Below are 111411 nucleotides of genomic sequence, written 5' to 3'. Positions count from 1 at the left end.
GGGCAGAGCGCGCCGTTGCTCCGAGGTAAGGAGAAGAGCCCGGACCAGAGCAGGAGGTGCCTAGGCGTATCCACGATCTCGCCTCCCGACCCGGCCCCAGCAGCCTGAGTCAAAAACGCCTGGGTAACACCCTCGAGGAAGACGGCTCTTTTAAACTCTTAAGAAACAGATTCGACTGGAAGGATATGTTTTGCATTTGTAAAAGAAGGCTTTGCAAACAGTTTGGAGCGGGGCAGACCCCGGAGGGCGCCCCAGGCGGGTAACACAGCCTAAAATGTAAGCGCAAACCCGATTTCTGTAGCCTAGCGGAAGGGGAAGCAGGCTTGGGAGAGCAAAGAGGCCACCTGGAGGGCTTGGGCTGGGAGTGGGAGTGGAAGGATGTTGGGCGGGGGGTCGGTTGCAAACTTCGCTGGAGGCTGCAGCTAGAGCTCCGCGTGCTGGGCGTCTGAAACCCGCACCAGCAGCCTGCAAGGTCTCAGCCCCCGGCTGCAGGCCCAGACGCGAAGGAGCGAAGCAAAGAGCCTTGGGATAGCCCTTGAGACCTTGGAGAAGGCAGCGAAGCCAATGGGTGGAGTCACCAGGACCACAGGCCTGTACCGGTCCCGCCGCCCGAGAAGGAGCGGCTCATCCTGAGAAACCTGAGGCCGCCTGGGACGAACGCATTTTCCAGACGTGAAGCTTGCCTCATAGGTGGGTTCTTGTCCATTTATATGCTCTGCAGCTCAAATTGATATACAAGGGACTAGACGGCCTGCAAAGGCGCCCTCAGGATCATGCAGCTCAAAGGTCTCCTCTGTCCCTCTGCCACTTCTTTCACCTTTTCCCAGGGCAGAAGGGACCGCAGATCCCGGAGCTCACAGACACCGAAGTACTTATGTCTACATAGACTACAAGCTGGAAAACTGAGCCTCGCAGACACCCAGGATGTCAGATAGAACGTGACCCTTACGAATAATCCAGGTGTGTGCTAGGTGTTCAGGGCAGAAAGAAGCGTTGGTCCGTTTAGTACAGGTCCAGACCGGGATTTGGGAACCCTAGCGAAAGAGCCGCACGGCCGCTCGCCGCCCCGGATTCGCGCTTAATCTCTCCGGGCTTCCGGACCTAACAAGACCAGCTGCACCCGACCCCGCAAAACAGCTAGTAGAAGACCTCACCGCACTAGGACCCTTGCTCCAGGACAGGGGGCGCCCCACCCCTCCCAGAAGCCGGAGGGAAGGAAGGCCAGAGTTTGTAGGCAGGAGGATTCTTGGCCTTCGGTGTGAAGGCGAAGCCAACGCCCTTAGAAGGCGTTTTCTCAAAAGCGTGGCTTGCGCGTGTCGGGGCCATTCCAGGGCCTTGCACTTTACTTGTCGACAGAGCAAAAGAAACGGGACGGGACGCGAATTGGCAGAAGAAAAGCTCGGTGGAATACGTGTGCGCCTGTGCACATGTCTGTGCTTGTGTGCACGTGAGTACCCCCGTGCGCACTTGTCTGTGTGTGCACTTCTCTGTATGGGCCTGTGTGCGCGGATGCGCGTGTGTGCACCTGCGCACGTGTAAACGTGGAGGGGTGCCTATGTACAGAGAGCATGCGCCTCCTGTCACTTTAAGAGAGAAAATGTCTTTTCCCAGGTTGTGCTACATTAAGGAAATGATTAAAACTAAATTAAACTGTCAGCCTCTGGCAAGACTAGCCAGGCTCTATTTCAAATAAAAGCCACCCAGGGAAGAACATTATCAGAGTAGGTCTGTCTCAGAGACTTGGCGAGAAGGGAAAGGAGAATGGTACCTAGTGGGCTGTATCCAAACAGATAGCAGTTAACTCTGGGGTGGGGGGTGGCGGAGAGGGAGGATTAAAAGGCATGTCTGGTTCCTCCTGTTTCTTTCTTTTCTCTCTTTTCTTTCGCAGTTTAAAATTGGATTCTTAGAAAGATTCTTTTTTGAAGCTCATTCTTTCTGTAGACTCTATTATCTATGTTTAGATATAGCTTACCATTTCTTATCTAGATAACTATTATTTATATTATTGTATTTTGTTTTCTATTTTTTATTTTTGTGTTTTGTTAATAAGCAATTGCTTATCTTTAATTCCAAATTTTAAAGTCCTATGTGCCAGGATTTCATCCTCTAAATAGACTAATTTTTCTTTTTTGTTTTTCTTTTTTCTTTTGCATTTGACAATCGCTGTAAATTTCCAAACTCGTGTTTGATTTCCCAGACTAACAATTCGACGCAGGGAGGTTTACCCTGGCATACAGGAGGGTCTGTGTTTTGCTCCCTGAACTCGAGATGCACCATGTAGTCTCTGAATTTCCAAATAGGCAAGATCTGGACTTCTTTCCCACGCATAGAAAGACATTTTATTATTCGCTGAAATACTAGCCTAGCAAGAAATAGAGTAATACATAGGAGAGTCGGGGTGAAGGAAGGCCCAATCCAAGCCCCAAGAGGGATAATTATTTGTCTGTGTTACTTTGTAACTTGATCTGGGAAGGAGCCATATCCTAATTGGGGGCCAGGGATGCCAGAAGCCGCCCCGAATCACAGGACCGCGCCACACACGTGGGCTAGGGCTCGCTGTCTCCTCCCATTCCCTTCCTTCTTGTACATACTCGTCTTCGTGCCTCTCCCTCTGATTTGGGTTAATAAAAATAATAAATTATAATCTGCAAGATTCCAAAGTCTACAGGAATAAATGCAGGCAGGCAGGGTCTGTCTGGCTGCGCTCTCATGGGCTTCTGTGCTGCGGGCTCCAGCTGCAAACCCAGGACCAGCGGAGAAAGCGATACAGAACCGCAATTCCTCACTGCAGCATCTGTCGCAAATAGCACACACAGACAGCACCTTCGCACGGGTTGGAGCCTGTTTACCATCTTCTCTTCAACAACCAGTCTGTTCCATAATTCTGATCATCTGAGACTTGAGTCTGTCTACAAAAGAACTCCACCAGCCTATGGAAGAGCCCTTCAGGGCTCCAGGAAACCCAGAGAGATTCTCCTGTAGTGTTGGTTTTCAAATCAAGGCTCATTTCTCGCTGAGTCTTAGAGGAGGTGCAAGTTTTGGTAAAGCCAAGGGAAAGTGTGCTCTGAGGTTAATCTTGTCTTCATTCCCCCTTCCTCCAACCTCCAAGTTCTCCAGTTTGGAGAAGGGAAAGGAAGGAAGAGAAGAGAAGGGGCCTCTGACCTACCAAAACCAGGGTTGAGAGGTGCCCAGAACAAACTCACTGCACTGGGCTCATGAGCTTCCCCATTCATGTCCTATTTCCAGCAGCATCTGCTCTGCCTCCAGAATATACTGCAACTATTTTTCACCCTGTGTTGAAAAAAATCGCTGCTTCACTTCCTCATTCACTGACCCACACTCCTCCCACAGCCATACAGTTAGGGGTTAGTAACAGAAATGTCCAAGAAGGCCACACTTTTTCTATCACTAAAACCTGATTCAAATATAAGGTGGCTTGAAGGAAGTAATGGAATTAACATCTAGATGTAAATGAATACACAAGGGTAGGTAGTTGGACCTCACTGATATCAACATTGCAACAGAATGATTTAGATATAAATCAAACTGAGACAGTGAGTGGGGAAATTAAATTATATCCTCAGATAGTTAATGGACATTTTAGTAGCTTATGCTATATAAAAATTATGTTTAAATTGATTTTTAAATATGTATCTTCATGTTCTTTGAGTTAAATATGTAATACTATTTCCCCATAAACAAAGATTATCTTAGCCTGATGCTTTACTAAAATGAATTGAAAATGGAACTGAGCGTCCCTAACTCTGTTCCATTTAAGAATTACTAGCTAGGGTTTTTAGCTTTTTATAAAACTTATTACATACTCTAATTGGCTGTAAATTGGCCCTGTTCTCATTTTTCACAACTGTAGATACCAAAGTTCTTAGACAGTGGAAATTTTGTGCACATTTATATAATCTGCTGAAAGTATAAACAATGAAGAATGTGACTGGGATTTATTCATATTTTTGTACTGACAGATGAGACATTTCAATTTCAGCTGAATGAAAAGATTTTTAACAGTAATTTAAAGGTAGCACAGGAACTGCCCCCCAAAGAAGTGGGCTATTGAAAAATAGTATTAGCAGTGGGAATGAACCCTGAATTCAAATACGTGAGCAAAAAATTTGACAACAAACTATGACGTTTCTGCATGAGTTCTGGTTTTGATTTCTTTTCATTTTTAACTGTGTGGATTCTTTCATCCCTTAAGAAGGATATCATGAACAACTGAGATCAATGAAAAAATTAAGATCCAGTTCTTTTCCCTCTAAAAATAGAGGGAGAAATACAAAAATATTAAACTTTGTCTTAAATAAAATAATCTTCCCGGAATATATTTCCAACCCGGGTTTTCAGGAAGAACCAAATTGAGAATCTTCAAGCAAAAGCCTAAAGAATGGTATTAACAAGAGGAACTCTACCCAAACATTTTGATGTTTCAGAAATGCTGTTTGTAAAGAATCTTTGGCATGTACAATACTGCATTTCCAAATCCAGCCTCATGAAGAAAGAGGGAGGGAAAAAACCCATCTCAGGCCATTTGTAATAGGTGATGTAAATTCAGAATAACTAGCATTTCTAGAAAGACTTCTGCTTTTTTATGTTAACCTTTAGCCTTTGGTGCGGGTTCCTTCTCATATTACATAAAATGTACTTTAAGAAGCACTCACTACCTGCTACAGATGTCCATGAAAAACTGAATTATGAAAGTCGGAAACATATGGCAGTTGCCTATTGCACAAGGAAGGTACATATGAAAGTTATAAATTTCTTTCTTTAAGTCAGCATTGTAAACGCATTTTATAGGGTTCACAGTATGTATTACATCTGTAGATTTAATTTTTGAAATATACGTTTTTGGAGATATTTTTGTTTTGGGATTCTAAGAGAAAGAACTCATCTTGATGTGTTAGAAATAAAGGGAAAACAAAAAACAAAAAAATAAACATGTGGAGAAGCAAATACATTTCCTTTAATTTCCCAGCTGGTTATACTGAAAGGACATCAGACCCTCTACTGGCAAAGGATGGCTCACAGCAGGGGTACTGCCCGTCAGCAGAGCGTTCTGAATTTACTGACATCCCCCTTCCAAGAAGCAGAGATGTCAACTTGGGGAAATCCGGGTTGGGGCGGATATAAAAACCACCAAATTAAGAACTGGATCACAAATGTCAAAAATGCAGCAGTTCACTTTACTCTTGAGAAAGAAAAAAATGCCCAACTACTTGCTGATCTTTTCCCATCAAAAGCTTAGATTTAATTTAATTTCATTTAATACCTTTAAAGCTACATACATTGATTGCAATCATAATATTATATATTCAGTATTATCAGTGGACACCAAATACTATCAACTACCAAAGTATCATCCCTTAAGCCTTCAAAGTTATTTTAAAATAATCCCTCCAATTTTCTACCTGTAGCCCCCTGTGGTATCTTTAAATTTAATTTTAATTTGTGAATTTTAAAACTCACTGTTCTCTTGTTCAAGTTTATTTGGAGAAATGTAAAAAGCAAGTTATGAGAAAGGACTCGGTCAAAAAAGGAGTTTAAACATACTTGTTTAAATACCCTAAAAGTGGGGCAAGTGCCTACAGGTAAGATCACTGTGGGTCAGGTCAAGAAAATCATCCTCAGAATTTCACTGTGAAAGTGGAAGGCTGATCTACCCTTTGTTGTGCTAGAATGAAATTTACTTGGGTGTAGAGATAATACAGAATAAAGCAAACGCGCCCTTCCCAGCACAAGTTTTATTTGGTTGTATTTTGAGTTTCCCTTTAGGATCAACTGTTGAGTGGTCGCTTGGATTTTCTCTTCTTTTCCAGTTCCTACCTTACCGAAGGCTAGTCCTGCCTAGGTTTTAAACTACTTAGTCTAAGCGGGGGTGGTAAGAAATTGAGCTTTCATTACTAGGGGCTTCCCCCTATAGGCCGGCGGGGGGGAGGGGGTAGATCTGGAGGCGCAGAAAAGACTATCAGATTCTTTTCCATCTATTTACAGCATTTTGTGAACAAGGAGAGTGCCAGGGTAATTTCTGATTTCCTTCTTTTCCAAGCGTTGGGTCACTTCTGAGCCCCCACCCAGTCCTTCCCAAACCGTTCTGCGCCCTCCCGTTAACATTTATAATTAGACCTCTTGAAGGAGACCCCCCCCAACAGCATTTATAATTCATTATTGCTTAGTAACAAAAACAGCAATAACGGTTAAAAGGTATAAAGAAATCATTTCAGTTTCCGGGGCACCCTAGAATTTCTGGGACGGATCCAGCTGGCAAAACATTTAGGAATTCACATTCCCGATGAGGTTCCACGCCTAAAATTAAAATCCAGTCTGGGTTTCTAACGCTCATTTTGCTTTGGTCAATATCTGCGTTTTCTTTCATTTTGTTTGCGTTCCCTTCTGGGTTTGGTGCTTTTCCCCCCTCCCATTGCCGAAGACAATCTGATTTACAGTTTGACTGAGAGTTGCATTTCTGTTTAGAAGGTGAAACGTCCAAGTCAGTTAGCCAAATTATTCCCCGACGGCTCCAATATTGCGCCAGAGTCCCAGAGTCAGTTATTTTTATGTCTGACTGTATTTCAAATGTGCAGGGTGATAAATAAGACCGTTCTCGAGCTGCAAACTATCTCACTGTGTTGAAGAACAATTGACAAAAATTAACCCAGCCAAAGCGTTGGGGTTTTCGAGAGCCGCTGGAGCATAAATCAGCATCGCCGGCGGCTTCGGGAAGCAGCGCGCTCGGAGCCGCGCGCCCGCAGCATGCCGCGGCAACTTTCAGCAGCCGCTGGGCTCGCCTGGCCCGAGTGAGTGGGCTTGGTCTCGAGGATCCGAGCGGGAACAGGACTCGGTCCCAGGTTCAGAGTCATCCCAGAAGGGACACACCGGCGGAGAAAGGCATGGTTACGCCTTAGCGACCCCCTAATTCACCTTCTCGAATTCTCCAGTGGGGTGTGTGTGTGTGTCTATTTGTGTATGTAAATATCAAAGAAGACTAAAGGAGGCTAACTTGGCAAGGGTGTGTGGCGGGGAGTAACCTCGACTGTGTCTGGATCCCGGAAGAGCTTCTCTGCTCTAGTCACTTGAAAGGCATATTCGTCTTAGCTATTAACAATTAAACTCTTTCTACGGGAAATCAAGGGTGGAGGAAACTCTCTGCGGAGGCGCCGTAATTGCTCGGGGTCCAGAGCCCGCCTGCGCATTCACTTCCCAGTGCACACGCCCCATTCCAAAACCCCGGCTCCCGCCGAGCCCGCGCCCTCCTCCTCCGAGCGTGGTGGCAGGCCCTGGCGCCCCCCTGTAGGTCAGGAAGGCAGGGGGCGCCCGGAGCAGGCGCCGCCTGCCCTCGCCACCTGTTGGAATGGTGAAGCCGGAGACCTCGTACTGCCGGTGGCGGCGACGCGCGGCTACGGGCGGACTCGCGCTCAGCAGCCAAAGTGAATCCCAGCCGCGGTTTCTGTTGATAAGTGGAAAGAACAACCCTCTCGGTGATAAGTGCACAGTAAGTGCGAACAATCAATAGATCATTTCCTGGGGCGTCTGTTCTGAAAAGGCCCCCGCTGTTCAGTGGCTCCGGGAGTTACTGATTAGCGTGTGTGACCGTGGCCCCGCGGCGCCTCCCCTTGCTAGAGAGAACGGTGCGCAGCCTCGGCCACCGCCCCGCACGGTGTCGGGCTCCTGGGAGGGAACGAATAATAAGGATCACTAAGCCCCTCTGAAACCTCCCCAGACCCTTAAAGCCGCACCACCCTACCCGGACAGCCTTGGAGGCGAGGAGGATCCCAGGGTGAACAGCTATGGCTTGTGTGTCTGTGTACGTGCGCGCGCCCTTGAGCGCGCGCGCGAGCGTGCGTGTGTGGCTTCGGCTCTCCGTCTGGGTAACCGCAGTAGAACCGAGGAGGGAATGGAGGTGGTAGGGGGAGAAGGCGATTCTTGTCTTCTATTTGAATTAAGAATTCAGTTTAAAAACTGGGTTTCGGAGCAAAATGAGAAAAAAACCTAAACGCCCCACCCACTCCCGCAGGGAGCTTTAATTATGGAGCGGGGCTCCAGAAGAGGCCACTCTTTTCGGCAGACCGCGCCCGGGGGTTGGGCGCCCACCGCGCTTGCTGGCGAGGTTCTGCAGCCGTGTCCAGAAGAGCCCGGGCCTAGTGGCTCCGAGGCTCCGCGACGCACGCCCCTTCTCGCGCTCCGCCCCGCGGTCACGGGCCCACGCCGACCTCTGCAGCCGCGCCGCCCACCGCTTCCTCACCCCGGGGCGTAAACCCGAAACCACCCGGTCCTGGGGCATCGGCCTGCGTCCTGGCCGGTGGCCCGCCTCTCCGGAACATTCAGGGACGGGCAGGGGGGTGGCGGCAGACCGAGCTGCGCTCCCGACGCGTTGCCGCCTGTATTTGTTTCGTGACCTTGACCACGTCCCAGCCTTAACCTTCTCAAAGTTACAACTGGGATAGTAAACCTTGCGGGATTCGCCCGCTGGGCGGTGGAGTAATATATTCCGGTGGGGAGGAAGGGGGCTTGGCGGAGAGACTGTCAACTAGTCTGTTTTCAGTCCTCCCCCCCAATTTTGAGGTAATTCAGGCCCTGGCCTGCGACCTCCTCCAGGAAGGGGGCTCATGGGCGTTTAGGCTCCGCGGAGCCGGCCATACTGCAGGCGAGTAGGTGCAGGCGGAGCGCCAGGTGGGGGCACAGGGCGCCCTTGGCAGCGTAGGCTGCACCGCCCCATCCCGGCCCGAGGAGGAGCAGCCTCGCCCCGCACGTCCCGGAGGCTCGGGCCCAGCTTCGGCCCCGCGCCCGGTACTCGGCTCCGAGCTGACCCCGCCACCTCGCCGCCGCGGGCAGCGGCCGCGGAACTCCGTAGCCCCAGGCGGGAGCAGGAGCTGGGCGCCGGCCGACGCAACTTAGGCTGAGAGGGAAGTCGCGTACGTTGTGCGGATCTGCGGGGCGCGACGAAGGCGACCCCGAGTCGCGCAGGAGACCTAGCCTCAGAGAAGGCACTGGCTTCTGAGTCTGTCAAACCTAAACGGAGAGGCTGTAAAGGAAGAAGTCTCCCAACCCTTCGCAAAAATATAAACCATCTGGAAAAGAAAGCATCTACTGGATGGAAGGAGACAATTGCAAATGAAAGGTAATTATAAGGAGGAATCTGAAAGATAGAGCAGCACATGTTTTCTTTGCACTCAAGTGCAGGTAAACCCTAGTTTAAATTATATAAGGCAACCCTCAAACAGAAGGCTTATGTCTCCCCAAGCCCTGGGGCAGCCAGCAGAGATATCTCAGTCAGCTTCCCATTCCCATGACCTCTTACCAGATATGGGTTAAGAACGCACTCCTCCCCCATGGTCATTGCCATTTAAAAGCCCAGAGTACATCACCTAATAACTTTCTTGACTTCGCTCATTAATAAGATTCTCTTTTGTTTTGTTTTGTTATTGCTGTTTAGAAAGTCATATTTCACAAGTTTTTAAGTAGGTCAGCTGTTTCAAACGGCCCCATCTTGAAACCTCGCAGACCAAAAAATGAATGCAACCTAACCTGTATATGGGGTAGTGATCTAAGACGGTTATGGGCTCTCAGTTGCATAGTGAATTCTGAAAAGACTTCATTTAAAAAAATGAAAAACATTTTGGGGCAGTTACAGTTACATTAGTACATATTGTGGAAATAAGCTTGCAGTTAGAGAAAAACTATTAGAAACAGCTGTGACGTTAATATTTCAAAACCCAGAGTACTCAGTATGCTCAGTATCTACTTTTCATCGTAATTTTTTCTTGGGCATTCACATAATGCACTACTCTCTGTGTATAATATAAGACACTTGTTTAATAAAGCAAGTGATTGTCTGTGTCAGGGAGATTTGGTCCTCTCTCCCTCTCCCAGTCCATGTGCAGAGCAGATCAAAGACCTGAATTACCTCTCTCTTTCCAAAGACAGCCAGATGGTGTCTTGATTTTCTTCTTTTTTTTTTTTTTCAGATTCGCTAGCAATAGAATTCAAAGGACTGAAGAATCTGTGTGATGCTACAGATGAAAGCTCTATCCAGGTAACATGTTTTAATTAATATCATGCCTACCTTATCTTATTCCACTTAAGTTTTGAGGAGTCTTGTGAGAATCCATCTAAGAAATAATATGAAAATGATGAATAAGTGATTAGAACAAGATAACATAGAAATCACAATCTTGGGTCAAGAACAGAAGAAAATAAGAACCCTGAGATGTATGTGGAGTACTAGACACGTATTAAAGAGGAAATTTAAATTTGTCTCTGAGAAAAAAAAAAAAAAAATTTGTCTCTGAGCCTCCTAGGAGCAAAGTGAAACATGGTTCTCATTGAGCACAAGGAGAGATCATAGAAGTTCCTTACAATATGCAAGGTATTTTTCTCCAAGGTGGTGGTGGTGGTGGTGGTGATGGTGATCACAATGATACTTGAACTTTCCATTTGTTGTTTTTTTTTTTTTAAGATTTTATTTATTTGAGGGGCACCTGGGTGGCTCAGTGGGTTCAAGCCTCTGCTTTCGGCTCAGGTCATGATCCCAGAGTCCTGGGATCAAGCCCCGCATGGGGCTCTCTGCTCAGTGGGGAGCCTGCTTCCTCCTCTCTCTCTGCCTGCTTCTCTGCCTGCTTGTGATCTCTGTCAAATAAATAAATAAAATCTTTTTAAAAAAAGATTTTATTTATTTGAGAGAGAGAATGAGAGAGAGAGAGCATGAGAAGTGGAGGGTCAGAGGGAGAAGCAGACTTCCTGCTGAGCAGGGAGCCGGATGGGGGACTTGATCCTGGGACTTCAGGATCATGACCTGAGTCGAAGGCAGGTGCTTAACTAACTGAACCACCCCAGGCATCCCTCAAATTTTCCACTTGTGAGACCAATTACGCCCCCCCCCCCACTCAGACACTCGGGATATTTTTATTTTGTTACGGTTAAAATAAAGCTGTTTCTCTATATAGAGGCAGTTTGGTGTCTGGAAGGAACTTGGGAATCAGAAAGACCTGAATTCAGTGCTGGCTTCTGCACTTAGGGTTCTGCTGGAACCCTTGGCAAGGCACTTAATCTCTCTCTCTGAGAGCCAGTTTTCTTTAAAAAACAGGGACAATCTATCCCATAGTCTTATAGAGAGGGTATTCTGGGGCCTGGCACTAAAGCGATTTCTTTTTTAATAAGTGTTAGGTTATTACTGCTGTTTTTTATTGTCATTAACATAAAACAAATGGTAGTTTCCTTCCTCCTTTTCCACAGCAATATAGTATTCAAGAGTACTACTACTTTTGGCTTCAGATCAAGTTATAATACCAAAGTTTGGACTTGAAGATCTGTTAGTACAGTTAAATGAACAAGGTCTCTGAGCTCCCTTGCCCTCCTTGCTTGCCCATAGTGGGTAAATTTCTGGAAAGAGAAGAGGATGTTGGTAAGATAGGCCTTGCCCTATACCAGTAAGGGTAGGAGTGGGTCAGTCCCTGAAGCTGCAGGTCCTCTGGTGGGTTCTGTACAGCAGTCCCACTACAAATCACCCAGTGAATAGCAGCTGTCGGGATCACTTGATATTGGGACAAGTCACTGCATGATTGAGTTCCAAGAGGAGGTAGATAGATCTCTGAGTATTATGTTGGAGGGGGATGGGAGCATAAAGGTTTTACAGGTCACTACGGAAAGTCAATATTCCATTCAATATTGGGGGTTAGGGCCAGGAGCAAAATACCAAGTGACACTCAGCTTTCCCCCATCTTCCCTCACCCTGTCTCCTACGGTGTAGACCTTCTAAACTGAGTACTTGCTGAGAACTCAGCATGTGTTCTAGGTTTTATGGAGACAAGTTCTCTGTCCTAGATCCACCAACTAAGATTATCCAGGTAACTGGCCTCTGAGATCTTCTCTTTCTGTCCCTCTTCCTTCTTCCCTCTTTCATCTGCTCAATACCCACGAAACTGTCACACTTCTCCTCCTGCTAAATCTTGCAGGTTGATAATGGGCTAAATATAATCAATCTAGTGTATCTAAGTGTCTGTGTTTTCTGAAGTTAGTTGTATCTTAGAAGAGTACGGAAATGTACATTATGCGTTTGACCTGCTCTGCCAGATTATAAGCTTGCCAAGCTCATGAACTTCCCCAAGTTGATGCAGATTGGCTAAATCTAGAACAGCAGGTGATTTGTTTCAGGCAGCCCCGTGACTAAGCTGCCAAGAAGCAGCATGGCACAGCAGGGTGGGCATATACTCAGATTTGGAAGAAAGGGGCTCAAGGCTTTGTTGGCTCTGTCACTGGCTCTATGAACTTGTGTCATCATCTAACATCCTTGGCTTTCACCTGAGGTATTTAGATGAAGTGGTCTCAATGATGCCACATGACTGATACTTTATGATTCTAAATCTAACTGCAAGTGATTTCATCTTCCTTTGAATGAGCCCTCACAGCATTTTGTTTCTCTACCTTTTGGACACATAACAGCCTTCTTGACATTAAACTTATTAGGAACTATTCCTTATCTCTCTATCATACCATAAGCCAGCTCCATGGGTGCAGGGACAATGTCTACATCAGTGTTTCCAAAAGAGCTATTCCAGTGTTTTGCACCACTATACTCGATAAATAATTTTGCATGAATAAGATCTTCCCTTTATGCATAACATCCACTACTTTGGTGTGGAAGAGGGAAAGCCACACTTTTGGAAGGCTGGTGACCATAGGCCTCCTTCTCTGCCAAGTCCTGCTGTCTTACCTTCATGCCAGCCTGGGTGCACAGGGAGCCTTGTGTTTCTCATTTGTGGGGGGACAGGCCAAATGATCTAGAACAAATATCCAGCCCTTGTCCTTAGCAGAAGCACAGACTGCGACAGAAGGAAAACAGGCTTTATAATGACAAGAGCGAGAGGCATATGAGGAAGAATTTCTCCTCCTCATGATGAGTGTAGGTAGCGGGTATGGAGCAATGTGATAGGCAGCCAGCAATGTGGTCTGCCCGTCCCATGAAGTGGGGTTCAGCAAGGCCTGCCTCTTCCTGTGGCATGATTTTCTTGGCCATGTTTGCCAACTCCCTGAAGCTCTCCCAGGGAAAGGGAGGTGGGAAGGAGACTGAGAAGACAGCCACCTTCTGCTAGAATGTGTGCATCTGGATTCCTCTTCTGGGTTTAACAGATTCCAGAATATGGCTATAGGCAGAACCAGCAAGCTGTCTTCTAGAACAGTCCTGGTAGGAGAAGGATACAGTAAATTCTCACAATTTCCTTGACTCTTGCACTGTTTGGATCACTGGGCCTGCAGCCCTGCCCCTTCCTCAGTCCTCAATGCTTACCTTAAACTGGAGCTTCTCCAAGCCACCCTTCATGTGGTGGCCCTCCCAGCTGGCTCCAGCTGGCTCAACATTCCTGCTCTTCCACCTTGGAAGTCTGGTGCTTCTGGAGCTTCTGCTGCTATTGCTCACTGCCCTCAAGTTACTGATAGGCTCTCCATGGTCATCCCCACTTCTCATTGCCAGGCCTGGGTACACTCTTGGGTTTTGCATGTTGGAGGCCCTGCTAATGTTTGCCTTCTTACCTCTATTGAACTGAGCTATCGTGGTCCAGATGACTTGCCTTTTCTTCCTGCTGTGAACTCCCCTTCTTCCTTTTCCAGCCCCACCTCCATACAACAGTGAAAGTACCTTTTCATGAGTTAGTGCACTCTGGCTATTCCTTCTAAAGGCCTCCTCCTTGACTGGCCAGTCTAAGGGTGCAGAATGGTACTTCCTGTGCACCTCTCCTCTTTTGGGCCTTTGCAGCTGCAAGAAGTCCTCATTTACCCACATATAAAGTCTGGAATCTGTTCCCCTTTGGGCCAGTTAGGTTTCCTTGAGCTCATTTGTGTGCATATTCATTGCCATCCATTTGTGGTGCATTTATTATGTAAGCTCACACTTACTTATTTTAGAAAATTTCAACATTCTAGAAGTTGTTTATTAGTCCCAGAAATGAACACTAACTGCAGTCTCAGACAATTCTGAATAACAGTGGGATAAGCCAATACTAGTTTACTTCTCACTTACTTAAGATCCCCATGTGGGTGAGGTGGCATCTTTCTTCCAATTGGTGACTCAGGGACCTAGGCTGACCCCTTCTTGTAACTGTGTCATTTAGAACTTGACTTCCAAGTTTGACGTGCAAAGGAAAGAAAGAATGTGTGGGGAAAGCATACCCATTCTTAATTACCTCAGCCTGGAAATGACACTTGTGACTTCTGGTCACATTCTGTTGGCTAGAAATCAATCCCATAACACTGTGTACCTGCAGAGGAATCTGGGAAATGTAGTATTTCCTTTTTTTTTTTTTTCCAGGAACGTCTACTTGATCTCTAAGTAGCTTTTTCTCTGTCACAAGTTTTGAAGGGCAACTCCTTTCTTTTCTGGGCAAGAGAACTTCCAGACTAGTATGCCCCATACTCAAAGGACAAGGAAAATAGAAAACACCTTTTAATCAGGTATAAACACTAAAGATGAATACCATAGGCCAATATTTGGATTTTGCTCTGTGGAGCTAGTTCAAGGACAAAGTTCTCTTTGAGGTCAGGGAGAATTACATACTGTGAAATTGAAACCAGGTATCTGGAGGGAGATGGGGATATAAGGAGCCAAAGGATATCCCTTTATTGTGGAAACAGCCGTATCAGTGTGAAAAGCCCTAAATCCATCTATTACAGATTTCCATAGTCTTTTTATTACCAGAGTTGTTTCCAGTGCCTTGGAACTTGGGAAGGTTTAGCCAACAATCTGTGGTGATATTCCAAAGTCCAGGAATTAATCATGTCTTTTCTGGCCTTTTACGTTTAGGCCTAATCCATACTATCAGCACTCTCCCTTCCTTCTCCATCTTGGTTAACATTTTATTTGTATCTTTAATGATTTAACAGATGTCAAACTTTGTTACGGATTTGACAAGGGCTGACATTGCTCAAATGTCTTTGCCCAGGTCTGGCCCATTTATGAGGGGATAACAGACCACTGATGTCATTGTCATGTGCTTTGATGGAAGTTTTAGTGTCCTAACTCCCCTGTGGAAGGAGTTTTACACTTCTAAAGTGGCTGCAGCCTTCTTGTTAAGTTCTTTTCCCAACACGCTTTTGCATTTTACCTTCTCACTGAACAGTTTTTATAATACCATTTTAGGATATTTGGTTCAACACCACTCAGCTCAAATTTTCCAGATGAGACGTATAGTTAAGAGAAGAAAACTTGAAATCTTCAGCTTCTATGGGAGATGATGGACATTGTACATTGATCTGTATATCCAGTCTTTAGAGATTAGAAAAAAAAAATAAAAAACCTTTGTGTTGTCTGTTCTTAGAACAGTTGCATTTATTATAGCTTAACATATTATTTTCATTCCTGAACTTATATGTGAGCAGGTCTTAGAAGTTCTGCCAGAACCTTAAAGAAACCACTTGCTTAGTTAGTATTCACCAGCCATGTTTAAAGCACCCAAGAAAGGTTTAGCCAAAGAGAGGAACTAAATGGAGATCCATCGAATACCAGAGTTATGTTGTGAACTATGCTGACCACAGAGAAGCCCTGGCCTTCACCTTTAAGAGTTTATAGCCACATGAACTGTGTGAAAAAAAAAAAAAAAAAGCTTATTAAAAGGGCAGGAAAAGCATGGTCTGAGGTGAACCAATGAAAATACCTGAAGGAAACATAGATAGAAGTATTTGGCTGATATTCTTTTAGGTGGAAGTATAAAGTATGTGCAATTAGGAGTCAGGGCCAAGTAAAGGAGTAAGAGTTGAGAGGTTGTTTCTGGTGCAGATCCTTTCACTACTGCTTGTGTGACTTCAGGGCGGGGTGAGGGGGTAGTTCCTTAACTTTTATGAGCCTTCTTTGCCTCAGCTGAAAAATAGAGCACGGTGGCCCCTGGCAAAACCATTAACTGATGGTGTGGATCTGATGACACAGCGTATTTGAGAATGCGTTAAAATGGTGAGGTGCTCCTTCAAGTAAGGGCAAAAAGAGACCTTCATTCTGCACTTTCAACGCTCTCTTCTTCATCTGTCCCCCAGCCATCGTGTACACCCAAACTGCCAGGACTCTTTATTGCAGCACAGGAAACAACACTTTTGGGTGGAAGTGGTATGGATGTCATAGTTTTTTGGTGAGCTATATGGCACCACAAGTATATGTAAAAAGCATAATTTGGGTAAAGACCTTTTTTTCCCTAAAAATTTGCTTCCAGCTGCTGAAATCATTTACTGTGTGAACGGAAACACAATTTAGCTCCAGTAGTATGTGGCACTTGGTGGAGACACTAGATCATTTGTCTAAAAATCAATTTGCCACATTACCAATCGCAGGAAGCCAGCAGGCCTGTATCCTTTACCCCGTGGAGGAGCATTGGTAAAGAGACTTTCCACCGGTACAGGTAGAGGCAGGGGCAGACATTCACTTGCAGAAATAGGAAAGGCTGTAGAATGTGTTTAAAAGGAAGCTCATCCATTCACATCTGAATGTTGAGCCTTAGAGAATTGCTTCAGCATCTGAGATATGACTCACATGGGAAGTTGACAACTGAGCTACTCTATCAAATCACCTATGAAAACTACTGGTGTGAACAATCACCAAAACTAAACTTTAAAAAAAATTCAGCAGTAGCTCAGTGAATTTAACAACTGGGTCAGACCGGTAGAGGGTGACCATCCATTGGTTTAGAAGAAAGTGGGTTGTGTCTGCACTGCTTTCCTCATTGTGTGTGTGTGTGTGTGAGGAGAGAGAGAGAGAGAGAGAGAGAGAGAGAGAGAGAGAAAGAACATACTGCAGTCGTGATTTTTAGGCAATGGGGATTTTCAAAGCTGGGTGAACGTTAAGATCATAGTTTTCAATAGTGTATGCAGTTTGGAGCAGGATCCAGAATGGCTTTTAAGACTAGGGCAAGAATGGAGGCAAGTGGTGGGTGTGAAATGGCCCACAGAAGCTAAGTGTGTAGGTTCTATGTCACGAATACTGCGGTCCAGACACAGAGAGGCTGGTCACATTTCAGAAGCACACACAGTAGGTTTAGACCTCTGGTAAGAAGTGGCTCTGGAGCTCCCTAGTTGGTCAGAAATGGGGGTTGATGGCATCAGTGCCAGCATCTGAGAGCAGTGCAGGACCAAGGCAGTTGATGCTGGATCAGAAGCCAGGAACCTCAAGTTCTGGCCCCTGTGCTTCCTTTAAATTGATGTAGACCAGTGCTTCTCAAATTCTATATGAAGGACTCTTTTTTTTTTTTTTTCCATTTCCAATCCATTTAGGACTGACCCATGGTCTTGGTGTACATGACATATACTCAGCTTGTGCCACTATGACTTACCAAATAAATGACATGATACTTGTACTGGTCTACATTCAATTCAGCAAGATGACTGTATCAATCCTGGGTTTGCACGTCTCAGAAATGTCAAAGTGTTATAAATCTTAAAGTGTTTATTCTTGATTTTGATCATCTCTCTTTTTGAACTAATAAACAGTTTAGGGACTTTCACTAGAATAGGTATTTTCAAAGTTGTTTTCTACTTTGACATTTTACTGATGCGGATGTAGGAGGTTAACTCATCTTTCACATACTATGATGCTTCTTTTATGGGTCACGGTTAGAGGATGAGATTGTGAAACTGCATAATGGGCAATGCTTCAGAAAAGAGAAATTTAAAATGCTGGTTAAGAAGACACTGGTTGTCTTGCCACCTCTATTTGTCCTTCCCCTTTGGTGGTAGAACCACAGTCTCTAGCTGTGGAAGAGAAACTGCATTTCCCAGTTCTTTGCCATGAGGAGTGGTCATTTGTTAAGTTCTGGGCAGTAGCATGTAAGCAGAGATGGTGTGACATCTCCTGGGAAGCCTGAAAGGGAAAGAACCAGAATATGGACATAATTGCTAGGGCTCCATCATTGCTATATGTATCTGCCTTGGGATTGGAAGCCCTGAAAAGCCCACCAAAAGGACAGCTAGAAACTATGTCGCTTTCTTCACGGACTCCATGTGCCACACTGGGCTGTAAGATCAGAATGGGTATATAGGAAAGAAATAAGATTCTGTACCTTTTTTTTTTTTAGTTTTATTTACTATTTATTTTTTAAGATTTTATTTATCTGAGAGAGAGAGCATGAGCAAGGGGAGGGGCAGAGGGAGAGGGACATGCAGACTCCCCACTGATTGGGGAGCCTGACCCGTGGCTAGATCCCAGGACCCTGAGATCATGACATGAGCCAAAGTCAGACACTTAACCAACAGAGTCACCCAGATACCCCAATATTCTGTATATTTAAAGACTATTATTTTGATATTTATTTGCTGAACCCAATCCTAAGCAACGTAAGTACAATTTAAAAGTCCTAATATTTTTATTATTTATTTAATAAACATAGCTTACTTTCTGAATTCTTAAGCTGAGAATTTAAAATGTGATTTAATCTTTGTATGATTAATAAGAATCAGAGCACCTGGCTGGCTCGGTAGGTTTAGCCTCTGCCTTCAGCTCAGGTCATGATCCCAGGACTCTAGGATCAAGTCCTGCATTGGGCTCTCTGCTCACCGGTGTGAGCTCTCTGCTCCCTCTGCCTCTGCCTCTCCTCCTGCTCTTGCTCTCTCTCAAACAAATAAATAAAATCTTAAAAACAAAAACAAAAACAAGAATCACCACAAAAAGCTATGAATATATGTGCCAACATCTAGGAGATCACAACTACCTGCTTATTAGGACCGTGTTTATAGGATTGCTTACCTTGTTGGCTCCACCTCTCCCTGCTTTCGATGGGCCTGCATCTAGAAGGTAGAGCAATCTGTTTCACAACTTTTCCTGCCTCCAGATAGCTGCAACATGGAAATCAAACATATTAAAACTGGGTAGATCAATTCCACATCCATTTATTAAACACTTGCTAATGCACCGAGCACTGAGCTAGATGCCAGGCATACACCGATAAATCAGTAAAATTCTTGCTCTCGAGTTGTTTAAAATCCAGTGGGACATTGTTAGGGACTTCAACAAAGTATTCCAGGAGCATGAAGGGACATCAACAAAGTATTCCAGGAGCATGAAAGAGGGAGCCACTACTTTGTCTGGTGTTGGAGTGGGGCTGTTAGGGGAAGTGGGGAAGGCTTCATGGAGAAGGTGACATTGGACCTGGGTCCTGCTGTGGGATACTACCCCATGCGGAAGTGCTGATCAAGTCACTTGTAGGGACACAGCTCAGGAGAGTCATGGAAGAGTGACTTGGCAGAGCATATTGGGACAGTAGCACAGGGAAGCTGGAACATGTAGCTAGAAAGGGAATCTGAAGCCGCATTTAGGAGGACTTCAAATGTTTTATTTGAAGATTTTGGTCTTTGTGGGAAGTTGGAAGCATTGAAGTGTGTTATTTGTTTATTTGTGTGATTCTTTTTTGTAATTTTCATTTTAATTAAATTAAATAACATATAATGTGTTATTGATTTCAGAGGTAAAGGTCAGTGATTCATCAGTCTTATTTAACACCCAGGGCTCATTACATCACGTGCCCTCCTTAATGTCCATCCTCCCCCCCCACCCAGCAACCCTCAGTTTCCTATGATTAAGAGTCCCTTATGGTTATTTGTGTGATTCTAAGCTGGACACTCTAATCTTAGGGAAATAAATCAGACAACACTGTGGAAAGATATATTGAATGGGAAAGAATCATAGGAATCTACTGCAGTTTATTATATACTATGATTATATACTATAATCTACTACAATATCAATGAGAACAGGACTCAAAACACTGGCCATGAGGGAGAGAGATGCTTGTGAGATACGTTTTTAAAGAAACATGAAAATTTGGGTGTTGGTTGTATGTGTGGGATGAAGGAAAGGGAGGAGTCCGTTCCAATGTGGGTAATGATACTGATATTAGATTCAAAAGGAAAATCAATTTTAGAGAGAAGTGTGACTTTAGTGCATCAGAGCATGCTAGGATAATGCCTAAGAGACATCAAAGCTTAATGTTTTTTTCCTCTGCTATCCTTAGCAAATGGTGATGCTCAGTGGTGCTCAGTATAGTGGCTTCTGCACAGTAACGAAAGTATGCTGAATTAATGACTAAAGAATTTGACTACTAGAAAGGTCTAGGGAAGATATAGGAATTTGTAGGAGATAGCAGCATCTGTGAGGCTTGAACCTGTGGGAGTTGATGGAATGAATAATCAAAAGCATGAACAGAAGTGAAAAGAGAATTTAGGAACCTTAGGAAATCTTACTAAGGAATAAAGAGGAGAGTTAGTGAAGATATCTCAGAAACAGTGATCAGATAAAAATGTGTTCTAGAAAACAAAATAAGACAGTTTCAAGATTAAGATAGTGGTGATTTCTACTAAGTGTCACCAAAGAGGAAAGTTTCATGAGGACTAAGGTCAAGAAATTTGAAATTAAGAATGACAGTGATCATATCGATCAACTTCTACAGAGTTATCTCTGTGGAGCAATTTCTATAGCCACATACCCCCACCTTCATTTCTGATTCAGTTGGTGAGGGATATTTACATATTTAGCAAGTTTGCAGGTAATACTACTGCTGCCAATCCAAGTCCATACTTGGAGGACTACTACTATAGCATATCAGAGAGAGAAAACAATTGGATTATTTGAGAATGAAAGAGAAATCGTTTCCTCCTAAACTAAAACTGTCCGAAAAGTGGGAAAAAGGGGGGGCATTCTACTCACTAATGAAGACTTCATCACCTCCTGGTGGAGAAGTAACAGAATAGGTATTCCTTAAATATCTGAAGCTGAAGAATTTTTGTCAAGACACGTGACTTCTTTAAATTTCTGTTTTCTGTTTCGTATATAATAAAAGTAATAATAAACCAACCTCTGTGCATTGTTATTGGGAATAAATGAATTAATATGACAGTGATATGATAGCATTCAGCTCACTGTTTGGTGCTCAAATAAAAAATTGTTGAGTTGGAGCATATACATTATTTTTCCAAAAGCAAGATAGCCTGTAGATACATTAATTTATCTGGTTATAATTAAAATTGATTATACGAATTTCTAGCGGCCCTCCAATTGCTATCTATAAGTTATAAATAGAGCTAGCATAAGGGACTTGATGTCTGTTTTCAGGGACAGTGGAATTTAATACTACATACCAAAAAGCTTTTTCCTTCTTTCTCTTTGACCATGTGCTGTTCCAAAACTTCTGTCTCCCAAAATATTTTCATATGGTCAGTTTTTAAAATAAAGTTTTAAGTTAATCATTTAACATTTATTTCACTTAAGTGATGAGTGAATATAAATCACTAAAATGTGTTTAGTAAAGACTGTGAAAATCTATATAAATAAAAAATGTGAATGTTTGCTGAAGAATTTAATAGGAAGCCAAAATAAATACTGTCAATATTCTTTATTAAACAAATGAAGTATTTCTTTAAGTCATACTGTGTTTAAGTAATGAATTCACAAGACCAGGTAAACAAACCAAGATCATGAGAAACAAAATTTAAATATGTCTTATAGATATTCTAATCTAGTACTTTTCTTTAAGTAGGCAATAGTTATTTAATGTGCTTCTTTTGATTATAGAACAATGATATTTTAAAATTGTATATGCATATTAAGAGAAGGAAAATATCGATAATATCAACTTCATATAATTGTTCTGAAGATTAAATTAAAGGATATTTATAAAATATATACATTACTTGGAACAAAGTAAACATGATAATAACAATGATAAACATAATAGCTGTTGATATTTTTGTCTGAAATTATGGTTAAGTCATTACTACATTTGCCTAATTTAATCACTATCACTTTACCATAATACATATATGTATTATCCTTAACCTCATTTTACAGATGAGGAAAATTAAGACTTAGTGAGGTGAAGTAACATCCTAAGTAACACAACTAGTAAGTAGTGGAACCAGTATTAGAACCCAGAACTTCTAGACCCAGAGCTATCCCCCTCCTACCCATTACCACCACAATATAGCATGTCCATGTGATGGCTGTGTACAGGATGCATGAATCTAATAGAAATGTTAATAAGAGACTAATACTAAATATGTATCCAATGCATTTAATTTGAAGTATTTAATCACAAAGCATGCTTGAAGTTAACTTGAATATAGAAAATGTGTCTAAAAAGAGATGGTGATCATGTAGATAAATACTAAAACTGGCCAAAGAAAATGGTACACACATTTATCAAATCATGTATCTGATAAGTGGCTTGTATCAAGAATAGATAAAGAACTCTAATAACTCAATAACAAAAAGACAATCCAATTAAAACTGGGCAAAGAATCCAAACAGACATATAAATGGCCAGTAAGCATAAGAAAAGGTGCCTAATATCATTAGCCATCAGGAAGATGCAAATCAAAAGCACCATAAGATACCATTTCATATTTACTATGATGGCTAGAATCAAAATGTCAGAAAATAACAAGAGATGGTAAGGATGAGAAAAAATTGGAACTTTTGTAAACAGCTGGCGAGAATGTAAAAGAGCACATAGCCACTTTGGAAAAAAATCTGTCAATTCCTTCAATGACTACACAAGAGTTAACATATGACCCAGCAATTCTACTCCTAGATATGTACCAAAGAGAAATGAAAACATAAGTCATCCAGAAACTTGTATACAAATGTTTATAGCAGCATTATAATGGCCAAAATGTGGCAATAATCCAAATGTCAATTTATTGATGATTGAATAAAAAGGGTAGATCCACACAGTGGAATATTATTTGTCTGTGAAAAGAAATTAAGTTCTGATGCCTGCTACAACATGGATGAAACTTGAAAATGCCATATTAAGTGAAAGAAGACACACAAAAATTTGTTTCTATACATGAACAATGAACTATCTGAAAAAGAAATTAAAAGTCCATTCATTGTAGTATCAAAAACAATAAAATACTTAGGGATAAATTTAACCAAGGAGGTGAAAAAATAAATAAATTTAACCAAGGAGTTTTGTGTATGCTGAAATCTGAATGATATTGATGAAAGAAATTGAAGAAGACATCAGTAAATGCAAGGGTACCCTGTGTTCATGGATTGAAAGAATTGATATTGTTAAAATGTCCATACTACCCAAGACCACCTATAAATTCAATGCATCCTATCAAAATTCCAGTGACATTCCATACATATGATGGAATATTATTCAGCCATAAAAAAGAAGAGGATCCTGCCATTTGTGACCACAAGAATGTACCAGGAGGGCATTAAGCTAAGTGATTTAAGTTAGATCTAGAAAGAAACATACTGAATAATTTCACTTGTATGTGGAATCTAAAAAAGCTGAACTATAGGAAAAAAGAATAGATTGGTGGTTTACAGGGGCTTGTGGAGTAGGAGAAGTGGGGGAAGTGTTAGTCAAAGGGAACAGACTTCCAGGTATAAAATGAGTAAGTTCTGGGGATTTAATGTATAAAATGGTGACTATACTTAACAGTAATGTATGGTATACTTGAAAGTTGCAAAGAGAGTAGATCTTAAATATCCTCACTTCTGCCCACACACACAGAGGTAACTATATGAGGTGATTGATGTAATTAACCTTATTGTGCCAATCATTTCATAATATTTACATATATCAAATCATCATGTTGTACACTTTGAACTTACAGAATGTTTTATGTCAATATATCTCAGTGAAGCTGGAAAAAAAGAAACCAGTCAAAAAGACCATGTAGTACATGCTTCTGTTCATATGAAATGTGCAGAGCAGGGGTATCTGTAGTGACCAAAATCAGATTAGTAGTTGACTAGGGTCAGAACGTTGAGGGGTTGGTGACTGGGTAGGGAGATGACAGCTAAGAACACGAGTTTCTTTTTGGAGTGATTAAAAGGTTCTAAAATTGACTCTGATGATACTTGCCCATATTTGTGAATATGCTAAAACACATTGAGTTGTACACTTTATATGGGTGAGCTGTATGCAAACTGTATCTCAGTAAAGTTGTTAAAAAATATTTGAAACACTATTTGTGTAGGTGTATGTATGTGTATATTTAAAAATATGTTGAGCTAGGGCTCCTGGGAGGCTCAGTGGGTTAAATCCTCTGCCTTCGGCTTGGGTCATGATCCCAGATCCTGGGATCCAGCCCTGCATCAGGCTCTCTGCTCAGTGAAGAGCCTGCTTCCTCCTCTCTCTCTCTGCCTGCCTCTCTGCCTACTTTGATTTCCGTCTGTCAAATAAATAAATAAAATTTAAAAAAATATGTTGAGAGTAAGTAGACAGCACTAGACAGTGCCAAAGATTTGACCACAATATTATTAAAACACTAAATACTGGTGAAATAATTTTTAGAATAACAGGATAGAGTAAAAATCCAAAACCTGATATTTTTACATATAAAACTTAAAATATACTTCAGTCTCACAAGATAATATTTCATAAAGATAATATTTCATTAATTAAGATTTAGAAGAAGAATTCAGAGCCACACTCGAACAAAATAAACTTCAGGTGGAAAGTAGCACTATAAATGGAAAAATAATCAGCAAATATGGCTATTTATCAGATTTTTAGAAAAATAACTGAAAGCAATAGAATTTAAATTAAAAGCAATAGAATAAATAAAATAAAACATAATGCAATAAATTTGATCCTATAAAATGAAACACTTCCTTAAAATAAACAATTCATTCTTTTTATGGCTGAATAATATTTCACTGTGTATTTTTACCACATCCTCTTTATCCATTCATAAATTAGTGAACACTTTGGCACCTTCCATATCCTGGCTACTGTAAATAATGCTACTATAAAGGTAAGGGTGCATGTATCCCTTTGAATTAGTGTTCTTATATTCCTTGGGTAAACACCCAGTAGTATGATGGCTGGATCATAAGGTAGTTCTACTTTTAACTTTTTTTTTTAAGATTTTATCTATTTATTTGACAGAGATCACAAGTAGGCAGAGAGGCCGGCAGAGAAAGATGGAGAAGCAGGCTCCCTGCGGAGCAGAGAGCCCCATGGGGCTCGATCCCAAGACCCTGAGATCATGACAGGAGCCGAAGGCAGAGACTTAACCCACTGAGTCACCCAGGCACCCCCTACTTTTAACTTTCTGAGGAACTTCACCGTTTCTGCAGTGGCTGCACCAGCTTGCATTCCCACCACCAGTGCACGAGGGTTCCCTTTGCTCCCACGTCCTTGCCAACATCTGCTGTTTCTTACATTGTTGATGTTAGCCATGCTGAAGAGTTCTTGAGTGAGACCAGAGATGGTACGTAAAACTGAGAAGTGGATAAGCTCATGTGTGGATGCTGAGCCCAGCAAGCCTGGAGATGGGACCAGAGGGCTGTGAAACCAAAGATGCCAAAGTTGGATGTGGAACCAGAAATAAGGGCAAAGACAAGAAAGCCAGAAGCAACCATCTTGCTTCATAATCATCTGAGATGATTATGTATATGGAGTACATAGAGCAATAGAAAGAGATTCTCTCTCAACCTTACAACAACCACACACACAACATACACATAAAGTTAACATGAAAAAAATCAGTTTTTATGAAGCTATCACAAATCTGAGATCACAGGGCAACCCATTAATCAAAACCCTAAGGAAACACAGGTACCTCTAAGGAGAGACAGCACAGGGACAATTAGGGTTCACTAATGCAGATCTTAGCAGACACTGCTCAAGCTGATAAGAAAAAGTCTGCCAAAATCTTCAACAAATGGCTTAAGGCCAAGTATGGGAAAGCGAAGGATGCCTGGAAACAGAAGAAAACAGTGGAAGTAGCATCACTTTCAGAATCTGCTCCATAGACCTCAAGATGTGCTCCCCGAAACAGTGACAGCCAAGTGAGAGTCCTGATAGAAGCCATCCTGGGGCCTGGGGAAGGGGAAGAGCAGCCACAATAGAAAGGTCATGAGGACCTGGCTGGGTCCTTCTTTTCTATTTCCTTTCTAAGGAACGGAACTCTGAAGCTGCTAGGGAGGGCAGCAACCCTGATTGCACTTTAGGGTATAGTGAAGACCCATTACAGCTGGTAGAAGGGAATGAAGAAATCTCTCTGAGGGAGGGGCAAGAACACTCCTAATCCTAGACCATTACAGAGGTCTTCCACAGCTGGGAGCTGGGTCTTCTTCATCACCAAGAAGACCCCACCCTTGCAATCCAGTGACTCAGCTCGTGCCTAAAACTGAGGCTTAATTTTAGAGCAAAAGTAAACATTTCTCTCAACCCCTAAAATGCAGCTAGTAGCAGTGCACTGCCTGGAGAAGGGCAAGGGTATGCAGAAAGACCTACCTGAGGTACAGGAACAAAGGAAAGACCTATGGTGAGGTTGAGGAAGAGCCTCTGGCAAACTAGCCACCACCCTAACTAAATACAATGTCCTTCTATGGGAATTTGAAACACATGGTGCACTGAGTGTGACCTTAGCAACAACATCCTCCACAGCTATTTAAATTTCTGACTAAATTCACTCAACACCCCCCCAACACTAAAGGCCTAGAAGAAGAAAAGGTATGCCCATTTCCATGCATATGATCTATTTCCTTAGGTTTCAACAGAAACTACAGGGCCCACAAAGAAGTGAGAGAAAAATACAAAATGGACAGACTAGACTAAGCTATAACAAAGATGTTGGAACAATTGGGCAGGAAATTTAAAATGATGAATATGTCAAAGGATCTAGTGGAAAAGGTGATAATATGTGTGATAAGATGGGTAATATGAGGAGAGAGATGGAAACTAAAAGAACGAAATGGAAATTCTAAGAAAAAAAAATCACTTCAAGAAAGATGAAGGATGCCTCCAATGCCTGCTTGTGTCATCAGTAGAATCAATACAGCCATGGGAGAAATCAAGGTACTTGAAGATAGATAGATAAAAATCACCCAAACTGAAAAAGGAGAACAAAGAAGAGGAAAAGAGGAAGCAGAACAGAGCACTTAAGATCTGTGGAACAATAACAAAAGTCTAACATATGTGTAATTGGAATCCCAGCAGAGAAGAAAGTGAATAGGACCCAAAATACCTGTTCTAAAGAATAAATAAAGACAAGGGTGGCTGGGTGGCTCAGTCAGTTAAGCATCTGACTTTTAATTTCAGTTCAGATCATGCATGATGTCAGGGTCATGAGATCGAGCCCCAGGTGGGCTCTACGTTCAGCGGGGAGTCTGCTGGAGATTCTCTCTTTAGAAAGAGTATTATTAATATTTTATTAATATTATTGCTAATAATCATATATTAAACAAAACTCTCAGTCAAATGGAGGAATAAACCAAATACATTTTCAAACATTCAGGCTCTGAACAATTTTATCCTGCATATGTTCTTTGTCAGGGAGATATGGAAGAATGTGTTCCATGAAACCAAGAAGCACATCATGAAATAGGGAATACTGAATCCAGCTAACAGATCCAATAACAGAGGAAGGGAGGATCCCCTTTTAACCCAGAACAAGAACAGTGCCTAGTAAAGTAACTAGTAAAGATTAGAGCGGGTCAGAAGCCTTTGGGATACAATTCTGGTAGAAAGTGTGATGTGTTTTAATGTACTAAAAGGAGAATTTGACATTTGGGAGCAGATAAGCTCTCTTGAAATAACATTTATACGGTCATAATAATGTAACTGACTATGGATCTAACTAAAATATGATATAAATAGACTGCTTGCTTGCATTCTCTCTCTCTCGAATAAATAAATCTTTTTTAAAAAAAGAAATAATGGCCAGTAATTTTCCAAAGTTAATCAAAGACTCCAGTTGACAGATCCAAGAAACTCAGAGGATATCAATCAGGTTAAAAACTAATATACTGAGTGCCTGAGTTGTTCAGTCTGTTGAGCCTCCGACTCTATGATTTTGGCTCAGGTCATGATCTCAGGGTTGTGGGATTGAGCCTGGCATTGGGCTTCCCACTCAGTGTTGGATCTGCTTGTCCCTCTCCCTCTGCTCCTCCCTCAACTTGCATGAGCTCGCTCTCTCTCTCTCTCTCTCAAATAAATAAATATTTTTTAAAAACCCACAAAATACCCCAATATAAGTACATTATATTCAAACTACTGGAAACCATGGGCAAAGAGAAAATCTAGGCAGCCAGAGAAAAGAAAGATTATCTACAGAGGAACAAATCTAAGAATAACAGCAGATTTTTATCAGAAACTGCAAATCATTAGGTAAAAAGAGTCATATCTTTAAAATGTTGGAAGAAAAAAAAACTATCAGAATCCTGTACACACACAAATATCTTTAAAATATGAAGAAGAATCAATGACTTTTCCAGGAGACAAAAAATAAGAAAATGCGTTGCCAGAGGTCTGTGCTAAAATAAATCCTAAGGAATGCTATTCAAGCAGAAGGAATGTGACACCAGACAAAAATTTGGATATACATAAAGGAGAGTGCTGTAAATGAAATAAATGATGAAAAATATAATTCACTTTTCTTAATTCCTTTAAGACATAAATGATGGCCTAAAGCAAGAACAGTGGCAATATACTATATGTATTATTTAAAAGTATTATATAAAATTAAAATGTATGACAAAAAGAACACCAAGGATGGAAGCTTTAGCCAAACAATACTGTTGAGAGTGGACTCTGATTAGCTAAATATCTAAATTTTAAACCCTATGGAAACCATTAAAGCATTTTATACAGAGATATAAAGAAAAAGTCAATAGTGAAGATGAAAAGGGAATCACAAAAATTGTTCAATTAATATAAAGGAACAGAGAAAAAATGGAAATAAGAACAAATGAAACAAAAAGTGGCTAGTAGGATGGCAGACTATAATCCAACCATAGCAAAGGTATAAATATAAATCATTTAATCATACCAATTAAAATACAGGATTCTCAGATTGGATACAAAGCAAGATTCAGTTCTATGCCGTCTATAAGAAACCTACTTTAAACAGAAAACATAGATTGAGAGTGAAAGAATGAGAAAAGATATACTGCACAAACTCTATCAAAAGAAAGAGAGTGGGGGCACCTGTGTGGCTCAGTGAGTAGCGCATGCAGCTCTTGATTTCTGTGTCATGAGTTTGAGCCCTATGTTGGGGGTAGAGTTTACTTTAAAAAAAAATAGAAGAAGAAGCTGGAATAGTTATATATACATATATATTTAAAAAGTGATCTCTACAACAAACATGGGGCTTGAACTCATGACCATGAATTAAACAGTTCCATGCTCTACCAGCTAAGCCAGTCAGGCACCCCTGGAGTAGCTATCTAATATCAGAGTAGATTTAAGAACAAGGAATATTATCAGGGATAAAGAGAAATAGTTCTTGATAATAAATTAAGGGTCACTTCATTAAGAGGACATAATAATGATCACTGTTTTTATACTCAATAACAAAGCTTCAAAATCCATACAGCAAAAACTGATAAAACTGAAAGAAGAAGTAAACATTTACAATTATAGTTGAAAACTTGACACTTTTCTTTCAATAATTAACATAACAAGTAGGGAGAAAATCAGTAAGGATATAGATCTGAACAATAGTAAAGACTAACTTATCTTAATTGACTTAAAAAAAAACCCACTCCATCAACATGCAGCCAACTACACTTAGAATATTTACCAAGATTGACTATATTCTGGATCAAAAATCAAACCTTAAATATATTTAACAAAATTGACATTAGGCAAATTATGATCTCAGACCATAAAGAATTAACTAGAAATCAGTAACAAAACAAGATTTTTTAAATGATAGTAAATTCTAATCTTTGCTTTGCTTGTTAGAATTTTGTCATTTTACCTCATTCCTACTTCTTTTATATTTTAAAACTATTGGTTGAATAAGGTAGAGTCATCCCCTTTATAATGAGGGAGTCAACAACAGTTGGTTGGAAGGATTCCTTGTGTGGATGGAACAGTTAGTGATCAAGGACAAGCAGTTACATTTGGTCAGATAGAGCAACAGTTCAGATATCCAGACAGAGGAGGAAAGGACTAAAAAGCATCATCAACTAGAGTTCAGAACTAGAAAGTCAGGACTTAAAATGCTAAGACCAAAGCCCATGGCTTTTTAAGGTTAAAAAGCAAGGTCAACCAACAGATCATCTTCGGGCTTAGCAATTGGATTCTGAGGCAATGATTTAGCACGTGTCCTACTTTTCTTTAGGAAAAAAAAAAAAAAAACTGGTCTCAGAGCTTGGTTTATTTGCCATGCAGCAATTAATATCATTGGAAGGGAGAGAGTTTGCCTTCTTTTATTATAAATGAAAAGATTAGTGCCTTCTGGAAGTTTTGGTCTTAAAGAATAAACTTTGGGTAGAAGCTTGGACACAATAAATTTCAAGGGTAGTGTAAGAGAATTTTGAATAGTGTGTTCTTCTTATGGGCAAAGGGTCAAGTTACCCAGAGCAGCTAATGGGTTGATAAAGAGAAAACTGATCCTTGTGGGTTCTCTTCCTCCAAGTAAGTCTTCCAGTCCCTCTTCCATTTCATTATATGTGAATCACCTGGGATCGCTACCATTAGGAGACATCTAAACATGCTTAGGATCTTATAATGGCTTCCCAGTGTCTGCAGAATAATGTCCAACCTGTGACCTGTACCCCACATTCCCATGCAAACATCTCATCAATGAAGGCATTCTTCAGTAATGCCTGTATCACTGTCACACCAAAACTTAACACTTTGTTACAAAGATTGTGCTTGTTTAAACCTCTATATCCTTCTGACCTGCTATTCCCTTTAACTCCTATTCTTTCAACCACTTTTACCCACCAAACTTGTATTTATCTTCAAATTGTTATCAATTGCAAGTTTTCTGTGAATGTCATTGCTGCCCCTTTTCCCCAACAGCAATCATTCACTGTTCCTTAGATCTTTGTCCATAACTTATTACACTACATGCTTTTTAGATTTCAGATTTTTATATTCATTTTGAATTTTTATAAAAGTGAGAAAAGCACATGAGTCAAAGATGCAATAGCTCTACAGGATAGTATGAAAATAGCAATTCACTGTTTTCACTATTTCTAATTCCCCAGTAAAAAAAAAAATTCAATTTTGGGGCTGATTACTTTGTACTTGCCTTCATCCTGCTAATTCTTTTTTTTTTTTTTTTAAGGCATTACCCTTTGTTCTTCAGAGTGGAAGATGAGAAATTAGGTCTCTTTCATACCTCTCCCTTCTCAGACTTGCACACGTTACATCTCCACTCCTCAGAATATAGTTATATCATAATTTTAGTTAGATCCATAGTCAGTTACATTATTATGACCATATAAATATTATTTAAATGAGCTTATCTGTTCCTAAATGTCAAATTCTCCTACATTTTCTACCAGATTTTTATCCCAGAGCCTTCTGACCCACTCTGATCTTTACTAGTTATTCTCTAAGCACTGTTCTTATTCTGGGTTAAAAGAGAATCCTTCCTCCCTCTATTATTGGAGCTGTTAGCTGGATTCAGTATTCCCTATTTCATGGTGTGCTTCTTGGTTTGATGGAACACCTTCTTCCATATCTCTCCGACAAAGAACATATGCAGAATAAAATTGTTCAGAGCCTGAATGTTTGAAAATGTATCTGATTTATTCCTTCATTTAACTGAGAGTTTTGCTTAATATATTTCAGACTAAAGGGGCACCTGGTTGTCTCAGTAGTTTAAGCATCCAACTCTTGATTTCCGCTAAAGTCATCATCTCAGGGCCCTGGGGTTGAGCCCAGAACTGGGCCCTCCACTGGTTGTGGAGTCTGCTTGAGACTCTCTTTTCCCTCCCTCTGCCCCTCCCCAGCTCTCTCTCTCTCAAATAAATAAATCTTTAAAAATATATATGTACTTTTATGTATTTCAGATAGGAAACAAATCTTCCTCGAAATCTGTTATACCCATTGTATCCATTATTTATATCCATTTTCTTCTCTTTTCCATGTCACTCTTGATAAATCTAACTTGTTGATTTTTGATCCTTTGGGTGCAATCTATCTTTTCCCACTGGAAATTCTGTAACGTTTTTATTCCCAGTGTTCTGAAATTTCATGGTTACTTTGGTGTAGGTCTTTTTTTTTTTTTTTTTAAATGTTGAACATTAGATTGACTCTTTCAATGGAGAAGGTCTAGTCCTTTAAATATGAAAATTTTTCTTGATTGCTTTATGGATTTCCCCCTTACCTTTATGTGCTTTTTGGGGGATCATTTTCTGAAATTCCTTTTGTGTGATAGTTGAACCTCCTAAACTGACCTTTTAACTTTTTCTCATCTTTTACTTCAGTTAATCCTTATGCTCTACTTTCTTGGAAATTTTCTAAATTTTCTTTTCCATCTCTCCTATGTGATTTTTATTTCTGCTATCATATTTTAATTGCTAAAAGTTCTTTATTTTTTAAAAATTTTTTCAATTTATTTATTTTCAGAAAAACAGTATTCATTATTTTTTCACCACACAAAAAAAGTTCTTTACTTTTTCTCTAAATATTTCTTTTAAAAATCCTTCTGTTTTGGTGTATGAATTAACCATCTCCTATTTATTATTATTGTTATTATTATTATTATTATTATTTTAAGATTCCATTTATTTATTTGACAGAGAGATCACAAGTAGGCAGACAGGCAGGCAGAGGGAGGGGGGAAGCAGGCTTCTGGCTGAGCAGAGAGCCCGATACGGGGCTCGATCCCATGATCCCTGAGATCATGACATGGGCCGAAGACAGAGGCTTAACCCACTGAGGCACCCAGGCACACCCCCATCTCCTATTTCTTATCTTGTTATAGAATAGTAGTTATGTTCTCTGTGACTGTTAATAATAGATTTTTTTCCTAACGTTTTCATCTCACTGTACTATTTCTTCTAAGATGCTTTTTCCTCCCTGGGTTTACATCTGCTATGGAGGGAATTATGTCCCCCTAAAAATTATATTTTGAAGCATTAATCCGCAATGGGACTGTATTTGGCTTTTAGGTAATTAAGGTTAAATGAGGTCATAAGGGTGGGGCTCTAATCCAAGAGAACTGATGTTCTTATAACAAGACATGTCAAGAGAGTTTACTTTCTCTCTGTGCCATGTGAGGACACAGCTAGTAGGTGACTGTCTACAAGCCAGGAAGAGAGCTCTCACCAGGAACCGAATTGACTAACACTGACTTCCCAGCCTCTAGAACTCTGAAAAATAAATCTCTATTACTTAAACTACCATTTTATGGTATTTTGTTATGGCAGCCAGAGCAGACTAAGACAGCATGTTTCATAACAGAAATTATTCTTGGGTATTTGGTAATCCTTGACTGCTCCAGCACCCAGATATGGTCTAATGGGACTTGATGCTCTGGCTTCCCAAGTAGCTGCACGGAAGGACCTGATAATATATCCAGAAGTGCTGAAAAGTTAACAGCTCTTAGGGCACTCTCTGACCAATGGAAGGCAAGAAACAGAAATGAACCAGCAAATAAATTGCTCACTTTTCTCCCTCCTTCCTCTCAATAACAGACTCTTCCAAGTTGTTATGGTTCCGTGTATACTCTGGAGAAATACCATGTGACCAGTTACCCAGCCTGTACTTTCATGAGAAGTTGTGATGAATTAGCAATGCACCTCTTTGCGCTTGCTTTCTTTTTTCTCTGCCTCTTTCCTCAGTGGGATTATACTCTCTGAAAATGTGGCAGCATAGTAGCTTTGCTTCAGGATCTGTTTCAGGTTAGGACAAAGGTCCTCACATGTTAGTGTTCCTAAGAATTACCTGGGGAATTCAATAAAATTCATTTCTTCAGTATTCTTGGGGTGGGGCCTCAGATTCTGCATTTCTAGCAAGCTCCCCAGTGATGCCAATACTGCTGGTCCATGACCAGATTTTGAGTCACAAAGCCATAGAAAGCACAGGATAAAACACCTGCTTTGAGAAATGTTGTAACAACCTCTGGTATGCTGTGGCATTACAATTATTAAATCTTTCATTTCTTGTTAATTGGGCTAAGGTGCAGGTGGATGACATAGCGTTAGGACATTGTGTCTCCTGTACTTTAACATTATGGGAACAGTCCATAATTATAAGGATTGTGGTTTGCGTGGCTGCTTTTGACATCACCAGAAGCCTTGCAAAAAAAAATTATAGGCTAAAGACAATTTTTAACCTATGTCATGGGGTGATAGCTAGAGGACCTTATGGCAGGTTTAGAGAAACTTTCATCTCCTGCAGCTGTAGGAGTGACTAGGCTGAAAATTGGACCTTTGATCTGAGTATAAGGGTATCAAGAATGCAAAGAAAACTCAATAGTTCTTCTATATCTAAATCTGAGGCCTGATAGAGAAAGAACTGGGATCCTGAGAACTGGAATGAGAATGTTCATGTGAATGAGCCCGAGGACCATTAACTCCCAATTTCTCTGAATGTCCTGACATCAGAAGCAAGTCCTTACTTCTTGCCAGAGGCCAGGAGCCTCCTCTTCCCTGGACAGTATGCGAAGACCTCACCTTACAGATAATACCTCAGAAGATGATGTTGGTTGTTATTAAGGTCAACCCCCTACCATATTTCATTGCCTCCAGATAAGAATCTGGGCTAGCTCTCAGCATAGCCTGAGCAGGGAAGTACAAGGCTGCTTCAGGAAGAAGCATTCACATGCCAACTGCACCATAGATAGCCACACATACCAGCAGGAGCATGGGAATACATTAGGATTTCTAGGGGACTAACTAGGAGAAGGTGCAGTAAGTAAATGGGTAAGACAGAATTCATTGTCATGGCAATCTCACATATGACTCAGGATTCAGTGTTTTGGTAAGTCTTCCTATCGCTGGTCTTAGTTTGGTGAGATGGCTCCTGAGAGATTTGGGCATGGCAATGGCTTATTGCGAACGAGGTATCAATGCTAGAACAAAGATCATGTCTTAAATCAATGCTCACCAAACTTATTCCATGGAAGGACCAGATAATAAAAATTTTGTAGGCTATAAGGTCTCTGTTGCAACCGCTCAAGTTTGGTGCTCCAGCAAGAAGCAAAAAACGTGCTTATTAGCAGAAGCAAACTATAGACTAGATTTTGAGCCCAGGCCTTAGTTTGCTGAACCCTGTATTATAGGAAATTAAAAGCAGCATGTGATAGAAAGAGCTTGAGTTTTACAGAAAAGTAGATCTGATTTGATTCCTAGTTCTACTTGCTACTGTGTAATTGTGCAAGTCATTCTATTTCCCAAGCCTCAATGTTCTCATTTGTTAAAGTGTGCCTTGTAACCTTTTGTATTTTTGTGATAATTAAATGAGATGGTGAGATCATTTTTTGCAAAATATTTGACATAGTATAAGTTGAAGAATTATTTTATCTTTTTTTTTCCTTTTCTTTGTGGACAGCACCAGGCACATAACCCAGAACATTTTAGATATTCAGTCAGTGCTGTTTAAAGAAAAGAGAAAATCAGCAAACTGCTTTCTGCTCATGAAGGACTTTCCTAATATCTTTCCTCTCCTTCCTATAAATTCACAGATCATCTGTGTACGAACTGTATAGTGTACTTCTAATAGTAAATCATTAAATTAGGATGTTGCCATAAATCAGTCTCATGGCTTTCAATCAAGTGAATGAGTTTTCCAAAAGTCTGATCACAAAAGAAGTTGATCACTAACTTTCTGCTTGGAGCTCTGCTGCTCAAAGCTATCAGGCTGCCTGAAGATCTTCCCTAGGTCTTCTCCGAGTTTGGGAGAGTCTGGGCTATTTTTGAAGTTTGTGGTATATTAAACAATAAGGAAATGCCAAATGGAGTTAAAATAATGTGATACAATGTATTTTAAATATTTGCATGGAATAAAGCTTTTAACTCTCAAAATTAAATGTATTACACCCCCTTTTTAGTGTAGACTGTCACGGGTCTGAATATGATGTCCATGAAGACTGTGGGACTGGGGCATATCAGCTTCAGGATTCCACTTCCCTGAGCTTGACCCTGCTCAACTCGTAAGACTTCTAACTTGTTGGCACTTCAAAGCATTTTCAACAACTGTTTTATGCTTCTGAGAAATAGTTCCTCACTTCCATAAAGTGCATCTGGAAATATTGGTGCTTTTTGGGTAATAGCTTTCATATTTCAAAATTAGATCTGATAACTTACTCTATCCTGGAATGAGAAAAACAGAAGCTCAGCCAGAAGAAATACTATAAAATGCAGTTCAGGTTGATAGACCTAAAACTATGCATAGATAATAAGTATCATCCCACTTGGAGAAAGATGTTTTAGAAATAAATACTACTCCTTTTATGAAGTTTGAAGAAATGATATATATACAGGCAGCATTAAAAGAAAATATCAGCGGTATTTTTTTAATGTGGGTTGGCATAAATTATCCTGGGAGTCCTCCAGAACTGAAATGCTTTGCAATAATCTTTATGAGTGTTCATGCCGTCAAAACTGAGTAATAAAGACTATGGGGGCCCAGGCACAGAATCTTGTTATATACAAGGTGTTCAAGAGATGGCCAGGGAATGTGTCTCCCTTATGGTTACACACACTGAACATCCTTCTGGTTATAGAATTCTAATTCTATCAACAACTATTTTTAGAGGATTGTATTGTGTCAGATGCCCTCATGAATGTTCATTTAAGGTTCTTGTCCTTTAGAAGGGTTACTGTTTCTTATTTATCACTGCAGCCATACTGCTGAGGACACAAGTAAGAGCTTGCTAATTATTTGTGGAATGTTTTTGAAGGCATATGCTATTTTATTTGATTCTCACATCAACCCTGTATGAGATACATATTATAAACCCAATTTTATAGAGTAAAGCTGAATTTGCTAGTAAGTAGTGAAGATTTCATTTGGTAGGAACTGTACTGAGATGTCAGAAAGGCAGAGTATTGTGATACAAGCATCTGTGAAGCAGGAGAGTGAAGTTCTTGTCTCGTGGAGGAGTCGAAGAACAAATCTCAAGGACCAAGAAGAGTGAGTAAAGCCTCCTTTGTACCTCTCCACTGATAATTCTCTGCCCTGTAGAGATCCAGATATGTATAATCTTACATCTCAGACTGATTTCATGTTCAGAGTGGCTCAGTAGGTATCTAGCTAAATTCAGGGGACCAAATGGAAAGGAGTCTCCAACTCCTCCGCCATCTTGAAACTTTGGGTTTTTATTAAGTGAGGATACAGGAAAAACTCTCAGGAGGGAGAGATACTTATCTCAGCCCCACAGGCCCCTTACTCATATGGAATTGGCTTGATGGGGCTTTCTTTGCATATAAAAAAGCACAGTATCAACAAGGGGGAGCCTGCCTCATATGAACTCTTCTTGGGCTAGAAGTGGGTAGTTTTGATCCAATTGAACTTAAATGGTCATGATATTGTTATTCCAGTTAGCTATTCTGTATGAGACACTGGGATAGACAGCACTTTTATGTTGTCTCTAACTCTTGTACCTGTGATGTTTTCCTGGAAACTTGGGCCAAGATTTCAATGAGCAACCTGAAATGTTTAGATTGTATTGTAATTATTTGTTTTTCTGTCATATTTTTCCTTTTAGAGCCACATCTTCAAGGGCAAAGACCATGGTTTTTTTATTTTATTTGACAGAGAGAAATCACAAGTTGGCAGAGAGGCAGGCAGAGAGAGAGAAGGAAGCAGGCTCCCCGCAGAGCAGAGAGCCTGATGCGGGGCTTGATCTCAGAACTCTTGGATCATGACCTGAGCCAAAGGCAGAGGCTTTAACCCACTGAGCCACCCAAGCGCCCAAGACCATGTTTTTTAATGAGAAGCAGCATGATATGATCGAAGGAGGTGAGGTTTTGCAGTTAAATACATTGTCCCATTTTATGGGCAATGAAACCTAGGATGAATCAGATGGAGTAATTTGTCTAGTCACACTGCTGTAAAGCGGCAAAGCCTGGATGAGAATCCTGGTTAGTGTAATTCAATAACTCATAGCATTCCCTTCCTACATATTCCTGAGCAATGACAAAGGATCGAAGTATGTGATGGTAATGTTGCTTGGTGCTAATATATAGTTGGATCCTTTCTGCACTGGTCACAACATACATCTAGATTTATTGATGTCTCATATTCTTATACTTCAGATCTGGGAAGAATAAATCAGACAGTGAAGCACATTCAAAAGAATAACCAACAGATTAGTTGCTGTGTACAAATGCTTGAAGGTTCACTCATGTTAATTGTACTGTAAACCTTGACTTTCTGTAAGTGGTGTGCTCAAATCCCCATTGTAGCTTTGACTGAAGCAGGTCCTTCTTCCAGATGGCAAAATCAGGCTTGTGTAGTTTGAGAAGTCCTGCAAAAATCCGACCTACAATACTTTCTAATCAGGTTGAGCTATAACTGATCATACTATCTGAAAGCTTTCTTTACCTTTTTTAAAAATGACTTTATTTATTTATTTATTTGACAATGAGAAAGAGAGAGAGAGCACAAGCAGGGGGAGCAGCAAACAGGGAGAGGGAGAAGCAGGCTCCCTGCTGAGCAGGGATTCCCTCTGAGGGCTCAATCCCAGGACCCTGAAATCATGACCTCAGCTGAGCCACCCACACACCTCTGAGAGCTTTCTTTTCTTTTCTTTTTCTTTTTTTTTTTTTAATATTATTTATTTTTTGACAGAGAGAGAGAGAGAGAGATCACAAGTAGGCAGAGAGGCAGGCAGAAAGAGATGGGGAAGGAATCTCCCTGCTGAGCAGAGAACCCAATGCAGAGCTTGATCCCAGGACCCTGAGATCATGACCTGAGCCAAAGGCAGAGGCTTAACCCTCTGAGCCTCCCAGGCGCTCTCTCTGAGAGCTTCTTTTCTCAGGGACATGGCAAGGCACAGTTTTGTGGATCCTGGTAAAGGGATGCTTTAGGCTGACATGGAAGAACCACACCAGCTAAAGGAGACCTTTGGTAGAGTGGGCCCTTCTGTGGCAAGCAAGCCAGGTGTGGGGTACTCCCTGCAAGTACTCTAGATCAGTAATTCTGCTGTTGATTACTTTTCTGAACCTCTGTGGATATGATGTGTGCAAGAATTCTACCCCGAGCGACAGAAGGCTAATGTTTCAATCTTACTGTGGAGCTCTGATCACAGACCTGGGTCCTTGCTGGGTGATCTGGAGCAGTATTGTTCCAGTTCAAAAGAATGAATTGGAAATTTGTCTGCATACACATTCATGAAGCAGTCTAATGTATTCTGGCAGAACTCACTCATAAAGGGCTGCATTTGGGAAAGCTAGTAGAAAGCCCAACATCCAACCAGAATATTTAAATTTATTTAGCCATTTATTCTTTCATTAAATAAGTATTTATGGGCTGGCAACCATGTGCCAGGTGCTATTCTGAACCATCTCAAAGATGAATGAGATACAGTCCCTGTCCTCAAGCTGCTCACAGTCCAGTGAGGAGACAGATGTATTAACAGGCAGTTCTAAAACAAGGCAGGATATTATCGGCAAACAGAAAACTGTAGGAGATGTTATTGGAGCACCAAGAAAGGCCCTCTAAACAAGCCTGGTGTGCAGATGGGGTTTCAGGGAGACTTCTTGGAAAAGGTGGCTCTTAATTTGTCTTAAATTTGATGCTGTACTATAGCTAGCCAAATATAAGGGAGAAGACTAGTCCATGTAGAAAAACTGGGAGCAATTAAGCACCAAGCAGCAATGTGCCTTTTTTGAAAATGTCATGGAGTTTATTGTTGCCGGAGCCCAGTTAGGGTGATTATAATATGCCCAGAAGACATAGTATCTTCTTTGTTTAAATTCATAGCCATATCCGTCCCTCTTAAGTTCTAATCTGGTGTGATCTACAGGTATTCATAACTTGAATGATAAATCAGAGTCAAATAATGAAATTTGAGTGTCCAATAATCATTACCACAAAATAACTTGTGCTCTGTTTCTGGATAAAGATGCCTAAAGCTTGGTAGGCCCCATCTGGTTTCTGCAGGGGCCAGAGTGCTGAATTAAAGAGAGATATAACTGAAACCACCATCCCTGCGTCTTTTAGGTTTTAAGGATGGTACTAATTTTCACCATCCGGGCTGGTATGTGATACTGTTTTTGATTTACTATCTTGGTCCACGAAACAAGAGCAGTTTCAAAGGTTTCCATTTGGTTTTCTCCACTATGATAGCTCTTGCTCCAAAAGCCAAGAACCCAACATGGGGATTACTCAAACTCCCTAATGTGTCAATTCCAAAGATAAGGTAGGGAACTGAGGAAATGGCTACTTGGTGGGTCCATGGATCTTGAAAGTCAGACTTAGGCCATCACATAGCATTTATTACCTGGCATCTAACATGGGGACCATGATGATGTTCTGAGTCTCTGGGACTCAGTGTCACTTGAGACTCTGAATCCAGTAGCCTTGATAAGTTGCTATTTCCCTCTCCTCTGTGTACTCAGTCATCCAAGTATATGACCATAGATCCCATTGGGGAAGAACTGGGGAAAATCATTACAATATGTACTTTTCAGAGTGGTACAGTGTTCTTCCTTGTAGGGGCACGTTCAGGTCAGGGGATTCTGGATCTGAAAACTGAGCAAGGAATTGTAGCTTTTTTTCCTGATTGTAGAAGTTAGGCACCACCCATATTGACTACTGGTTCATTTTGTCCCTAAGGGTGCCATTAACCATCTCCATATAGATCAAGACCCCATGGAAACTCCTTTAGTCTTGCATGTCATTATCATTATGGCAACTTTTTTTTTCTTTTTTTTTTTTAGTGAAGTGTAGTTGACACCTAATGTTACATTAATTTCAGGGGTACAATGTGGTGATTTGAAGACTCTATATGTGATAATATGCTCACTCTAAGTATTACTGCTGATCTGTTACCACAGAATGCTCTTACAATACCATTGACTGTATTCCCTATGCTGTACTTTTTATGTCATGACTTACTCATTCATAGCCTGTATCTTTCAGTTCCCTTAACCCATTCTGCCCATCACCTTCACTCCTCCTCCCCTTTGGCAATCATCAGTTTGTTCTTTGTATTTATGGGTCTGTTTCTTTTTTTTTATTTGTTTCTTTGTTTTTTTTAGATTTCAAATATAAGTGAAATCATATGGTATCTGACCTATTTCACTTAGCATAATACCCTCTAGGTCCATCCATGTTGCCACAAATGGCAGTGATTTCATCTTTTTTTTTTTTTTTTTTAAATTTTATTTATTTATTTGACAAAGAGAAATCACAAGTAGTTGGGGAGGCAGGCAGAGAGAGAGAGGAGGAAGCAGGCTCCCTGCCAAGCAGAGAGCCCCATGTGGGACTCGATCCCAGGACCCTGAGATCATGACCTGAGCCGAAGGCAGGGGCTTAACCCACTGAGCCACCCAGGCGCCCCGTGATCTCATCTTTTTAATGGCTGACTAATAGTCCATCGAATATATATACCACATCTTCTTTTTTTTTTTTTTTTTTTTTTTTATTTCCAGCATAACAGTATTCATTATTTTTGCACCACACCCCGTGCTCCATGCAATCCGTGCCCTCTATAATACCCACCACCCGGTACCCCAACCTCCCACCCCCCCGTCCCTTCAAAACCCTCAGATTGTTTTTCAGAGTCCATAGTCTCTCATGGTTCACCTCCCCTTCCAATTTCCCCCAACTCCCTTCTCCACTCTAAGTCCCCATGTCCTCCATGCTATTTGTTATGCTCCACAAATAAGTGAAACCATATGATAATTGACTCTCTCTGCTTGACTTATTTCACTCAGAATAATCTCTTCCAGTCCCGTCCATGTTGCTACAAAAGTTGGGTATTCATCCTTTCTGATGGAGGCATAATACTCTATCCCCAGGGGTACAGGTCTGTGAATCACCAGGTTTACACACTTCACAGCACTCACCAAAGCACATACCCTCCCCAATGTCCATAATCCCACCCCCTTCTCCCAAACCCCCTCCCCCCAGCAACCCTCAGTTTGTTTTGTGAGATTAAAAGTCACTTATGGTTTGATTCCCTCCCAATCCCATCTTGTTTCATTTATTCTTCTCCTACCCACTTAAGCCCCCATGTTGCATCACCACTTCCTCATATCAGGGAGATCATATGATAGTTGTCTTTCTCTGCTTGACTTATTTCGCTAAGCATGATACGCTCTAGTTCCATCCATGTTGTCGCAAATGGCAAGATTTCATTTCTTTTTATGGCTGCATAGTATTCCATTGTGTATATATACCACATCTTCTTGATCCATTCATCTGTTGATGGACATCTAGGTTCTTTCCATAGTTTGGCTATTGTGGACATTGCTGCTATAAACATTCGGGTGCATGTGCCCCTTTGGATCACTACGTTTGTATCCTTAGGGTAAATACCCAATAGTGCAATTGCTGGGTCATAGGGCAGTTCTATTTTCAACATTTTGAGGAACCTCCATGCTGTTTTCCAGAGTGGCTGCACCAGCTTGCATTCCCACCAACAGTGTAGGAGGGTTCCCCTTTCTCCGCATCCTCGCCAGCATCTGTCATTTCCTGACTTGTTTATTTTAGCCGTTCTGACTGGTGTGAGGTGATATCTCATTGTGGTTTTGATTTGTATTTCCCTGATGCCGAGTGATATGGAGCACTTTTTCATGTGTTTGTTGGCCATCTGGATGTCTTCTTTGCAGAAATGTCTGTTCATGTCCTCTGCCCATTTCTTGATTGGATTATTTGTTCTTTGGGTGTTGAGTTTGCTAAGTTCTTTATAGATTCTGGACACTAGTCCTTTATCTGATATGTCATTTGCAAATATCTTCTCCCATTCTGTCAGTTGTCTTTTGATTTTGTTAACTGTTTCCTTTGCTGTGCAAAAGCTTTTGATCTTGATGAAATCCCAATAGTTCATTTTTGCCCTTGCTTCCCTTGCCTTTTGCGTTGTTCCTAGGAAGATGTTGCTGCGGTTGAGGTCAAAGAGGTTGCTGCCTGTGTTCTCCTCAAGGATTTTGATGGATTCCTTTCGCACATTGAGGTCCTTCATCCATTTTGAGTCTATTTTTGTGTGTGGTGTAAGGAAATGGTCCAATTTCATTTTTCTGCATGTGGCTGTCCAATTTTCCCAGCACCATTTATTGAAGAGGCTGTCTTTTTGCCATTGGACATTCTTTCCTGCTTTGTCGAAGATTAGTTGACCATAGAGTTGAGGGTCTATTTCTGGGCTCTCTATTCTGTTCCATTGATCTATGTGTCTGTTTTTGTGCCAGTACCATGCTGTCTTGATGACGACAGCTTTGTAATAGAGCTTGAAGTCCGGAATTGTGATGCCACCAACGTTGGCTTTCTTTTTCAATATCCCTTTGGCTATTCGAGGTCTTTTCTGGTTCCATATAAATTTTAGCATTATTTGTTCCATTTCTTTGAAAAAGATGGATGGTACTTTGATAGGAATTGCATTAAATGTGTAGATTGCTTTAGGTAGCATAGACATTTTCACAATATTTATTCTTCCAATCCAGGAGCATGGAACATTTTTCCATTTCTTTGTGTCTTCCTCAATTTCTTTCATGAGTACTTTATAGTTTTCTGAGTATAGATTCTGTGTCTCTTTGGTTAGGTTTATTCCTAGGTATCTTATGGTTTTGGGTGCAATTGTAAATGGGATTGACTCCTTAATTTCTCTTTCTTCTGTCTTGCTGTTGGTGTAGAGAAATGCAACTGATTTCTGTGCATTGATTTTATATCCTGACACTTTACTGAATTCCTGTATAAGTTCTAGCAGTTTTGGAGTGGAGTCTTTTGGGTTTTCCACATAGAGTATCATATCATCTGCGAAGAGTGATAATTTGACTTCTTCTTTGCCGATTTGGATGCCTTTAATTTCCTTTTGTTGTCTGATTGCTGAGGCTAGGACCTCTAGTACTATGTTGAATAGCAGTGGTGATAATGGACATCCCTGCCGTGTTCCTGACCTTAGCGGAAAAGCTTTCAGTTTTTCTCCATTGAGAATGATATTTGCGGTGGGTTTTTCATAGATGGCTTTGATGATATTGAGGTATGTGCCCTCTATCCCTACACTTTGAAGAGTTTTGATCAGGAAGGGATGCTGTACTTTGTCAAATGCTTTTTCAGCATCTATTGAGAGTATCATATGGTTCTTGTTCTTTCTTTTATTGATGTGTTGTATCACATTGACTGATTTGCGGATGTTGAACCAACCTTGCAGCCCTGGAATAAATCCCACTTGGTCGTGGTGAATAATCTTTTTAATGTACTGTTGAATCCTATTGGCTAGTATTTTGTTGAGTATTTTCGCATCTGTGTTCATCAAGGATATCGGTCTATAGCTCTCTTTTTTGGTGGGATCCTTGTCTGGTTTTAGGATCAAGGTGATGCTGGCCTCATAAAATGAGTTTGGAAGTTTTCCTTCCATTTCTATTTTTTGGAACAGTTTCAGGAGAATAGGAATTAGTTCTTCTTTAAATGTTTGGTAGAATTCCCCCGGGAAGCCGTCTGGCCCTGGGCTTTTGTTTGTTTGGAGATTTTTAATGACTGTTTCAATCTCCTTACTGGTTATGGGTCTGTTCAGGCTTTCTGTTTCTTCCTGGTTCAGTTGTGGTAGTTTATATGTTTCTAGGAATGCATCCATTTCTTCCAGATTGTCAAATTTATTGGCGTAGAGTTGCTCATAGTATGTTCTTATAATAGTTTGTATTTCTTTGGTGTTAGTTGTGATCTCTCCTCTTTCATTCATGATTTTATTTATTTGGGTCCTTCCTCTTTTCTTTTTGATAAGTCGGGCCAGGGGTTTATCAATTTTATTAATTCTTTCAAAGAACCAGCTCCTAGTTTCGTTGATTTGTTCTATTGTTTTTTTGGTTTCTATTTCATTGATTTCTGCTCTGATCTTTATGATTTCTCTTCTCCTGCTGGGCTTAGGGTTTCTTTCTTGTTCTTTCTCCAGCTCCTTTAGGTGTAGGGTTAGGTTGTGTACCTGAGACCTTTCTTGTTTCTTGAGAAAGGCTTGTACCGCTATATATTTTCCTCTCAGGACTGCCTTTGTTGTGTCCCACAGATTTTGAACCGTTGTATTTTCATTATCATTTGTTTCCATGATTTTTTTCAATTCTTCTTTAATTTCCCGGTTGACCCATTCATTCTTTAGAAGGATGCTGTTTAGTCTCCATGTATTTGGGTTCTTTCCAAACTTCCTTTTGTGGTTGAGTTCTAGCTTTAGAGCATTGTGGTCTGAAAATATGCAGGGAATGATCCCAATCTTTTGATACCGGTTGAGTCCTGATTTAGGACCGAGGATGTGATCTATTCTGGAGAATGTTCCATGTGCACTAGAGAAGAATGTGTATTCTGTTGCTTTGGGATGAAATATTCTGAATATATCTGTGATGTCCATCTGGTCCAGTGTGTCGTTAAGGCCTTTATTTCCTTGCTGATCTTTTGCTTGGATGATCTGTCCATTTCAGTGAGGGGAGTGTTAAAGTCCCCTACTATTATTGTATTATTGTTGATGTGTTTCTTTGATTTTGTTATTAATTGGTTTATATAGTTGGCTGCTCCCACGTTGGGGGCATAGATATTTAAAATTGTTAAATCTTCTTGTTGGACAGACCCTTTGAGTATGATATAGTGTCCTTCCTCATCTCTTATTATAGTCTTTGGCTTAAAATCTAATTGATCTGATATAAGGATTGCCACTCCTGCTTTCTTCTGATGTCCATTAGCATGGTAAATTCTTTTCCACCCCCTCACTTTAAATCTGGAGGTGTCTTCGGGCTTAAAATGAGTTTCTTGGAGGCAACATATAGATGGGTTTTGTTTTTTTATCCATTCTGATACCCTGTGTCTTTTGACAGGGGCATTTAGCCCATTAACATTCAGGGTAACTATTGAGAGATATGAATTTAGTGCCATTGTATTGCCTGTAAGGTGACTGTTACTGTATATGGTCTCTGTTCCTTTCTGATCTACCACTTGTAGGCTCTCTCTTTGCTTAGAGGACCCCTTTCAATATTTCCTGTAGAGCTGGTTTGGTATTTGCAAATTCTTTCAGTTTTTGTTTGTCCTGGAAGCTTTTAATCTCTCCTTCTATTTTCAATGATAGCCTAGCTGGATATAGTATTCTTGGCTGCATGTTTTTCTCGTTTAGTGCTCTGAAAATATCATGCCAGCTCTTTCTGGCCTGCCAGGTCTCTGTGGATAAGTCAGCTGCCAATCTAATATTTTTACCATTGTATGTTACAGACTTCTTTTCCCGGGCTGCTTTCAGGATTTTCTCTTTGTCACTGAGACTTGTAAATTTTACTATTAGGTGACGGGGTGTGGGCCTATTCCTATTGATTTTGAGGGGCGTTCTCTGAACCTCCTGAATTTTGATGCTCGTTCCCTTTGCCATATTGGGGAAATTCTCCCCAATAATTCTCTCCAGTATACCTTCTGCTCCCCTCTCTCTTTCTTCTTCTTCTGGAATCCCAATTATTCTAATGTTGTTTCGTCTTATGGTGTCACTTATCTCTCGAATTCTCCCCTCGTGGTCCAGTAGCTGTTTGTCCCTCTTTTGCTCAGCTTCTTTATTCTCTGTCATTTGGTCTTCTATATCACTAATTCTTTCTTCTGCCTCATTTATCCTAGCAGTGAGAGCCTCCATTTTTGATTGCACTTCATTAATAGCTTTTTTTATTTCAACTTGGTTAGATTTTAGTTCTTTTATTTCTCCAGAAAGGGCTTTTATATCTCTCGAGAGGGTTTCTCTAATATCTTCCATGCCTTTTTCGAGCCCGGCTAGAACCTTGAGAATTGTCATTCTGAACTCTAGATCTGACATATTACCAATGTCTGTATTGATTAGGTCCCTAGCCTTCGGTACTGCCTCTTGTTCTTTTTTTTGTGTTGAATTTTTCCGTCTTGTCATTTTGTCCAGATAAGAGTATATGAAGGGGCAAGTAAAATACTAAAAGGGTGGCAACAACCCCAGGAAAAAATGCTTTAACCAAATTAGAAGAGATCCAAAATCGTGAGGGGGGAGAAGGGGATAAAAAGAGGTTCAAAAAGGAAGAAAGAAAAAAAAAGAAAAAAGAAAAAAGAAAAAAAAAAGAAAAAAGAAAAGAAAAGAATTTAAAAAAAAAGGAAAACACCTAAGAAAAATGTAAAAAAGAAAAAATATATATATTAGATAAACTAGTAAAAAATAGTTAAAAAAGAAAAAGGTAACATTTAAAAAAGAAAAAAAATTTACCCGAAGGCGAGAAAAGAAAAAAAAAAAAAAAAACAAAAAATGAAAAAGAAAAAAATTAAATTAACTGCAAGACTAAAAAAAAATCACAGGGAAAAAGCCATGAGTTCCGTGCTTGGCTTTCTCCTCCTCTGGAATTCTGCTGCTCTCCTTGGTATTGAAACCGCACTCCTTGGTAGGTGAACTTGGTCTCGGCTGGATTTCTTGTTGATCTTCTGGGGGAGTGGCCTGTTGTAGTGATTCTCAAGTGTCTTTGCCCCAGGCGGAATTACACCGCCCTTACCCGGGGCCGGGGTGAATAAATCCGCTCGGGTTTGCTTTCAGGAGCTTTTGTTCCCTGAGCGCTTTCCGTAGAGTTCCGGAGGACGGGAATACAAATGGCGGCCTCCTGGTCTCCGGCCCGGAGGAGCCGAGAGCCCAGGGCCCCACTCCTCAGTGCGCCCTCAGAGAACAGCGCCCAGTTACTCCCGTCGGCCTGACCTCCGGCCGCGCTCCGAGCTCACCGAGCCTGCGACCAGTTCAAGGTAACACCGAGCTGTGAGCTTACTGTCGGCTCTGTCTCTGTAGCCGCCTTTCCCGTTCCAATACCCGCAAGCTCTGCGACACTCAGACACCCCTGATCCTTCTGTGACCCTGCGGGACCTGAGGCCACGCTGAACCCGCGTGGGCTTCGCTCCGGTTTAGCCTCTGGAGCGATGTCCCTCAGCGGAACAGACTTTTAAAAGTCCTGATTTTGTGCACCGTTGCTCCGCCGCTTGCCGGGAGCCGGCCCCTCCCCCCGGGGTCTATCTTCCCGTCGCTTTGGATTCACTTCTCCGCCAGTCCTACCTTTCAGAAAGTGGTTGATTTTCTGTTTCCAGAATTGCTGTTCTTCTTCTCTTCGATCTGCCGATGGATTTTCAGGTGTTTGCAATCTTTAGATAAGCTATCTAGCTGATCTCCGGCTAGCTGAAGCAGTCTCAGCCTGCTACTTCTCCGCCATCTTGACTCCTCCTCCCCACATCTTCTTTATCCATTCATCTGTCAATGAACACTTGGCTTGCTTCATCATCTTGGCTAAATAATGCTGCAGTAAACGTTATGGTGTGTATTTCTTTTTGAACTAGTGTTTTTGTTTTCTTTTGGTAAATACCCAGTAGTGGAATTACTGGATCATATAGTGTTTCTGTCTTTAATTTTTTAAGGAAACTCCACACAGTTTTCCACAGTAGTTGTACTGATTTACAGTCCCACCAGCAGTGCATAAGACTTCCTTTTTCTTCCTGACCTTGCCAGTACTTGTTATTTCTTGTCTTCCTGTTTCTAGCCATTCTCACAGGTATAAGGTGATAGCTCATGTAGTTTTGATTTGCATTTTCCTAAGTGTTAGTGATGTTGGGCATCTTTTCATGTGTTTATATGTCTTCTTTGAAGAAAATTTTTAGTTAGATTATTTATTTATTTATTTATTTTTGGTGTTGAGTTATATAAGTTCTTCTTATTTTTTGGATATTAAGTCTTATCAGATATATTGTTTGCAAATATGTTTCCCCGTTCAGTTTTGTTTTTGTTTTGTTGATGATTTCCTTCACTATGCAAAAGCTTTTTTATTTTGATGTAGTCCCAATGTTTATTTTTGCTTTTGTTTCCCTTGCCTCAGGAGACATATCTAGAAAGACATTGCTCAGGCTAATGTCAGAGCCTGTCTATGTTTTCTTCTAAGAATTTTATGGCTCCAGGTCTCTCATTTAGGTCTTTTATTTTTTTATTTATTTTATTTGACAGAGAGAAATCACAAGTAGATGGAGAGGCAGGCAGAGAGAGAGAGAGGGAAGCAGGCTCCCTGCTGAGCAGAGAGCCCGATGCGGGACTCGATCCCAGGACCCCGAGATCATGACCTGAGCTGGAGGCAGCGGCTTAACCCACTGAGCCACCCAGGCGCCCCTCTCATTTAGGTCTTTAATCAATCCATTTTAAGTTTATTTTTGTATATGGTGTAAAAATGTGGTCTAGTTTCATTCTTTTACATTTAGCTGTCCAATTTCCCAGAATCATTTATTGAAAAGACTGTCTTTCTTCCATTGTATATTCTTGCCTCCTTTGTCATAATTGATTGACCATATATGCATGGGTTTATTTCTGGGCTCTCTATTGTGTTCTATTGATCGATGTGTCTGTTTTTGTACCAGTACTATGCTGTCTTGTTTATTATACCTTTGTAGTATGTCTTGAAATCTGGGATTTTGACACCTCCTACTTTGTTCTTCTTTCTCAATATTGCTTTGGCTATTTGGAATCTTCATTGTGGTAATTGCAACATTTTGGTTTTTGATGGTTAAATACCTAGCCTCCAGTACTTTAAAGCTCCGTTATCTCCCATAAATATTAATGAGCTCAGTTCTGTGATTACCTCTTCTTCAATCAGCCACAGCATACAGAGGAGAGCTACCATGAATTCCTAGTGATGGTCATGCCCCTTCAACCACACGTTTTCAATGGCCTTAGTAAATGATATGTTCTCTAGAATACTGTCTTCTGGCCTTCTGATATATTCATTCTAGCATGCTTACTTCCCCCAAATGAGGAGACACACAGTTCCAACAGTCTCAAGAGGGCGCTGCAGAGGCAGTATCCTCAGATGCATCCATCCAGATGGCTCTAACCTATATTTCAGGGTCTCAGTTTTTCCCAAGCAGGGTCATTAGCATAACAGACGTGTCCCGGGTAGGCATTCAAGCCATCTCCGAAATTCTGACACTCAATTAGCAGAGCTCCAGGATGCTGCTCAGCTGTGTCTGCTCTTCCACTCCGGGAAATAAGGGCCTCTTGGTAAGCTACCAGAGATATGTTCTGGCTCTCATACTTGGCTTTTAACTGTCTTCTAATGGATCCCAGTTTCTCATCATCCCTCTCTAGGACATCAAAACAACCTAGCAGTAAGTGATCACCTCCGTAATTCTTGTAGTTACTGCTACCTCACATCTTTCAAACACCTGGATTGTTTCCTCTGCAGGGTGTTTACTTCCACTCATTTTCCCAGATAACCTAGTTATCTGGGAAACCACTAGTTGAGCTGCTAACTGGTTCAGGGACTATCTGTGCCCTATTTATTAAAGAGGGCATTTGTTGTGATGAGCACAGGGTATTGCATATAAGTGATGAGTCACTGAATTCTACTCTAGAAACCAGTATCAAACTAAAATTTACATTAAATAAAGAAAAGGATGGCATCCTCTTTGCCCCCAGGTGATGAATTAAGCCAGGCTCCTGTTCTCATCTCACCACCTGTTTTCTCAGACCCCCCCCAATACCATTTACATTAGTTCATGCCTATTGAAAGCAGATGCCAGGATGGAATTAGACATGCAAGAGATTTATTGGGAGAAACTGGAGAAGGTGGAGAGAGGCTTCAGACCACATGCAAGTCTGACATCTATGGAATGAAAGAAGGAAGAGAGAGAAGGAAATTAGACTGGAAAAGAGTAGTCTTGAACTAATGAAGCTAATGAGGAGTCCTCAAGCAACATCACCCGTGGGGAATCCCCACCTCTTTCTGGGTTGGGCTTGCTTGAGTACCCCCACTGTGTTTAGTCATCATCAGGGAGGAACCCATGGGAAGTGTGTTCTTGGTGTAAAAACAGCCCAAAGAGCCAACAGTGGAAGGAAGGGCATCAGCCAGTCATGCTCCCAACAGTAGTAGGTTTGAACAGTGCATTTTTGTCCCTACCTTGGGGAATCTGTACCACAAAGCAAACTTCCAGCAGTCATCAAGGGGGTGGCTGATGAATCAGAGCATTAAGAGTTTGGGGAGACACTAGCTGTTTGGGTTTGAAGTAGCTCAAGTGGCAGGCAAGATAAAGAAGGGATGGGGCTCAGCAGGATCGCAGGACTAATGGTGTCCTGATTTACCTCGGCAGAACTACAGCAGACGTTAGTGGTGGTTGATGAGCCATCAAAGGTGGGCTTAAAGGCCCAGTACCACCAGGTTTGCCGAGATTTGCATTTTGCCTTCACCCAATGATGAGTAGTTGTATGTCCTGAATAAGTTACCGTGCTGCATAAACACCAATTGCCCCTCCAATCTATTCTGCATTCCACCCTGCTCTGTATCCTAGAGGCTGGCCTCTAGGGACTATATCACCAAGTGCTCTTGCCCTCTGGTTTTCCTTTTGGGTCAGCCAAAGGAAAATGCTTTAGGAGATCAGAGAGAGGGAGGAGAGAGGTCAGGGTATTTATTTCCAGCCACCTGCCTGCCAGGTCACAGATTGAGCATGATTGTGTCTTTCTATCAAAGGCTTCAGTTTCTGCTGGCTGGCCTTGTAATATTCCAGCCAGGGGTAGTAAAAACTTCCTGATAGGGTTAGGCCCTTACTATTATTTAACTTTGCTCACAATTTTGTCAATAACCTCTTTATTAAGCTCTATTCGCCCCTTTTGAGGATGCCATCTTTCCCTGCTTGGAAGGATCTTAACTGGTACAGTCCTTTTTTATCTCTAAATCTATTTCCTCATTTATAAAACAGTGATAATAATAGCACCTATATCACAGAAGTTAAGTGAGGTAATGTAGGTAAAATTCTTGGCAAAGCGCATAACACATAGTAAGTGCTCGATGAATGTTAGCTGTCTTTATCATTATATTATCATTGTAATTATTGTTTTTATTCAGGACCCAGTCATTGGGACCAAGATAAGAATGCTGAAAGTTGGGAGTTTCCCACCCAAAGCTCCACTTGAGTCAGGATACTTGGCAACGTATAAGTGCAACAAAAGTTTGGGTCCCGTTAGACCCATTATGCGATAAATCCTTCTTTGCCAATATCTCTGTGACTGATAAAACTTTCAGCAGGATCGTTCTGATCATTATTTCTGAGTGCATTTGTAAGGCCAAAGGTTAGTATTCCTTCCATTTATTAATCCCTTGCTGCAGATTAAGCTAATTTAGAGAAGGAATTCTTTTTTTTTTTTTTAAAGATTTTATCCATTTATTTGACAGACAGTGATCACAAGTGGGCAGAGAGGCAGGCAGAGAAAGAGAGGGAAGCAGTCTACCTGCTGAGCAGAGAGCCCAATGCGGGGCTTGATCCCTGGGATCATGACCTGAGCCAAAGGCAGAGGCTTAACCCACTGAGCCACCCAGGTGCCCCTAGAGAAGGAATTCTTAATCAATAGCAAGAGATAGAGGAAAAAACTCCTAAAGATATAAAAAGGCACTACTGCAACTTAGGGAAGCAAGGCTTATTTCATCCTAAATACTTTATAATTCCCCAATATGGAATATATGACAGTGGAAAGAAAGCACTATTTAAAAGAAATGCTGCAATTTGTATGATTATTCTCATAGCCTCACTGTGGCTTAGATCAGTTAATTTATTTGGTCATTTAAGAGATAACAGCCTTCATGAAGCTGGGTTACAGATTATATCTCCACATCGGCCTCATAGCACAGAGGAGCATTCTTCTGCATGACTGAAATCTGTACTCATTGCCTGATGTTCCAACTTGCACGTGAATGATGATGATCACAAGAACAATGGAAGGTGGGGGAATGTTTGGTACCAATCAATTCACACGAGAAGAAGAAAAATCCAAGTGCATGGTTTGTCTGAGTGGGTAAATAGTATTTTTTCCTATGCAAAAGGCTGTTTTTTAAAATGTGATTGGACTAAATTGTCATGTGAAGAAAGAGCAATTTAACAAACATACAAGTTCTAGTGATGTACCATTAGTGTTTGTATTAGTTTCTTAGAGCTACCCCAAACTGGGTGGCTTAAAACAACAAAACCCTATTATCCCACAGTTTTGAAGGCTTGAAGTCCAAAATCAAGGTGTCAGCAAAACTATGCTCTCCCTGAAGTTTCCAGTGGAGCATCCTTCCTTGTCTTTTCTTAGCTTCCACTGGTTGCCAGCAATCTTTGCCTTTCCTTGGTTGTGTCTGTCTAAATCCAGTCTCTGCCTCTGTCTTCATGTGGCCATCATCTCTGTATGTCTGTGTCCAAATTTCCCTCTTTTTATAAGGACACCAGTCATTGGATATGGGCTCACCTTACTCTCTATGACCTCATCTTCCTTGATTCTATCTGCAAAGACTCTGTTTCCAAATAAGGTCATATTCATAGGGTTCTGGTGGACATGGATTTTTTTTTTTAAAAGATTTTATTTATTTATTTGACAGAGAGAGATCACAAGTAGGCAGAGAGAGAGGAAGGGAAGCAGGCTTCCTGCTGAGCAGAGAGCCCGATGCGGGGCTCGATCCTAGGACCCTGGGACCATGACCTGAGCCGAAGGCAGAGGCTTTAACCCACTGAGCCACCCAGGTGCCCCTGGGTGGACATGAATTTTAGGGGGACACTATTCAATCTATTGCAGTGTCTGTTGTGCTAACTACTCAAGAGTTGATTCACATCTAAGTGGCTGTTTCAAGCTATTTTTTTTCTTTTCTTCTTTGATAGTTAATTTCTATCTTTTTTAGCCTCTCTTCTTTTCCTTATTTGACTTGCTCATCTGGGGAGAGAAATTTAAGTTACATCATTTTGGCCATTATACAGCAGACAGGCTTTGTCTGTGGGACAAGTGGTTTGTCACTCCCCACCCCTTCCCCATGTGGTATAAAGTGATATTTTCACTATCTCTTTGCTACATGGGGGCTATGGGTTGTTGAGGAGAGGAGATTGCTGTGAATGATGAGCCATCAGCAGTCTTCTCCACTTAGTGTTTTATAGTCCATAGACCTCAATGAGATGCCCTGCCCAGTAATTCCCAGTTCTTTGCTGCCTACCCCACAACTACCTCCTTCCTTGCATTCTCTTCCTTGAAGTTACTCCTCAGAGGACATCCTTGGCAAACAGACTTCCTTTCAGCCCCACCTAATATATCACTTTAAAAGAATCCCACAGTTCTTTCCCATTTCCCAGCATATGTATTTACCATAAATGAACATGTAGGATGGATGGTATATTGGGCAGAGAGGAAACATGGAAGCAGAGAGCAGTAGAATCTTACACATTTCCAGCCCTGGAAATGTATAAGGCTGTCTGCTTAGCCTCGTCCCCACCTTTCCCCAAGTGAGGAAGAGTTGCTCAGCTGATTGTTTGGTCTGGGGTGAGTAACTGGTGGTCTAATGATCAGAGTTCTCGTGTTCAGGCTCACACACTCATAGGCTCTCTTCTTTGGTCCTCCATTGTGCTGCTGGTGCAGTGAGAAGTCCAGACGCTCTTTTGTTGCTCCATCAAATCGTGCCTCTGCTTGTCAGACATTACTTCGATTTCTGGACCAGATGACTGGCCAGAAGATGCTACGAGCCTAATGTGGATTGGGGGTTGGAGCTAAGAAGAAGCTCTACTTAGTTGCTCAGAGGATGCTGCATACACCATCCAACCTAAGTGTATCTTCACTTTGCACTGGAAGTAATTGGCTAAGCTAATGAAAACCAACACCCCTAGCGTTTTGCACTTGGCTTCCTTGTTACATATGTGCATGCTAGCACTCGTGTCTCAGCAGGAGGAGTGATTGTTGGAGAAGAATATGCATATTTTGGATCCTTTAGCCAAGTATCCCGAACAACCCAGCAACACCTCTCTAACAAGTCTGTTATAGACAATGTCTAAAATAAGAGAGCTGTATCGTTGAGTTAATGTACCTAGGCTATTTATTAGTTCGAATGGTTGGGAACTGGCCACATTGTGGAAGCCCACACGTGTTCACAGGTAGGCCATTGCAAAGGTGAAACTGTGTTCGTCAGTTATTGAAGATATGCAGCATGTACTTTGGAAGCAGTTTTGCACTAATCTATTGCATGGATGTACAGCAAAAGAGAACATCATTCTTCATGGCTCAGGCTAATGTGTTACTAAGTGGTTATTAGACACTAGTGCTTATGTCTCTGTATAAAACTTCATTTTTACAGGATCCCATAAGTTTTTATTAAACTTATTCAGTGAGAAGCTTGGAAATTGTGGCAATATTTTAGATCCTGTCATTAATTGACTATATATAGGGATCTAGTTCTTTGTCTTATCAAAGAGAAAGGTTATTATAATTGTGAAGACTATCATTTATGAAAGGTCTGTTACAGGATCATTGGCTAAATCAGAATTTAGAAATGAGGCTCACTTTTTTTTTTTTAAGATAGATTTATTTATTTATTTATTTATTTATTTATTTGACAGACAGAGATCACTGGTAGGCGGAGAGGCAGACGGTGGGTGCGTGGGGAGCAGGCTCCCTGCTGAGCAGGGAGCCCAGTGTGGGGCTCGATCCCAGGACCCAGAGATCATGACCTGAGCCGAAGGCAGAGGCTTAACCTACTGGGCCACCCAGGTGCCCCAGAAATGAGGCTCACTTTAAGTTAAGCTAAAATATATATTTAACTGCAGAAGCCATTAAAACCAGCAGGATTCTTAACCATCTTAAATGGATTGGCTGAACAAACCTAAATTTAAAAATCTTGTGACACCTGGGTGGCTCAGTGGGTTAAACCCTCTGCCTTCAGCTCAGGTCATGATCCCAGGGTCCTGGGATGGAGCCACACATCGGACTCTCTGCTCAGTGGGGAGCCTGCTTCCCCCCCGCCCCTCTGCCTGTCTCTCTGCCTACTTCTGATCTCTGTCTGTCAAATAAATTTTAAAAATCTTTAAATTTAAAAATCTCTATATACAGCTTTGGCCTAATAAAATAATTGTTTGCTCTATTTAATAAGAATAAGAGTATTATATATATATATGGTTTTTAAAAATTCTGTTTATTTATTTGACACAGAGAGAGACATCATAAGTAGGCTGAGAGGCAGGCAGAGAGAAGGGGGAAGCAGGCTCCCTGCTGAGCAGAAAGCCTGATGTAGGGCTCGATCCTAGGACCCTGAGATCATGACCTGGGCCAAAGGCAGAGGCTTAACCCACTGAGCCACCCAGGTGCCCCAAGAGTATAATATTTTTTAAAAATTAAAATTTTACTTATATCTAAGTTAGCCAGTTGGTTACTCATTTAACATTTCTTTTGTTCCAAAGGAAGCCAGAGTGATATAAATAAAGATTAAAAAATATATATAAACAAAACTATTAGAAATATTTTGTCACAGATAACATACAGTTATTATTATTATCATGGCTGACAGACACAATGTAGGTAAAAATTTTCAGTAAATTCAGAAGGAAGAGATAACTGTGATTTCGTGGGGCCACTGTTCCAGAACTTAAGCGTACTCTTTGATGGGACAAACTGCTACTTGTTTTTACCTACAGGACATGAAGATTCGTTGCTCTGATAATTGTTAGTAAAAGTGCATTAGTAATTGCTTATCTATAAAGTTATCTTTGCTGCGACAGACGGCAAAGTTCTTACGTAGCTTTTATTTACAAATATACACGCAACTCCCACAATGTGTCAAACGCAGCATATCTTTAAGTATATTTTGCTTCTTTATTACTTTGTCAGTGAACTTGCAGGAAATGACAGAGTAGCTTCCTTTTGAGCCCGAGGAAGCAATGTCTATAACCAGAGGCCAAAGAGAGTCCACTGGGGGGAAACTAAAGCCCGCAAAAATTAAATACTTATTCATAGCGACCCAGAAAATCATTAAGCACAAATTCTCTGACTCCCGAGACAAGCTCTTTTTTGACCCTCTTTATGACGTCACATGCCTCCCTGTGGCACCTTCTGAACACGCCTCTCCTGGTGTATGCTTTGGCGCAGCTAGCTTTATTGAGGCTGTTAACCAGGCCTTGAAATGCGCGTTCCACTTGGCGGTGCTAGGCAGTTTCAGATGTAGGATCTGAACCAGGTCCTTACCACCACATAGCGACTTCAGTCCTTTGCGACAACTTCAGTGGAACAACACTAGAAATTCCTTGCACAGATCATGAGCTACGTGTGACCCCCCCCAGCTTCTTCTCAGTTCATGTAATCTTTCATCTCTTCTAGGGTATCCGGCCTGGATTGTTGTTCCCATTTATGCTGCCTCATCTCTCAGTGCTTTAAAGAAATAGTTAACTGTGCAAACATGAGGATTGCAACAGAGAAATATTCAAAAAGTGTTTGTACCGCTTGCTTTTTTAAAAAAAAAAAAAATTGGCTTAATTGCTCAAGGTGAATTAACGAGATGGCTGCGAACTCATTGCGAATGAGATCGTGTGAAATCTGTCAACCTAGTCCAGTCTTGCTTCCGGATCCTGTGTTCTTCCCATGGCCGAGGCATCGCTCTTCCTTGTATCCATGGCTCTGTCTGTTAAGACCTTTCATACAATAGCCTCAGAACTCTGGTTGCAATTAGGGTTTTGATTAGCTGTCAGTGATGTCATAGCCATGGTTATTTTAAATCCACTGTGCTAAGTGTTTTCCTTTTCTTAATGTACTGTAGAAATTCCATTGCTTGACAGCAATAAGACACTTCAGGCACTACATTTCAGGGCCAATATTGCACTTCTCATGGAGTTAAGACACTTGGCCTTCAGCCTCGTGACTTATAACACAATCTGAGTTATGCTATAATCACCCAGATATATACATGGCCTGTTGTGTTTTATGGCTTAAATGGAACCTGTCCCAGCGCCTCATCAACTGACAAGGTGGGAATATAGCCCCGAATGACTGTTCAGATTCCCACTGGGAGTTGCTTTTGGTCAGATCTCCTTTTGCTGTTCAGGGGTTACATTGAAACTCTGGAGGCCTTCGGTATATTTACCACACAACAGAAATCAAAACTTCCAGCATCTCAGGTCTCCCTGCCAGACTGCCCAACTTAGGTTGCCAAATATCTCCCTCTCAACACATTTATTGAACTTTAAAACGGCAGAACAGCATTGAATGAAGTCCAGTAATTTTTATAGGATATATTTAAGTCACTAAACTTTGAAGATTATTCCAACATTAATTATAAAGTTTCTGTGTCTGGATAACATATTGTTAACAGTTATTTTGCAAGTGCTAATGGCAAGATGGAAGATTTCCAATAATTTTATTGAGGAAGTAGCAATTAAAATGTTGAGCACTACAGTGTACATACAAAATAAAAATAATTTTGCAAACATGGCATTGTACATCATGACAGAGATGGAGATGTACTCTTTCTTTTCACATAGATATAATGATTTTGCCTTTCCACCTGTTTTTATTCAGAGAAGATCAAGAGGTCTCTTTTTTGTTTGTTTGTTAATATTTAAAGGCAGTGTGAAATGCCAGCGCTCCAGGCTGGCTTGATATTATTTACCACAACATCATGAAATGATTTTAAGACAAGTTGTTATCCATATTTCTTTCAATAACAAATATCATTAAAATGAGATCATTGGCTTTGTGTGACAATTTATGACTCTGGAAACGCATGAGCTGTCTTTTCTAAAGACTTTCAAAGACCTCATCTAGCATGGTTTTCCTCCAGAGCTCTCTTGGGTGACCACCCAGCTTCCAGACTCACCCTACCACAGTCAGCCAGCATCTTCAGGTCATTAGCCTGTCAGAACCCTGACAGCAGAATGATGGACAGCAGGACGTGGCAGGTGGGAGGGAGAGCCCTCGAGTACATATGGTGTCGGGCAAGACCTAGAAGATTAAAAGGACTTGCCCATGGTCACACAGCTGGGGAGCAGTAGACAGTGCATGTGGACTTGGTCCAGGAGTGTGTCATCTTTACCATTGATTGCTTCCAATCATTTTAAATTTAGAGTGAGAATTGTCAATTGTACAATCAAGACAGAATAAAAACAAATTAATTTTCTGTCAGTTTGGTGACATTATATTTTGAAAGGGATTTTAGACCAAGAGCACAGCTGCTTTCCAACTTTACTTGATCACCACTTTCGTTTTTAGGCATATTCTGATTGCTGTATAACTTGGGCCCAGGTTTCCCTCATTCATTTGGTAAAATAATTCTTTTACCTGTATTTTTAATTTTGGTTTAGATCTATAGTTGGAATGCTTATCAGGACTGGCTGATGATATCAACACTATGCTATAATATCACTAAAGGAATTTTTCTGCTAAAATATTTTATTAAGGTTTTGCTTTTGGGGGATTGATATATACTTCCCTTGGTTTTCCTTTGTGGATCATTTGTTTAAAAACACCTTTTCTCTGAAGGATCACATAAGAGCAGTAGGATCAGGAATGAGTTTTTCTTTTTTCATTCAAGAAAAATAAGCATACAGAAACCGAAGTTATCTAGGAATTTTTCACCCATTTTTGCTAAATCAGAGGGATTTTTGGACACATTTTTATGGGTCAGTCCTCGGAAAGAGTAGTTCTTATTAATGGGGTTTCCTCTGTTTTAGCTTATATACTTATGGAATTAATTCTTATATTCTCATATTACCTTATTTACTCAGTCTTACGAATTCTAAATATTAAAGTAGATTATTAGATTTATAATTAATTTTCTTAACTATTTTGTTTAATAACCTATCAATATCAAGGGCATATGAATATCAGTTGAGTAATGCCTTTCTAGAGATTCATAATCCAAACTAAAATACTAAAATACTTCTTTAAGTTGCCATACTATTAAAAGATTGATCATTAGTTGCTTTATTGCCTCTTATGAGAGGATTTACTATTTGTTATTTATTCCTTAGTAGATATTCTTGGTTCATAGTGAGTGAATATATGACCACCCCACCTTAGTCTCACAAGGGGCAAATATGTCCTTTCTTCTTATGCTCAATGTGTTATGATCTCTTCACTTAATGGATGTTCAAAAAACTTCTCACAGTCAGGTGGGCAGCTGAAGATATGTATTTAATTCATATATTTTTTCTTCAAGAAAATTAATCCCGATTTTTGAGTCACAGAAACCCTTGCGTTTAGAAAAAAAAATTATTATTGATTATACGTAGATGACATTGAATATTTTTCTGATTTTTTCCAAGTGATTTTTGAAATTTCCAGACCATGAAAGAGAGTGAGGCTTCTGCTTAAGAACCAATATCAAGGATAGATAGTAAATGTTCAGTGAATTTCAGCATAAAAATATCACTTTTCTATTTTGCTAATATACCTCAAAGAACATGTACAAAATTGATTTTGAAAGACAAGTTTTTAATGCTAGAAATAAAACTTGTATAAATAGAATTTGGTTACAAAGGTGACTCTAGAAAATAAATAACCTTCCTGTTAGTGGTTGGGCCCCCTGGGAGCCAATTAGTGAAATCTTAGTGAAAATTTTGTGTCAGGTTCTGAAACAGTTAATGTCTGAAAGGTGTACATTTATCCCCAGGATGGATGTAAGTGCATCTGATGGGATGAGTGTCGTTAAAAAGAACTTGGAATAACTGTTACCTATACAGGAATTACTGGAAAAAACACAAGTTACCTGTAACTGAAAGCTTTTATCACCAATACTCCGGAATTCTTGCTTCTTTCCTCTTGATTTTGTTTCATGGCCTCATGATGCTGTGGCTGTTCTATCAGATATTAAGCACCAGGGTTTGGACTAGACCCAGTGTAGCCAATGAGAGGCAGTATCCTCTAGAGTTCGATGGTCTGGGCTTTGAAGACTGACTGATGTGGGTTTGGTTACTGTTTCTGCTTTCCATCTGTGTGAAGTTGGAAAATCCAGGAGTATATGACTTCCTCTTACTATATTGCTTCTAACCAGAATGGTAAGACAATTACAGGGACTGAAAGGGCAAACACTTTCAGAATATATTAAAAATATGCATTTTTAAATGGAAAGGACTCTTTATTTCAATAACCCACCAGTCTTGTGAACTTGTTAAATTATCTATGAAGACAGTTTTTGATGATGTTCTTATTGAAAGAAGGCTAGCAGTGGTGAAGACTTCTAGATGATCAACCAAAGCTTTTCTTTCCTTTCCAGGGCACACAGCCAGATGACGCTTCCCAGACTGTCTTACACTGAAGTGTAGCCAGGTGACTGGGCTTTATTCAGTGGATGGAATAGCAGTGATCTGTAGTATTTCTGAACTTGGTGCATAAAAACCTCCCATGATAGATTCTCTGTGCTCTTTTCCTTCACAGAAATTGAAGTAGAGGAGTATGGCAACATCGGAAGTTGTGTGTTAAAGCTGGTGGAGCCACAATATGGAAGGAGCCTAGGATCCTGAGTCAGTGCCCAGAGGTGAGCCACGGTTAATCAGGAATACTCATTTTGACTGTGCATGAATGAGAAATAAGTGCATTGAGGCATTAGAATCTTTGTTTTTGTTTTTTTTCTTAATACTAGTGTGTATTACCTTAACTAATATTCTGTATAATTAGTATCTCACATAGAATTTATTTTCTTTCATAATTTATTACACGTTAATATGAGGAGCTCTGCTTTATCAGCTTTCAATGATGTCATTGCAAATGAGTGAAACAGTTCACATTGAATAACTATGTTTATTCATTGGATGATATCATCACTATACTTATTTTTACTGTTTTTTTTTTGTCATTCCTGAATTTACCAAAATACATGAGAAGCTTGTCCAATTTCAGTTTTTCTTTTACTGAGGCCATGGATCCCTCCATCCCCACCTTGACACTGGAATTCTGCCTAAAATGAAACAGCAACAGAACAGAGGTCAAGAACTTGGAAGGATTCATGTGGAAGAAACCAGGTACAGCTTGATTTAATATCAGTATTTCATGTGTTCAGAGAGTGGAGTTTCAGGCTACAAGATAACAGCCCATCATTTTTATGCCCTTCCATCTGTGAAAAGCTGTTCCTCAATGCACAGTGTATGAACAACCTAGCAGCTTTTCATTTTAGGCACTATATTCTGAAAAAAAAGAGAGAGAGAGAGTAAGAGAGATCTTTTGATGCATAACCAAGAACACTTGAAATCTATGGAGTTTTAGAGCCAGACTCATAAAGAATTCAGACTTGCCCCTGAAACATATTGCTAGAGAAAGGTACAGAACACAAATCTTTAAAACGCTGCCTGCTGCATATACAAAACAAAGGTTACGCCCTATACCATCCACCAGTGAAGAAACAAGTGTGTGCATTAAGAGATAATAGAATAGGAGGAGCCACAGGAATAGAATAAGCATTTTAAAGGAGGGGTTTGGCAGGGGGAGGGATAAATAGATGGAACATAAGATTTTTAAAGCAGTGAAAATACTCCGTATGATATTACAACAAGGGATACGTGCCATTGTAGATTTGTCCAGACCCGTAGACATAACACCAAGACTGAATCCCAATGTAAGCTATGGACTTTTGGTGATTATGTGCCAATGTAGGCTTCATCACTTATAATAAATGTACCACTCTGGTTGGGGAGACTGTTAATGGTACAGGCTATGCATGTGTGGGTGTAGGGAGTAGATGGGAAACTTCCGTACATTTTCTTAATTGAACATAAAATTGCTCTTTAAAAAAGTCTTTAAAATTTTTAAAGAAAAATCCAAGATGTAATATATAACATTTACAGGGTGAGGTTTTGTTTAAAAAGTATGAATAATAATAATAATAATAATACAGATAAATCCCATTAAAACAAGTCCCATTGTAAAACAGCAAAGCATAAAATAAGAGGGACCCATATTCTCATATTTCTAACAGAACTCCTGGAATAATGCAAGGCAATAGAAAAACCAGAGGTTTCTATCCCATTCTGTCTTCCTCTCATTCCTGTGGTATTGTATACATCAGTGCAAACCTTGGACTAGGGTTTCTTAGGTACCATCCCAGGTTAGGGACTCATTAAGCAGGGACCTAGCCTCCCATTAAGGTATCCAATAGTACCCATAAGCTATAAAACACTGAAGGACCCTGTGGCAACAAAAAGACCAATTAGTCTGAGGATGGCTCTCTCTCTCTCTCTCTCTCTCTTTTTTAAAAGATTTTATTTATTCATTTATTTGAGTGAAAGAGAGCACGAGCAGTGGGGAAGGGGCAGAGGGAGAGGAGAAGCAGACTCCCCGCTGAGCAGGGAGCCCAAAGTGGGACTGGATCCCAGGATCCTGGGATCATGACCTGAGTTGAAGGCAGACGCCTAACTGACTGAGCCACCCAGCTTCCCCCAATGGCTCTAATAGCTCCAAGCTTAAAGACAGGATTGTTTCCCCTTTTAATGTACTTTTGTGATCAATCTTTTCCATGGGAAGGCCTTTCTCTGTGAACTCTTTAGGAGTCATAGGAGCAACTTTTCAGAAAAGTAGCACTTTTGTTGAGTCATACCTAAATCATAACAACATGAAAATTTCAACGAGTATAGCTTTTTAAGTGAACCACCTTTCTCCCAAAGATGATTCTATCACATCTCTTCTGTCCCATTTCTCAGTGTAGGAATTGCAAGCCTCTTCAACATGTGATTCAAGTGAATCATGATATGTATCTTTAAAAAAACTTTTAAAATGTGAAGAGATGTATCTCTGAGATGGTCTTTTGAGCTGCCATTCATTCATTCGTTCATTCCACTTTAACTAACACCTGCTATGTTCTAGGCCCTAAGTACTGTAAAGCCCTAAGGAATATATAAACAAAAACCAATCAAATAAAAACCAAAGCATCCAACAGTTCTTGGGTGTTTTGAAATGAAGTGTTGAATGTCCATCATTTTACTTCATCCTCCCAGTAAGCCTACAAAGGAGGTACTAGTAGGATCCTTATTTTTCAGATGAGCAAACAGGTATAGAGTTGTTAAGTTGCCCATCCAAACTGGGAAAGGGCAAGAGCCCAGGTTTCTTCGACCCTAGCATGTGTGCTTCAATCTCCAAACAATAATGTCTCCCATGGACTCTACTCTGGGATACTATTGTGTATTCTACTGATGGGGATACATGTGAAAGCAAGTAATTTTAACACATCAAGGATACACAATGTGATACCAGAGCACAGCAGGGAAAGAGAATAAATGTGCACTGGGGAAGTGGGAAAAAGAAGTGCAACGACACGGGAGTTGCAGGATGAAGATTCCGGGACAGACACTCTAAGCAGAGGGGAATTGTGTTCAAACCCAAAAAGGCATGAGCTGGTTGAACGCAGATGAGATTATCAGCATGGAGGTTAGGCTGAGCAGGTAGAGGCCAGAGGCCAGATTATTAAGAATTCTAATTGTACCAATAAGCACTGGGTGATGTATGGAATTGTTGAGTCATTATATTGCATTCTTAAAACTAATATAACACTGTATGTTAACTATACTGGAATTGATATTTAAAAAAAAGAATCTACATGCATAGTATGTTGAAAAGGTCCTTAAGCAGAAATATTAGGTGGATGGCCTCCCTCACTGCCCCTGTCCCCTGCAAACTTTTTGTACTTCTGGAAATGGACAGAATAGGGCAGTGCTGATGGGTGGACAGAAAGATGACCTTGTACTTTCATTTTTTGTTTTCATTTCTGAGGGCTTTATTTTAGATCAAGGAGTGAGATTTATGTCTTGTAGAAGGAGTCATATATACATAAATCCTGATGACATCTTCCATGGCTTCCTTGGGATTCTATGATTTAGTTGCTATGTTGGAAACTTTGTATATATTATTTTATTAATCCTCAAAAACATTTTTTAAAAGATTTTATTTATTTGTTTGACTGAGAGAGAGATCACAAGTAGGCATAGAGGCAGGCAGAGAGAGAGGGGAAGCAGGCTCCCCACTGAGCAGAGAGCCTGATGCGGGGTTTGATCCCAGGACCCTGAGATCATGACCTGAGCCGAAGACAGAGGCTTAATCCCCTGAGCCACCCAGGTGCCCCAATCCTCAAAAAGGTTCTTGAAATGATGCTGCATTTGCATTCTACTGGTAGATATCTATGGGACAAATCTCCATTTCATTAATGGGAAAATGGAGGCTCTGAGACTTTAAAATACTTGCCCAAAATAATAGGACTACATGTAGCAAGGAAAAAGAAAAAGGAGTACCAGTTATATTCTCAGCAAGAAAAATAGAGTTAGATGATATTTGCAACCTTCTAAAAGGCTTCATTGAGATGTGTAAGTTATGGCATATCTGTGTTCTTTTTTAGAAAATTTCAGTACTTCTGTAATCACACTTAATATTTTCAGTCTCCTCACTAAAGAAAAATAAATTTTCAATTAAACTATGAGCTCTAAGGGAAAAATACCATGGGCAAACACAAAACAACTCTCTTGGATTAATAGCAATTTACATAGCAAATCTAAAGAGATTGTGCAGTGCTATCACATAATTTTTTTTTTTTTGTATTGTTGTCTGGAACCATACACTGACTGCTTGCCATTCTCTGCAGTGGGAGTTCAGGCAGCATCCAGCCAAAGTAAAATAGATTTTATAAAATCAAATTGATTTTTTTTTTAAATTTTTGCTGTTTGCCCTCAACATAGCACCATTTCTCATATACTTGAGGCTGACCTAAGGTTGGGAAATTTGCCAATCAATTGTTCAGACTTCTTTCTTTATTTTATAATCCATAGGATACTATTGACCAACACAGGAAAACATCTGTTATAAAGAAAGCCAAAAGCTACTAAGAACTTAATAATAGATGGTCACCTTGTCCTTTTTGTAGGCACTCCAGAGTTGGATATTAATTTCAATCAACCCAGTTATCTTTAATTAATTACATTCTTCTAGAGGTTGATGCCTCACGTTGTTCAACTTTTTACAAGGCAAATAGGATAATTTGCCTAACGATTCCAGCATTTGGAGTAGAGCTGGGGAGGGAGTTAGCAGATACAGCACCACTCATTTTCACTCCTTAGCAGAGGGTTGAAGTTCAGCCAGAGGTCTTGTAGAATAGGAGTTTTTAGAGGATATTTAGTGAGGTCCCCATTGGAACATTATCTATATCGCAAACAACCGTACATCATTTGGTAATCATGGGCAAGTTTCAGCTTGGGAAAGACCTCATGTTTATTAGCTTTATGTAAAATGGAGAGGTCCCAATTTTGAGAATGCCAGCATACTTCTAGCCTATCAAATCCCTCATGTCAGGCAGGATTATCTAGTGGAGGAGTAGAGGTAGGGGAAAGGGAAAGAAGCTCTTGGGCCATGCCTGGACACCAGGAAGTTTTCACACACCCTTCTTGGCAAGGATATCAAATGAAGGTTCCATGGCTTCCAAAATCTCTTAAAGCTTTAACACACTCTGCTCCTAAGCTCTGTCATTTGCTTTCTCCGTTGAAAGCAGGGATTTAGCTGTCCAACCTGCATGGTGGGGGAGAAAGAGGTCCCAAAAGAGCTACCTGCTGCTGTTGTCATGAATTCTCCCTGCTCCATACATTCGGGTGTGGCCAATGGGAGCTCAGGAAGCAGTCACGTGTTCAGCTAGCCAGAGAACTTTTTAAAAAAAAAATATTTTATTTATTTATTTATTTGTCAGAGAGAAAGAGAGAGAGAGGGAGAGGGAGAAGGAGAGACACCACAAGTAGGGGGAAACAGCAGGCAGAGGGAGAAGTAGGCTCCCCAAGGAGCAGGAAGCCCCATGTGGGACTCGGTCCCAGGATCCTGGGATCATGACCTGAGCTGAAGGCAGACACTTAACCGACTGAGCCACCCAGGCATCCCCAGAACACTTGTACAAATGGCCTGACCCTCCAAGCTTGGCTGTAACTATCCATTTCTATTACTTCAGATCTTGTAGCAAATCCTCCTTGCCCTGCTCATTCACTGGCTTTCAAACTCCTGGGGACACAAACCCATATAGTAAAAGCCAAAAGATATTTGATACGTAACTACATACAAACATACAACTTACACAAAAATTTCATTAATAAAAGTCAGGCAGGAACAGACAATAGTCTTAGCCACAGTTTTATTGTAAATCTGCGTATCATTAGCAGAGGAATGTACATTGACAGGTAGCTTTGTCCAATGAGAATGCATCAATATAGAAGAGAAAGGGATTTGGAGAGAGAGGGGTTGAGGAACACATGAGAAAACTGGATCCTAGCTTAACTCACAGATTTGAATGACACCCACTCTGGAGAAGCAATGCTCAGAAACTGTACTTTCTGGAGGGGTTGCTTCAAGGGTTCAATCATTAAAACAAACTTCATTTTACCAATGGCTCTTGAAGCATTGAAAACAGGGCAGATGAAGTCTTGCTGGAATTTCATGCAAGTTACCATCTGACCTCTCTGGTGCTGTCTCAGTATAACAATGAGAAGACAGAGAGAAACAGAAAACATTCACACAGATCCTGCTGGAAGAATGCTCATCCAGCTAAAAGACTGATTCACTGGGAGCTCAAATAGCTAGCCCAGGATGCTATGCAGAAATAAATCTCCGTGGGGAAATGGAAACTGGCTATCTGACACATTTACAGTGTACAATTCTGTCTCTTTATTGGAAGAAATTCATAAAACTCCATTAGAAGGCTCAGAAATAGGGATCTACTTTAGCTTAAATCTTAAACAATATCAGTAACATGGAGAGTTGTTAAAGAATGTTTACCTTCCAAAGAAAATAAATGGGTTCCTCAACACTAAAGTCAAACGCCTGAAACAATATGAAGAAACTCAAATTTTGTAGTAATAAAAATTTTAATTTCCAGTAACAGCTATCAGCTACTCTCTAGCTTAATAGGATTATTATTATTACCACGAAGACCAGTTTGAGTGGAGACTGAGGGACATGGATATTCATGCTTATCTTGCTTTTTCATGGGTGAGCCGATGACTTGTACCTACATAAAGATGTTTATTCCCATTCTTGCAGCATTTCAGCTTCTAAGAATGTATTTAACCCAAGCATATAACCATAAATGTGTTCAAACATTGATCTATAAAGATGTTTCTTGCAGCATGGCTTGTAATAGAAATAGTACAAAAAAGAAGCAGAACAAATTTTACTTTGGAAGGGGCTTATATGGCTACTCTCACACCTTTACCTAGTGGATACCAGCCCAGTGCGTCCACCTTAGCTCTGAGGTGCTCCCCACCATCATCTCTTACCTGAACTACTGTCACACACCCTAACTGGTATTGGGGCTTCCACAGTTGTTCTCCTCCAAGACATTTTTCAACAGCAGCAACACGGATCTTAAACCATAAATCAGATCAATGTCATTCCACTGCTTAAATGGTCTTGTGAGCTTTCTGCTGTGCTTGAAATAAAATCTAAACTTGTACCATGTCTTCAAGGTCCCTGCAGGAAATGGTCCCATCTGCTCTCACTTGTGTTTGTGCCCCCTTTGTTGTTTGGTTTTCATTTCATATTGAAATATAACTTAGAGTAAATGCACAGACAGGTGTGGATATCTTGAAAATTTTTTTCATACTTTTTAAAAAAATTTTCAGCATAACAGTATTCATTATTTTTCACCACACCCAGTGCTCCATGCAATCCGTGCCCTCTAGAATACCCACCACCTGGTACCCCAACCTCCCACCCCCCTGCCACTTCAAACCCGTCAGATTGTTTTTCAGAGTCCATAGTCTCTCATGGTTCACCTCCCCTTCCAATTTCCCCCAACTCCCTTCTCCTCTCCATCTCCCCTTGCCCTCCATGCTATTTGTTATGCTCCACAAATAAGTGAAACCATATGATAATTGACTCTCTCTGCTTGGCTTATTTCACTCAGCATAATCTCTTCTGGTCCCATCCATGTTGCTACAAAAGTTGGGTATTCATCCTTTCTGATGGAGGCATAGTACTCCATAGTGTATATAGACCACATCTTCCTTATCCATTCATCCGTTGAAGGGCATCTTGGTTCTTTCCACAGTTTGGCGACCGTGGCCATTGCTGCTATAAACATTGGGGTACAGATGGCCCTTCTTTTCACGACATCTGAACTCCTCAAACTCAACACACACAAAACAGACAATCATATCAAAAAATGGGAAGAAGATATGAACAGACACTTCTCCAATGAAGACCTACAAATGGCTATCAGACACATGAAAAAATGTTCATCATCACTAGCCATCAGGGAGATTCAAATTATAACCACATTGAGATATCACCTTACACCAGTTAGAATGGCCAAAATTAACAAGACAGGAAACAACATGTGTTGGAGAGAATATGGAGAAAGGGGAACCCTCTTCCACTGTTGGTGGGAATGCAAGTTGGTGCAACCTCTTTGGAGAACAGTGTGGAGATTCCTCAAGAAATTAAAAATAGAACTTCCCTATGACCCTGCAATTGCACTCCTGGGTATTTACCCCAAAGATACAGATGTCGTGAAAAGAAGGATAACTTGAATTTTGACAAATGTATTCACACCTGTATCATGATATAGAACAATTCTGATACCCCAGAAAAAATACCTTTCTTATTTAACCCCTGACATACTCCCTTACAAGGGACTATTATCAAGATTTCTATCAAGATAGATGAATTTTGTTTATTCTAGAATTTCATATAAGTATAAGTGTATGGAATCATCTTTTTTGTGTCTGGTTTCTTGCAAGCCACGTAATGATTTTGAGATTCATGTATGTTGTTGGTTCTAAGAGTCTGTTCTTTTTTATTGTTGAGTAGTATTTCATTATATACCCCAAGGTGTTAATTTCCTGGCTACCTTTGATAATAGTCTATAATACTCTTTCCTGTACTCATCCATCTCCAGCCATGCTGATCTTTGCTCTCTTGAACAAGCTTCTTTTGAATCATTAGGGTCTTTGCATCAGGCATTCCTTTTGCATGGAATGCTCTTCCCTCATTCTTGGCATGGCTGTTTTCTTCTCATTTGAGGTCTCAGCTAAAGTCCTCCCTTCCCAGAGAGGCTTTCTCTGGCTGACCTTTATAAAGCACCTCATGTGAGTTTTTCCCATTACTCCTTTTTTTCTGGTATAACACTGATCATAATTTGCAATTGTTTTATTTATTTTTCCAGTCACTAGTTCTTTGTTTTCCCTTCCAAAATTTAAGCTCTCTAAAAGTAGATACAAGGTCTCTTCTTCATTACTTGTCCCAGCACTTATTGGACTATCTGACATATGGAAAGAATTCAATAAATTTTGGGTAAGACCAAGTTGATTCAAATAAATATTAATTATTTAAATTTGAATTATTATTTCAATAGCCACTAATACCCTTGAGGAAAAATATATGTTATAGAATATTTAGGTTAGAAGGCAGTTCAATAGGTAAGTTACATAACAGTATGCATTGCATAAACTCATTTTGTAAAAGTAAAATTTATATGTGTCCGTCTATAATTAAGACATTTACTCTTTCTCTCTAAAAAAAAAAAAATAAATCTTGAATAAAGGGGCACTCTGGATGACTCAGTTGGTTGAGCTATGGACTCTTGGTTTTGGCTCAGGTCATGATCTCGGGGTCCTGAGAGTGAGCCCCACATAGGGCTCTGTGCTCAGCAGAGTGTCTGCTTGAGATTCTCTCTCTCCTTCTCCCTCTGCTCCTCCCCCAACACTGGAGTGCACTCTCTCTCTCTAAACATAAATAAACAATCTTTTTAAAAAAATAACCTAGTGGTGTAATTTTTATCTTCTTTATCACGCTTTTTATATTTTCCGGAGTCTATGCAATGAATATAAATGATTTCAATACTTGCAATAAACAATTTATCTTTTTTTTTTTAAGATTTTATTTATTTATTTGACAGAGAGAGATCACAAGTAAGCAGAGAGGCAGGCAGAGAGAGAGAGAGGAGGAAGCAGGCTCCCCACTGAGCAGAGAACCCAATATGGGACTTGATCCCAGGACCCTGAGATCATGACCTGAGCCGAAGGCAGAGGCTTTAACCCACTGAGCCACCCAGGTGCCCCAACAATTTATCTTTAATCAGCGGCTTTCATCTCTAGTTCAGTGCCCTGTTGACCCCTGTGTCTTCCTGGGCCTGGATTGCATTAGGCAGGCACAGGTTGAGTCCTGACTAGAGGGAGTTCATTCTGGGTATTTCGTGAGAGTAGAGGGTGGCCTTTTCAGAAACAGAGAAGTCTGAAAGAAACAGAGAAGTCTCCTGTCTAGTGAAGGGGGTCACCACTTTTATGGAAAAGACCAGACAGTAAATATTTTAGGCTTTGTGGGACATTCAGTCCCTGTTGCAATGAGTCTGTTGTGTCTTAGTGTGAAAACAGCCAGAGAAAAAAATGTAATTGAATGGGTGTGGCTGTGTTTCAATAAAACTTTATTTAAAACAGCTAGATTTGGCCCACAGGTCCTGGTTGGCTGACACCTGATCTAGTGTAACATCTCAAACTTCATCGGTTCTGTCTGGCAGAGTCCAACCATCGGGCTGTGCTATTCGCAGGCACGAGCTCAGCTGAGCATATTACTTAGGTTTCATGTAAGTTTCGGTTTTCATGTTATAAAAACAAGGATAACACTGGTACCTATCTCAGAGAAGCTTTTGGATACTTAGATAAAATAATCCACCTAAAGCACCTAGCCCAGAGCCTGGCATACAGGAGGTGCTGGTTCTGTTACTGTTCACCCCCACGTCCATTCTCAGGCCTGCTCTGCCCGGTGCCTGCAGCTGGCATCTCCCGACCCCTCTCGCTGCCTGGCCCCCACTTGAGTAGCCCAATGGGAGGTACTGGCCGGAGATTGCAGAGCAGGAGGAAAGAGAAGGTTTGAGGTATGCTTTCTCTCTCCCTCCTTATTTCAACACTGCTTTTCTGTCCGCAGCTGGGTTTCTCCCCATGCATGGCTCCCATGGCCCCAGCTCTTTCTCAGTGAGCTCCAGCAACACTATTTCCTTCCCTTGACCTTTCAGACTTCCCACTGTTGCTAGTCTCTGGACGCCTTCCCATCCTTTGCTTATTCCCAGTGTCTAGATAAAAAGTACCTTCGCGAAAGTGTGTTTATTTGAACCTTGCAAGTGAATTGTCATTTGAACCAGTTCTGTTCTCAGCTGACACCCTGACTAAAATCCTGCTTTTGGTTAGGAACAAGGAGGGGAGTGTTAACAATGGTGATTACTGTGGCATTCTTATAATTATCGACTACTTCAAAACTTTTTTCAAGTCCTAGTCTTTGAATTTCTGACTTTCAGTATATTATCCATTGTCCTGCTTCTGAGTCTTCCCAGTGTATCTTTTGCCAACTAACACTGTGATGCTTGGTACTTGGTTCCTGAGGCTCGGAGAAACCTTGAGAGGTTGACTAGTTTATTTTCTTGCTTCAAGGTATGAAACCTGTTTCAAGGGCAGACAGGAATCTACACTGCTATGCCTTTCATCCTCTTCATGTAGGGCGAAAATACAGTAACATAAGCCCAAAAGTCAGTTTTCCAGCAGTATGAAAATCACTCATCATGTACAGTGACGTACCTATTCTCATGTCACTCTTCTTCCAAGAGATGGACAGGAATAGGGTAATGGACAAGGGTAGGATAACAAATCCTTGTAATGCAAGACTTTTTAGAGCTAGAAGTCCCTGACCAGGTTGTTTAAGGAAGTAGTCACAGGTCTGGGGCAGCTAGCCTATCTGTGGATTGGGCCCGCTATAGAGGCTCTGAACTTGGATTATCCAGGAGGCTTCTCCCTTCTACCTTCCTGAAACTGGGCTGACTACCATAGTGGCTCCTTGGGGCTATCTATATTTGACTTCTCTTAATTAGCTCCAGATATTTTGAGTTGGGTGTTTTACCACTGTGTTACTTCTATTTTTCAAAGTAAATCTAAGAGAAACTATATTTTCAATACTATGCATTTAAGTAACAGAATATAGGACATAACTGAATTTGACTTTTGCTTCAAATCACACTGTTGACCACATCTGCGAACTGGCCAATAGGTGTCAAGAAAATCATGGTATTTTAAGGTTATAAAATGAAACCTACATGATCATATATATGCCCACATACATATTCACACACATGCATATTTATTTTGTCAGCTGCGTTTTCTTGGAAAGGATTGTCCTTTACTCTCAGACACCTTCTGCTTCTTTGGTATTAAAATGATCTTTCTTTTATGAAGTTATAATAATGAGTATAATAACCACACGTGCCAGGCACTGTGCTAAGTGCTTTGCCTGCAGCGTAGCCGATAATTCATCTGTAATTTTTAGGAGAAGCCTCTGAGAGGAGTGCAGCTGTCATCCCCATTGTAAAGAGACTCTAGATGAAGCATAGAGTAGAGAATTGTCTTGTGCACGTGTTGTTAAATGGCTGCTTTGGTTACAACATAGATGGTGTGGCTCTAAGGCACTGTTTTCTGATATTAGGTTGCAGTTGTTTTTTGTTAATGCGCTTATTTGGGAAAGCTTACTTGTCTTGAAAAACTCAAAGTCTAGGAGCCACTAGACTCTCCTCTCCATTCACCAATACGGGGCTCCAGTACCACTTTGTACGTAGCCCTGGCAGAAGGGGATAATGTTGGGGGACGCTGGGGAAGCCACGTCTGGATCTCCGCTTTTCCCAAGGGGTCAGCACAAGGAATGCAAAGCTAGGTGAGATTCTGATAGGACCACAGAGCTGCGGGAACAAAAGGGCTGACGAGACAGGCTTTGTGGCTTTCATGATACCATGGTGGGGTGTTTTACCTTGGGCTGTCACCACCCCCATTGCAAAGAACACCACCATCACCATAAGAAAGCAAACCTTACTGAAGCAGCACATGCTGAGAAAATGTGGCTATGGTCCAGGAAGCTGTTTCTAGAAACCACACCCAGCTGAGAGCCCTCACCCCAGCTGGAAAGTCTGGTTATTGTTTGGATCAGCTCATATGGTCCCTGTGGGACTCCTCTGCTCTGTCTCATGGTAGCCGGAGAACACAGGCTTTGGGAAGTGGGGTCTCTCATGCTGCTACGTCCCTCACCTACTATGGTGCAATGTACTCTTGCCAGGTGTGATGTTGTGAGTATGAAAGGTTACATTGTCTCAATTTATCTGGGCATACCCCTGGAGTTTACCCTAATAGAGGAAAGATATTCTAAGTGAAGCTTTTCCTAGAGTTGGGGATCGAGGGGAATTTGGAAGCCACCTCCTCCACCCTGCCAGAACAGAGAAGTACATCTACACTAAACCACAAATAAATGAACTAAAATCCAGGCAGAATGTTGGTTCTCTAGTTACATAGAAACATGAATCATCAGACCAAACAGTATAATACATAGCGCAGAAAATTCTGCTTTTCAGTCATCGTCCACGTGGGTCACCAAAAGGGCAAATATATACATTGAGCAAATGCCTACATTGTATGTGAAGACAGCTCTTGGGTTTCCAGCGCTGCACTCTCACCCGGGAACGTACATCCCCTTATTCAGATCTAGCCATGCTCTTTTTATTGGCGTACCAATAACGCACTGCTCAGAGCTATTCTTTGGTGTTTGCTTTTATTCCACACCAATAATGCAATGCTTGAAGCTGTTCTTTAATGGCCCTTTTTTATTAATAGTAGCTGCCATTGACCAAGCTCCTGCTTTGTGCCAGCACCATTCTGAGGAATTTACACTCACTATCACATTTATTTATTATAACAGCTCCAGGCTGCAGGAACTGTATTCCCATTTTAAAATAAAGAAATGAAGCTGAGAAGTTATAATTTCTCTAAGGTCGTGAGGTCAGGACCACAGCTGGGATTTAAACTAAGCAGGTCTTGCTTAGCTCCACTCTCTTTCTACTACACGAAGCTGCTCTCTTTTCAAGCCATTATTCTCCAGTCTGTGTGAAATGCTTTTCTTTTCTTCACAGTGCAGCTATGAAGGTATCCTGAGATGTCCCTGCCCCACGAGTCCTGTGCAGCATACGGGCTGGGTCACAGGACTAAGCCTGGACTCTGGCTGCTCAGCAGATATTGGTTAAGATTCCAGATCCAAAGCCTTAGAGATCTGGTTCTGCCAGTTAGTGACAAGTAGGTGTTGGCAAAATTGTTCTTATGATTGCTTAAAGAAACGCGTTTTCTCATTTCTCAACCAAAGAGAAAGTTAGTTGATAGAACTTTGGTTTGAGAACAACTATGTCACATGGAAAGCATCTTGATTTTGATGCTTTAGTTTCATGTCAGTTCCCTATTGGGAAGGCTGATCTTACAATAGTGGAGTTGGGCTCCAGATCTAAACCAAAGGAAAATTGGGATGTGTGATGGGTTTCAGTGAGTCAGGTTGGTCTTGGTCTCCTTCCACAGTACAAATTTGTTTTTCTGAAACGATCCATGCCTTTGGTCAACAGCAGATAATCTAGATAATAGGCTTGAGAATCTTTGATGATGCTTATGTCATGCTTAAATGGGAGATTTTACTTGAATTTGGAAATATAACCTAAAAGCAGACAGGGGACAAAATTGATAATAGTTCCTATGCTCATGGAGTTTATAGCCTATTGCAGGAAGATAGACAATAAGCGAATACTTAAAATACATGGTATATCCAATGGTGCAAATACTATGAAGAAAAGGAAAGCAGGAAAATGTGGAGAGGAGCGATGGGGTGGAAGGGATATTGCAATTTTTTAGTGGGTTATCAGTGAAGGCCTCACTGAGAGGGTGACCCTCGAGCCAAGACATGCAAGAGCTGAAGGAGTGAGCCGTGTGGATATTGGAAGGGTATTCCAGACAGAAAGCACAAAAGTACCCAGGCCCAGAGAGGGTGGCTGGCATGTTGGACAGTTGACGGCCAGGATAAACTGGGCAATGAGAGAGTAATAGGTCAGTGAGAGAGGCAATGGGGGGTCTATGTGGCTTTGTGAACCATGGTATAAACTTTGGCTTTTGCTTTGTGCTGAGGAAGCCACTGAAGGGTTTTAAAGAGAGAAAGTACTTAAATATTAACAGGATTCTCTGGCTGCTGTGTTGAGAACAGATATTATGGGGAATAGAGGGCAATCAGTGTATTAATTTAATAGGCTGTGTAACAAATTACCACCAAGTTACTGGCTTGGAGTAACATGTATTTATGATCTTATCTGTGAGTCAGGAGAGGGCAAGTCCAGCTGGGTCCTCTCCAGGCTACAGTAAGATGGCAGCCAAGGCTAGGTTCCCATGTGGAGGCTCTGCTAGGGAAGAGTCTGTTTTCAAGCTCCCTCAGGTTGTTGACAGAATTCACTCTCAGCTGTAGGATTCAGTCTTCTTCAAAGCCAGTCATGGAGGAAAAAAGAGGGAGTGAGCAAGGTAGACAGACAGACAGACTCTAGAGCAAAGTCCACTAGCAGTATAGAGTCTTATATAACATAATAAGAACATGGCCGTGACAGCCCCTTACCATGTAAAATTCACTGGTCAGGAGCAAATCATAGGCCCTGCCTATACTCAGGAGGAGATTACACAAAAGTTGAGTGCCAGGAAGTAGGGGAAAATGGAAGCTACCTTATAGTCTGTCATCACAATTAAGAAAAACCAATTAGGAGCCTCTGTGAACAACCCAGGCAAGAAATGTAAGAATTTGACTAGATTAACTAAAGGATCCATTGTATAATCTTTACTGATTCCTCTGGTGCTGATAATGGCTTGGACTGAACAAGACTAATTTGGTTGTGATAAGGTTTAATTAGATACTTCTGCAGTGTTGATGAATGAAACAGAGTCCTTTCTCATTCCCAACCCCCCCATGTCTTCTGAATTCATCTTCATGCTAAATCACATCATTTTTCTACACTCTGGTCTAAAGTTCCACTGTAAATCTGAGGGTGCTTATTTGATTAGGTCACTCAATAGCACAACACAAAAACTTTGGGCCGAACCTTGCCTGTAGACGTGTGAGGTAACTGGAATATCTCTATCCGTACGTCAGTCAGGGCCAGAATTGTTACGAAGCCACCTGGCTTTTTTCTCTGTAGCCTCTTGCCTTTCCACATAAAATGAGTGGTGATTTTAGTGTTTCTGGAATTTTGTGGTATTTCTACAGGGCTCTCTTTCTTGGGGAAATATACATGACTCTATTCATTAGCACTTCTGGTCAAGACATTTTAGTTAGTCAGCCAGCAAGTCTGTCAGATCCGTTTACCCTCTCTCCTCTTCTGTCTGTCTTCTCAAATTCTTCACACCTTTAAAGTTTCTTAGAAATATTTTTTGATTCACCTCATCCACAGATCTAATTGCTTCATGCCCACACAGCCTAGAATGTTTGCATGGAGACGGCTCTCTCTTATAAAATCTTCCCACAGCTTGTAGCTCCTTATGTTCTGTAGTCAAGAAAATCCCTCTGACCCCACACTTTTATATCCCCCAGCTCTCAGTCTGTTATCCCCAATCACCAATCAAATGATTATTTAATATTTCCCATAAACATACAAGGCTCAGTGGAATAGACTGTGCCAAAGCCTCTATGAAATCCGTGTCCTGAAGATTTCCCATTCTGATGTCTCTCTGGTTGTTATAAACACATTAAGACAATAACTCCACGTTGGTGCCACAGAAAAGTACCGTCCAAGAGGGCAGCATTGCTTCCAGATTTTTTAGAAGGGGCTGTTTTAGTCATGTAGCTCATGTGAGTCAGAATTCAGACCCTTCATGGAACAGTCTGCACCAAGCAGATCTGCGCCGACACAGTGCAGCTCTCCTTTAAGCCAACAAGCGCCTCTGGGCTGTGTGAGTCATTCTTTTCCAGGTTCTTAAGGCTTAGATAGAGATTTGATAAAAGACAGTCTAAGTTGCTATAGCTGGTTCACTTAACCCTTCATTTGGAAGTCTATCACTGCAGAGTTTTCTAGCTCTTGCCAGAAAGACATCCCAGCAAAGCACATGGATGTCTTACTGGAGATGTAACGAGGCATTTAAATAGTACTGGATGAGAAAAGGGAAATTTTGCAATTGTTTCCTCAAGTAGCTTGAGAGAAAGAATAAAATAAAAGGTGTGAGCTTTTGGGGCTCCTGGGTGGCTCAGTTAAGCATCTGCCTTCGGCTCCAGTCATGATCTCAGGGTCTTGAGATCGATCCCCGCATCAGGCTCCCTGATCGGCAGGAAGGCTGCTTTTCCCTCTTCCACTCCCCCTGCTTGTGTTCCCTCCATCACTGTGTTTCTCTCTGTCAAATAAATAAATAAAATCTTTAAAAAAAAAAAAAGAGTGTGAGCTTTCTAGACAGTCAGATTGACATTGGAATCATAGGTTACTATGGGCAAGTTTCTCATTTTCTCTAAGTCTCCATTTCGTTTGTGTAAAATGGGGATAATAATACACCGCCTATCATTCTTTTTTTTTTTTTAAGATTTTATTTATTTATTTGACACAGAGAGAGAGAGAGATCACAAGTAGTCAGAGAGGCAGGCAGAGAGAGAGAGAGGAGGAAGCAGGCTCCCTGCTTAGCAGAGAGCCCGATGCGGGGCTCGATCCCAGGACTCTGAGATCATGACCTGAGCCAAAGGCAGAGGCTTAACCTACTGAGCCACTCAGATGCCCCCCCCCCCGCCTATCATTCTTGATAGAACTAAATATGAAACACACCCTCACAGAGTCCAGAAACCTCAGAAAGCATTGGCCACTTGTGACGTAGGTGATGATACTTCTATAATCAGAACTCATCTGCTAGACTGCTTACATGAATGCTTCATATTTGAGCAGAGTCAACATGCTTGTGTCAGTGGCCTTGCTTCTGGGAGTAATACAAATTCAGAATTTGTCCTGCTGTCTTCTGCTTCCTCCAGTCTTGGATAAAGGAAAGCAATAATACTTAAAATCAGTTTTAAGCCTGCTCATAAAATGTGGAAACATTCAGGAACTGGAAGATTCTTAAATCTGCTGGGAACTAAGATGGAGGCAGAAAAGAGAATTAAAAAAAAAAGAAAAAAAAAAAAAGATGCACAACTTAGCTTAGAAGCCACCAATATGGTCAAACCTGACTCATTCATTCTTTTATAAGAAGAATCCTACAGATAATGTCCAGGAAGGCAGGGCAGGATTTGGGGCTGGATATTTCAGGTTTTCTGGGCCATGCCAGTCTTCTCAGTTTTCTCTCTCTATATTTTCATGTGTGGAGAAGCTGATGTCAGGAAGTGAGTGGTGTGTGTGTGTGTGTGTGTGTGTTGGGGGGGCTGTGGCCGGCAGTGTATTTCATTTAAGAAACAGTAAGGTGTAAGGCAGAATTAATGATTCATTGCTTTGTATCTTATTCAGTGCTTAAGCAGTCCATATTTTCTGCATTATTGTCTTGTTATCTTGGAATTATAATCTAAAGAACTTGAATTGTGCCCCATATACAATATCTTTAGGTAACTAAATGTTATATGACCAACAACAAGAGAAATATGGAAAATCGTTGGTATTGATTGTTGATTTTTTTTGAACCAAGAAGTAAACAAACAATCTTAAAATAATCTGAACTGTGTCTGAATCTCACTTTGGTTTACAAGTATTTTTTAACAGGTTATTTAAAGGCAGCTATCAACTGGGTGGTCTTTTTATTGTATTTTCTTTTCCAAAGTTAATTGGCTATAAATTTAGTTTTAAAATTCTTGCTATATATTTAGCCTTAGCATAGGAAAAAGAAAAAAAAAAGAACCTGCTATCTGACATTATGTCACATTATTAAGATTCATGACTGGTCAAACTCTACTCATATCTGAAACTTATAAGTCCTACTGTCATTTCTAAACAGTTGCACATGAATGTACAAGATTAGCAGCTTGCTATTAAAAGGAGAGAGCTTTCCAAAGAAGACACTTAGGTGGCCAAGAGACACATGAATAGATGTTCAACATCATTAATCCTCAGGGAAAAGCAAATCAAAACCACAGTGAGATATCACCTCGCACCAGTTAGAATGGTCAGAATCAAAAGGCAAGAAATAACAAGTGTTGATGGGGACGTGAAGAAAACCCTAGTGCGCCATTGGTGGGAATGTAAATTGGTGCAGCTACTGTAGGAACCAGTAGAGACATTCCTCAAAAAATTGAAAATTAAAAATTAAATTAAATTAAATTAAATTAAATTAATTAAAAATTAAAAATAGGAATATCACATGATCCAGTAATTCCACTACTTGGTATTTACCCAAAGAAAATGAAAATACTAATACAAAAAAAAAAGCACCCCTACCTTTATTGCAGCATTATTTACAGCCACCAAGATACGGATGCAGCCCAAGTGCCCATCAATAAATCGATAGATAAATGGGTAAATCGATAAATCGATAGATAAATGGGTAAAGAAGATGTATGATAGTATATATATATACTATATATATATATACTATCTATCTAGATAGGTAGTATCTAGATAGATAGTATATATATATATACTATATATATGCATATATATACTATATGTATGAGACATATATACATACATAAATATTAGTTTATATATAGTATATATATAAAAAACCTGAATAATAAATATATATAATATATAATGTAAGCAGTCTAGCAGATGAACTCTGATTGTATATATATAGAGATAGATAGATAGTATCTACAGTATTTATAGTTAGATACTATCTATCTCTATATATATACTATATAGATATATCTATATAGATATAGTATAGTATAGATACTATATATAGTAACTATAACTATATAGATACTATAACTATAGTAAATATATAGATACTATAACTATAACTATATAGATACTATAGTATAGTTATAACTATATTATAGTATACTATAGTATAGTTATAGTATCTATAGTATCTATATAGTTATAGTTATAGTATCTATATATTATATACTATATAGATATAATATAGTATATAATATCTATATAGTATATCTATAGTATATACTATATCTATATATCTATATAGTATGTATAGTATCTATAGTATCTATATACAGATACTATCTATCTATCTATCTATCTATATATACACAATAAGAGCTCATCTGCTAGACTGTATACATGAATGCTTCATATCTGAGCAGAATCAACATGCTTGTGTCAGTGGCCTTGCTTCTGGGAGTAATACAAATTCAGAATTTGTCCTGCTGTCTTCTGCTTCCTCCAGTCTTGGATAAAGGAAAGCAATAATACTTAAAATCAGTTTTAAGCCTGCTCATAAAATGTGGAAACATTCAGGAACTGGAAGATTCTTAAATCTGCTGGGAACTAAGATGGAGGCAGCAAAAAAAATTTTAAAAAAGAAAAAAAAGATGCACAACTTAGCTTAGAAGCCACCAATATGGTCAAACCTGACTCATTCATTCTTATATAAGAAGAATCCTACAGATAATGTCCAGGAAGGCAGGGCAGGATTTGGGGCTGGATATTTCAGGTTTTATATATATATATATATATATTTAAAATATATTTTTATACATATTTATATATAAATATATATATATTTATTATTCAGGTTTTTTATATATATACTATCTAATATTTATGTATGTATATATGTCTCATACATATAGTATATATATGCATATATATACACACATAATGGGTATATTCATAAATAATGTATATATGTGTGTCTGTGTATAGATACAATGGAATATTACTCAGCCATAAAAAGGAATGGAATCTTGCCATTTGTGACAGCACAGATGGACCTGGAGAGCATTATGATAAATGAAATAAGTCAGGCAGAGAAAAACAAATATATGATTTCACTTTTATGTAAATTCTAACAAAACAAAACAAATGCATAAACACATAAATTAAAAAAAAAAAAACAGATTCTTACATACAGAAAACAAACTGGTGACTGCCAGAGGGGAGATGGGTTGGGGGAGGGTGAAATAGTCAAACTTCCAATTTTAAAATAAATAAGTGATGGAGATGAAAAGTACAGCATATATAGTCAATAACATGGTATGGTGACAGATGGTGACTACACTTATTATAGCGAGCACTGAGTAATATACAGAATTGTTGAATCGATATGTTGTACACCTGAAACTAATATAGCGTTGCATGTTAATTATACCTCAATGAAAAAAGAGCGAAAGAGCTTCATACTGATTCTGTTTTATTGTTAAGCATCTAAATGACACATGAGGTATAAGACAAATTCCACAATATTTGTAACAGCTTCAGATATTAAATGAGCTAACATTTTGGGTGGTTCTAACTACTGATGTACGTTTTTGAGTCAATAAGAAAAGTATTGCTATTTCTATTTTAAAGAATGTGTCATTAGAATTGATTTTTTAAATGGGGTCACAGATGATGACTCTTTAGTTACAATGAATGTAAACCCAGACAACAGCCAAGAGCGAACAGATTACCAGCTCGTGCCCCCCAAGTGGTTGTTCTCTTTAAGACCGTCTTGAAAAATCTAGTGTTGAGGGTCAGAAATGTTAGAATTGGGAGAAAATAAATCCATCAGGTGAAGGAACAAACTAGAAACCTGAAACCTAGAACCTAGAACAAACTAGAAACCTGAAACCAAATACCTAAGTATTTGGAGGATTGTGATTTTAAAATAGCAGACAATATATTTTTTTAAAGTTTAGAATAAAAACCTGGAGTAGATGTGTGGCCATTCTGTGTTCAGCCTAAAAATTCATCATTAAAGAAAGGAATAAGAGAGGATGGAAGGGCGATCTGGCTGAAACATCTGTCACCCCAATGATGGCCAGGGTTGACTTGGGTGATCTGGCTGGCCAGGCGGGTGTCTCCTCCCTCCCTCACCACTCCATGTACATCCCTCCCGAGGCTGTATGCTCAGTGGAAGGGGACGACCTTTCTGGATAGAGGAGGACTATTCCTCAGTCAAGGGTACAGGAGTAGCTGCGCAGCCCTACTAGAATCTCTAAACAAGCTCTCCAGGTCCGTGTGTAGGAGAACATAGGGTGGTCAGGCTTCCAACACTCCAGACACATCCAAATGAGCTACTGCATGTCTACCTTTCTTAAAAAAGGAAGAAGAAAATAAAAGCCAAAAACAAACAAACAAAAAGGAGAAGAGAATCATAGGAAGAAGCCATGAAAAATGATCCCAAATTCATCTCAAGCCTCACACCAGGAACAATGCTGTAGACATTGTCCCCATTTAAATCCTCCTGGGTAGCAAGTCACAATAACTCTTTAAGTTGCTCCCTGCAATATTAAGCAACTATTACTGTCAGAAAGTTCTTCCTTATAGCTAACCTCCTTTCTCATGGTGTGTGTTAGAAACCATTTTCTCTTGCGTAGTTTTCAGTGGAAATAAAATAGGCTAGATTGTAACCTCCATGACACAAGGAGAAAGGACTGAAGGGGAAACAAAGTTTAAATGTTGTTGAGAAGGGCGCCTGGGTGACTCAGTGGGTTAAGCCTCTGCTTTCAGCTCGGGTCATGATCTCAGGGTCCTGGGATGGAGCCCCGCATCAGGATCTCTGCTCAGCGGGAAGCCTGCTTCCCCCTCTCCCTCTGGCTGCCTTTCTGCCTACTTGTGATGTCTCTCTCTCTCTGTCAAATAAATAATTAAAGTCTTTTTAAAATAAATAAATAAATAAGTGTTGTTGAGAGTGTATTTCCATATGTGATGAGCTTATTGGTAGTGTCCTTCATAATGGTAGTGTCCTTCATAATGGATTCAGAGCAAAGATAATGACTTTGGACCATAGGATTTAGTCCTGTATCTCAAGAATTACTTGGGTGTCTGACAATCACTTAGTGTACTTGTGTACAAGCTGGCAAATTCAAGGCTGTGCAGTAAGCAACACCTTCATAGATTTTATTCAATCAATGTGAACTTTTATTTATTTGATGCCTACAACCAAGTGAGAATGTTTAACTGGAAGCATGCGATTATTCAGATGCTCAACCTTAGTTTAAAAATATATATATATGAAGTAGGTATGTGCTAAGAAGGTAGGCTTGGGGTTCTTCAAGGTCCAGAACTATTGGTTAACTGGGGGAGATACCATAAATCAAAGGGAAAAAAGAAAGTACTTATGGGTGGCTTCAGGGTCCTGTGTTCTGGAATGGCCTTGACTATATGCTAACATTATACTGGGATAAATGCTTTATATCTGCTGCTACCTCACTGTCATATTCAGAAGAGGAACAGTGCTTTCTATAAAGTATTTCAGTTCCTGCAGAAAACACCACATAAATATATGGTAATGTATTATTATCATTATATAGAGCAGAGGCCAAAAACATCTTGCCAAAGTGATCCTCTAAAATTTTACACCTATTTCATGCATTAAAAAAAGAACTGTGCAGCATATGCTTTCACTTATTTTACGATTAGCTCATCAAATTTGTGTTCTGTGAGGACACAAAGCCAAAAAGCCTGTGTCTCTCAAGACCTTCCCCAGCCCCTATGCTTGCCTCCTCATCCAGCATTGTTTTTTTTTTAAAAGATCCGGTCTCACAGGTCCTCAGAAGCAAAATTAAATTCAAACAAAATAATAATAACCTGCATTTGTGTTGATCTTTAAAGTTTACAAAGAGCTTTCGCATAATCTCATTTGATGCTCACAACTGCTCTCTGGGGATTGCAGGGCAGGGAATAATAGTCCCATTTTATAATTGTGGAAACTGATACAGAGAAGAAAGCCTCATGGTTTCCTTCAAATTATGCAGTTAATAACCAGCAGAACTGCGTCTTAAACCTAAGTCATCTGGACAAATCAGTATTACCTTCTCTGCTCTGACCAGGCTGCTGTGGTAGATGGAACTCTCAAATGACCCTTAATGGGGCGCCTGACTGGCTCAGTTGCTTAAGGGTCTGTCTCTTGATTCTGGCTCACCGCATGAGCTCAGGTTGTGAGACAGAGCCCCGCATCAGGCCCCATTACAGCATGGAGATACTCTCTTTCTTGAAAAAGTAAATAAATAAAAATAAATGAAATGAAATGATCTTTAATGACCCTCACCTTTATAAAGTCCCCTCTCCTAGAGCATCCATAGAACCTGGAAATAATATTGCTCCAGTGACTATGTTACTTTATATGCAAAAGGGGTTTTGCAGTTGTAATAAGATCCCAAATCAGCTGACAGTAAGATATGGAAATTGTCCGGGTGGGCCTGACTTAAACATAGGAGCCCTTGAGATATGGATCTAGAGGTAAGAGATGGAAAAAGTCAGAGAGATTTGTAGCATAAAAATGATCTGATGGGGCGCCTGGGTGGCTCAGTGGGTTAAGTCTCTGCCTTCGGCTCAGGTCATGATCTCAGAGTCCTGGGATCCAGCCCTGCATCGGGCTCTCTGCTGAGCAGGGAGCCTGCTTCCCCCTCTCTCTCTGCCTGTCTCTTTCCTACTTGTGATCTCTCTTTGTCTGTCTCAAATAAATAAATAAAATATTAAAAAAATATATTGTTTAAAAAAAAAAAAGATCTGATGCATGGGAGATTCTCTGTTGCCGGCTTTGAAGAAACTTTCCTCCATGAGCTGGAATTCTAGCAGCTTCCAGGAGCTAACAGACCCCGCTGATAGTTAGCATGAAAATGGGGACCTCAGGAAGGTCCTGGAAGGACCTGAACTAAAGGAACTGAACTCCATCAATAGCCTAAATGAGCTTGGCAGTGAATTCTCTGAAGCCACTAGATGAGAAACCAGGCTAGCCAACATCATGATTTTAGCCTCCTATGCCGTGAACAGAGAACCCAGTTACACCAGGCTGAACTTCGGATCTACGGAACTGACATCAGATCTATGTCAGATCTACAGAACTACAGACATCAGAAATGGGTATGGTTTTAAGCTGCTAAACATATGCTAATTTGTTACACAGCAATAGAAAACTAATAACCCGCCACTCATAAGTATTTACTGAATGCTTATTACATGCAAAACAGTCATTTTTATTTCAGATTTATTTTATGTCTCTGTCTAGAGCTCAATTTAGACAAAACCAAACAAACAAAAATCCCAGACTTGCTGTGGTAATATTAATATTTCTCCTTACTTGTGGAATATCAAGAATTGCAGTCCTCTTGAGGGTAAGCAGGACTGTGTCCCTTATTCTGTCCATGGAGGGAAATGGACATAGATATCTCTTCCAGGACAATGGCTTCAATTCTCCATGTTCTCTTTCCCTGCTGCAGCAAACCCAGAAGCTCTGGATGAGCAGGAAGTGTTCTATGACGAGGAGCCCCTGTCTGCCTGGGTCTGGGGAACAGAACTTCCCACCAATCTGCTCTGAGCATATGGAGCAGCTGAGATATAAACGTTTGTTCTTTCCAGCCTCTGTGATGGCTTCATTGTTTACTTGTGTAACACAACCTCTCCTATCCTGATTGACATGTTTGCCTTGACGGTACTGGACGAACCTGCAATACTGAACCTCACAAACCCTGACGACCATCTTGCTACATTAGCAGTGAAAGCCAAGTCAGCCGTTCTCAGGACCTTCTGTTGAATATATTTTGGGTAAAGAAAAAATAGAGCTGTATATACCACCGTTTTTCCCTCCATGTAGGTGAGAAATGAGGAAAGGGAAGGGAGAAATGGGATAAGACCCAGGAGAAAAGGAAATCAAGAAACAGCTTGTGGCTCTCTGACCAAGCAACTATGACTGACTGGCTACAGTTAGACTCTCTGAGGTCCCCCAATATCCGTAAAGACAGACCCACTTTCCATAAGTCATTGAAACAAGTCAGCCACTAGTGTAGCAATGGGTTAAAATGAAGAAATCATTTTGTTGATTAAATGAAGAAATATTTTCAGGTAGATTTGTTCTCTAGATTTGCCGGAACACACTATCCTGCGTTAGGAGAAAGAGAGCAGGACTGTAAGCAATCTTTTATGTGGGTGTTCATACTTCACATTTCTAGGTTTTATTTTTGCAGAAGCCCACAGTATAGGTCTGTACAATAGCTAAGTTGAAGAAGCAGCTTTTATATTCCTATCAGAACACAGTCACTAACAAAGGTAACAAAAGTCTTATCATTTTGTTTGCAACTATTCTTATAATCATTCATCAGCTATCTTTGTTTTTTAAGCAGAAGGGTTAGATAAAACATTTCCTTCTTGTTAAGCTGATCATTAACGTTTAAGAATTTTAAGTGAAGAAGTTGGTCTTCTTAACCATACACAACAAAGTTATTTTGAAAATAACTTTTTTTGGGGTAAATTCCATATGACTGCTAATAAGTAAAGGTCAGAATAAGCATCTGTCAAAAACATTATTTCAAGAAGTTTTGATATGAAGCAGGAAAACTCTACATAATGTTTAAGCTCTTGGTTTCCAGGCTCATTTCATAATCACTATTTCCCATTTATTCACTAAACAGATGAATCAACTCTGTAAGGAGTTTTTTCATCTGTTTGTGAAGTTTTTCTTTTTTTAAGATTTTATTTATTTATTTGACAGACAGAGATCACAAGTAGGCAGAGAGGCAGGCAAAGAGAAAGAGAGATGGAAGCAGGCTCCCTGCTGAGCAGAGAGCCTGATGTGGGACTCGATCACAGGACCCTGTGATCATGACCTGAGCCAAAGGCAGAGGCTCTAACCCACTGAACCACCCAGACACCCTTGTTTGTCAAGTTTTTCAAATAGATTTTTCTTTTTTCTTTCTTTCTTTCTTTTTTTTTTTTTTTTAAAGATTGTATGTATTTATTTATCTGGGAGAGAATGAGAGAGAGAGAGCACGAGAGGGGGAAGGCCAGAAGGAGAAGCAGATTCCCTGCTGAGCAGGGAACCTGATGTTGGTAGGACTCGATGCCTGGACTCCAGGATCATGACCTGAGGCAAAGTCAGTCACGTAACCAACTGCGCCACCCAGGCACCCCTCAAATAGATTTTTCAAACTAAAAGAGAGTTTCTTTAGAGACTTGAGAAACTCTTTTAAAACTGTTGATTCTGGGAACCCAAAACAAATAGACTTTTTTTCTTTTAGTTACTTTTTTTCCTTAAGGTAGAAAAAAGAGAAAGATAGTCTCAAAAGCATGGTTTGATTTTCCATACCTTTGTGAATCAATTTTTTATATATCAATGTAATTCTGAAAAAATTAAAAATTGAATATCCTTCAAGATCTCTCTCTCTAATATTACAAAACTAGAATCTGCAATGGAAGATATGACTTCCATGGTATAATAAAATGGGTATAGATTTTGAATTCTGAGGACACCCTCAACTCCAAATGCAGAGAACATTTGGAGTAAGGAATGAGCCTTACCAAATCCAGTTTTTGGCCTGAGGAGGGGGAAGGGTACTTCAGAAGGATAAAGGAGAGCAAGACTGCATACATTTAGTATCTGGTACCTAATGAAGTTTCCCATACTTTCCCTACTGCAATGTTCAAGTTCTTCATTAGCATGGGAATTTCAAACTAACAGATTATTTTTCCTTAAATGATCAAAATTTCCATTCGGAAAATACGTGCAATAACTAACCCTAATCTGGCCACGAAACAAGAGTACCATAGAAGGCATAAAGGGCCAAGCTTTTAAGTGTGAGTTTTTTTTTTTCCTTTCCTCCACAAAAGAAACATACATTTAGTATTTCTTTATTTAAAGACATGCCCGCCCACAAACATCTGAGAAACATCTGTAGACAGAATGCCAAAATGCATAGTCGAATTTTGACTCACACCTCACCACCCACCAAGACCCCTGTCAACTCACAATAAACACCTTTCTAGCATCTGCCCCAGAGAAAGAAACGCCACATTACCCAAAGGTCAGAGCAAACAGATGTCACTTATTGCAGACCCTAATCATATCCATATCCAACCTTAGGAGGTCTGTAGTGAAAGCCGACTTCAGGAGCAGAGGTTCCTTCAGCTCGAGGCACTCATCCCTCTGTCTTCCCTCCCTCCCTCTCTCTGGAGCAAGGGGGCCTTCGAAGCGATTGTCTCTGGGGCTGTCCCGCACCCTGATGATGCATCCCATGATTGAGCCCAGAGGTAAGAGAAGCAGCAGGAAATTCTTCATGGTTGGCCAGCACCTTAGCAGTCTTCCTGCTTCTCATTTTGACATCTCTGGAATACTCTTTCGGGGGAAGGTCCTGCATCAATCCCTTTTGTATACATCTCTATACCTCCCTTTAAAGACTTCATCTTATGAATAGCATCAGTTTACATCTCTGACCCCCCATGAGACTGAGTCTCAGTTGAAGGAAGAAAGAAGGGAAGGAAGGAAGCAAGCAAGCTAAGGGAGGATAAAGGACTTATATGAAGTGGCTTAATGAAGAGACAATGTCGGCAGTACAGTTTAGCGGAGGTTTTTTGTTTTGTCTTTATAAACCAGTAAAGCATAAAGCTCAATTCAATAATGATACGTGTAGTACTGTAAGAGACATTTATTTATCTATTTATTTATTTCAAGATTTTATTTTTTTAATTAAGCTCCACACCCATGATGGGACTTGAACTCACAACCCCAAGTTCCAGAGTCACATGCTCTACCCACTGAGCCAGGTGGATGTCCTCTGTAAGATATTTTTAAAAGAAGACAAATGTGGATATATATATATTTTTTCTCCTTTGTCTTCTGGTTTCTGGTTGAATTTGGCCAATGAGAGAGAATGGGAGGAAGTTAGAGGGTAGAAGGCATGCAGGAAATGAGATCAGGGTATAGCTTCTGCTTTAGTTGCTTGCAAACCTCTACTGAAGGCCACAGTCTCTATCAGATGACCCCTACTCTCTCCTTCCCTTGTCTCTTTAGCCCTATGGGTGGAACCAGCTTCCCAACATTGCTAGTCCCCAAATACTGACACTGTCCCTTATTGATTTTCCTCAACCTTGCTCATATCTTTGTAAATAGCCCTTTATTTCATTTGACTCCTATATTTGCTTGGGAGTGCCATTTGCTTTCTTATGGGACCCTGACTGAGATAGTAAGATACATTCTCTACCCTAAGAGTTATTTGAGTAGTCCAGTGAAGTTAAATGCACAAGTCAGGATCTTCAAGCAGAAATATAGTGAGGAATCATAAATAATTTAGAAATTAGAAGACATGGAAGTTCAGATCTCATTATATAAGTCTGTACTTGAAAGAACTGAAGAATTCCATCTCATGACTGCAAGTAAGAATCTGGAAAAGGTTTATCGTTGAATGTGATACAAAGATAAAGCAAAAAAATTGAGAAACATAGCTCACTTTTTGCAACAACTTTCAGTCTGCCAGTCTCAAGCTCAAGTAGATGCAGACACAATATGGCTATAGCCTGGAGAGTCAGCTCTTCCCAGTTTTTTATCTGTCCATACACAAGGGGCTCCATTCTAGTGACTAAGATCTGGAGGCAGTTATGCTGTCATAAACCTAGTACCTGGTGATCCTGGACTGGCTTCTGTGCTCCCGGAAATCTTCTCTCTATCCTTATGACTGAACATCTGTTTTCTGTGTTTGTGTACCAGCTTTTCCCTACTTGGACTGAAACCCGAGTCTGACCCTTAGACCAAAGATTGGGGCCTTCCAACAAAGTCTTGTCGACTTCCCTCCCCGTGAGACAGAATAGTGCTCTAACAATGGGCTGTGCTCCCACAATGAGAGCAACCACTTCTACTTATTATCTATTCTTGCCAGGGGCTCCTTTTATATTATTGGTAAGTCTCACCAAAACCATCCAAGGTAGGTGGCATCTTTCTGTTTTGCAGATAAATCACAATTCAGAATTAGAGATATCTAATGACTTATGATATGACTAATGACTAATGATATGACTAATGATATGATATGACTAATGACTAATGACTTAACCAAAGCTAATGGCTAACAAGTAGAAAAGGCAGGTGTCTCTTATTCTAGAATTTATAATATTCCCACTCTATTTCACTGCCTCCTGTCTGGAACTTTGACACTATTCACTCACCACCACATGGGATAGTCAGAGAGTCAGAGATCAATGTCAGACCAGACTGGACCTGGACTGGGACAACAGGGGAAGAAGCAGACTTTGCTCCATTGTCCCAACTCCAACTAGAGCAGCTTTATTCTCCTTGCAGACATTAAGATTTCACTTTAGATCATACAGTATTTTTATGACAATCCTATAAAGCTCCAGCATTATCCCAAGGGCTTCTTTAAATACATTTTAAAATAGATGCACAAAAATGTAGGTTTTGAGGGATATTTTTTCATACAAACATAAGTACCCTGAAAGTCATTAATGTTGATTTTTAGAGAAGTTTAATTTCATGCCTGATCACCAGAATTTATAAAAGTGAAGTATAATATCCCTAAGAGCTTGAAAATTTTATTTAATTGTAAGCAACTCTTGTTTGCTTGAATTAAATGATCCCATTGAGGGATCATGGGGCTCTTGCTTTCCTTTCCCTTGCCTTCTGAGGTTTTCAAGTAAAATCTATCAAATAAAAATAATTATCCAGGAGCACCTGGCTGGCACAGTCAGTTAAGCATCTGCCTTCAGCTTAGGTCATGTGGGATCAAGCCCCATGTCGGGCTTCCTATTCAGCAGGGAACCTGCTTCTCCTTCTTCCTCCCCGTCGCTGCTTGAGTTCCCTCCTTAGCTGTCTTTCCGTCAAATAACTAAATAAAATCTTTAAAAAAATAATTATCCAAGGGGGGGAGAGTTGGAAAAAAATCCCTGTGACATAGTGTTTCTATGTACATAGAAATATGTACATAGTATTGGTCTTCACACAGTATATCCAATTTTCAAATATCCAATAGTTGTTTTTATGACTCTTGAGATATTTGTTGATTATTTGGAAAAATAAGAGATGTCTTTTCTGAATGCAAGTTTCTTTAAAAGAGTTGATGAAGAGTCTCCTTGTTCCTTCACATCTCTTTTCTTCAGGTTCCTACGTAAAAGTGATTTCCAGGTTTGCCCATTTGTAAGGACTTCTCTGAGTCCTTTCAGTATGAGGAAAGACCTATTACCATCATATACAGGCAATACTGTATACAGGCAAAGCAATGCTAGCGGCTATAACAAAGAGCCAACACGTATGATGGTTCAAATACAACAGAAGTTTATTTCTCACTGACATAAATTCCAAAATTGATGTGTCTGACTGAGGGGCAACATAGGGGCCCAGGACCATTTTTTTCTGGGCCTCCGTCATGTCATATTCAACATCAAAGGTGTCCACGCATATTTGCCTCAAACCAATGGAAGGGGCATAGTGTAAAAGAGGGTACTGCAAAGAAATGGTAAAATCCTCTGTTTACATCCCAGTGCCTGGAACTTGGTCCTAAGGCCATATCTAAATACCAGGGAGGCTGGGAAATATAGTCTAGCTGTGGGTCCAGAAAGAAGGGGAAATGGGTTTATTGAGTCTATAATGTAGATTCAGAGTCAGACAGACCAGGATGAAAATTCTAGCTCTGCAAATACTTCTTAATGTAAGTCTTCATGCTTCAATTTCCTTACCTTTTAAGGGATAATAAAACCTATTTCAGCAATTGTTGCTAAGCTTAAATAAAATAATACATCTACAATGATTAGCACATAGTATTTTTAGTGGCGTCTGAAAGGCCAAGACATATTTTGTATTATGGTGATACAGATCTGTAAATTTATGGACTTTTACCTGGTCCCCAACAAGCTTTGTGATATCAAAAGGCCCTCCTTAATATTTTGAAAATTCAGCAATATGTTACAAATGCATCCATGTTACCTAGTAACCTCTAATTAAGTACTAAAGAAATGCCATAAATTATTGGTAATGTATCTTGTATTGATTATCCACATTTCAAGTTACCCCTACAATATTTTATAAATTAAGCTAAGAAATTGACTTTTTTTCTATTTCACCATAGTTGTTTTGGTGAGTGGATACTGTTTGGGGCAAATACAAATAATGGTCACAATTTAGTTCAATCATGATGATGGCTTTTAAACCCTGTGACCATAGTAAGGGGATAACCTTTTAAAATTCTCTTCAAAGGTGAAAAGTTTGCCAGTCTTACATGTTAAACTGTCACATATAATCCAGGTTCAGAAAAGCATTCTGCCATTTCAAAATCAGAAATCACCCAAAAACCAAAACTTTAGCATAAATGGAAAGAATTATCAGGATTACTTTTCGATAGGCTATTCAAATCAGATATATTCACCCCCCTTTTATTCCCTAGATAAATTTTATTTTTTGTGTTTCTTTATCTTATAATTTCTTTTCTTCTCCTCCTCCTTTTACTTTTTTTTTTTTTTTGGTACCAGCAGCAGTGGGATTTTTGCCAGAATTGAACTCAGCCGCTTCTCTGGGAATGTTGTCCAGTTGCTAATTTCACTACCGGAACTGTGTTCCTTTGCGTCCTGGCCTATTTCCATGCATGCCTCCACTGGAATAAAGGGTCTGACAGTTCTGTGGATAATGGTAAACATATGTAGCCAATGCTGTGCAGTTCTTTTAGAGCCAGAAAGCATTTGTAGGTATTTCAGTTGCTGGCAACAACAACAACAACAAAAACAATGTAAAGCACTTCATCAAACACCAGAACCCAAAGAAAACTACACATCAATGATTTTAATACACAGCAAGTTTCTTCTTCCATTCTTTCTTTTCTAAATAACTAGTTAATTAAAAATGAAAGTCAGACTATTATGACAACCTAATTCCAAACTTTAAAACTATAGGGGGAAAGGCTGGTTTGAGGGGGAAAGAGAATATTACAACTTGTTTATTTTGGATACTATTCCCATTTCAAGTTGGGCTTTTTGATTCTTTAAGTGTACAAGAGAACTTTGACTTTCCTGAATACACAAGGGAAAAATCACATATTGTGATGTCATTGCCTTGAGGATTTCCCATACCACTGAGTACATTAGTCACACTGTCAATGTCAAGGAGATATAAAAGCAAAAGGGGAAAAAATATCTTCCTATGAGAATCAGTAATATTTTTTCTTTGGATACATTTATTCCAAATTGTTTCCTAAATTCCAGTGGAATTTAAGAGAGCTATCTTAAAATACATTATGACATCTGTAGTAGGTCATCTCGTGGTGTTATTTTACCAGCTTGATAAAAACATTACTATGTGATGGTAAATAAGAATTAAAGGAAGATTGCTTCGGGTGGTGTCTTATTTGCTATATAGCTCTGACCCTTTGAGTTGTTTTATTATTCTATATTGTATATTGGTGATTGGAGGAAGACATATTCTTCTAATTATACTAAAAAATGATAATCCTCCGGGGTGCCTGGGTGGCTCAGTGGGTTAAAGCCTCTGCCTTCAGCTCAGGTCATGATCCCAGGGTCCTGGGATGGAGCCCCGCATCGGGCTCTCTGCTCAGCAGGGAGCCTGCTTCCCTTCCTCTCTCTCTGCCTGCCTCTCTGACTGCTTGTGATCTCTGTCTGTCCAATAAATAGATAAAATCTTAAAAAAAAAAAAGGTAATCCTTCAAGGTTCTTATCTATGGTATTAAATGGATATGTGTGTCCCTGGCCCCTTGATTGTTTGCTCTTGTCAATCCAGCTTAGCAGCTGCCTCCTCATTTGCCTAGAAAACCATCTGATGCCCCTCACTGTCTGTTTTGTTTCCTGACTTCCGGCTGATTAGAGTCCCTTCCAATATAATGGAGGACCTGTCTGCCCGAATGGTTTTAAGAGATGGGGTTTTAAGAGATGGGGTATGGTGACTCAACCTTAAGCATGAGCTTTTCTAAACTTAGAACAAATCACCCGAATCAGACCAAGAGGTGAAGAACTAGTTGTAGAGACCCAATGAAAAGAAAAGAGGTATTTATTTGACCAAGAAGAATTCTACTCGGCTGCAGTTGAATCTAACATTAAAATGTTCAGTTGGCTCAATTCCCTGGAGACCGACAGAGTGTAAATAGAGAGACTTACATATACCTATTCAAACTTTTTGATACAATGGTGTAAAGCAAGTCAGAAACTTGAATTTCATTCTAATCACCAGTTAACCCTAGATACATGAGTAGGATAGAGAATAAGCTTCAAAAGAGTTGAACCATTTCACAGTTGCCCAATATTGAGTTAGATGGGGGTTTCTCAATCTTGGCACTATTGATATCGAGGCCAGATAATTCTTTGTTGTTGGGGATGAAGAGCTGCCCTGCGCATTGTAGGGTGTTGAGCAGCAACCCTGGCCTTGTCCCACAAGCTGACGGTAGGACCATGTGACAATCAAAAATATCTCCAGATAATGCCACGTGTCACCTGGAGAAGGAGAACAAAATGGGCCGTGGTTGAGAAACACTGGATTGGACATGTCTGTGTCTGGAGTCTTTGAACGGAGTGGCCAGGAACTGGCCTTTCGCTTAAGCCATAGTTTCAGACTGTAGGAGTAGTGACCAGAATGCTTGACCATTGGGAAAAGAGAGAGAGGCTGTGAACTCCTTAGAATGGGGCCACTCACAAAATAAACAAGCAAACCAACTGTTTCCCTTACTCCTTTCGACCTCCCTCTTCCCCAAAATAAAATGACTGGTTTTCCCTGGAGTAGAAATATTCTGGTGATAATAAGTGCATCCATTTAATTCTTACACATTCCATCTCTCTAGAGCCGCAGTCACATAGATACAGGTATAGGTCGGCAGACACAAACAGTTCCTGAAGCACTTTCCTCCACAACCTTAAGCGATTCTCTCAACTACCTATAAAGTCAGACAGGCTGGTGTTCTGGTGCCTCTCATTTCTCCTCCAAGGAAACCAAGTCTCAGAGAGTTTAGGTAAGTTCTTCTAGATTGTAGAGAAGAGTTTGTTTCAAATCCCTGATTTCTACTGTTCCTCCTTCTTTAAAAAATGAAGGTTAAATAGAAACAGGGGGCATATGCTTGGGCCGTAAATATATCTAGTTATGTATCCCACAACCAGAGGAAGAAAAGCATCTCTTTCCCTGTGAGGGAGGAAGAAGTTTCAGTGTGTATTGCCTAAGGTGACCCTTGGATTATGTACTTGGTGGAATTCACATCAACTATTTATCCATGGGGCTCTGGGAGAATGTTCTACCAGAAATAAATAAAATAATACCTAATTCTCTCTCACTCAGCATCCAGAATTTGGATCGAATTTGAAGAAAAGGAATCATTTTCTCAACTGTGACAATGCTTGAAACAACTTCTTGAACTCATTTAGCTGCCGCTGCCACTGATCCTATTGTTTTGTTTTTTACATCATCAGAATTTGATCAAAGGGTTCACAAAAATTAGAAATACAGAGAGCAGAACACGCTGTGCGTCAGCTGCTGTAGAGAACAGATGAAACAAACCCCAGGGTTTATCGGGGGCCTGGGACTAACCCAGCCAGCAGCTTCCAATAGAGCAGAGTCGCAAATAATTTCAAATCCTTTTTTATGAGCTTTTGTGAAAATAAATCTGGGTGCACACTAGATCAACAAGCACTCTCCAAGATGCAGGACAACCCAAAGAAGACCCTGTGAACTGGCTACATCAAATGCTGCTGCATCAACATTAGATTGTATAATAAATGTAAGTGACAAAATAAGGAATGAACTTTTTCATGAGTTCTGAAATGATTCTACTTGTGTCATTTTCTACCATGATTATCAAGGAGTGTTGTCATCTCATTTGTGGAGGTTTTACAAGTGTTTTTTGTACTACTAATGCCTGTTCTTTTTTTTTTTTTCTTTTGAAAACGGACAATACAGAGAAGCAATTAGAAACCATCAATGACCTTTGTCTCTAAGAATGTATATTGCTAACTTTGAGATATTCTATTCTGGTATTTTTACTATAGATTGTCATATACAGTTAATGTTAAACGTAAGTATGTACTATCTGATATATAAAAAGCATGTAAGCCATGAGGTGTAATAATAAAGTGCATCCCTGAAAATAAACCAGGGACCAAAGAGTCATTGCTAACTTGGCACTTTCCCCTGGATTCCTCCCCTACTATTTGCCTGCTTTGCTCCCTAGTCCCACACCTAAGGGTAACCTTTATCCAGAGGTTCCCATTTGGTGACAATTTTCTCTCTGCAATTTTGGACACATTTTTGGTTTTCGAAAGAGGGGTGGGGTTTACAACCTGTGTCTAATGAGTAGAGACCTGGGCTATCGCTGAACATCCAACAAGGCGTAGGTCAATCACTGACAACTAGGTGTTACCACTTCCAATGTCAATGGGACTAACGTGGAGAAACCCTGTCTCTTCCTGTGTGTTGGATTTATCACGACCCTGCTTAAAATGATCTAAGTAATTTGTCATTTAATTTTGCTGGTTTGGGGGGCACCTGGGTGGCTCAGTCAGTTAAGTGTCTGCCTTTGGCTCAGGTCATGATTCCAGCCAGGGTCCTGGGATCGAGCCCCACATCAGCCTCCCTGCTCAATGGGAAGCCTGCTTCTCCCTCTGCCCCTCCCGCTCCTTGTGCGCTCTCACGCATGTGCTCTCTCTCTCTCTCTGTCAAATAAATAAATAAATCTTAAAAAAAATTTTTTTTTTGCTGGTTTGGGATTTTATAAAAATAGTATCATACTGTACGTAGTATTCTGTGACTTGCTTTTTTTTCTCCTTAACACTTTTCTTTTAGTTTTCATTTATAATTTTACCCATTTATTTTCACTGGTGTATACTACTTCATTGTGTGAAGATGCCACAATGTATTTTTTATTCTGTCATCAATGAGTATGTTGTTTTGTTTGTTCATTGCATATATGAACAATGCTTCTAAAACATTTTTACACAAATCTCCTTAAGCATATATGGAACAATTTCAGTGAAGTGTGTATCTAGGATTCAAAACTCTAGGCTGTAGGGGATGTAACCATTAAATGTAAAGGATAATGCAAATTTCAATGGGACTATTCTGATTTATATTCTCAGCGGCAAGGTTCATGATTTTGCCTTGCTCCACATTTCTCCAATATTTGTTATGTTTTGCTAGTTTTTGCCAATCTAAGGAGTATTGAAAGGTAAATCAATGTGGCCTCAATTTACATCTCCTGAATTACTGGCAAGATTGAACATCTCTTTATATGTGTATTCGCCATGTCTGTTTCTTCTCTGAGGATCTTGCTTTTCTCTGAAGTTTATTAGTGTTTTCCATCTTATTTGTCAGATGAAAAAGCCTTCCCCATTGGTTTGTGACATTTCCTTTATTGTGGAATATGTTCTTCTACATACTAGTCTGTTCTAAAGTTATCCATTTTGTTTCATTTATCTGTCACTTCTTTGCCAATATCATATGGTTTTAATCACCAGAATTCTATATTACATTTTATTATATGGTAGTGTGAGTATGACTTCAATATTTCCTTTTTCAGGATTTTATAACCCCTTGTTATATCTCTACTTTTATGGCCTAGTTTAATATTAAAATCATTTTTGATAAGCTAAAAATATTTATACATTTTTATTGGTAAGTAATTTATCTTGAATATTTAGTCTCATTCAGAAACATGGCATGTCTTTCTCTTCTTTCATATCTTTTGAATTACTTCTGTGGTTTACTTCATAAAAGTCACACTTTTTGCTAGTTTTTTCCCCTAGCTATTTAATGTTGTAGGTTACTATCATGAATGGAATTTTCTAACTGGTTATTACTCACATAAAGAAAATGTATTTTGGATATTTATCTCATACTTCACCACTATGCTGAATTGTCTTCCTTATTTTAAGAATTTTGGGGGTGCCTGGATGACTCAGTCAGTTAAGATTTCTACTATTGATTTCTCCTCAGGTCATGATCTCAGGGTCCTGAGATCGAGCCCCGCATCTGCTTGGGATTCCCTTCCTCTCCCTCTGACCCTCCGCCCCTCATGTGTGTTCTCTTGCTCTCTCTCTCTTTCGCTCTCTCAAAATAAATAAACAGCATCTTTTTTAAAAAAAGAATTTTTAGCTAAGTCCCTTTAGTTCTAAGACTAAAACAATCGACACGCATATGATAATTTTTCTCTTCTCTTTAGGCATGCCTTCTATTTCTCAGAATTGTCTTACTGCATCAGCCAGAAACTTAAACCCAAGTTTACCAGTAGTAACAGGGAGCAGGGTCTGGTTTGTTCTGGTGATTCTTGGGCCCCCTGCCATTGTTTCACCATTAAGTATGGTATTAGCTATAGAACTAATGTAGATATTTTTTTATCTTGTTGATATTTCTATCCCATTTGTAGTTCTCTAATTAGGAACGAGTGAAGAACGTGATTGGTTACTTTCTTTTGTCAATGGTTCTGGTATAATTTAACAGAAATGACTCAACAACTCTACAGCGGGTCAAGTAAGAGAGAATATTTAAGATACGGTATAGCAAAAGCAGATATGTGTATTTCCAATCTGCTAAAAGACATTTCCGTTTCTTTGGAAACTACCTGCAATGCCTACATGCTCCACTTTTCTAGCTTAGCACTCAGGATGTCCTCGGGACTTTCCGATATTGACCTTGGCCAGCCAACAGCCACTCCCTCTTCTTCCAGTCCTACCTCGTGGTTACTTGATTGTACTTGGTGTTATCCAGGACTAATCCTGCATATTCATAGTCTCAAAAAAATCTCAGCCAGAAATAACATGATACAATAGTCCAAAACAATTCAAACAGAGATAAAAAGCTGAGGTTTAAAAATTATTTCTATAACACCATTTCAGTTTGAAGTGCTGAATCTATCTGGTTCATGTAATTCACCATTTACTTCCCTTAAAAAAAAAAAATATAAAGGCAGGTTTTTCCTTATGCCCTATAACGCAGCCTTTTATATTATTATTTAATAAAAGAAATAAAGAATAATGCTTGTTGTATATCATACTGTTTCTACTTCTTATTTAAGTCTCATTCCATGTAACAATCTTATTAAATCTATCATAAATTGAATTATAGGGAAAAAATGCCCATATTATGTTAGATACATTAGTAGGATATTAATATGTATCTCATAATAATTCCTCTTCATCGAAAGATACATTATTTTGGGGGCACCTGGGTTGCCCAGTCAGTTAAGCATCTGTATTCAGCTCAAGTTATGGTCCCCGGATCCTGGGATTGAGCCCAGTGTCGGGCTCCCTGCTCAGCTGGAAGCCTGCTTCTCCCTCTCCCTCTGCCACTCTCCCTGCTTGTTCTCTCTCTCTCTGTGTCAAATAAATAAATAAATAAATAAATAGAATCTTAAAAGCAAACAGAAAGATTCATTATTTTTAGACAAGAAGTACATTTTTTGCATCATTCTTTTTGCACAAGGTCTCATTTTCTGTGTCGCGTGGGTATCTAATTTTCTCCCTTAAATGAGAGAAAAGATGTCTAGCCTAGGAATTTACTGTATCCAATTATAACTTTATTCAACCTTCTTTTTAGTTTTGAAAATTCGGCCTGTGTTTGACCACCAATTTTCAGTTTCTAAATCCTGAGACTATGCACAAGGGGCTCAAACATGCTATTTTCATTTTGCATTTAATAAGTGACATATAAAAGAAAATTTCCCCTTTTTTATGATTTCCTCCCTCCGCCCTCCAAACAAAACTTCTTACCATCCATTCTCATTTCTTGTTCTCTCTCCCTCGCTTCCTCTCTCTCTCTCTCTCTCTCTCTGTCTCGCGCACCACCCCCATGCACACACTTGCATGCGTACTTACTGAATAGTTCCAAACCCTGTTGACCAGTTTTGACTTTAGACAGCAGTTAAGAATACAGCACATGAGGGGCGTGGGGGGTGTTGTCTGGAAAGAGGCGCAACTGTGTGTTCAAGCCCGAAAGACTATAGTAGAATTTACGTGAAAGAAGGCAGGTTTCTGGGGCGCCTGGGTGGCTCAGGGGGTTAAAGCCTCTCCCTTCGGCTCAGGTCATGATCTCGAGGTCCTGGGATCGAGCCCCGCATCGGGCTCTCTGCTCCGCAGGGAGCCTGCTTCCTCCTCTCTCTCTGCCTGCCCTTCTGCCTGCTGGTGATCTGTCTGTCAAATAAATAAATAAAATCTTTAAAAAAAAAAAAAAGAATACAGCACATGAGTCATGTTCAGAAGGCGCTGGGTCAGAGCACCAGATGGCAAATCCTAGCTCCTCCCCCTACAATGCTTCCTAACCCCTCTGTGCTTTATTTCCATAAAATACTTAAAATGGAGCCTCGATTTTGTTAAATATTTGTAAGAGGAATCACTCTGAATAATTTTTCTGATGATCAGGTAAATTGACTTGCTAAATATTCAAAACATTGATCAGTATGGCAAATGCCTAATGAGTGTGGTTTATTTGCATGATAACGTCATACTAAAGAAATGCCTTTGAAGGAAAGGAGGACAGGGATAGTTTCGTCTTTCGAATGTCTTTAAGACAAGTGCCTGGCACTGGAAGCTTATCAACCATGTATCCTAACTGTGGCAGAAATAAAGTGCTGACAGACACGATCTCTTGAAACTACCACGATTGAGAATGGTTACATTAATGTCCATCCCTAGAAAACCAGCAACATGTATGGATAGAGATAAAATGTACAGTCATCCCACTGATACATTTTGTTGTTAGGAACCCCATACCAAACGTAGAAACAACATTGGCGTAGTCTCCGCTTAGTTGGGGGGAATTTATCTGCCACCCATTAATGGTTCTTACCAGCCATCTGGCTGTAAGGTAAGTTAAGGATGACATTCACCTCTGTGTAACATAAACCCCAAATATAGTAGCTTGGCCACTGAAGGATTTATCTTTTCCTCAGATGATAAGCAAGATGGTCTTATTGCCAGACAGGCGGGCGACAGGTAGTCTGGCAATAGAGCATCCTGGGCTGGGCGGGGGCTCCACTGGGCAGCAGCGTCCTTAGCTTCATATTTTTGCTCTCCCGTCCTTAGCATACAGCTTTCATCCTCATGGTTGCAATATGGTGGCTTCCCCTCCAGACTCACACTGAAGTTCCAGGCAGGAGGAAGGACAGACAGCTACCAGTAGCAAGAGAGCCAAAATTCGCTCAGACATCCTGACAGACTTCTGCTGAGATTTTTTTCTTTTAAGTCAGAGCTACGCTATGCCACAGGACACCCTTCATTGTGGGGGCATCTGAAAATGTATTTGGCCAGGCATAGTGCCCCTTTTAACAAAATGGGGTATCTGTTAAGGAGGGGGAAGGAGAGAATGAACACTGGGCATATTCCTAGATGGAGTGGCTGCCCGTGTCTTCCCTTTCACATAGTTGTCAACATCCCAAGGTCACAGTTAAGAAAACTGAGGCTTAGAGGGTCGTACAAATATAAAACCATAGACATACGCTGGAATTTAGGTCTGACTGATGCTAAAAGTAATGCTCTGGAAAAAGTGGGTCGTGCCATGCCTCAGCAATGAGCTCACATGGACTCAGGTCCCATGGCAGCCCCTCAATTACCATTGTGGAGGCAATGCCAGCCCAGGAGCTTGGGCCACCCCAGTGTGAACGAAGGAGCTGACCCACCAGGAGAGGCAAAGGTCCTGCCTTTTTATCCTTAGTCATAGTGTCAAGAACCAAGCCCCTAAGAGCTATCCTAAACTTAACATTGTGCTAGAGCAAAATTTGTTTAAAGGAGCTCCTCTTTTCAGATTTATGACTTAGGTATCATGTTTTCTCTATCATCCTTTCTTTACCCTCCTCTCTCTTTTTGGTTAGCGGAAGACATCGTGGAACCACTGAATAGTGTCTAGGCTCTAGGGTCGTGTTACTTGGGTTCAAACCCTAGCCCTGCCACTGGCTCACTGTGCACCTTCGGGCAAGTTTCTTCCACTACAGGCCTCACGGTCTGTATTTGTAAAACTGATGCAATAAAATCTCCTTGAGATACCATAAGGACTGAATTCATTTGTAAGTATAAAGTTCTAAAAAGTGCCTGGAACACAAAGTTTTATTGTTATTTAAATCAAATTTAAAAATGCACATTTTTGTGCATTTATGAACATTTATGAACATGACGAAGTTGTTACATTAAAAAGTGTACAGAGTAGAAGTGTTCAGATTGGTGAGTTTGCCCACTTAGAGGTATTACTTCAAACAACACACAGAAAGTTTCTGTCTTCCCTGGGGTTTCCCTCCTGTTCCTTTTCTGTCATGCTCTCACTCCTCTCCCAGAGGGGACCACTGACACCGGAGATAACTAGAGTAGCTTCGCCTATCCTTAGACTCCAGATAAAAAGAATGATACACAGTGTACAAATCTTCTGCGTCTAGGATCTGTAGCTCAACACAAGTTTGCAGGCTTCATCCACGGTGTTGAGTATACTGGTTTTCCATTCTTTTTTATTACTGAGTACTCTGCTATTGTGTGGTCACATTGCAGGGTTTCTTGTTTTGTTTTGTTTTTATTCTCCTATGAATGGAAATTCAGAATGTTTCCAGCTTTTAGAAAGTCTGAATAAGATAGTTAGGAACATTGCTGTGTCAATCACTTTGTGGAGGACCACTTCCATTTTTTTCCTGGACAAGTGGCTGGGAGTGGAATTGGTAGGTGATGGGATAAATGTAAATGTCCCTTTCCAACTGTTCTCCAAAGTGGTCATACGATTTCATACTTCCACCAGCTGTGTCTGAGAGTTCTGGTTATCCAGTAACCTCACCAGTCCTTAGTTTTGCCAGTCTTGGAGGTTTTAACCATTCTCAAGAGCAGGAAATGGTGTCTATTAATTTAAAACTTTGAAACTCTGGATTCAGCTGGCTTCACTTGTACACTCTATCAAACATGCAAGGAACGTCCCGCCCCCTCCACTTTTTATTTAGAGAGAGGAGGAGCAATGCGAGGACAGGGCAGAGGGAGAGAGAGACAGACAGAATCGTAAGCAGGCTCTACGTCTAGCCCACAAAGCCTGACACAGGTCTTGATCTCATGACCCTGAGATCATAACCTGAGCTGAAATCAAGAGTCAGAACCTTTTCTTTTCTTCTTCTTCTTCTTCTTCTTCTTCTTCTTCTTCTTCTTCTTCTTCTTCTTCTTCTTCTTTTTTAAGATTTATTTATTTAGTTGAGAGAGAGGACGAGTAGGAAGGGCAGAGGGAGAGGAAGAGAGAATCTCTGACTCAATGCTGAGCACAGAGCCCGAGGCTGGGCTCGATCTCACGACCCTGAGATCAGGACCCGATCTGAAACCAAGATTCCTAGGCTTAACCAACTGCTACCCAGGCACCCCAAACATGCAAGGAACTCTTAACTATTCAGGAAAATAGAGAGAGAGAACGCTGGTGGGGCACAGCGGGGATCTGAGCATCTGTTTCTCAGTAGAATTCACCCCACCCTCCCTCCCTCACTCCCTACCCAGAGATTCCTGGTGAAGTACTGAGACTTTGGACCTTTCTGGGGTGTTAATTAGTTGTCAGTAGGTTCCCCAGTGTTAGCTTAGGGTGCAGCGTTCCGGAGGAGCCCAGAGTGCTCAGTCCCCACTCAACCTTTCGCTTTCCTGCTTCCTCAATTTTGTTGCTGTCGTTTCATTTCCCATTTCCCCCTCTTTCTGGCTTTGTCTTTAAGAGAAATCCCTTTACAGCTGTTTTTATTGGGATGGAGGCGGAGAGTGAAGGTAGTTACTTGATTCTGCCTTTGCCCAGACATCTCTCCCTGGGTCTTCTGCGGCCTCTGCAGCCCTGCCCAGTGGTGAGATTCTGAACTTGTCAGAGAGGCTCCAACACGCGCTCTGCGGGAGGACCGGCTTCACACTTCCCTGACCACTTATAGAGGGTGTGGTTTGGGGTGAGTTCCTTTCCTCCTGTTTGTTTCTTCATATGTGAAATAGAGACAAGAACAGTACGTACTGCACGTAACTGAAGGAGTCACTGGCACGTACATGAACCCAGAACAATGGGCAACGCAGTGTGTCCTTCATCGATAGGAGACATCACATCTGCTGTTCCGATTAGTGTGTGAGAAGGTGAGTTTCCCTTAGAGGATAAATAGTGGCAGTGATGAATGTAACCCAGGTCGAGCTTTTAAAAACTGTTTGCAGGTCTGTGTATGAAAATATGTATTGCAAGATTCGTTTATTAATTCTGTGTGTGCTTATTGAAAACAAGTTTATCTTTATCCTACATTTAAGTAAGGATTTAACAAACGATCTTGCGAAGATTGCTTATTCATTCCGTTTGTGGTTGATCCTTATGCCTCTGATAAGTAAATATTTTGCAAACAATTTAACAGCATAGGAAAAGATTTCAAAGGGCCCCTGTTTAGCTTTAGAGAACACAGTGCTACTGATTTGCTTTATGTTTTAGCACAGCAATTATATGGAAACAGATGAACTTAGCTGCCTTTTTTAGACTGCTTAGCAAATGGCACAGCTTAGTATATGTGTGAGTGTGTACAAGGGGTGTTTAACAAGGTGAGAAACAATATGGCAAAACTCAGGTCAGCAGCAAGGTGAGAAGGATATGAGCTGTTGGAGGGGACCTGGGCAGGAATACCCTTGAGGTCAGGTAGAGGAAGAAGAGTTTCAAGGTCAAAAACCGTGCATCAGCTGGTGAGTAGCTACTTTTACACAGGGAGTATACAGGGGTCATCAAGCTGAAATCAAGGTCTAAAGGATGGGCAAAGGGAGGGAAACTGGGAACCAAGAGAAAACTGTGTTCTGCTTTGTTCAGATGTATTCTGAATCTCTGTGGCCTGGCCCCAACGTTGTTGCTTCTGCCGATCGGAGCAGATAGCATTTGGCACCTGGGAGCAAGAACCTGATGTAAGCAATATTGTCACTTGTGATTCTGTGGGCTTCATCGTGGTCTTTCAGCTGTGGCCACGAGAGGAGACATGGGAGAGAGCCAGGGAAACAGAACCTACTAGACTTATAAGTCCGAGAGTCAGGAGGCAAGCCACACGGGACCACATCGGGAAACATCAGTGGTGGTCAGGAGGCCGGGGGTGGCCAGAGAGAGAAGAGAGTCTAAGCCACAGCCTTTGTAGGAATTTCTGTGGGAAAGACAAGGCAGGTCAGGGTAAATAGTTTAGGATTGGCTAGTTTAACTAATTTCTGCAGGCTCTAAATTCTAGTAGGGGTCCCTGGTTGCCTGGCACCTGGCCCTGGGATGATGAAGGTAAAGGAATATTGCCTCCAGGAGTACACAGGCCAGATACAGGACGGATGACTTTTGAGTGGTTTGATTGTACATCGAAAGCATATTCCCAGCTGGCCTTATGCTATTTCTAAGAACTGGCTAGCCCTAGAGGGGCAGTTTCTTCCCAGACAGGTTTTTCAAATATCAAAACATCACAACATACAGAGAATTAAAAATAAATAAATGAAGTTTACACAGTCAACTCTTCCGCTAACACAGGATTGTTCCCTTGCAAAGAATTACATGAATAAATGTGGGAATTGTCTTCAACTGTAAAAATTAACTCTTGTTTAATCAAGAGTTAGGGCATCTATATAATTATAAAGGGCACAGCTGGTTACAAACTTGCTTATGTATCACCCCATTTTATCACTGTTTGCTCATGTATAAAATGAACTGATGACCATAAACTGTTTTAAGATCACTTTCTGGGGAAATTTGGTCATTACCATTTTTGTAAGCTTCAAGCTGGTATTTCCTGCCTCGTCTCTCTAGAGATTATGGGGTGTTTCACATGTTCCATCCTTTCCTTAAAAAAAAAAAAAGTGTTTTCAAAACTCAAAATACTCTAGTCTTATGTATTTTTTTCTAAAGGAAAATAAATTGTCTGGGAAACAAACCAGCTTTGTGCTAAATAGATTCTATTTCCGTAAAGAGTTGTACCCCAAAGCTACTTCTTGCATTTTATGAGACTTGGATTTTGATTTTTGGTAAAATTTTACCCAAACTGGAAAAAAAAAAAAAAGATATGAGCATAGTTTCTGGGCAATGAATCTGCACCTGGAGCCCACGTCCCAGATGGTGGGGGATTGCTGTAGTCTCCAGGCAGCCTGAGACTGGGCTCCACAGTGAAGACCCAACAGCTAGACAAGTACATGCCAAAAGAGTCCAGTGTGATTAAAACAGAACAGAGGCAAAAAATTCCATACCTGATTGACTTTTTGGATTATGAGGGTGGGATGGGGTGGCGGAGGGCTGTATCCCTTTTCACACAATATGCAAGAGTCATTTGGTCTCTATGAAGTGTCTTCTATTTCCCACATCCTATGACCATTCACCAACTCTTTTCCCTGAACTCAATGTTTCAAAGGAAGTGGAAGAGTTCATATTGGAGTGATCAAACCCACAGCACACCTTAAAGCTCCCTGAATTGTTTTTAGTATAATGTGGTGTGAACCCCGGTTGTTCCACTGTCCTTCCTCACAGCTTCTCCCTCCACCAGCCTTGTCCCCACGGATGGGCATGGGGGCATGACGTTACACTGGTACTTCTGAATGTACATTTACTAATAAAAAATAAAATAATAAAAATAAAAATAACTACCATTTCTGGGGCACCCAAGACGTGCCTGGGATTTTACCTTTGTTAACGCTCCCTCTGCCAACGATCCTATTGGTAAGTAAATAATATGAGAATGTGAATGATACTCATGAAGAGACATTGCAGTAAAACTGTTTTAAAAAATCAGTCTTTTTTTTTTTGTGCTAAAACTTTTAAATACATAATCCCAATATAGTCTCACAATGAGTGCACAATGAGCTCTCAATGAGCATGAATTTTGTTTCCATTGCACTAGTGTTGACAATGAGATTGAGAGAGGCTAAGCAACTTGCCCGTGGCCACAACCCGTGGTCTGGGGGAGCCAGGCCTCCAACCCAGACTGTTGACTCCAGGTCTCGGTGTTCTCCTAAACATCATACTGGGTCATCTGGATCTGCCCTTCCACGCATGAGCAGAGCCACAGACCAAAGTTCCCACCTACACCCAAAATTTCTTAAAGGTAAGGACTCTCTATTATTTAACTCTGTATCCTCCAGGGAGTCCAGTAATGCATATTAGGAGAAATAAGTTCTGAGAAAGCTCAAGATACTGGCCAAAACACAATGATTAAGTCTGGGCACACTGCCTTTGAACCTCAGCACCATCCCTCACCAGCTGTGTGCCCTTATAGAGGTAATGTCTCTAGAATTTTTATCATGAAAAGCTTGTTCACAGGGAGTAAAGATGTTTGGGAGTTTGTCTCACATGGCGTGGCAAGCACAGAGGAGGTCCAGTGGGCAGTCATATTAATGCTCCTCTAAGCAATCCTCTGACGCCATCTTGGCTGCAGGTCTCTCCCCGAGCCTCAGTCTGGCAACCGTCGAAGCTGGATAATCACACCAACCTCACAGGCTCACTGTGAGGGCTCAGCACTTTAGTGGGTACAAAACACTTAGCACAACTAGTGTTGAATCCCTTCTCCCAGGACGTTGCCCACTGTGGCTAAGCATTTGAAGACTATGCTATCTACCTCCCAGCACAGACAGAAATGATGAGGAGCCATACTTTTCAAACTTCAGTGAGTATCAGAATTCCCTCAAGGACTTGTTCAAACAATGATTACTGAATCTCATTTAACATACTGCGAGTCTGGGATGAGGTCTGAGAATCTGCACTTCTAACCGGTTCCCAGGTGTTGTTGATATTGCTGGTCCAGGGACCACCCATAGAGAATCACCAGGTTAGAGGACAGAAGAGAGGAGGGAGAAAGTACATGGCCAAATATAATGGAAGTTTATCTGAATATCCTCATAGTAGGCATGGAAAGTATAAAAATGGAAAGCATGAAGAACTCCAGGACAAGTTATTAGGACAAAGAGTCACGTATAAGAGGGTCAAAGAAAATCTGATCAAAAGGCATGGCACAGGGGTACTCTTCAGATGTCTCATTTACAAATGGACCCAGAAAATGTGGCCCATGTGGAAGAGGTAAAATTATCATGTGTGAGTAAATACACACACACACACACACACACACACACTATGCCTGTGCGCTCTTAAACCTACTTCTAAAATAAAGGTCATTGGTGCAGAAGCCAATGCTTCTGCTCTTTCGAATGTGAACAGCATCTCTGCCAGCTCCAGTTGAAGTCTATGCCATCCTCTTCTCCAACAATGCTTCTACTGTTTCCTTTGGAAGGAAATCCAACTGGTTGGCCACCAGATATTGGGCTGTGCCTGGAGCCATGTGAAAGGTTTTGCACATTAAAAGCAAAACTGGCAAACCTAGGCTTTTTGACAGCTTTGTGAAGTGTGAAAAAAAATCATATTTTACTGGCACAGTTTTATGAATTTTGTCTTGAGCAAGAGGGAAGCTTTGCCTGTGAAAATGGAAAAAGGGTCAGACCAATGACCTAAGCACTGGCAACCCGACTGGAGATCCAATGAACTCTGAAACTGAAAAATTTCACCAAAATTCTCAGATTTTCTGTGCAACTTCAGAGGCACTGCTCTGTGCCCCGAAGCACCGAATCCCACTCTTTGCAGTATTACTTGCAGCATACAGCCCCGAAAACCCACTTCTAGGGGTCTGCCTAAAATGCTGCTGAAAACAGTAGCTAACTATGACTAATTACTATACAGGGCAGGGTAGTCTTCCTGGCAAAGATTCTTCCAGAAGGTACTATATGTGTGCAAAAAGATCATGTGGCTAGACAGAAAACATAACCTAAGGGCCTGAGGGAGGCTCATGAGAAAGAAACAGTGTCTACAGATTGCAGTAGTGGAGTTAACAAGAGGATGGGAAGACAGAAAATCTAACCAGATAGGTATCCATTCTTTCTCTATCATTTTAGTCAGGCCTTTTCACACACAGTCAATCTCATGTAAGCCTCAGCACCCCGACCTACTGGGCCCTCCAGTGAGGCCTGACCCATGTGGTCAGATGATATGTGTTTTGGAATTTGTCACCCATTTACAGTTTTAAAATGTGTTGTGATCGCTTGTCTTTTTCTGTAAATATTAACTTTCTTACCTCTTCTTTTTTCTGAAGAAGACTCTCCAAAATTATATCCACCTCAGACCTTTCAAAACCTGAATCTTCTTCTCCATTCTGTCTATTTCTGACAAAGTTCCCTGAGTTAAAAAAAAATAAGTAGACTTAGAAAATAATATTTCCTGGACTAGGTGACTATATGAGTCTGCTAGGGCTGCCATAGCAAATACCACAGACCGGGTGGCTTGAACAACAGAAACTTATTTCTCACAGTTCTGGAGGTTGGAAATTCAAGATCAAGGTGTTGGCAGGATGGGTTTCTTCTGAGGCCTCTCTCCTTGGCTTGTGGATGATACCTTCATGCCGTGTCCTCATGTGGTCTTTCTTCTGTGTGTGCACAGGTCTGTGTCCTAGTCTCCTCTTCTTATAAGGACACTGGTCAAATTGGATTAGGGCCAACCCCTGTAAAGGCCCTATCTCCAAATACAGTCACATTCTGGGGTACTGGAGGTTAGGATTTTAGCATGTGAAATTTGGGGGACATAGTTCAACCCATAACACTCTACCCTCTAGCTCACCAAAAATCATGGAGTTTTCACATACAAATATATTCACCCCATCCCAACTGTCCAAAAGTCTTAACCAATTCTGTCATCAACTGGAAGTCAAAGATATTACTTGTCTTGTCACTGTGAGTTCGGCTTTGCCTTTGCGATAGTAAAACTCAGGGCACAAGCCTTGCTACTTCCATTCACCCAGACCCCCAAGCCTGGAGCTACTCCTTGCTGCTGACCTAACAGGAAGAGGCGGGCTCAGGAGCTGTTGGCAGTTAAAAGAGCAACTCACTGCTGAACAGTTCAACTCAACATTTGAAGCTTACACAATTATATTTTCCTCTAAGAATTTAATTGGCTTGGTTTATGACTCTATGCCAGCCCCAGAGGGCCGATTTCACAAGCTGGGTCATTACTTAGCCCCTACCCCACATCAGCAGGAATCTTAGACATGCCAGTTCATTTTCCACCAGAGGGTCTCCACATGCCTAAGGACCCTGAGGGTCCTTCATGTTTATCCAGCTTAGTCTCTACCTCCAACATCGCTATGTTTAATGTCCAACAGCCCAACCTACAGACTGCCTCCGAAGATCAAGGAAACCAAAAGAGACTTTTCGGTGAGGCAATTAAAATGGCAAATCTCACTTTGAGTTGGCTAGATGAGTCACCAAAACATGAGTGGAGACTTTGATGTTTCCATATTTCTGTATTTTAGCTCCCATTCTTATGACTTGACTTTAGAGGTGGTATGTTTGTGGAGGGGGCAGCAAGTGGATTATGGTAAAAGAACAGAAAACTGTGAGTGGGTATAATAAAGGTAGAAAAGTAAGACCTAACTAGAATTTCCAGGTGACAGTGAAGGCTATCTCATCATTAGACCACCCACCCCACAGATATATGGAGTCACGTATTTACACATACATACACACACACACGCACAATTTGTTGCAAGCCAAAGCAAAACAAACAAAACCCTTCATTTTGAACATCATAAGCCCGCTGTGACTCATGAATCCTAAAGAATATACCTGGAGGAGGTTACTGGTTACTGTTTGGCTATTTTGTTTTTTAATTTACATCGTGGATCCTAGGGCCTTGGTGTTTGTTCATTCATTCAACAAACATGTATTGAGCAATATCCATGTGCCAAGAATCCTGCGAAGTATCAAGTATTCAAAGATGAGTAAGAATGGAAGACGGCCATAACTGTGTCACCTGAGGACCAGGCGGGTACAGAGGTTATTTTAGAACATACGATTGAGAGAGGGCACAGGAAGGACCCGAGTGAAGCCTGGCCTGAAGGAATCAGGAAAATGGGGCAGCACTAGAGTTGGGAGCTAGAGGGGTTTCAGGAGAGAGTAGCTAAGGGACTCATCCTGAAAGCAGCAAGGCTATATACAAAGGTACCAAGTCATAAAGCGGAAATTAGAGGAGAGATTTGGGCTTCAGGGTAGAAGCTGAGTACAGAGGAAAACTGGGCTCAAAATCCTTCCAGGAGTTGGGGTGACATTTAGGTAAACCTTTCCCTCCCATTTTTGTTATCTTCCTAAAGGAATTGAAAAGACTTTGGGCTGATCTGAGTATGGTTCACCCTAAAAATAAGATCAGAAACCACAAATCACTTGGGGACTATTTCTGACAGAACTGAATTCGAAAGGAAATTCTTATAGCAAGTCTATATTTCGGATGTGGCTTATTTCACCAACTGCAGGTG

At 40.5% G+C, this 111411-nt stretch overlaps 1 long non-coding RNA gene across 5 annotated transcripts; it reads left to right on the top strand.

Annotated features, from left to right (window-relative positions):
- The first annotated feature begins 7242 nt into the window (after nucleotides 1-7242).
- On the top strand, nucleotides 7243-96695 carry LOC116588272. Of its 5 annotated transcripts, XR_004284869.1 has the most exons (7): nucleotides 7243-7501; nucleotides 8552-9127; nucleotides 9984-10042; nucleotides 60970-61069; nucleotides 61432-61553; nucleotides 94972-95139; nucleotides 95460-96695. It is a non-coding gene; the product is annotated as an uncharacterized LOC116588272 (long non-coding RNA). The 5 variants fall into 5 exon arrangements; XR_004284870.1 differs by lacking the exon at nucleotides 7243-7501 and having other exon boundaries at nucleotides 8118-9127; nucleotides 61448-61553; XR_004284867.1 differs by lacking the exon at nucleotides 7243-7501 and having other exon boundaries at nucleotides 8118-9127.
- The last annotated feature ends 14716 nt before the right edge of the window (nucleotides 96696-111411 follow it).

The sequence above is a fragment of the Mustela erminea genome, chromosome 4, assembly GCF_009829155.1.
Source record: "Mustela erminea isolate mMusErm1 chromosome 4, mMusErm1.Pri, whole genome shotgun sequence".
NCBI lineage: Eukaryota > Metazoa > Chordata > Mammalia > Carnivora > Mustelidae > Mustela > Mustela erminea.
The sequence above is the reverse complement of the archived record's forward strand: the minus strand, read 5'-3'. Positions and strand labels throughout refer to the sequence as shown.